This window comes from Cololabis saira, chromosome 17, assembly GCF_033807715.1.
Source record: "Cololabis saira isolate AMF1-May2022 chromosome 17, fColSai1.1, whole genome shotgun sequence".
In the NCBI taxonomy this organism is placed as follows: Eukaryota; Metazoa; Chordata; class Actinopteri; order Beloniformes; family Belonidae; genus Cololabis; species Cololabis saira.
This window is the reverse complement of record NC_084603.1, coordinates 3,603,333-3,747,511: the sequence shown is the minus strand read 5'-3', so window position 1 is coordinate 3,747,511 and position 144,179 is coordinate 3,603,333. Positions and strand designations below refer to the sequence as shown.

The 144,179-nt window shown below is 37.9% G+C and overlaps 5 protein-coding genes and 2 non-coding genes across 10 annotated transcripts in view; 2 read left to right on the top strand and 5 right to left on the bottom strand.

Moving 5' to 3' along the window:
• Nucleotides 1–6,586, bottom strand: part of oga (O-GlcNAcase) — a 28,046-nt gene extending 21,460 nt beyond the window's left edge. Inside the window, 4 exon segments of the mRNA XM_061745970.1 lie at nt 762–892; nt 2,663–2,760; nt 2,862–2,913; nt 6,124–6,586. Of these exon segments, the coding sequence (XP_061601954.1) occupies nt 762–892; nt 2,663–2,760; nt 2,862–2,913; nt 6,124–6,289 (447 nt within the window). The 5' untranslated portion in view covers nt 6,290–6,586.
• A 1,224-nt stretch (nt 6,587–7,810) lies between these two features.
• Nucleotides 7,811–25,832, bottom strand: pprc1 (PPARG related coactivator 1). The gene is made up of 14 exons (XM_061745969.1): nt 25,726–25,832; nt 22,993–23,088; nt 22,753–22,902; nt 22,585–22,659; nt 19,734–21,801; nt 17,267–17,320; nt 15,920–15,980; nt 15,639–15,697; nt 13,644–14,346; nt 12,333–12,536; nt 12,143–12,221; nt 11,934–12,055; nt 10,951–11,102; nt 7,811–8,265 (listed from the first exon to the last, which is right to left on the bottom strand). Exons 1-14 carry the CDS (start codon nt 25,804–25,806, stop codon nt 8,165–8,167), a joined length of 4,005 nt encoding a protein of 1,334 aa, XP_061601953.1. The 5' UTR covers nt 25,807–25,832; the 3' UTR covers nt 7,811–8,164.
• LOC133464213 (small nucleolar RNA SNORA50) lies at nt 8,742–8,881 on the bottom strand. The gene has a single exon (XR_009784429.1). It is a non-coding gene; the product is annotated as a small nucleolar RNA SNORA50 (small nucleolar RNA).
• LOC133464211 (small nucleolar RNA SNORA50) lies at nt 11,178–11,317 on the bottom strand. The gene has a single exon (XR_009784428.1). It is a non-coding gene; the product is annotated as a small nucleolar RNA SNORA50 (small nucleolar RNA).
• An 8,606-nt stretch (nt 25,833–34,438) lies between the features above and the next one.
• On the top strand, nt 34,439–70,779 carry ldb1a (LIM domain binding 1a). Of its 4 annotated transcripts, none has more exons than XM_061746237.1 (12): nt 34,439–34,578; nt 39,545–39,645; nt 59,525–59,627; nt 60,548–60,592; nt 60,813–60,888; nt 61,470–61,572; nt 62,444–62,616; nt 62,714–62,836; nt 62,928–63,005; nt 64,247–64,370; nt 64,526–64,674; nt 66,784–67,043. In XM_061746237.1, the coding sequence occupies exons 2-12, from the start codon at nt 39,618–39,620 to the stop codon at nt 67,006–67,008; spliced, it is 1,227 nt and encodes a 408-aa protein (XP_061602221.1). In that variant the 5' UTR covers nt 34,439–34,578; nt 39,545–39,617; the 3' UTR covers nt 67,009–67,043. The 4 variants fall into 4 exon arrangements, with proteins under 4 accessions (XP_061602221.1, XP_061602218.1, XP_061602220.1 ...); XM_061746234.1 differs by lacking the exon at nt 66,784–67,043 and adding an exon at nt 68,554–70,779 and having other exon boundaries at nt 34,442–34,578; nt 64,526–64,668; XM_061746236.1 differs by lacking the exons at nt 60,548–60,592; nt 66,784–67,043 and adding an exon at nt 68,554–70,779 and having other exon boundaries at nt 34,442–34,578; nt 64,526–64,668.
• A 5,843-nt stretch (nt 70,780–76,622) lies between these two features.
• On the top strand, nt 76,623–105,572 carry prom2 (prominin 2). The gene is made up of 24 exons (XM_061745205.1): nt 76,623–76,754; nt 78,132–78,489; nt 80,946–81,007; nt 81,998–82,203; nt 82,354–82,474; nt 84,080–84,143; nt 84,257–84,346; nt 94,075–94,271; nt 94,823–94,897; nt 95,116–95,179; nt 95,280–95,436; nt 95,517–95,669; nt 96,244–96,367; nt 99,511–99,599; nt 99,788–99,872; nt 99,953–100,096; nt 100,179–100,247; nt 100,791–100,883; nt 100,975–101,028; nt 101,117–101,197; nt 103,396–103,464; nt 103,558–103,647; nt 104,517–104,629; nt 104,733–105,572. Exons 2-24 carry the CDS (start codon nt 78,210–78,212, stop codon nt 104,776–104,778), a joined length of 2,526 nt encoding a protein of 841 aa, XP_061601189.1. The 5' UTR covers nt 76,623–76,754; nt 78,132–78,209; the 3' UTR covers nt 104,779–105,572.
• A 6,339-nt stretch (nt 105,573–111,911) lies between these two features.
• On the bottom strand, nt 111,912–116,760 carry LOC133463546 (BLOC-2 complex member HPS6). Its single transcript, XM_061745138.1, has 2 exons — nt 113,617–116,760; nt 111,912–112,878 (listed from the first exon to the last, which is right to left on the bottom strand). The coding sequence occupies exon 1, from the start codon at nt 116,508–116,510 to the stop codon at nt 113,769–113,771; it is 2,742 nt and encodes a 913-aa protein (XP_061601122.1). The 5' UTR covers nt 116,511–116,760; the 3' UTR covers nt 111,912–112,878; nt 113,617–113,768.
• Nucleotides 116,761–144,179: the final 27,419 nt, after the last annotated feature.

Genomic DNA, 144,179 nt, shown 5'->3' with positions numbered 1-144,179 from the left:
ACCATTTTCCACAAACTGAACTAAAAGTAAATGTCAGGTTTGCATTATGCATCTTCAATTTCATACAAGTACAAATATTTTGCCACAAACTGAATAGTTTCTCTCATGTATGATTTGACTTTATTCTTTTCCAGAAATTTAACAACTAAAATTGAATAAATAAATACAAGTAAATAAATACATACAATTTTACATCATAAAAAAGATTGATTCATGCTCACCTTATAAATGTAAGAGGAGATTCATTTTTGTTAAGAAGGTTATTTTGGTAATTCAGGGTTCATTATTTTATAAATATATTCTTTATATTCTGTAAATCAGGGACTATAATTACACTAGTCAGTATATCAGTTGTTAGTATGTTTTAGATTGGGCGGAGTGATACAGCACTAGGTGTTGTGTTGATGTTCTAAAATCCTACGCTGTTGAGCGGACATTGAAGTACACGCAAACTCACGCAGAAGTTGTCCCGTGTTTATCCTACTCACGACCCCAAAAAGGTTTAATTTAATAAGGTAAGGCTTAACTCTACACCAGACTTAAATAAGTAAAAGTTCAGAGCTCAAAACAGGACCGCAAAACGGGACTAGTTTCTTCTGAGCGGAGTAAGATTTTGGTCGGTCGGATGCGCGTTACTAGTCAACACAATAGATTAACATAACCCAATATCGTGGCACGATATATTGTTACACCCCTAACATACATACATACATAGATTTTACACAATCATTTACTCCAAATAAGACAAAATGTTGCAATACCTGGTCAAGTTTTCTTTTGAGTGCTGAAACTTCTTTTTGATTGGAGAAGGTAATGTCTAATCCCGGGGAAATGGCATAAATGAACTCTATTCCATACTCCTTGGCAGCAGCAATCAAAGTCATGAGTTGCTCTACAAAATAGTTGGAAAAAGAACATTTTTGATGAATAACATAAAATCACTCACTTAATACAATTTTGAGCCTTTCTTAAATCCTAACTGAGTAATAGCAACTGTCCTGGGTAGCAAGCACAGTTCATGTTGAAAACTTCAGGGCAGATTATCCCAAACTCTATTATCACAAGTCACCTGCTTCTAGGAATGGGCGATATTTTACCGTTCACGATATACCGTCAAAAACATTCCTCACGATAAGAATTTGTATCTCACGGTAAAAATGATAAAAGGAAGGAAGGAAGGAAGGAAGGAAGGAAGGAAGGAAGGAAGGAAGGAAGGAAGGAAGGAAGGAAGGAAGGAAGGAGAGAGCAGGAGGAAGGAAGGAAGGAAAGGGGAGAAGGAAGGAAGGAAACAAGGAAAGGAGGAAGGAAGGGAGAAAAGAAGAAGGGAAGAAGGAAGGAAGGAAGGAAGGAAGGAAGGAAGGAAAGGGGAGAAGGAAGGAAGGAAGGAAGGAAGGAAAGGAGGAAGGAAGGGAGAAAAGAGGAAGGGAAGAAGGAAGGAAGGAAGGAAGGAGAGAGCAGGAGGAAGGAAGGAAGGAAGGAAAGGGGAGAAGGAAGGAAGGAAACAAGGAAAGGAGGAAGGAAGGGAAGAAGGAAGGAAGGAAGGAAGGAAGGAAGGAAGGAAGGAAGGAAGGAAGGAAGGAAGGAAGGAGAGAGCAGGAGGAAGGAAGGAAGGAAAGGGGAGAAGGAAGGAAGGAAACAAGGAAAGGAGGAAGGAAGGGAGAAAAGAGGAAGGGAAGAAGGAAGGAAGGAAGGAAGGAAGGAAGGAAGGAAGGAAGGAAGGAAGGAAAGGGGAGAAGGAAGGAAGGAAGGAAGGAAAGGAGGAAGGAAGGGAGAAAAGAGGAAGGGAAGAAGGAAGGAAGGAAGGAAGGAAGGAAGGAGAGAGCAGGAGGAAGGAAGGAAGGAAAGGGGAGAAGGAAGGAAGGAAACAAGGAAAGGAGGAAGGAAGGGAAGAAGGAAGGAAGGAAGGAAGGAAGGAAGGAAGGAAGGAAGGAAGGAAGGAAGGAGAGAGCGGAAGGAAGGAAGGAAGGAAGGGAAAAAAGGAAGGAAGGAAGGAAGGAAGGAAGGAAGGAAGGAAGGAAGGAAGGAAGGAAGGAAGGAAGGAAAGGAGGAAGGAAGGGAGAAAAGAGGAAGGGAAGAAGGAAGGAAGGAAGGAAGGAAGGAAAGAAGGAAAGGAGGAAGGAAGGGAGAAAAGAGGAAGGGAAGAAGGAAGGAAGGAAGGAGAGAGCAGGAGGAAGGAAGGAAGGAAGGGAAAAAAGGAAGGAAGGAAGGAAGGAAGGAAGGAAGGAAGGGAGAAAAGAGGAAGGGAAGAAGGAAGGAAGGAAGAAAGGAGAGAGCAGGAGGAAGGAAGGAAGGAAAGGGGAGAAGGAAGGAAGGAAGGAAGGAAAGGAGGAAGGAAGGGAGAAAAGAGGAAGGGAAGAAGGAAGGAAGGAAGAAAGGAGAGAGCAGGAGGAAAGAAGGAAGGAAGGGAAGAAAGGAAGGAAGGAAATGAGCCAGAAAGAAATAAAGAAAGATAGATAAATTCCCGTTGATGACGTTTTTGTGTAACAAACATGGCGGATCTGAGAGCGAGATAGATTTACAGTTGAAAAGGTGGAGATGAATTGGTATTTTTTTTTTTTTTTTTTTTTTTTTTTTTTTTTTTAAATCGTAATTTTTATCGTTATCGGGATAAATGCCAGAAATTATCGTGATACATTTTTTAGTCCATACTGCCCATCCCTACCTGCTTCTTCCACTGAATACAGCTCTCGCCAGAACATTCTATGCTTGTAGTCATCTTTGGGTGCGTAGAGATACGTGTTGAGTCCCCATTTCTGCTGCCTGTAAGATTGAGTGTTGTACAAAGTCAGTATTACAACCCTGCTATGATCTTTATCAACATGCACATTTTGGAGAGAGGGGAAAAAAAAAGGGCACAATACCTTCGAAATAATTCTTTCCTTTGTTCCATTGTCCATGGACGGCCATAAAAGCCTGTAATGAAAAACAATATATTCAGTTTCTATACAGTCTGCAATGCTATCTGTCCGGCCGAACTCCTGTAACTGACAATTTGACACTCGAGTTGGCTGTACCATCATGCAACTTTTATTGTTTAGAAAGCTACATGCTCACCTTGGAGCTAACAGAACATGACACATTACTGCAGTTACATTTTTTTGTATATGCCGGCAATGAAATACATACAATTTGTTTGTTTTACAGCTGTTATTCTTTGCTCTCAACTACCAGGCGAAATAGATCCATTTGGCAATATTTTTTAGGAATAATTTCCTTAAAATCTTTAGTTTGCAAAAAGTAGTGATTCGTCAAAAGTGTCAAGTACAGCCTGGGATTTTTATCAATAAACATCCAAAAATTTTGTGTTTAGTATTTAGGGTTTCTGATATTTTTCTCTTAGTTTTAAATGAACGATTTAAAATATATAATTAATTAAATCCCCTAAAGAAGACATCCAAATTAGCGTTTGGGACGTTTTTACCCTAGTCTGGGATATTAAACATAAATATTATTTTCCCTGTAACAATTTATTGATCTACTGAAAGCCAATGCTTTGCTCAAAAGGTTTAATATCCCAGAAAGGTACACAACACCTAGTATCCCATACACCAAAGCCATTTCTAACCAATATTGTCATTTCAGAACCTTGGAGGTAACACAACATGACACATTACCGCAAATACATTTTTTTTGTATATGCCGGCAATGAAAAACATACAATTTGTTTGTATTACAGCTGTTATTCTTTGCTATCTACTACCAGGCCAAATAGACACCTTTTTTTCTCCTCTTCCCCTCAAAGTGCTTCTGCTCTTTGTTCAGGCTGCATTTGTAAAAACAAATTTGTTCTTAAATTGCTTGCCTGGGTAAATAAAGGTTAAAAAAAAAATCCAATATTCTTTAGGAATAATTTCTTAAAACCTTTGGTTTGCAAAAACTTACAGAGAAATTAGTGATTCGTCAAAATTGTCTCAAATACAGCCTGGGATTTTTATCAATTAACATCCTAAAATGTGGTGTTTTAGTATTGAAGGTTTCTGATATTTTAATCAATATTGTCATTTCAGAACCAACACTGACCACGTGACTGGTATTTCCTCCAAATACAACAATAAACCCCTGAACGGAATGTCGAATTATTGCAACATTTCGACGCAGATCTTCTGACTGCAGATAGATTTTTTTTTTTATACATGTTATTTTTGTACATGTAAAAAACAACCCTTCAAGAGAAGTTTAAGAAAACAAAACAAATAATTTCATCCTTTAACACTTGATATCTTAATTATATTTAGTTTAATAATCAAATTTTTTGACATAGTGAAATTCCAAACTGCACAATTCATGTATGAAGCTAGGAAAAAACGTATTACCATCTCACTTACAGGAAATGTTTTATGACAGAGAGGAGAGGTATAATTTAAGGGGTTCTCTACATTTTAAGACCTGCAGAACACAAACAACAATGAAAATATTTTCTATATCAGTCAGTGGAGTTAAACTATGGAACCGAATGGATTCAGAATTAAAACAATGTCTGAACTTGAACCAGTTTAAAAACAAATATAAAAATATGATTTTCACGAGGTACAAAGAGGAAGGGGTTTAGCGGCTTTTAGCGGCCTGAAATAACACTATTGGGTGAATGGGTAGATTTGTTTATATTTATGTACAGAAATGGGCAGCTAATTATATGTGTGTGTATGCATGTGTGTATATATAGATATGTATGTATGTGTGTGTGTGTGTGTGTGTGTGTGTGTGTGTGTGTATGTATGTATATATATATATATATATATATATATATATATATATATATATATATATATTATGGCTTACAGCTTAAGATTCCCAGAATATTCCATTTTTTTTAGATAGGATATTTGAGTTTTCTTAAGCTGTAAGCCATGATCAGCAATATTAAAATAATAAAAGGCTTGCAATATTTCAGTTGATTTGTAATGAATCCAGAATGTATGACATTTTTGCATTACAGAAAATAAAAGGACTTTATCACAATATTCTAATTTTCTGAGACAGTCCTGTATTTTTCACTGAAGTACCCATCTTTCTTGTGTTTATTATCATTTGCCACATAATTAAAGCGACATACTAAATTTAAGAAAAAATTACTAATTATCCAATTAGTCGACTAACCGTCTCAATAGTCGGTGACTAGTCGACTATTAAAATAGTCGTTAGTTGCAGCCCTAATATATATATATATATATATATATATATATATATACTTATATGTATATATGTATATATATATATATATATATATATATATATGTGTCTGTATGTATGTATGTGTGTATGTATGTGTAGATATATATACATAGATATAGAGCAGATGCAGTTAATAGAGACAGTATAGTGTAAATAAGTATATTTATGCAGCCTGAACAAAGAGCAGAAGCACTTTGAGGGGAAGGGGAGTGCTAGGAAAAAAAAAAGTGTATTTGGCCTGGTAGTTGATAGCAGGGGCGTTTTTAGGATCCAAAGACATCAGGGGCTAATGAGAAATGATCAGGGGCTGAAACCATCAGCATTATTATTATTTTTTTGCTCTTTTTTATGATGAAAAACGCATGAATAACACATAAATAATGCTTTAAACTGTACAAATACATGTATTTTATTGACTGGATCTTTAATTAATCACCTGAATGAACTGATGCATGCCCTTTGCCTAACCTTAATCTAATTTAGACTATCACAGACAGTGCTATCAACTTGATAGCAAAGAATAACAGCTGTAATACAAACAAATTGTATTGTTTTTCATTGCCAGCATATACAAAAAAATGTATTTGCGGTAATGTGTCATGTTGTGTTACCTCCAAGGTTCTGAAATGACAATTTTGGTTAGAAATGGCTTTGGTGTATGGGATACTACTAGGTGTTTCTGGGATATTAAACCTTTGAGCAAAGCATTGGCTTCCAGTAAATCAATACATTTAAAAATATTTGACATAGTGGAATTCCAAACTGCACAATTCGTGCATAAAGCTAGGAACAAGATAGCTGGGTGTGTGTTCTACACATGTGTATGTGAGGCATAAAGGCTGATTTATGCTTCCGCGTTACACCGACGCAGAGCCTACGCCGTAGGGTACGCGGCGACGCGCCCCCGTAACTCCGCGTCGCTTTAACGTGGGACCATAAATGACGCGTTACCTTCCACGACGCCGCTGATGAACTTGCGGGGGTCCGGGGCTTCCAGCCCGGGGACGGGCTCCTCCGCCGGGCCCGGGGCCTCCGCACAAGCCTCCCCGGGGACCGGGCTGGGGCTCGGCTCAGCCTCCAGCTGCGGAGTCTCCGGCGTCTTCTCTTTCTGAACCATTATTCACCACTTTTCTCCTCGAGTCAGAAGAATTGAACCGAAGAGGAAACTATAATAAATGATGCAGGTTTAGCTGGCGGAAAAACTGCGTTGCCAGCTTACGGTATTAGCGACTCGGGTTTTTTCCACAGATTACGCCACTGTTTCCTGCCAGATATGAAAGCAGTATTTGCCAGGTGCTATATAACGTCATATATCAGTAAATGCATGTAGATAAAAACACGGCGTTGGCTGGTTTTTGTCCGACCATCGTCGTCTCTTTTTGGTAAATGTAGCCTACTTTCCGTCGGTTCTTCCTGTTTACACCGAGTGCGCATGCGCACGGGACTGGCTCAAACCAGTCAGAACTGGATCTGTGTGACAAAACAACACCAAGATGTGTGAAGGCGAAAGAGATCGATGAGAGCGGTGGATGAAACTGATCATGTTTTATTATAGATCACGTTCACCAGTACAGCTATATAGATCAAATGATCTGTTTTTGTGGTTATTTGGCTGCCAGTGACTATCAATCATTTTTTGTAAATATAATCATCATAAGACATGTAATATTTGCACCATAAGCAGAAAGAATTGACATATATGCAGAGTAGGGTCTTTCACTGCTAAAATACTTCAAACAGTAATGGAAATACACTTAAAACGCACTTCACAGTGCGTACGAACAATCTTTGTTTTTGCAAAGGGCTACTTACAACTGTTACAGATTGCATTTGCATTCTTTGCTCTATGCGGATGTTTGATTTCGTTATCTCTACAGCAGTTTAACATCTTGAGGCTCCAGTCCATATTAGGAATGCAGCTAAGCCTAAACACCACATTCAAACAGAGGGAGGTGTTCATTTGTTGCTGCATGAGCTTGTGTCAGCTAAAAACAGTTTTTTCTTCTAAATCATTGAACACATTTATGAAACTTTCACCTTTTACACAAAAACGTATAAATACCTTGACCGTGTTGTTACTAAGATGTTATGGTGGGAACGGCCTGTTTTATCCAATGATTATAGGGAGTAATAGTGTGTAATTTCAAAGACAAAATATATTTAATTTTGGGAACTGTTCTAGAAACCAGCTTTTTCCTTTTTTGGGGCATTTCTGTAAGGGGATTGTTTAGGTTTGTCAGAAAATCAATTTTATTTTGCATTTGCTACGGAGGATACTAAAAGTTTCAAGTGATATAGAGATTCAGCAACGGAGCATCTTCAGTCGGAGGCTTCTTCAAATCCACTGCAACACAGACGACAGTCCTGCCCACAGCAACACACCTCAAGTCTTTCAAGAGACTTAAATCATTACTACTGCAACAATTACTTTCCCTTCTGGGATGAAAAAAAAAAAAACATTTTGAATTGAATGATGGTTAAAAGCAGCATCCTGATGGCTCTCAAAATGAACAATTGAGATTTCAGACCAATATTTTGTGTGACATGTTGGACTGATCCATTTCAAAATTATCTTCATTTTGTTTCATTAACAGTTACAAAAAAAAAAAAAAAGGGACTTGGACAAGATATTTCACTTCATGTTTTTTTATTTTATTCAGGCTTGTAGCACATTCAAATGCATTACATCTCCCAAGCATCAGAGACTTCCATTCTAATTTTTCTTTAAACAATTCTCTCCAAACTATTTAAATTCAATAGTACATTTAAATAAGCTCTAAAAAAAAAAATCTCATTCCATTCTTTTTTTTTCTCTCCTTAATTTTACCAGTTTAATTATAAATTTCCACTTCAATAGAAGGTGTTAGCTTGCAGAAAGAAAATTAAAAAAATAATAAAAGCAACAACCAAAAAGTAAAGACAGTGTTGCAGGTGTGGAGCCACCCGTCGGCTCTGAGGTAAGTGTGAGCTGCTCCGTGATGCAGGCCCGCTGCTACCTCTTCTGATTGGCCTGAGCCTGCTTCAGTAAAGTGTCGAAGTCTAGTGCATGAAACTTGCCTTTTGTAGGCACCGCATCGTACTCTCTACTCGAATCTGGAATGGGAGGAGGAGAGAAAAAAAAGCATAGCATTAAAACAAAAAGACATGGAAAGTAATGCATAGTTTAAAAAAAGAAAAAAAGGCAAAGCTAGTACTGGGCCGGTAGTCGGGCTGTCAACATTTTCAGACTGCAGTTCACACTCCTTTGGTTATAGAGATTGTATAGCCAAAGTTGATTATAAAAAAGTAAATAGGTTTAGTATAAAATGTACAAATGGCTAGAAAGCCATTAACTACAAGAAGGTAGCATGTGTGGAACCTGACTGACAATATTGAGGGAAGTGGGAATAAGCAAAACAGAAGCTCGCAGATAGAAAAAACAACAAACACATGCAGACAAATGTGATTACTAAGTCACTAATTATCCACAAATGTTCAAATTCCATGAAGAAAACAAACCCTAAAAAAAAAAAACATTGAATCTCCAGCACCAGTACACAGAAGGCAGTTACAGGTATTGTCCAGTTCTTAAATGTAGCTTGCTTTTAAAAGAGCGACCTGGGGATGCTGCCACGAAGCTCCAGTTATGAACAAGCTTGAATTTGCTTTAGCACTGAAGCTTGGCCTAAGAGGTCACAGATGAGACCAAAAAGGTTCAAAGACAGTGCAATCTTGTCATATTATAGTCTCATTATAAAGGCAAATGTGATTACTAAGTCACTAATTATCTACAAATGTTCAAATTCCATGAAGAAACCCCCCCCCCCAAAAAAAACATTGAATCTCCAGCACCTCAAAAATAGATAAAAGGCCAAAGTTGCATCGTCTCCATGTACCACCCTATAATGTAATAATTTCCTGAAAATGTAATAACGGCTGAAAATGTAATAAAATTTGCACTTAACTCAATCAAAAATGTAATAAAATCCAATAATGTAATAACTTCACCAATAATGTAATAAAATATCCTGACTGATATTGTAATAACATTTTTATCAATAATGTAATACCTTATTACATTATTGGGAATTTATTACATGGTACTCAAAGTCTGCAATTTAACCCAATAGTCATTCTGGTGTTTCAAATCCAGCGTATATAACATTCTTAAATACTTAAAACACAAAATGTAGAACTCTGGACTGAAAATGAACATATATATTACATTATCCGTCAAGTATTACATTATCCGTTTTGTAAAAAAAAAAAAAAAAAAAAGACCCACCTGAAAATGTAATAAATTCCCAATAATGTAATAAGGTATTACATTATTGGTAAAAATTGTATTACAATATCCGTCAGGATATTTTATTACATTATTGGTGAAGTTATTACATTATTGGATTTTATTACATTTTCAATTGAGTTAAGTGCAAATTTTATTACATTTTCAGGTCTTATTACATTTTCAGGAAATTATTACATTATAGGGTGCTACACTCCATCCTTTTGCATTAATGCTTGAACTCAACTCCAATTTGTTGTTGCTTTTAGCAAAGTCTTGCCAAGCATAGTTCATCACATTACCAAGATTAGACTTACTGGTGTTAGCATTGAGTTTCGCTTGCATGTAATATTGTTGGCCGGATAAACTCTGGTGATAACTCACTTATTCAGAGTTGCTTCTGGTTGATTTGTATGGCGGTCGGCAAATAAGATGTATTAATGCCACCAGGGGAATTAATACATTTTGTAAAACCTGCCCAACTTAAGTGTTTTTTGTTTTTTTTCTTTAATAAAAAACAGAAAGATCATAAATTGTACTGAGTACTGTGTGATAATCGCCTCAAAGCATAATGAACTATAATCAGATTTGAAGCTACTGGTTGTACTTAAGTCCAAACCGTTTTCCTGTATGTCGCTTGTACTGAGGACACAGTTTAAGGAGGAACTACAGGAAATGTTTCAAATATTCTACAAACCACACGAGTAATATTTAAAAACAAAAACACCATCACTGTGATAAGATTAGGGCTGTTCGATTTTGCTCAAAAATAAAATCGATTTTTTTTCTCTCAAAATCCGATTTTTGATTACGATTATTTTGTGAATTGACAAAAGGCAAAGAAATGATTTCAAATCTGCTGTTTTTTTAAAGAACATTTGCCCCATTGGGCTTTAAGTGCAAACTTTGCTCTTATTAAACCAAAAATGAATGAATAAAGTGCAAAACTCTGTAAAATAAGTTGAAAAAAAGTTTTAAAAAATATAATAAAATATAAAGTTTTATCTCTGAAAAAAATCAGCAAATCAGCACTTGCAAACATACAGTAAGTTATATTTCCAATTAAATAAAACAAGACATTTTATAATTAAACTAAACTGGGTCTTTGCATGCTAAATAATAATGCAACCCATGAAGGAGGTAGAGGTGTGTAATGTCAGTCATTACATTTGCTGTTCACATTTGCAAGTTTTTTACAAGGAACACGAGCCGGTCTAGCGGTGGCATGTTAGTATATCACCATGGTTACAACGCCCCCTCCTACACTAAAGAGCCTCTCCGATGGGGCACTTGTCGCAGGTATTTCCATCAATCATTAATATGGTATCAATCATTAATATGTGTGCAGACAAGGTAAAAAAAAAAAAAAAAGTGAAAAATCGATTTTACAATTTTCACGTTTTAACATCGTTCTAATTACATAATCGCGATTACGATTTAAAATCGATTAATCGAACAGCCCTAGATAAGATGTACAAACATTGGTTGTGACTGGAATTTAAAGACATGCATACCCAAGTCAGCATAGCTGGCCTGACAGAACTGTCTCCTTCCACCAAAACAAAGATCAAACGGCAGCTCATCGGGTTTGCGCAGTTTGCTTCCATTCTCAATGGCTGTGAAAGCATCCTTGGTATCGTAATAAGTCACAAACCCATAGTTGTCCCTGTTGAAAACACGAGCAATCGTTAAGCTCTGGCATCAGTACACAGAAGGCAGTTACAGGTATTGTCCAGTTCTTAAATGTAGCTTGCTTTTAAAAGAGCGACCTGGGGGTGCTGCCACGAAGCTCCAGTTATGAACAAGCTTGAATTTGCTTTAGCACTGAAGCTTGGCCTAAGAGGTCACAGATGAGACCAAAAAGGTTCAAAGACAGTGCAATCTTGTCATATTAAAGTCTCACTATAAAAGCAAATGGAATTAAAACTACTGTATTGGCCCGAATATAAGACGACCCTGATTGTAAGACGACCCCCTTTTTCAAGACTCAAATTTGAAAAAATACTTTTTAAACACCAAATTAAATTTTTATACAGAAAATAATTACAGTACATCTTAAACAAATGATTATAACAATATATTCGAGAGAAAAAGCCTGTTATTTTGCCTCATTCAAATCATGATCTTGAAGTTTGCATCATAACTTCTTCCACCCACTTTTCTCCAGATTGTCGCTACATTTCTCCTTTTCTGTTATCTCTTCTGTTATTTTCTTCTCTTTTCTTTCTTACCGCTATTTTTTATTTTTCTTCTTCATGCTACTGCTATTTTTATTTTTCTTCTTCATGACGGGGGTTCCTTTGGCCTGGGGAGTTAAGTTCAGTATTCGCTTTAAAGATATCTGGCGCCATCTAGCGTTGTGAATGGGTATAACGTCTAGACCTCGAATGTAAGACGACGCCCACTTTTTCAGTCTTATTTCAATGCAAAAAACACCGTCTTATATTCGGGACAATACGGTATGTGCTTATTCAATACCGGCAGCAGATGCACTTACCCGTGGTCTCTAAAGTGCAGGGTACATTCCTCAACCTCCCCAAATAAGGAGAAGCGCTCCCTAAGTTCCTTTTGGGTCATTGTTCCCCGAATTCGACCGACGTAAACAACCCGGCGCTCCTCCTAAGAGAGAAGACAGATGATCAGACACGTGGGTAATATGCTGGAATTGTGGCTGCAGAACTGAAAACTTGGGCGGCATCAACTTACAATGGCTGACTCCTTACGCCTCTTCACCTCTTCCCCATCTGTCTTTGAACTATAACTGTAGCTTGACTGATATGAGGGGCTAGAAAAGAAATTTAAATTTGGTCACTTGTCTATTTATTAAAAAACAAAATAGTTCTTAACTTAAACTGATACAATATCCATGTAATTACTATTCCCATAAAGGCCTCACCTGCGTAACTGTCTGTTTCTCCTCCGCGTTGTTCGTCTTTGAGGCGACAGAGATCTTGACCTGGAGCGACTCCAGGAGCCAGAGCGAGAGGATGAGTACGAGTACCTCCTCTTTCTGGGAGGGGAGCGGGAGCTGGAGGCAGAGGATCTCGAGGAGGAACGGGATGAAGAATCGGAGCTTCTGTCCGAGTCACGGCGTCGATACCTAGGCAAAAGAAATACAATTAACTAGGGGTGTAACGATACACTAATCTCACGATACGGTACGATACACGATATTGAGGTCACGATAACGATACGATATTATAGCAGTATTTTTTAACAACCTTGATAGAGGAATATATGACTGGAAAAAAAGGTCTTTTATTTGAAAGACACATAATACAAAATAATGCTGTACGTTTGCTCTATTGTTACAGTTTGTAATGCTTTATAACTGTTTAAGTTTTAAAGAGAAAGCCAGGACAACCATTTTCCACAAACTGAACTAAAAGTAAATGTCAGGTTTGCATTATGATCTTCAGTTTCAGACAAGTACAAATATTTTGCCACAAACTGAATAGTTTCTCTCATGTTTGATTTGACTTTTTTCTTTTCCAGAAATTTAACAACTAAAATTGAATAAATAAATAAAAGTAAATAATTACATACAATTTTACATCCTAAAAAAGATTGATTCATGCTCACCTTATAAGTGTAAGAGGAGATTTATTTTTGTTAAGAAGGTTATTTTGGTAATTCAGGGTTGATTTTATAAATATATTCTTTATATTCTGATGTAAATCAGGGACTATAATGACACTAGTCAGTATATCAGTTGTTAGTATGTTTTAGATTGGGCGGAGTGATACAGCACTAGGTGCTGTGTTGATGTTCTGAAATCCTACGCTGTTGAGCGGACATTGAAGTACACGCAAACTCACGCAGAAGTTGTCCCGTGTTTATCCTACTCACGACCCCAAAAAGGTTTAATTTAATAAGGTAAGGCTTAACTCTACACCAGACTTAAATAAGTAAAGGTTCAGAGCTCAAAACGGGACTGCAAAACGGGACTAGTTTCTTCTGAGCGGAGTCAGATTTTGGTCCGCGCGGTCGCGGCTGCAGCCGCGGTCGGATGCGCGTTTCTAGTCAACACAATAGATTAATATTAGTAACCCAATATCGCGATACAGGTTGTCACCTCCACGACACGTATCGTGACGTTTTTGTATCGCGAAATTTCGTGGCACGATATATTGTTACACCCCTACAATTAACCATCAGTCTCTTAAAATATACTGCGTTACTCTATCAATGGGATGTTGGGACAAACCTTTTCTTAGCTGGAGAGCGTGATCGTGATTGAGATCTAGACCGAGATCTAGAAGAATAAGAGTCTGAACAGCTGGACATAGGACTGGGGGAACGACGAGATCTTTTTTCACACCGACCGGTCCTTCCTCTGGGGTTGCATGAGGGGCTGGGTGAGTGAGAAGATGCATGTTGACGGTAGGACCTCCCTAAATGTCCTCTCCTGGGGCTCCTGACTTCAAACGTTGACTCGGATCCCTGGTGAGAAGGGGAGGCTTCTGGAGTCTCCAGAACCGAGCTTCGCACCGCCCTATCTTCAACCTTCTGTACCGTGCATTCAGTCTGTGGTTGTTTTTTGATTGGAATCACAAAATTCGAGACAGCTGGGAGGGGCTTCGTGGTGGCTGGAGCATGCTCCTGGATTGGCTTAATGGTGATAAAGGATCTCTGTTTAACATTCCAGCGCTTGCTTGGGTCCGCAGCGGCGGTGCCTTTGTTGGGAAGGCAGTAGTCGTGATCCAGGCAGGCCAGCTCAGGGGAGACTGGGGCAGCAGCAGGGGTGGGTTTACTCCGGGACCTGAACGAGGGCAGAGGCTGGGCTTCTATCTGGATAACCTTGGAGGGGCTCGACTTGGGGGTCTCAGCAGTCCTGCTTTTGCCAAGTAGAGCCACAGGGGCCAAAGGCTTCCACATCTGGTGGGGAGGAGTGGCTGGAGGAGTCAGAGCTGAAGCAGAGGGCATCAATGAGTACCACCATAACACCCAATCTGAGATTTAACCTTTGCAGTTTTAAAAAAGGATGCACTGACAAACAGAAGCCTTAGAATGAATTAGGGCTGGGCGATATATCGAGATTTTAATATATATCGATATATTTTCAAACACGATATGGTACGAGACAATATCGTTTTATCGATTTAAAAAAAATAATTTTTTTTACATTTTTTTTTTTTAAATGATTTTGATATAGCTTATTTTGTGACAAATTGACTTGAATGTTTTATTTGAGATTTGCACAAATGTTTTGTTATTTGCACAACTGTCAACCTCAGTGGAAAAGTCTGCCTGTTACTGTCTACATTGTATTAATTGCACAGTGTATTTTAATTTAATTGTTATGCAGGAAAGGGATATTTGTTTTATTTTATTCAAGAAGCATTTTTATTCTATATATGCAGGCAGTTTATTATTATAAATTATTATGTTTATTATTTCATTTGTTTTATACATTTTGATATTGTTTGTATTATTTGATATTGATATGTTAATTCCGATATTCATTCTTATGCCACAAGGCACAAAGATGATTTTAATTTACTGTTTTGTAGAACTGGTAAACATCAATCTTTCATCACTTTCAGAGGCCCCCACTTGTGGAATTCACTCAATAAATCTCTTAAATCATCACCATCCTTGCCAATATTCAAAAAACATTTAAAGAACTTTCTTATTGTTTCATCTTTGTAATGTTCATTATTTGATCTGAGTTACATTTTCTTGTGTTTTTTCTGTTTTTTTTACTCTCCCTTGTGTAGCTTTGTTTTGTGTTTTATTCATATATGGAAAGGATTCTATATAAGCCACCAGGCTTCTTCCTTTCCTTGCATGTTATTTCATTGTTTTTCATTTTTTTGTTCATATATGTCTTATATTGCTAAATAAATAAACTAAAACTAAAATTGTGCAGACCTCTGTTAACAAAGGTACCTGTGTGACATTTGGCACGAGGCTTTGTATTAAAACTGACTGTTTTTTTAAGGGTTTGCCTCAGAAAAAAATGAAGCTAACAGAGATGCTAACAGAGATGCTAACAGAGATGCTAACAGAGATGCTATGCTATAATGCTTTGGGGGAAACCCCAATTAAGGCACAGAAAAAATAGAGATATATATCGAGTATCGCCATTCAGCTAGAAAATATCGAGATATGACTTTTGGTCCATATCGCCCAGCCCTAGAATGAATACATGGAAATATACATTTACTTTATTATAAAAGAAAGAAAACAAGAGGATTACCTGCAGTGCTCGAGATGTCATCAGCTTTTAAACGTTCCACAACACTTTTCTCAGGAATGCTACAAACGAAACCCAAAATATGTTAGATGTGAACGACATGGCTCTAATGGAATTGAGATTTGACCGGACCGTGCACAATGCTGGACAGTGTCGGTGTTTGCGGTAGGTCTTGGTAAAAAATAAACTTGTATCATCTACACGCACACTCCAAGCACTTTTTTTTAATTTTTTTTTTACATTAAATCACTCTCGAGCAGCTTAGAGGCTGTAGGGTAACTCACCTCGAGTTTCCTACAGCTGCTGCTCTACCAGAGACCTCCGGCACACATTTCTCCACTTTGGCTGAAGATAGAGGGAACAGGAATGTAGGAGCACAGTCAACAACAGATGGTAAAGGAAGACCAAATAGTGAAGTTAAGAAAAAGTATAGTTGTGTGTGGGAGAAAGGTCCAATAATGCAATTCAAACTAGACCATGTCAGAGTATTTTCAACTCCAACTAACAGTCAACCTGACATTTGTCACGTAGCATGATAATTCAGTAATCACAGGTATCGGCAGGAGTAAGTGCATGTACTGTACAACCGCTGTGTGCTAGGCCCTGTCCATCCACCCAAACAAAGACAGCAGGGTGAGAGTTAAATGGATTTGCAGACGGGGCAAAATTCCAGCAGCTCAGCAGACAAGAGCACAAAGAAGCTTCTCTGCCCCCCTGCAGGATCCACACCTCTTAAAGGGGAACGTTTCCGCAAAGTTAAAGCCTGCCATCATGAACCGCTGCAAGTTCCAAAGAATCTTTGACTGATTTTTGAAGCTCATCTGATATTTAACACATTGAAAAACTTGACATGACCATTGCTTAGGGCTGGGCGATTTTGGACAAAAATAAAATCCCGATTTTTTTTCTCCGAAAACCCAATTTTTGACTTCGATTTTTTTGGTAAAACTACAAAAGACAATGGAATAAATTGTTTCAAATATTTTATCTTTATTTTTAAAGAAAAATAGCAAACAAATTTCCCTATTGGGAATTAAGTGCAATTGAAAGATACTGTAAATCCTCCTTGAGTTTAGTAAAGTGACATTTACAATTTTCTTGACCAAACAAAGATGACTAGCGAGCTCTGTCTGTAATGCAGCCAGCTGCAAAAAAAGGAAAATCCATTTTCCGATTTTCCTTTTTTTTTTTAACATTGTCTTGATTAATAAATCCGATTTAGATTTAAAATCGATTAATCGCACAGCCGTACCATTGCTTCATTAGGTCATGTGCATTAGCCTGTTGCATGGCAGTTCTTTTATATTCTCTGTTGGTCAAAATTTAAGGGGCCAGTCTGAAGTCTGTCTGTGCCATAAATCACAACTGCTAACTTAAGATGGTGCTGCAATGTTGTGTGGGACCCCCACCATTAGGAAACCTAGAAAACTGATCCTCTGACTACATTTAGCTCAGGAATAAGATGTGTGACCCACTATGCTACTGACCCCAACAACTGCCCCATTTTGGAAAATGAGAGTATAAAAAGAAAAAAGAGGAAGCACTTAAGCATCTAACAGAGGACAAAAACCCTTAACTAAACATACCCCCCAGAAAGGGTATAAAGTAAGAATTAAACCATGATTACATACCTTGTGTTTCCTCAAACTGTTCCAGTAAGCTGGTCAGATCAGAAGCCTCAATACCTACAAAAAAACAAAGTTGTGTTTCAGCCAGGGTTATAATAGTTTTGAATTTTTCGTTTTAGTTTAGTTTTATTTCGTTTTGACTTTTTCTCCTTCAATTCAGTTAGTTTTAATTAGTTTTTAGTGTGGGTTTGCTAGTTTTTATATTTTCAAAAATGCTTAGTTTTAATTTAGTTTTTATTAGTTTTAGTTCTGACGTCCCGGGCCGTGAGGCGTTCAGGTGCCGGAGCTGCCAGTTGGAGATAAACGGCAAGAGCAGAATAAATTGATCAAACCAAGAGTCTTATATTGACAGGGACGAAAACGGAGGAAATGATAGTTATATAGATATATCTATAATTTCAGTTCGTTTTAGTTAGTTTTCTAAACACGCAATATAGTTTCAGTTAGTTATCGTTTTTGTCTTTTAATTTTCGTTTTTATTTAGTTCAGTTAACGAAATTATTTTTTCAATTTTAGTTTTTGTTATTTCGTTAGTTTTCGTAAACGATAATAACTCTGGTTTCAGCTGCAATGCACTGTGGGGAGGACTGCTGTACATTCATGCTCTGATTGCAATCTCACCGATGTGGAACAAATATAACAAATATGCAGTCATACAGAAAAATCCTGCCTCAATATGAGAGGTGGCAGCAGGGAGAGGATTTATGAGCCAAAAACAGACAAATATTCTTATTTTAAAACAAGAGCATTTACATAACAGCATTTACTAATTAAAAACTGATAATGAAGTTCTTGCACATCAGCACACTAATGAGTCAGTGGTTCAGCATCACTGAACACAAACGGAGTTTACAACGCACCAATATTAAATACATTACTGCAAACATACATTTACAGTTTTCTTTTCTAAATACACCAGATTGTTTTTTTCCTTTTGCTTGCACACATTTATTCTCTCTTTTTTAGTTACTTTTATTATGGTGATTGTTTTTGTTTTTTTTCATTGACTTTTTTTCCTTCTCTACTGTGCTTGATGCCTTTCGTTTTAGCTACTTTTATTATTGATTCACATGTCTTTTAATTACTTTTATATTGACATACTTTTATATGTCAAGAAGAAGGGTATACACTGTATATATGTATTATTATTATTGCTACTATTATTCTTTTATATATAGGATACTCTTATATTGCAAGAAGGGGCCGGACTAGATAAGCATTTGCTTCTTCCTGTCCCTTCTTGAACAAAACTGGTTGTGCTTTATTATTATTGTTGATGTATGTGTTTTAAATTGTTTTGTTCAAGATGAATAAAGATCAAATCAAATTTATCAATATATGATCAAACGCTGAAGGAATGCTTGACGACCCACGCTGCTGCCAACTCAATTAAACCACTTTCACACTTCACAGATCTTAACAAAAACTAAAAAAAAAACATTTATCCAAAGAAAATGTGCAAGATTCTCAGCTTCAAGCTCCGAGTAGACGACCTAACAGCAGTTGATCAGAAACCAAGGATCAGCTGACGAGAACAGGTATAAGCAAGGGGGATATAAGATGTCTAGTAGTGCTGGGTGGTATGACCAAAAATTTATATCACGGTATTTTTCAAAATTATATCGGTTTCGCGGTTTATCACTGTATTTTTTTTTCATGCACAACTGGGTGTTAACCACATTTTCTAATGATTTGGAAAGGAATTGCTGCAGTAAATTGGCTTAGAATGGCCTATTTTACTGTCATGAAGAGGAAATATTGTAGAAAAACATTAATGTCCACACTAGTATAAATACAGGTTTGCATGGCCGGCACTTCTGATTCTAATGAAGTGAGAGAATCAGTCAGACAACACTCATAGACTTTAAGTGTTGTCTGACTGATCTTTTACAAAATTACAAGGTAGAAAAATAGTTATTGAACTTAAAAAACTCAAAATCTTTTAATTTCCAGCATTATGTTGTTTTGGTTCCACCTCCTGGTGAATGTTGGTAAAATTCTTATGTGGTTACTTTTTGGTTGGCCAACGATTTATGTTTGTGGTGCAACAGTTACGGGAGCGGCCAGTCTATTTCCTTATATTACAACGTTATTAATTGTTCAGTTTTTTTCCCCCACTTATTCCACCGAACGTGTTTTTTTGTCATTTTCAGCCGAACAATTTCGGTTACTGAAAAATCGGTGCATCACTACTGCTAAACAGTCCCCTCATGCGCGGCGGATCGTAGCGCCGCGCGGCGTTCCCAACGTTGTGTAGCTACTGTGCATACTCACCGGTATTACGGTATATGAAAAATCCATATCATAAGTAAAATAAACACCGGTATTCGGTATGAACCGGTATACCGCACAGCACTAATGTCTAGTTTAAAAGACATACTTTATGTAAACACTATCTTTCACTGGAAAACAAGTTTTCTATCAGACACAAAAAGGCCAACTATTGCTTAATTAAAAACATCAAGCTCACCTATTTCAGTGGTGAATGATTCAATCAACTCCTGCGTGGGAGTCTTTGCTTTCTGAAGTTTTACTGCTAGAGCGACTTTCTTTTTAGTTTCCAGCTGTTGAAGTGTGAGGGGAGAGGGACGGCGGGAGCCCGACAGGACGACAGCAGCAGCGGAGGAAGAGGAGGAGGACTGGGTAACACCGGTCGTGATTTTGGGGGACTTGCTATCAGATTTGACCGGATTATTTAGGTGGGTAGAAGTGGACACCTCAGTGGGCATCAGTGAAACAGCAGAATTCCTCTGGGGCACAATGGGAGTAGTGGCAACAGCTGGTTTGATAACATCTGTAGTGGTCACATGACAGCTTTTAGGAAGATATACATTCTTCGCAGGCACATGCTGAACCTGGGGGAGTTTAACGTTTTCAGCTTTCCCCCCAGAAAGCACGAGAGAACACTTCCCGTTGGCTGAAGACACGAGCTGGGCAGAAGCTGGAGCGACCGAGCTCGGAGGCCCGCTAGGTAACGAAGGCTGGGTAGTGGTGTGTGAATGAGTGGCTAAATTCTTCACGGGAGTAGGGGCAGGAGCTGGGGGTTTGGGGGGTAATTTGCAAGGTGCTTGCTGGGGTTTGGGAGCGGTGGCTGCAGTTTTGCTGGATGAGGAAATCATGTAGGCTGGCGGCACTAGCAGCGCCTCGGGCGTGGGCGGGGCACACGGGCCTCTCGGCTGCCAAGCAGGTTTGACCTCTTCCTCTTCCTTCTTTGCTACCTGCGCACCGGGCCGCCTGGGGTCCGTAGGGTTGGGGTTGGGCAGACAGGGGATCGGGGGGAGCTCTTTGGGGAGCTCGGGAAGGCTGGGCCATTTGGTGCTGTTGTCGTCTTGTTTCTTCGCCGGAGTCGGCTTTTTCTGCTCCCGGAGCCGTCTGTACTCCGCGAGACTGAGCGATTTGGTTTTGGGCTCTGGGACTGCTGGGGGCGCACTGACAGACGGCGTAATGTCAGGAGTTGCCAGCCTGGAAGCAGCTGCCGGGCTCTCTGAGGATGCTGGGGAAAGGGGAACGGAGGGAGCTGCTAATTTTCCTCCTGCCCCGGCAGAGGCGTTGACTGGCTGTTCTGGCATTTCACGGGGCTTCGGGGAACTCGGTGTGACGGAACAGATTGGCTGACTCTTTTCGGGGGTAACATCCAACAAAGCTTTGTTCTGTGTTGATGCCAACGGCAGGGCAACTTTCTCATTAACTTTAGGTAGCCGTGTTGCAGCGGTGTTTTCTCTGAGTCTTGTCGTAGGCTTTGATTTTACTTCCTTAGGTTTTAAAAAAGTTAAAGGAGTTGGCGTAAGAGAGACCCTTTTCTCTTGTTTAACTGACTTTTTTTCAGGCTTTTCCTGAGATTCTTGCACCTTTTTTGTCACAGTGCCACTCCTGAGGACTCTTCCCTCCACGGATTTTGATTGTTGTTGCTCTTTGAGTTTCTTTTTTCTCCGTGTGGGGCTTTTTGCTTTAATCTCCTCCTTCCGCTTCCCCTTCTTCATGACCATCTTGTCCTTTCCATCTAAACAGAGCTCTGGTGTCACTGAAATGGTCATTGTGATTGGAGCCTTGTTGACGGTTTCATCATCATCGTCGTCGTCAACAACTATATGCTCCGAACTGTCGTTGGCCTGCTCTTCTGGCTCATCTGGAACTGGAGCCAGACTCTGCACGTCTTCTGCGGCAATCTCTGGAAGTGGAACTGAGTCGGGGAGATCCATGTTCGGGATGGCCAGAATGGGCTCTCCATTTTCCCCTTGATCCACAACCTCAAGTAATATACCTCCTTCGGGCAGTATTTGCTCCCCCTGCTCATTCTCCACACTTATGGACATGCAGTACGGGTGCATATGTCTGACCAGGTCGCCGAGGCTCACTGAAAGCCCGTCTTCACCCTCCTGCTCAAACCCCACAGGAAGAGGCAGGGTCAGACCTCCCCAGTCTAGGAGATCACTGCCGGGAGATGAAAGAAGCCTATCTGGGCTCAAAGTGAGGGATCCATCCTCCTCTTCCTCCCCATCGCTCCTCTGGACAGAGCCTGCTAGTATCCGGGATCGGCTCTGGATAGAGGTGAGGAGACAAATAAGGAGTCAAAACCTTTATCTGTGAGCAGGGTGCTTGCTCTTTTTCCAAATTAAAATTCCAGACTTTTCCCAGACTTTTTTAAAACTGATATTTTTTTTCCCAAGCCCTTAACTTTACGTACTTGTATACTTGTGTGCCTACTGCCTACTTCATTGGTTGAGATTGTACCAATTGTGTTTATTAGAAATGTTTGTTAGAATTTTTTATAGGCTAGTATTCAATGAACAAAGGCATTATTCACAGTAAATTATGTTTTTACTGATGAAAACGTTTCAAAACATGAAAATCACAAGTTTGAATTTCACATCAAACAAAGACTATCTATAAAAACACATGAATGGATGAATGTCTGTAGAATTCAGTCTCTTCACTCGCATCTTATTTTTTCTGTCCTTGACATGACTGATCTTATCTTTATGTTATCTCATTTTAACACATAAAAGTGCATATTTGACCTAGCTCACTTGGTAAGAACAAAAAACAAACTATTTTTCATAGTTTATAGTTAAATAAACTATAAGTTTTTCTAGCTTTCCTTTCTATTTCTCATTTCACAATGCCTTTGAGCATACTGTAAAATTCTAGCATACATTTTTTCCCCATACTTTATTAAGACTTTCACACAAAATTCAAGACTTTTCAAGGTCTGGAAAACAGTGTTTCAAAATTCCATACTTATTAAGACTTTCAAGACTTGCGCAAGCACCCTGTGTGAGGTGTACTCATTTATAAAAATCACCATGAGCAAGAGACGCTACCTTTCCAGTTGATAAAGTTCTTGCACTACATAGTGGGTTTTTCTCTTGAGGGGACCGAGACAGAATTCTCTTCAGCTAGGGAAAAGGAAAATTAACATTAACACCATCATTTACAGACCTCAATGGAGAGGGGGGATGTTAATGTACATACAACAGCTGGTGACTCACCGGAGAGAGTTCCCCGCCCCTCTGATTTGAAAGCAGGTCCGTTTCAGGCAGCGTGTCAAAGGGTGAGAGTGTTTCGTCGTCCACACCGTCAAGCATTTCTGTCAGGACTGTCAGCAACATGGCCTCACTCTCGTCATCCAGTCCCTTAGACTAAACAAACACCAGCACACAGACAAAATGAACACATGACCAGATAAAATCTTCCTCAAGTGACTGAAAAAAAGATGAAGCTGTTCTTGCCTCTACTGGTGGTATGTCCTCAAAGATGGAGCGGATGGAGGGGTCTAAGCAGCTCTGTAGGGTTTCCAGAGATTCTACAGAGCTCAGCCCAGGAGCCTAGGAGGCAGAGGAAAAAACGTCTGGCTTTTATTTTGGGAAACATACAAATGTGAAAACATTACCAAGAACTAATTCAATGAAAAACACTGTTGTATATAGAGCAATTTCATCATGGAACACTCTTCCTTTAAATATTAGGAGCATTCCAAACAAGAAATTATTTAAAAAAAAACGTGTTAAGTCATTTTTTAGATTGGAAAGTTAATAGTGTTATCATTTTGGGAACTGTGATTTATTCTTTTCCTTCTTTTCTTCTCTTTTTAATTGCAATTGGATCTGTGTATGTTTTGTAACTGGAATTGTATGTTATTGTGTATTGTTGTTTATATTGTACTTTTTAAATAGGACCCCAGGAAGACTAGCCTGGCGTTTGTGCGTCGGCTAATGGGGATCCTTAATAAACATAAAAACATTTATCAGGCAAAATTTACCTGAACCAGCCACCAAAAAGACTTAAAAAAAAAACAGCCATCTGCTTTTAAAATATCACCAAACCAACAACCTGGCAACGACCCAATGCTTCAGTCAAACAGTATGGTTTGTAATTATGTGTGAGTGGCAGTTTTAATACTTTTACAATATCCGCAACATTTTTCTTTTGCATAGATAAAAAAAAAAAAAAAAGATTTATGGGACGTCATCACATAATCCAAAAAATCTGCACACCAGAACTCAAGACATAGGGCCACAATTTTAGTTGCAGCTTTATGAAAACTAATAACAAAATATTTGTTACTTGAAAGATAGGTTAAAACATATAAACAACTTAAAACTCAATTATTCCTAAAACATATTCTGCAGTTAATACAGTCCAACAGATATAATTTAGCCTGAATATGCCTATTTTAAACAAGATAACAACTGCTTAAACTTCTATACTTGAAGTGCACAAGCAGTCATGTATAGGGTTGCCACCCGTCCTGTAAAATACGGAATTGTCCTTTATTTGAGAAAAAAAATGTTGCGTCCCGTATTGAACTAATATGGGACACGATTTGTACCGTATTTTCCTTAACTTTTACACCATATTCTAGTTGAATTATTGAAATAAATTAACTTTTACACCATATTCTAGTTGAATTATTGAAATAAATTAACTTTTACACCATATTCTAGTTGAATTATTGAAATAAATTAACTTTTACACCATATTCTTCACCTGTAGGCTATATTATACATCTGGGCTGATGTGGAGGATGTGTGAGGAGGATATTTCAGCTGCTAGTATGGTTGTCTGTCATGCAAGTTCTATGCTATTAAAGCACTTTAAACTTTAAATCAAAGCATTTTGTTTTTTCATATAAAATAAACACATTTTTATTCAGTTTAGAAGTTTTGGGGCTTTTTTTTTGGCTCCTGCGCTGCTGAAATCAGGGCGTCCCTTATTTCTATTTTTGAAAGGTGGCAACCCTAGTCATGTCACATAAATCCACTTGCTTTAAACACAAATCTGTCATATGTACAGTCCCATTAAATCTTCACAGGTTCCCATTTATCTGCAGGCGTAGCTGACAAATGCTAGGACTTTGATCTGACCATGCAGCGACTCCTTACAGTCACCCACGTGTTTGTGTCTACATGCTGCAGTGGGCAGACATGTTTGATCCTCGCATCACGCCGTACAAAGAGAGCCAGCCGGCCCACGTGTTGCACTACAACAAACCAAAGCAGGGCCCTCATCCCCCTTCCTGCCTCAATCAGTTCAAAATATTCAAAACGAATTAGCTTCATTTGTCATTCTTTTTATTTATGTACAATAAGTGTTGGTTTTCAAGGCTGTTATTTATTTACAGGACAGTGGGATTGAATTGCTAAGGTTGCTAGCCCTCTTCTGCGCATGTGTGCAGAGAACCAACATAGTTTTTCCACCACTTCTAAACCACATGTGTGCAGGAATGTATGCACGTTTTTCAGATAAAACTTGCTGGGATACAGAAGTTTAAATAGCTGGTGATCACACACTCCGACGTGATTGTATTTATTACTATATGAATATAAATCAGCTTAATCTCGTTATGAATCACCGTTGAGCTTCTGGTATTGCTGCAATGCGCTGATAGAAACCTATAAATTACACCTTAGCATGATCACTGCCATGTGTCAGCCAGATTTATGAGTTAAAACTGAGCAGAATATTTCAGGGTCTGTCACCACGTGTGTATCAGTCTGTCTAAACAATATGGCAAAAAAAGAAAAGGAAAAAAAAAACCTTTCAATGAGCCTAAAAACAGATTCCTGGCTGTAAATATACAACGTACAATAATGTCTGGTCATCTACCAATAAGAAAAAACAACTGTCACTTCACGAGTTTAAATGACTGATTTTGTTATTAATAGAAGGAAGCTGCTTCTTTCACCATGGCCGACCATACTACTATGAAAATACCAGCGCATTTCTAATGTACCTTTTTGAAATAACTACATCTCCGCATAGTTGTAAAGCCTTCACAAACACAGAAACGTGAGTATTTTTTTGAATGAGTTTTGATGATACAACGGTTGTATCCACGTGTCACTTTTCCATGCGCAGCCCAACTCAGCCAACACGCTCAAACCCCGCGGTTAACAACGCACACAAAGCCAGCAACACTGAAATTAAGTGTTTTGAGATAAAGTACAGATGCAATTCTTCACCTCGTCTAGTGTTTCCAGGGGGAAAAAGTCCATAGTGCACGCTGTGAGGATCTCCTCGCCTGCTCCCCACCGCGCCGCCATCTTGCGAGCCCACTCCCTGGCCGGGCTGGTTCCGAGTGAAAAGTAGTGAATCAGAGGAGGAAGGAGCACGCCGGCTCCGACACGTGGTCCGCTTCCCGGCAAAATGACGTCACGTGACGCCGCGGGTCACGGGGTCACGCAGCCACGTTTCTTACTTAGCGTTTAAAAAAAAAAAAAAAGAAAGAAAAAGGCGTTACAAACGCCTAAATGTGTCCAGTTCAGAGCTTTACAACTTTAATAATGTCAAATTACAATGCTTATATCACAGGTGAATTTTAAAGTTGGTAGTTGTATTTTATTTGACACAAAAAGCACTTTCAATACATTGCTATAGTTCATATTTTGTAAGGGAAGGGCATGTCCAGCACTTTAAAAAACCACATATTGTACATTTCTGTTTATACATTTTTATCTCTTATATATTTGCTTTTATATTTGTATTGTATTGCACCAATCACCACAACAAATTCCTTGTGTGTGTTTAACAAACTTGGCAGTTTGGAAGTTTATTTATAGGACTGTCTCAGAAAATTAGAATATTGTGATAAAGTCCTTTATTTTCTGTAATGCAAAAATGTCATACATTCGGGAATCATTATAAATCAACTGAAATATTGCAAGCCTTTTATTATTTTAATATTGCTGATCATGGCTTACAGTTTAAGAAAACTCAAATATCCTATCTAAAAAAATTAGAATATTCTGGGAATCTTAATCTTAAACTGTAAACCATAATCAGCAATATTAAAATAATAAAAGGCTTGCAATATTTCAGTTGATTTGTAATGAATCCAGAATGTATGACATTTTTGTTTTTTTAATTGCAATACAGAAAATAAAGAACTTTATCACAATATTCTAATTTTCTGAGACAGTCCTGTAAATTGCACAATTCAACAAAGGGCAATTCAAAGTGCTTTACATCGACATTAAAAGCGGCAAGACATAATTAGACAGTAAATAACAAATAAAATGAAATAAAATTATGAGAAAAGAAGGTAGAATAAAAAAAAGCACAAGTTACTGATTTAAGAGTACGCTTAAATAACAAATAAATGTAATAAAATTATAAGAAAAGAGGTAAAATAATAAAAAGTACAAGTTGTTAAAAATAAGTGCAGCAGGTAAGTATTTAATTTAGGAGTACCGGTACGCTTGAACAGTAATGATTTTAGGCCTGATTTAAAGGATCTACAGTTGGAGCAGACCTCAGGTCTACAGGAAGTTTGTTCCACCGGTGAGGAGCAGAATAACTGAACGCTGCCTCACCTTGCTTGGTTCTGGTTCTTCACACAACAAACCAGATCCAGAACCTCAGGGGTCTGGGAGCTTCATAGGAACCAACAGGTCCAGCATGTATTTTGGTCCAAGACCATTCAGTGCTTTGTAGACCAGCAGTAAGATTTTAAACTCTATCCTTTGACCCAATATGGTCAAATTTCCTGGTGTTTGTAAGGACTCTGGCGGCAGCGTTCTGGATCAGCTGCAGTTGCCTGATAGATTTCTTGTTAAGGCCTGTAAAGATGCCATTGCAATGATCCAACCTACTGAAAATGAATGCATGAATAAGTTTTTCCATGTCTTGTTTAGGCAGATTTAGTGATAAACTTTAGATGGCTGTTGAAGTTCAGGTCTGAGTCAATAATTACACCAAGATTTCTGGCTTGATTTGTAGCTGTCACTGACATGGAGCCAAGGTGAGCGCTGATCTTTTCCCTTTCATTTTTAGGACAGTACCGGGCCGCCACCTGACATTATTGTAAGATAATTTTATATCCACATAATCCACAAAAGTCCCATATTGTACTTACCGTAACATTTTCTACGTAATTATGATTATTATTATTGCATGTAAATATGGTTTACATCCTTATGTGAAGTTTGATTTTTTTTCTCATTTCAAAATTTTGTTTGCGCTGTGATCATTGTCAATAAAGTAGAATAAAATGTAATAATTTTATGTCTTCTCTTGTTTTTACCAACAAGAGGATCTTGCTGCAGACTGTGGAGAAAGAGAAGCTCCACTCCAGAATGGAAAGAGCTCCACTCTTAAGTGGTTAGGGCCATAGATTGTAAAAGTTACAGGACAAACCCTCCTTGAACACACACAGGTTTTTCAAAGAGTATTTTGAAGCCTGTTCTTCCTGGTGTGATCACGTTACTGCAGTGTCACTTTGTAGATAAAGCTGAATGAACACACCCACCTTATGTGAATTAAAGTTAGCCATGGTAGGTGATGATAAGAGATAGAAATAAAGGCCAAGTCAACTGCCAATCAAAACCAATATTAGAAATACATTTATTGCTTTATATCAGGGGTCGGCAACCCGCGGCTCTAGAGCCACATGCGGCTTTTTAGCGCCGCCCTAGTGGCTCCTGGAGCTTTTTCAAAAATGTTTGACCTTTTTTTTCTTTTTTTTCTTCTCTATTTTCTCTTTTTTCCGTTTTTCTTTCTTCTTATTTTTTCTCTTTTTTTCTCTTTTTTTCCATTTCTCGCTTTTTTTCCTTTTTTCTTTTTTCTTCTTTTTTTCTCTTTTTTTCTTTCTTTTTCCTTTCCAATCTAGTTATTTTGACTTTTTTCTCTAAATTTTGACTTTTTTCTCAACATTTTGACTTTTTTCTCAACTTTTCAACTTTTTTCTCGACATTTCGACTTTTTTCTCAAGATTGTACTTCAACATTAATCTTGACATTTCGACTTTTTTCTCGAAATTTCTACTTTTTTCTCAAAGTGCATAATGAAAAAAAGAAATCTTTCCCCAGTTATAACTAATATAGAAACATGCAGCATGTGTTTTGTCTTCATTCTAAGGTTTATACAAGACTTTTCATTTTTTGCGGCTCCAGACATATTTGTTTTTTGCGTTTTTGGTCCAATATGGCTCTTTCGACATTTTGGGTTGCCGACCCCTGCTTTATATGAATCCACCTGACAATTGCTAGCCAATGAAATCGTACATGAGGGCGGACACTTTCAATGTACGGTACTGTATGCAGCTCCTTAGTGGAGCGAAAAGGAAGACATTTCATCAGTTGTTTATGGTATGATAAAGGCACGTTAGAAGCTCCACCTCCACTTTTTTAGCCCCAGCGCCTAGTGGTCACTCAATGAACTGCAATTTCTGGTGCTTCCATGTTGGCTTCAACCTGGAAGTGACATTGTTGGCGCTCAGCTAGGGTTAGGGTAAGGTATCAGGAAAAATGACTCTGTAGAGTGTAGGTCCCATGTTTGAAGTCCAGTGTTGAACTCTACCTCCCCTCAGTCTGCAGCCAAAACCTTCTCTATATTGACAGTACTTTGTTTAAATGACACCAGTAGTGGTGACATATGAGGTGGCAGTGACCTGGCAAGAGGTGCCTTGACAAACAGAACACAAAGTTTTTGGACATTTTTGAGTCTTCTCAGAGGTTTAAAATAGCAATTTATTTTGATGTTGCTCTATTGCCCCCCGTGCTAACATAAATGTCCATTTTGCTGCAAACATATATGACATTCTAACCCAAAACTCCTTCAATTCACATCATTTTGCTCACTAAGATAAGTTTACAATCTCTACTATCTAATAATTTTTTTTTTTTAGTTATGAATCTTTATTTCGGCTTGTACAGAACAAGATGAAAAGGAAGAAAAAAAAAAAAATTATTTTGCCGAAAAGGTGTAGCTGAAGCCGTAGCTTATAGTGCCTACCCTTTTTTCTTATGATCAGCAAAAATATGAGACATTAGCTTTTACTCAGTGAAAACAAACAATACGTAAAGAAGAAAAAAATAAGTAAGACAAAATATAAAATTGACGTTTCACATCCTAGAATGTTTTTGATAGTATACTTTATAATTATAGTGTTTTATATTTATTTACAGTATTTTCTTTAAACAATTTCTTAAACTTGACGATAGAGCGACACATTTTTAGGTTGTTATTACAACTATTCCAAATTTCTCTAGCCTTAATTGATGTACATCTCTTTTTAATATTAGTTCTTGCTGTCGTCATCTCAAACATGAGTTTCCCCCTCAGGTCATAGCGGGTTTCTTTTATCTGGAACAGGTCCTGAATGCAGTTTGGAAGCAGTTTCTGCTGGGCTTTAAAGGCAAATAAAACAGTTTTCTGCTCTACTATATCATGAAATTTTAAGATATTATATTTAATAAAAAGATTATTTGTTGGTTCATAATAGTCAGATCTATTAATTATCCTTAAAGCTCTTTTCTGTAATAGAAAAATAGGGTTTGTATTTGTTTTATAGGTGTTACCCCATATCTCCACACAATAAGTCATGTATGGAACTATGAGTGAGTTATACATTAAAAACTGTGCTCTTTGACAGAAAAAATAATTTGTTTTATTTAATATTGCTAGGGTTTTAGACATTCTTGATTTTACACTATTTATGTGTGATTTCCAGCTAAGTTTATCATCGATTATTACCCCCAGGAACTTATTTTCATATACTCTTTCTATTTCCATACCACTAATTTTAATTGTTATATGATTTTTTTTTTTTTATAGTGCCAAAAATTATGAACTTAGTTATGAACATCATTTTACTCACTAAGTTTACAATCTCTACTATCTAATAATCACTGTTTGAACTCTGTGATATTCCTTTAAAGTCATATTTTTCACCAAAAAGTTAACGTAGAGGGCCACAGTGGTAGATACTATTTGCTCATCTTGATAATACCAAAGTGTGGAATTTGAGAGGAATCTAAAGTTTTAATCAGACATCATGAGGATACTTTTGCATAATTAGGGGCTTTTGACGTTGCTATAGGCAACAATAAGTCTTTGTATGATACAGTTGCTCATAGTTTAATATTACAAAACTACGGACTTATGACTCTTTTTTTTTTAAACACATGATGTCCTGCCCTTTTCCAGTGTCAGTTATTTTTCAGTGAAGGATACATAGATGGACTTTAATTACCTTTGAATGGATTTTCCTTGGAAATAAATAAAAATGAAACTTGTACAATAAGCGTTTTTTATTCTAACCCATAAGATGAACGACATCACCCATTCTTCTAATTAACAGTATGACTTTAATTACGATTTTTTTTTAATTCAAGATCTTTTTATTGGAATTTTCACAAAGTAAAAAAGGTGAAATGCTGCATGTCGATTACAAATATTTTGAGTAGGCATGGGCATGTTAATCATAGCATACACCAGTGTACAAAATATAAAAAACAGTTAAACAGTATGAAAAAATATAAAATAGTAACAAAAACAAACTACAGACCAAACTAATCCCTCCCCTGTCACTGCCAGATTACTAATCACAATATGAGGTCACTCTAACATCAAAAGCCTGCACTAGGAATACAAAAGAAATATGAAGTATAGACTTTAATTACGATTTTGAGTTTTGAATATATTTTTATATTGAATATTTTCTTGTATTAAGCAATTTTTTTGTTTTGGTCTGTTGATGTAACTCCCGCCCTTTAGAATAGGTCATAGTGCAAGGTATAAATTTGGACAAAGAGCAACTACCATGAGAACATCACTCACTGAGGGTTGATGACTCACTCAACATCTTGCTGGGAAAGAGAAATAATCCCCCCCAGAATTTAGGTAAATTAAATGAAAGGCAATGATGAATGTTTTTGTTCTGGGAAGTGATTCACAAAGAAAAGGTGTGACAGGTGAAGGAAAAAATTTGACAGCACAGAGGAGGAGATCGAACTGGGTTAAACACAAAAGTGGGGGCCGATGTGGTTCTCATTATGCCTCACGTTGCATGCCATAGAAAAGCCATGGGCAATTCCCCGTGTCCCACAGGTAAAGAGGGATTAGAGGGGAACCAAGCCGCAGAGCAGCCACAAACACACGTTGTGGTCCACCACTTTGTCTGCCTGTTTTCCGTTTCTCACTCATTCACTATTGTGTGATGAATAAAAGTGTACAACTATCCCACTTGTAGTTTTTTTTTTTCATTCATTTTCATTTGCATTTCAGTGTATGGTATAACACTCTGGAACAACCTTGATGAAAGTGTGAAGGTCTGCAAGAACATCAGGCTATTCAAACGCTGCTATAAGCAGATTCTCATACTGAACTACCAAAAGTTGATGTTATAATGACCAGGATTTTTTATTTTATTTTTTTTCATTGTCTTTTTTTCTTCTGTGCATGATGCTTTTCTTTCTTTTTAGCTACTTTTATTATTGACTCACTTGTCTTTTAATTACTTTTATATTGATATACTTTTATATGTCAAGAAGGGTATATACTGTATATACGTATTATTGTTGTTATTAGTATTAATTATTGTTATTGCTATTTTTATTCTTTTATATATTGGATATTCTTATATTGCAAGAAGGGGCCGGACTAGATAAGCATTTGCTTCTTCCTGTCCCTTCTTGAACAAAACTGGTTGTTTTTATTATTGTTGTCGATGCATGGTGTTTTTTTTATTTTATTGTTTTGTTCAAGATGAATAAAGATCAAATCAAATCAAATCAAAATTTTATTCTTTATTTCATTCAAAAAACAAAACAATTTAATACAAGCACAAATACAAATGTTCCTAACTTATGAATGAAAAGGGAGCAGAAAGAAGAAGAATCTTATCTGATCTGCCCCTTTCACAAATAACATAAATTAATAATAATTAAAAAAAAAAAAAAAAACTAAGTGAATAAAAACAACTAAAATAAAATAAAAATAACATTAAATAAAATTACCACCGCCTACGGGTATGTCAATCAAACTCAACATTTTTCGTTATATTTCCTTAACATACAGGTTTTAATTGTTCTTTTGAATGTAATGTTTGATTTGGATTCTTTGTTTTCTTTGTTCAGATTGTTCCATAAATTGATTCCTTTCACAGAAACACAACGTTCCATCAATTTTGTCTTGGTTTTATAAAAATCTCTGTTCCTTTTAAGTTATACTTGCTTTTTCTTTTTTCAAATCTTTTCTGAATGTTGATTGGTAAAGTTTTTTTGAGCTTTAAACATAATTTGCAGAATACTATGGTCTACTAGTTCATGAAATTTCAACAAATTTAACTGAAGGAATAATGGATTTGTTGGATCTCTATATCTTCAGTGGTGGACAGTAACGGAGTAAATTTACTTGAGTACTGTACTTAAGTACATATCCAGAGGATTTGTACTTTACTTGAGTATTAGATTTCTTTGGTACTTATTACTCTTACTTGAATACATTTCCAAGACAAATATTTTTACTTTTACTCAAGTAAATTTCTAGAAAGGCTGAAAAGTACTCGTTACTTTCAGGTCTGCTCTTTTTTCTTCTTCCCTAAAATCCTATTGGACACAAGCTGTTTTTGTCAAAGGAGGAGACAAGACAGACATGGGGAGACAGTTTATTATGCTCTATATTGCTATATTGTACTGGTACATGTCCTTCCTGTAAAGTTAAGTGACTTCAACATTTGAGTTATTGAAAGCAGAGATGTAGTTTTTAGTAAAGCAGTGGTCTTTGAGGGGGATACACACTTAGTTGGATGGTGCAGGTTCATTTGGTTTCAGTTCATGATTGTTAATAAACTCTGCATCATCTGCTGTCCTCTTATGATCCCATTCATTTGATTTGTTTTTGGTGTTTCTGCAGGTTTTATATAACATTGTGGTTCTAAAAGCAGCACATCAGTGCAGCTGGTTTCAAAGAGTTAATTCTCAGAAACAAGAGTTAAAAGATCCTTAAATTAATTTAGAAAAAATATAGTAATTTACTGATGTGGAAAATAAGAAATTTACTCTTACTTTTACTCTTACTTTTACTTAAAGTAAATTTAAAAGCATTTACTTTTGGATACGTAAGTACCTTTAAAAGCAAGTACTTTTCTACTCTTACTCGAGTAATATTTTGACCGAGCTACTTTTACTTGTAACAGAGTAAATTTTGACCAGTAGTATTTGTACTCTTACTCAAGTACTGGGGTCGAGTACTCTGTCCACCTCTGTATATCTTCCACATTCTCCAAAAGTGAGCTCTCAAATGTTGTTTACCATCAGACCATCATGTCTGCAGCTCTTCCAATCATCCCTCCGCTCGCTGCCCTCATTGTGTTGAGAGGAATTAAAGCAATGTTCATGATTAGACGTCAACATGTAACACCAAAGCTGTTTTCTCCATTACGTGATGCTGGCGGCTTCTTACTCTGCTGTTTTCGTTTATGGTATAATAAACTTGTGCTTTCCAAGTTCGTGGAGTCATAGCAGGCCCCAAACAGTCTGCTTCTCATTATCAGTCATCACGTCCTGCAGATCCTGTGCTGCTGCTGCTGCCCTTCGGTGCAGGAGGATCTGTGGGCACCGCGAGGCTTGTGAGCCCGTCTGCGTGTGAGTGAGACAGAGAAAAAGAAGCACCACTGTGCCCCGGCGCTCTACCAAACTGCTACCTACCGCTGTTCTGCCGTTGCCATGGATACAGTGCTCCGTCTCTTTCTCTCTCTCTCTCCTCAATCTTCTCTCATGGTGGAGGGTTGAGAGGAGAGGAGAAGTGGCTTTGGCTGCTGCCTCTGCGTCATATTCATACCAGTGCAGCTGAAAGCCTCCCCCCCCTCCCCACTTTCCCTTCCACCTCCTCCACCTCTTTCCTTACTTCCCTCCTTCTTTCCCTCTCATCATCAATTTGCACACTGCTATACCCCCCCCCCTCCACTCTATTTGTGTCTCCTATCCGCATCTGCCCATCACAGTCTTCCTCTCTGCGCTGGACCTGCTTGCTTTCCTCTGCGTGCGTGGTTGACCTGTGGAGACTTTCCAACGAAGGAAGGAGGAAGACAAAAGGTGAGCACCGACATGGAAGATATTTAGGAATCTTTACGTGTCAGAAAGAATGTGCAGCACCAAAAAAGAAGAAGAGGTTTGGGGGGGGCTGGTGTTCTGCAAAACATCTGCAAAACAAAGACTTGAGAAGGAAGCACTGACAGCATGAACTCATAAGAGATATCAGGAATACCACTAGGAGCCTTTTCAGACATTTTGTCAAGAGTTTATGAAGAGAGAAGGTCTTCTGTTGATGTGAACAAGTGTTTTACGGCGGTGTAAAGATAACATTATGAGAGGAGGTGCGTCCCCCCCCAGTAAGCCAGGCAATGTGTCTGTGTACAATCACTTTGCTGTCTGACACGGAGTGTCATTGAGCTGCCGCCGCTGCGTGTTCCCACAGAGGGGAGAAGGAGGCGAATGGAGGGGGAACTTCATTATTCTCTGAGAGCTTTTTCAGCAATGTGTGGATGTGTTGACAGAGCGGCAATCTCTGCGTTCGCAAGAGTCGGAGAGTGAAAGGAGGAGAGGATAAAGGGAGCATGCTCAACAGTGCAGTTAACGCTGAAGTGCTCAGCTTCAAAGCCTAAACATCCCTGTAAACAGAAGCCATTTCCCAAATCACATCCACATACCCCTCCTCTCCTTCTCCTGTTTTCTCTCATGCAGCACTGGGAATGTCTCCCTCTCTCTCTCTTTGTCTCTCATCTATTCTTTTGCTCAGAGTTCACAATTTGTACAGCCGTATAGCATCTGAAAATGCTTTGTATGGTTTAAAAAGGAAAAAGAGAAAAGAACAATTTGAGAAAGTGGAGAGACGAAAACAAACGTGTGGAAATGAAAACACAGGAGAAGATGAGGGGGAGGCCACCAAGGTTGTTCATTGTGTTTTGGTCCTGATAGCGGTGTCTGACACGGTGGATGACTTTTAATCGTGTACCTTTGCTGTGTAGGGATTGTGGCTGTCAGCTTTCATTTCAGCGTTGACACTTCTTTGTCTTTTGTTTGCGTAATAGTTGTGTAACAGTGTAACACAGAAAACAGCCGTGAGAGCTTTGTTAAACTGAACTTTAACTCATTTGGTTCAGGTTTGCAGGTTCAGGTTAATAGAGTTGTAGTTTACAAACTTTTTTTTTTTCGCCCCATCCTCATTGAAACAAAATAGTGTTATACATATGCTTATGTTAATTCAGTCAGTTTTAAACTGTTGTATGAGTTACTCCTTATCAAAGACTGAGAGTTTGATATTGAAAGAGTGTATCAGTTTAGATTTTTGGGTGTAATTATAGATGAAAACCTCACATGGAAATCTCAGTTAAAGTATGTTAAAACTAAGGTATCAAAGAATATTTTTCTTTTGAACAAAGTGAAATATGTTTTAGATTACAAGACAATGCGAATTTTGTATTGCTCCCTTATTTTGCCTTATTTTAGTTATTGTGTGGAAGTTTGGGGGAATACATACACAACAAATCAAGCCTTTGTTTATTTTACAGAAGAGAGCAGTAAGAATCAGACATAAAAAGCAGGCAAGAGAACACACCAATGGACTTTTCATTAATGCAGGATTAATTAAACTTAAAGACATTATTGAGTTACAGACTTTATTAGTTATGTTCAAGGCAAAAAGCAGAATATTGCCTGAAAATATACAACGTTTTTTTGTTTTTAGTTCAGAAGATTGATTTTTAACATCCGTTTGCACGCACCACTTTAAAACAAATGTGTATTTCAGTATGTGGTGTAAAATTATGGAACTCCTTGGCAGCTGATTTGAAGGATTGTAGAAATATTCACCAGTTCAAAAAATTGTACAAAGACCATACAATTAGACAATATGAAGTTAACGGGTAAAATATATTTTGTTGTTTCTGTTTTTATATTGTTGGTGAGTTAGTGTGTATGTTTTCTTATTTTTTTGTTTTTTCATTATTCCTTTTTTTTTGGTATTATATAAGTATTGATTGTTGAACAGACGGACAGACCATCTTTATATGAATTGTTTTATTTTTTTTTTTGAGAAAGGGGCTTGGCATATAAGGCTTTCTTCTTCTTGCCCCTTTTCCATCATGGAATGGAACATATGTGAACTATTCCCATGATATGGAATAAATAAAAATGAAATGAAATGAAATGAAATTGCACATGATTTGCATCATAATATCCACTGATCCATAACTCTTTTTATCAGTCAACAATTTAACCATTTTTTGTGGTACATTTTGCACTTTTTGATTCACATTGAAGCCCAACATAGAATCAACTATATTGATCACAATCACAGCATGAAACATGAACATGAAAAGAATGTTTTTTGTGTGTAAGATAATGCAGCAGAAAACGGTTGAGGTAATTTGGGAACATTGTTGCGGTATAAATTGTCCACAAGAGCTCTGACTTCACTGTTTACAATAGTCTTATGGTTGTCTGAAGCACATGCAGCTCGGTCTCCCTCAGAGCTGAGGGAAACAGAGCTTTGTGTTATCGACCCCTGCACTTTACTCAGGTTTAAACTAACAACACCAGCCATCTAAAGCTTGAATTCTCTGTCTGCTTGGACCAGTTTACATCCCATCATGTTTGCAATGTGCAACAATCCATCCAGAATTTAAAACCACAGACTAGTGTAGCGAGTAACATTGATCACCCCGCTGCACTGCAACGCTTTGCCACAAAACCTTCGTTCCCGGCGTCCGTGTGAATGATACATTGATTTATTTCACCTTCCTGCATCAGTTCAGGTTATACACACAGCAACAGCTCTCTGCACTTTCAGCAGCCTCTCCGAGAAAGGAAAAAAAACAAAAGAGGGAGAAAAAATGTACCACCATGCTGCAAAACTGCTGGGGAACAGATGGAAGAATGAAATAAATAGCTAAAGTTGTTGTGTTCCCACTTCTAATCTGCTGTACCGGAAATACATAAATCCATTAAGCTCTTCATCCTCATAATATTTACTTTTTAATATTGGGAGATGGATTTGTATCGCGTGTTAAAAATGTTACTATACTGACCCAAACAGTGTATTTATTTGTTAATAAAATATTCTTTTCTGTGCTCTTCTGCGATTACTCTCCAGGGTTCCCTGTATAATAATAACTCTAGGCAACTGTGTCATTATGCTCTATTCAAATATTTTCTCTCCTTCCCTCCTTTTTCTTTTGTTTCTAATATTCGGTCACAATGACACACTGATATGACATATAGTACTGTCCATCTGACACGATCGGAGCAACGCAGACATCCAGCCCATGGGAGTCGGTTATGAGTTTGTGTGGTTGTGTAGTGAAGTGTGAGATTATGAGATTATTGGCTTGGAGAAAAGGCACACTTGAGCCGAGGGAAGTTATGGGATGAATTGGAAGCAGAGCGGAGAAACGGAGGAGTGAAAGGAAATGAAATGCAATCACAAAGAGCTGCATCAAGCTGCCGAGAGGTTGATAAAATATCAACAGGCTGAAGGGATTTAATTGAGAGTGATAGGCCAGATTAAATGAGAATTGCTGAAAAGAGAGCGAGAGAAGAGCCAGAAACTGCCGGACGGTCAGGTGAAAGTTGAACCAGACGTGCAACAGAGTTGAGAGCGTGTGCACATAGCATCAGAGTTGGTAGTAACGAGTTACATTTACTCCGTTACATTTACTTGAGTAAGTTTTGGGAAATGTTGTACTTTTAGGAGTAGTTTTGAATCACTATACTTTTTACTTTTACTTGAGTAGATTTGTGAAGAAGAAACTGTTCCTCTTACTCCGCTACATTAGGCCACGTTGAGCTGTTACTTTTCTTTTATCCCTTTTATCCACGTACGCGTCAATCTCATGACATCACTGAGTGATTCTTTGGGAAAAATATTTGTTTTTGCATGTTTTATCACATATACAGACTCAAACACACACAGAGTTTCTATGAGTTCATGTTTGTTCTAGTTCTGCCTGGTTAAAAAAGAAAAGTACAAAGGCTGGAAATTGTATGCTACTTGTGCTTAATTTATTTATTTATTCTTAACTTCTTATTTATTAAAGTACTTGAATTTACTTTAAGATTATTTTAATTTAAGCTATTTTTTATTAATTTTAATTAATTTTATTGATTTAATTTGCCTGAAGATGATTATTTTGTACTTTTGTCTGTTTGAATGTGATTGTGTTAAAAAAATTAATCAGACGTTACTCAACAGTTACTCAGTACTTGAGTAGTTTTTTCACCAAGTACTTTTTTACTTCTACTCAAGTAATTATTTAGATGACTACTTTTTACTTCTACTTGAGTCCTATTATTCTGAAGTAACAGTACTTTTACTTGAGTACAATTTTTGGCTACTGTACCCACCTCTGCATAGCATGTACACTTCCTGCCTCCATGGGTCTCCCGTGTCCCTGCGCTTCAGGAGGGCTCTACATTTTTAATCAATGCTGTCTGTAGTGATTAACACCAGTGTTCTCGCTGCAGCACAAAAATACAAAAAGGAGAGGGAGACAGAAAGAGAGATGTGAATCTGCATGAGGCATGAGGTGTGTGTTTGTGTGTGTGTGTGTGTGTGTGTGTGTGTTGTTTGTTAGGCAGTAATGACCCTCTGCCTCTGGGCTCCTACTGAGTATGTTTATCTTCCACAGCAGCACAGGGTAAAAATAGACGATGCATCACTGCCACACAAGCACACACACATCTTAAGCATTTCTCTTTTTCCTCTCCTTTGCTCTAATTGCTTCCCTCTTGCATTCTGCGTTTCACACATGCTCACTCACTCCAATCCATTTTTTTCCCTGACTCCAGTCTCAAACCCTGCTGAGGCTCTTTCTTCCTATTTCGGTGCTCCCTCATTTTCCCTCCTACTCGTGTTGCAATATGTCTATTAATGATGCAGCTACAGCGCTGCTGCCAACTTCCTGCCTCTGACAGAGAGAGGAGTGTAGTTGTGTTGTACATGGCCTGCTTTGTACCACTCCCTCTTATCTCTCCACCCCTCTGTCTGTGTTGTTTTCCTCAGAGTTAACCTATGCGTGCAGAGTGTGGACTGAGCGCAGCTGTTTCGTTCAAAGAAGGGCCCAACATGTGAGAAGATGTCTGTTGGAGGTTGTGCTTGTCCCGGTGAGTGCTAACTCTTTTCTCCTTCGTGTCTGCGTTCAAATGAGAAAGTCAGACAGATGATTGTGTGTATGTAAAAGTGCTGCAAAGCCCCCTGGGGCCAGTGTCAAGCTGTACGGGTTTGTGTGTGCGTTTAGTTGCTGAACCCCCTGCCACACTCTCTGCACATGCCCTAAAACAAGGTTACAGACTCAGGGTACTACATTGTGGGATTGAGTTGTTCAGCAAACCCTCTCAGTCACGCTAGCTTGCTTTTGCAGCAGATCAATGGCTTTTTCAGTTTAACTACACTCAGATAAGCTCAGTTATTAATAAGAACTGTATTTGGTGTCGGTTTTTACTCTGCTTTTCCACAGATTTAACTTGCCAGCACAGATCTGCTTTTAGATTACTTGAAAGTTCTGACAAGTTGTGGAAAATTACAGCTCAGAAAATGTTTATCCTATTGGGCTCATGTTGTCACAACTGAAGGAAATTAAAAGTACTTCAATTTACTTTCTGCACAAGTAAGCAATAGTTGATCCCCCTCGGTGGGTTTAACGTCATCCGCTGGATAAAATTGAAGTTTTTAATGTTCTTAACATGCTCACAAAATGTTTTTCCATGTGTTGTGAGACATATTACTGCCGAGGGTTCGGATGGCTGCAATGAATCTGCAGAGCTCCACCTGCAGTTTGGGGAAGGGAAGGTTAAAAAGCTTCAAGATAGGCTAGCAAGCTACGAATACTTGGCAAGAATAAGGTACCAATAATAAATAAATAAATGAAAAATGAGGAGAAGCTGCTTTTCTTGTTCTTTTTCTTTTCAGTGTCCTAATGGCAGACCTGAATTGCCGCATTTATGGCCATGAAAGCATGAAATTAGGTTTGCAGGCCACACCTATCCAAACATTCTGTAGGTGTTAAACTATGACATGGGTTTGAGGTCTTTGTCTGTCCGTAGGGTTGCCACCTTTCAGAAATAGAAATAAGGGACGCCCTGATTTCAGCAGCGCAGGAGCCAAAAAAAAGCCCCAAAACTTCTAAACTGAATAAAAATGTGTTTATTTTATATGAAAAAACAAAATTCTTTGATTTAAAGTTTAAAGTGCTTTAATAGCATTGAACTTGCATGACTGTACAGACAGACAACCATACTAGCAGCTGAAATATCCTCCTATGCTACGTATGTCAATATCAGCCCAGATGTAATATAGCCTACAGGTGAAGAATATGGTGTAAAAGTTAACTTATTTCAATAATTCAACTAGAATATGGTGTAAAAGTTAATTTATTTCAATAATTCAACTAGAATATGGTGTAAAGGTTAATTTATTTCAATAATTCAACTAGAATATGGTGTAAAAGTTAATTTATTTCAATAATTCAACTAGAATATGGTGTAAAGGTTAATTTATTTCAATAATCCAACTAGAATATGGTGTAAAAGTTAATTTATTTCAATAATTCAACTAGAATATAGTGTAAAGGTTAATTTATTTCAATAATCCAACTAGAATATGGTGTAAAAGTTAATTTATTTCAATAATTCAACTAGAATATGGTGTAAAAGTTAATTTATTTCAATAATTCAACTAGAATATGGTGTAAAAGTTAATTTATTTCCATAATTCAACTAGAATATGGTGTAAAAGTTCATTTATTTCAATAATTCAACTAGAATATGGTGTAAAAGTTAATTTATTTCCATAATTCAACTAGAATATGGTGTAAAAGTTCATTTATTTCAATAATTCAACTAGAATATGGTGTAAAAGTTAATGAAAATACGGTACAAATCGTGTCCCGTATTAGTTCAATACGGGACGCAACATTTTTTTCTCAAATAAAGGACAATTCCGTATTTTACGGGACGGGTGGCGACCCTATCTGTCCGGGTTAATTACCTATAAAGTCTGAGGGCGTTTTGACCATTTATCAGGGAGACTGAAGTATCTGCTCTCAAGTGTCAACTCTCTCTTCGTGCACAGAGTCGTAGCTGCCGTTATTACAAACTAGCGTGCTTCTCAAGTAAACATAAAACCCAAGGGTCTTTGGTTCTGTCATTGTTAGTTGTTTGGTGTTTTGCTTGTCAATGTTATCATAAAGCTATTATAAGTCATAATTGCTATGCCTCTAATATAGTTAAAAGTTATAGAGAGGAAATACATGACCGCACTAACACTTCCTCTTAAGAGTTATTCCCCGGTTTGAACATTTATGACTAAATTACCCTGTTTAGAAGAAGCCATTGCATTGATGTGGCTGAGGTCATGTTAACATATAAGCTACTTTAAAGCCACGACATTTAGTGGCCAAAAACTTCAAAATGGGCAATTCTGTGAAACACAGTTGAGTTTTTAAGGAATTATAGGAATAATAAGTCCCGTAGTGGGAGTTAATTAATGAGGGTGCTTTGCAAAGAGTTGAATTTGCTTGGTGTTAAGCTACTTAAGCTACAGTTTTCAAGTGTGACTTTGCATTTTCCATTCCTGCATGTTGCATTTATCTATTTAAAGGCAGTTACTGAAGCAAACATTTGTGAAAGCAAAGCTGCTGGTCTCTTGATTGTCAAACAAAGGCTAAATAAAATGCAGGTTATTATCATTATACTGGATCTCACTGGTATTTGTACTATTGTATCATAGCAGGAGGAAGGGAGTCTTTTGCAGCTTGGGTCTGTCTGCACATGTCCGTCTTTGGAAGGCAAAATATTTTGGCGGTTTTTATCAAGTAAACTGTAGGATCTTCTCACCTCAACTAGATGTTTTTCCCAACTTTCCTTGAACAGTTCCCCACTGAGAGCAGGCAGGCTACGGAGAAAGTCACCTTGTGCCAGGGGACGGACTTTGTGTCGCACAAGGGAGTGAGAACCAGACAGAAATTGAATCATAGCATCTGCTCTGGGGATCTCAGAGAGAGCAGATTGAATTAGGGTGTTGGTATAATTTTAATGGGATGGCTCTGATTCGTTGGCATTTGGCTGTCAGATGGAACAATATTCGTCCTGTGCAGGGGTGGAAAGTAACAAATTACATTTACTCACGTTACTGTGATTGAGTACTTTTTATGAGTAATTTGTAATTTTCTAAGTAGTTTTTGAAATATGTAATTTTTACTTTTACTCGAGTACATTTTGACCCAAGTATTTTACTTCGCTACATTGAGTACAAAATTTATGGTGAAAATCTTGTGGGCATTTTATTTTGGTTTATTGTGAATAGCAGGATCCTGCGGGCATTGGGCACTTTATTTTGTGTTTGAATACTTTGATTCTGGTTTTAGTGTTGTCGGTTGGACAATATGACTGAAAATAGTTAGCACTTTACAGTACAGGTTGTGACTGTCCTTTTTGTCCTGTTCTGTGGAAGTAAAAGGATCATGTTACTGAGCTCAGCTGAGCTTTTACAAGTGTGGATGTGTACTTTAATATGCCTCGAAGTTAATTAAAACAACTTGTGCTGGATTTGATTCGTGACTCATCCTTTTTTTTGCATTAAATAACTGAAAGTAACTTTTACTCAAATTACATTTTAAATGAAGTACTTTTACTCGAGTAAATTTTTAGATGAGTACTTTTACTTTTACTTTGAGTAGGATTTAAGCAAAGTAAAGATACTTTTACTCAATTACAATTTTTCAGTACTTTTTCCACCTCTGGTCCTGTGTTTGATAGTCTCTTCTCAGATCTTTCCCAGCTTCCTCTCACCCTCCTGTCCTTTACTAGTATCCCAGCCTCACTCTGCAGACATACTTCACTGTGGTGCACAAACTTCAGTGATATAAACATGTTTTGTTTGGTTTTTAAGGACATAGAACAAAGTCCTCCAAAGAAATGTGCCACAAGCATGTGGTGCACTAATATTCACATGGTATCAGGGAAATGCTGCGTATGCATCACAGGCACGTTCGCCTCCACGAAAGGCCTGCCGGGGCAAGTCTAGGCTGGTAGATCACTCAGATAACAGCAGAACAACACCAATCAATGCTGGTTTCTCCTTCTCTATCCCCACTTGTGCTGTAAATCATTATATTTGCAATCTTCACATTCCTGCAGGGTGGCAGAAGGCAGAGTTCCTTCATCCTTCCCGAGTCTGTGATGTAGACACAAACCCTCTGCAATACCAACACCACTTCCAGTTTCTTCTGGTTATTGTTAAGTTTAGGGCTGCAGCTATCGAATATTTTAGTAATCGAGTATTCTACTGAAAATTCCATCGATTAATCGAGTAATCGGAAAAAAATATTTTTGTTTAGTTAAAGAGCAATTATAAATAATGCATAAGATGTTAGATGTTAATTGACATCACTAAGACTAAATTATATAATCCAGTAGGTTCATGGCTGTGCATTTAAAACCCTGAACTTACACCAGTCGACCAAATTCACTGATTCACTCAAAAAACTAAAAAACTTTATTACGTTTTTATTTTTCTGACATTTTCTGCCTTTTCTTTTAGTTAAAAATGAAGCGGGCCGCATTAAACGTAGTCCGGGCGAAATACCTGCTTTGAGCTGGCAAAATTAAACGATTCCTCGAGGCAGAGAAAATTCCTCGATTATTTTTTGTAATCGAATTACTCGAATTATTCGAGGAATCGTTTCAGCCCTAGTTAAGTTACCGGGTTGGAGTCACAACGCTGCTGAGCAGATTTTGATGTAGCAGAGTATAAACACTAAAAAAGAACAAGCTCCTCCTGTTTCTCTTGTTCTTAGAGAACTCAGTGACATCCTGCTGCTGCTGTGACTTTACTATGAATAAGCCACTGGTGAGAGGCCAATCACATCCTTTGTTCAGGCTAAATGGTAAAAATAGATTGCCTGTGAGATGAAGATATAACCCCCCTCCTACTCAAGCATGTGCTCCCCTTTTATCGCCAGTCTCTTTCACTTTAGCCCCTCTTTTATTTCACTCCCCTCTTCCTCTTTAACTATTTTCACTCCTACATACCTAATTTGCTTTTGCAGGGCTAGTTCCAGCTCACGCAGAAAATCAGATGATTCCTGAGTGTACAAAAGTGACTAAAAACAAGATGGCAGCCAAACAGCTTTGAATTTTTTTTTTTAAATTACTGTTACACAACAATGTCACACTGACTCAGCTGTATCTCATGGCAGTGAACGCCACGTGCCCCTCTGCCTTTTCCTCCTCACTTCTTCTGTTCATCTCCGACCTCTCTTTGCTCTCCCCAAATGAGCCTCACAGATCTTTCCTGCTAGATCAAAATGGCTGTGTGTGTGCAGAGGCAGAGAAAAAGGAGGACTGCGTGGGAGACAGAGATGCTAGGGAGTCAGAAAAATGAGGTGGGGGGGTTGCAGCGTGGCGGCGGGCTGTAATGATGTCACATCTGCTGCAGGACGACAAGATTGCAAAGGAAAGCTGGCATGGGCCACTCAGGCAGGAAGAGGGGGAGGAGAGGGAGAGACTAAAAACCAGGGAAGGTAAATGATTTTCCAACACATCGCACCTGTATTTGCGAGAGATGTGCAAGCTGGGGCAGAGTTAGAGGATGAGAGCGATTGGTAATTGTGCTCCGATTAAAAAGAAACCTGTCCTGTAAACAAGAGCAGCAAAGTACTTAAAGTGCAAGTGTGCACTCAAGAGTGTGAGGCTCAGGAATGGTGTACTAATGCGGTACATTAATCATCAACCATCCCGTGTGAACTGCTGGTACTTGTCAGAGATGAATTGTGCAATCGAACTGTGAATGGCACAGTCTGCAATGAACACTGTACATTCACGTCAAGGCCTATGTAAACATTCCCGGAGGATTGAAGGGTTTTCGGCTAAAGAATAATAACAATAATGTGTAACCTGTTGTAGGCTGAATTAATAAAAAAGATGTCTCTTTTAACATAAAGCCAAAGCAAAAATACCTGAATTACCAAGTGAATTGTGTGTTGGAGATATTCATCAATTATATATTGGGTAGGGCTGGGCGATTTTGGACAAAAATAAAATCCCGATTTTTTTCTCTGAAAACCCGATTTTCGATTTCGATTTTTTTGGTTAAACTACAAAAGACAATGGAATAAATTGTTTCAAATATTTTATCTTTATTTTTAAAAGAAAAATAGCAAACAAATTTCCCTATTGGGAATGAAGTGCAATTGAAAGATACTGTAAATCCTCCTTGAGTTTAGTAAAGTGACAACATTTACAATTTTCTTGACCAAACAAAGATGACTAGACGAGCTCTGTCTGTAATGCAGCTGCAAAAAAGGAAAATCGATTTTCCGATTTTCCTTTTTTAACATCGATTTTGATTAATAAATCCGATTTAGATTTAAAATCGATTAATCGCACAGCCCTAATATTGGGGAACAGTGGATTATAGTAATTGAATAACCCCATAGATCAGACCTCAGTCTAAAAGGAGAAAGAAAATGAAGTTGTGCAGTTTTATGAAAAGCATATTCTAATTTTCCTTTGATTAATTTTTGTATTCTTTGGACATCAATCAGCAAGAGTCTTCTATATTTTGCCAATCAATAACCTTTGTCAATGCAAGTGTCCAAAACACCTAACTTTGCGAATATGTTCACATTCTTCTTCTGTTGTTACTCTTTGATTTATCTGCTACACATGTTGTTTAGCCTCATCTTGTCAGGCGGCAGTTGCATGTGGGCACGGCGTCGTGTCAGTCCTGTCTGCTGGCTTGTTGCTATCACCACCAGTTAGTTGTCACAACGGTTACCCTGACAGATCCGTACCTCCACTGTGGAGCCGAGAAAAGACAACAACAGGGATCTGAACATCCTGTCCACTGGAACTCATTTCAGAGTTCTTCAGTACAGCTTCACTCTTCAAGTTTTTGTAAAGACACAGTATGTCTGATGGTTTGACTATGATGGTATGTTTATGCATGGCAAGTTTACAGCATGACTGAGTGAATCCAGTTCATTTAATCCAGTTTGATGAAACTTTGTGTAAAAATCAGGTAATTTAAATTAGTTTTGTTTTTAAATGCTGTATTGAGGACGGCATGTTTGTATGCATGAAAAGTGACTATGAATGGCAACTGGATATGAAGGCCATGCAGGCTACTTCTGCATAAAATAGTAGGCACAAGGTACTCTCCAGCTAAGAATCTATAAATACGACTGAGTACATCAGGTCTAATGTGGTTCCACACCGGTTTTTTCTGGTGACTAAAATAGGATATAATCGCTGTCTGCAAGCCTTATACTTAGGTACTGTGTGAAAGTGCCAAGCGTGACTCTGAATGCAGGTGAAATAAGAGTCAAACATGTCAAAAATTACCTCAAATAACTACCGTATTTTCTGGACTATAAGCCGCACCTGCATATAAGCCGCATCCGCTCTATTTAAAAAAAAATTATTAAAAAAAGATATACAAGCTGCATCCGCTCTATTTAAAAAAAAAAGATATGCAAGTCGCAGATATTTCTGTTGTTAGATTAGATATATACTACATGTACAGAAGGATTTTGAACTGTAAATGATGTACATGTTTGTACCTAAATAGATCCTTTCCTAACAGTGTCTTTTAACACGGCAACAACTTTGCTGATTAAAATGGAACAGAACCAAGAGAAAATAACCAGTATTTATTTATCTATTTATCTGTTTGAAATCTGCTTCTACTTCTATCTGCTAAAGAAGAAGTAGTGTATTCTTCTTTGCATTTAGTTTGTCTTAGTTTTTATTCTAATTCTGGTTAGAGCGCCCCGAGTGGTGGAAGAAAAATCCACAGAAAAGCTGCACCTTTGTATAAGCCGCATGGTTCAAAACCTAGGAAAAAAGTAGCGGTTTATAGTCCAGAAAATACCGTATATATTCCTCGCTTTTCTGATGTAAATGAAATGTATGTACATTTAGGGTTATAACTCCATAATCACGTGAGAGTTTGGATTTCTGTTTATTGAAATATGAACTGTGTGCTATGTAAAACAGCATATAATCCGGAGAAATTTGCAGTAGTACTCTTCTCTTCTAAGGCATAAGGATTATGTTTTCAGTACTTGCCAGCAGAGGGAGATACTGTTCTTCCCATCTCCCATCACTGAATATACTCTTGAGTAAACTGGTGTCACATTGCAGTCAGATTTCTTCATTTGGGCTTAACTAATGGCATTTAATAAGACTTTTCAGGAAAACAAGCCTTAAAACCCTTATTTATTGTGTTCAAACAACAGATATATTAGCCAGTTTTCCAAGTACAGCTAAATAGTTCACGACTGCTGTATCATTTGTTAGATGTTGTGCTTATATTTATTTTCCCATGTATATTAAGAATTCAAATCACAACAGTTTTGATGATAAAGAGCATCAATGACTGTGAGATGTATCATGATGTCTTATTATATATCAGGATGATGTGTTGCACACCATTAACAATGATCAGCAAAACAATTACAGATGTCAGATGTTATACATTTTGTTTATACGAAAAAAGATGGGTGGACACTTGGATTTCTTTCCCTTTTTTTAGCCTGTCTGGGTTCCAAATTGACCTCCTTACTGGTAGCACTGGTTTGGCAAACCTTCTCTGATCTACGTGTTCTCCGCTGGTTCATAAGTGTTGTACACATGGAAATCCCAATACTTACTTCAGCGGTTGTCTAGAGCCCTCTAGTTATTGATCTTCTGTTCAATCTTCAATTATTATGCAACTTTATATCTGTGCGCTAAGCTGGATGTACAACTTATTCAGTGAGAGTGATTGCTGTATGTCAGATGTGTTTAACATATGAACTGCGTTTCCCTCAGCGGCATTCCTGGACTCTATGATTCCTACAGACCAGCAGCTCAAGTGAAAGCCTCAACAAATGAGCTTTAAATGCACTTTAAGACCACGAAATGTACTTGAGCCTTCAAATATATTGCTTGTAAACATTAGAGCGGATATTGATTGAAAGTGAGGCTTTAGGTTATATAACCTTACATAATTTGAGGCTATGACAGGATCAGAGCTGCGGTCTAAAGGATGTGAGGCATCGGCCAAGTCAATCATTCTAAGTCAGCAAAGCTGGCTTGAATTAAGTGACCTATTTAGGTAAATAGTAATTATGATAGATTTTCTGAACTGCAAACATTTGAGTTACCTTCTTTAGATTTAATAGAGGATGCAAAATCATCCCAGGATTGAAGAAAAAGAGACATGAACAAAATGACATAATGTTAGGTTGCAAGTATGACAATAAAATGATATCCTGAAACAGTTGTATACATAGTAATTTAGCTAAATTTACGTATACAAGGCACCGCATGTAAGAAAGGCTTTCCTGAATCCAAGCCAATGTGTGCAAACTGATTAAGCTCCAGTAAGAAAGTGAAGTCATTCTGAGTATAGATGGGGAAGAAAATAAAACAGATTCATTTTTAATTATATTTCAGTGCCATTTCCTTTCAAGCAAATGCATATGTCATCCATTGATATTTCATTGATGAGCCCGTGACATCTGCAGAGAGCCCAACCGTGACACGTGGTATCCCCGGTGCAACCCCCTTTCTTCCATATCCTTCCATTTCATCTTCCAGCCCAGTTTTAATCCGGTCTTTTAATCTATAAGGAGCAACCTCTCCCTCTCATCTTTTTCGGTAGGTAGGTCATAGTTGTTGCAATTCCCTGCATCCAACTTTGACACAGAATACCTTCAACTTCCAGTCATTCTGGGCCACTTGTATTTCCAGGGCAAAGTGCCTTTAAACCAACAACGTCCACCTTGGCTGTTGTGGATCACAGTGCCAAGTCTGGCCTGAGTGTTACAGCCATGTCTGGAGGGAACACAAGCTTTTTGTCCATGTCCACTTCCATTTCAGAGTCTCCTGCTGCCTGTAAAATACTTGTGCCCTTTGCTGTTGTTTGGTACTCTGGAGGTTTGCCTGCTGTATGAATGGTGTAAAGTACGCATTTCTTTGCTGTCTGAGGGAGAGCATTTATGGCTCTGTTCCAAAGCTGGAGCCAGCCGTACTTGGTTATGAAGCGCAGGCATCCTTGAGGGAGGCCTGTTGTCCACCCTGTTAAGATGTGCTGTAATGGTGCAGGAGCTTGTCAGAGGGAGAAAGAGAGGTCTTTTCCAAACCACTGCATCACATTCTGGGGTGTGGGTAAGAAATATGTGCATTAGAATTTAAGAGAAAGGCCTGTTTGCCATGGTCCTACACCAGTCCCCCTATTTATTTATTTATTTTTGTGATCAAATTTTTATTTCTTTTTTCCTTTTTCTGAAAAAACAACATGGTGCATGTATATGATATTTTAACAAAAAAACACAAATACATAACAACAACAAATGAATAGATAAATGTAATAACAAAAAGCAAATACAAAACAACAAAAAAAGTAAAAAAAAAAGTAATGCCCATATTAGTATAACAATGCAAAATTAACACATAAATTAAGGGCAAAAATAAATAAATATATAAATAAATAAAAATAAAATCATAACCCCAGACATTACCCACCCACCCCCTGGATCCTATTGAACAAACCCCATTAAGCAGTTTTAATGTTTGCTTATTGAGGTAAAAGGGGGATTTTAGTTATACATTTTAAGCATAACTGGATAACATGAATGTTTCACATCAGTAAAGCGAAACCTAATGAACCTTAATCACATTCAAATTATGTATAACCAGTCCCCCTATTTATTGAACCTTTTTCAATCATTTGGGAACTGAGGACACTAATTTAAGTTTGCCAAAGGAATCTGTGTCCATTTGTCCATTCCTGCATATTAGAAAGTTTCAGGTCTCAACTTTTCTTGTCTGCTGTCTGATTCTCCTTTCTTTCGTTCTTGATGTGTCATAAACTTTGAGTAGCAGAGAGATCTGCACTGCAGAGGAGCCAGTCGAACATACACACTCCAGTTCTGGGAACTAAGCTGTTGATATGATGATATACAGAAGGAGGTCTTACTGAAATATCCACTGACGTTCTGGGAAAAGATATTCCAGAAATGGCAGGACAGTTTCCAATTCTAATAATAAGCATTTGCATAAACTGTTAAAACTTACACATGCAATAAGTACTGATGCACCGATAAACTCTCACAAATACTTTGCTGTTAACAACTTGGATGATCTACCTCATATTGTATCACAAATATTGCTTTTTAATGTCTGTTTTTCCAAAAACCATGCTGTAACATGAACTCATCTGGCCACAAAACACAACCCACCATCATTCTTATATGAAAGGAGCTTGTACCCAGAGATCTCAGCGTTTCTCTGTTTTTCTCCTTTTGTTATAAAGTCTCAGGCTACATTTCTAGATGCAAGAGCGGACTGTGTTGGGAGTAAAGTACTGAGCCCAAGAGGCTATATTAATCATGAGGACATGACAGGAACACTTTTTTTTCACAATGGAGGATCAAAGGAACGAGGTACATAGACATTTTTGAACTGATAAATACTTTTAAAACGAGAATTGATTCTCTGATGGAGTTTGGCACAAAGTGCAGAGCCACGACACGCCCTTGCTTGCAAAGAAAAAAGATATTTCTTTTCTTTTCAACATGCGTTCATGCATTTCAGGCCTGCAACACATTTAAAAAATGTTAGGAGGCAGGCAATTTACCTATTGAGGTGGAAATGTGTTGACACCAATTGACTTCACCCGTGCGCAACAACACAATAATTGTTTCTACATATCACTGGCCAGCATCATATTTTTAGTATTACGTGGTCAAGTTGGAGAAAGTAGCTGCCTAAAATACTTTCAATTCGACATCTGCAGTATATTTTTAAGCAATATTACTTGCATGTTAAGGAGAAAACACACAACTTTGGGATTAGTCCGTTGTTTTTCATTTGTAGTTAACACCTGGAAATACTACACTGATGCTCCAATCAGAATGCAACTCACATGCCAATATACAGTAACACCTAGGGTTACCACCTTTCAGAAATAGAAATAAGGGACGCCCTGATTTCAGCAGCGCAGGAGCCAAAAAAAAGCCCCCAAACTTCTAAACTGCATAAAAATGTGTTTATTTTATATGAAAAAACAAAATGCTTTGATTTAAAGTTTAAAGTGCTTTAATAGCATTGAACTTTCATGACTGTACAGACAGCCAACCATATAGCAACTGAAATATCCTCCTATGCTACGTATGTCCATATCAGCCCAGATGTAATATAGCCTACAGGTGAAGAATATGGTGTAAAAGTTAATTTATTTCAATAATTCAACTAGAATATGGTGTAAAAGTTAATTTATTTCAATAATTCAACTAGAATATGGTGTAAAGGTTAATTTATTTCAATAATTCAACTAGAATATGATGTAAAAGTTCATTTATTTCAATAATTCAACTTAAAAGGTGAAACTAATATATTACCTAGTCTTATTACATGCAAGATATGTTAAACCTTTATTTGTTATAATTTTGATGATGGAGTTGTTTATTAATTTCATAAAATATTCTATAATTTATTTTTTATTTGGGGTTTTCATAAACTGTGAGCCATAATCACCAAAATTATAACAAATAAAGGCTTGAAATATCTCACTTTGCATGTAGTGGGAAATAATATATTTGTTTCACCTAAGTTGAATTTACTACGAATGAAGTTTTGCAATATATTCAAATTTTCCAACCTTCACCTGTATATTATGACATCAATAAATAAGAGCATAATATGTGTATCTTTATTGGTTCAATACCGAACGCAACTTTTAATTCCCATTACGGAACAATTCCGTATTTCAAGGGACGGGTGGCAAGCCTAGTAACACCACATGTTAACTATCATCATTTTCATCATATATGGCCTGTCTGAGGACTACATGCAAAACTATTACAGCATATGACTAAACAATCAAACAGGCCTACTGAATGAGCTGATGTGAAGGAAGGGAACAGCACATTAATAAAATAGCCATGCTGTCAGATTTAAGGTTGTTAAGTTGTTAAGGCACTCACTCAAACGCAATTCTTTTTATTTTATTATTATTATTTTCATGTATTTTTATTATATCATTGGTTACTGCTGTACCTGTTTGCTTCTCTTCCAGCAAATATATAGATAAAATAACAAAATATGACATATATGGTCCAGTTAGTCATTTGATTTGGTGCCCCTGGGCGCTCACTCGGTTCAGTATATGGATAATCCGGCCTAGACTAAGAGAAGAGAATAACTGCCTTCTCTCAATGGGGAATCACCTTGTATCACGCTGGCAAACACTGGCAAACTGATGAGTCCCAGACAAAACAAATAGGGGGCTCCTTGTGAGGGAGGGAGCCCTGTTTTGTCCTGGTCCGTGACATACCTGTCAAGTTTTGGATTTTAAAATACGGGAAATTTCCCCCCCAGCCCAACCGAGGTCCAGTATGTTACGTTTTAAGACAGATTTACGAGAAATCCAAAATATCTACTACAAACTACAATTATGTGCTCAGAATCTGATAGGGCGACCTTTGTTGACACTGAAATGCTGTGTACGTTTTCCTATGTATGTACCGTAATTCCTATAATGGAGCCTAAATGAAAACACAAAGGGAATTAAAACACATTTATTTATTTTAAATATTTTCAGTTTATATACACATTGATTGTCTTCAAGTGAAACATTTACATTTAATTTTTATTTGTCATTTTCACTCATGTGGCTCTCTGGTATTCACTGACGGAAATCGGTCCTTCCCCCGTGAGACACTAAAATCACCCCATCCTGCTCCTCTTTAGGAAAGTAAATTCTGTTTCCCATGTTTAGAGATATTTACACGAAGTCTTCGCTTTTTGGGCAGAAGTGTCTTCTCTCTGGTTACATCCATCCATCTCTGATTTTTTTTTTGTATTGAACACAATTTATAAACAAGAAAAACAGATTTTATACAAGCTGCTAGTAGAGGAAATACAATATAAGAAAATAGAACATTTTGGGAGGTATCATGAACAAGGGACATATACACGAAAAATAAGGTAGACAATTAAAATTAATAACAAAGAAACAGTAAGGCAAGGCAAGGCAAGGGAAATGTATTTATATAGCACAATTCAACACAAAGTAATTCAAAGTGCTTTACATTGACATTAAAAGCGGCAAGACATAATTAGACAGTAAATAACAAATAAGATTGAAAAAATTAAGAATAAGATGATAAGAAAAGAAGTAAAATAATAAAAGCACAAGCTGTTAAAAATAAGGGCATAGAATACAGCAGGAAAGTAAGACATTTTAAAGCAAATAGCATCGACATTTCAGAAAGATACTTAAAATAAAAGATACTTTGATATATTGGTTAATAATTTTTTAATTTTTTTATCTGATTTGTTTTTCCGAGTTTGTTCCATGGTTTGTTCACGTTGTCGCCACTAACCTCGCGAGAACTGCCAACCAGGCTACAGCGGCCAGCAGTTCTCCGGAGCTTAGTGACAATTCGGTTTGCGGTTTAAAAATTATTATAATATAAAACGGGAAATTTACGCGAAAATACTAATACGGGAGGACGGCGGGAAAGAGGGGTAAAATACGGTAGTTTCCCGGCCAAAACGGGAGACTTTTGACAGGTATGGCCCATGAATCGGGATGGGCGGAGGAGCCTAAAGGGGGCGTGGCCCATCGGGGGGGCGTGGTCTGTGGGGGCGGAGCCTAAAGGGGGCGGGGCCTTTGTTCGAGTCTCGGCTGCAGGAACAAAGGGTCGGTAGTAGAGCAGCATCAGTAGCAGCCTCCTCTTACCCAATGCTGCGTAAAAACACCTGAATTACATCCAAATCCAATCGGAACTGGGGGGAATCAGCGGGAGATATTCACTTTCGCCTGCTTACCGCCTTTTTCCTTGTGGATCTCTGTGTTGAATAATTCTCCACGTCGGGAGCTGGAGCTGCCTTCATCCTAGCGGCGAGGCTAGCCCGCTCCAAACACCGCAGCGAGCCGCGGTCCTCCTAACGTTTCTCCTGCAGGTAACTTCCACCCACAGCCGTGACACTTGAGCAGGGCACCGCCGAGGTCGCTGGTCGAGTGCCAGCTGATATGAGAGGCGGATAAGCGGATAGGATGGTCGTTTAGCCCCGTAGCTTAGCAATGGTCGTCCTCTGCAGACGGCTCATCACACCGGCCCTGCTGCTGCTGCATGTGTGTGTGTGTGGGGGTTTCTCTAGTTTTTATCTTTCATTTGAATACCCCTGCTCAGGGCTGGGGAAGTAAACTGTCTAGTGCGTTTTGAAATGCAAATTGTGCATGCTTACACGTGGAGTAATAACAGTAACAGTAATAACAAGGATGCAAGTTTGTGGGAAGTATTTGCACGTAGCTGGTCTGCAGGATGCAGCTCTATTGTTTGCAACGAGGAGTTTTAGGGAGACGAAAACTGCACCAAGCTCTCATTCAGGGTTTCAGCGGGGTTTTAAAAAGTATTAAAAAGTGATAAATGAAAATTGCCAAATTTAAGGCCATTAAAAGTGTTAAATTCACTGTCAGAGGTTTTTTTTTTTTTTAAATGGTATTATTTTTTACCTTTTACATTTTAATCAGTCTATTTTATTGTCATTCACAAAGTGAAATAAATGTGAAACATCTGGTCAACATCAATGCGTCTATAAATCTGTTCTGTATTGTGTTCTATAGTTCAAAATCTGTATTAATGTTAAAAGGTTCGTGATTAACACTTAATGTTGTGACAGTTTTTAAAAAAAATCTGAAGGTAATAAAAGGTATTAAATTGGTATTAAATTTAACATAAGGATTGCTGTATAAACCCTGTCATTATTTACAGCTAACGGCATGCAACATGAGACTTCATAATGGTTTTTAGACAGAACCTGTGGTTATTCACTTTCGTATTATTTACCATGTCAAGAGTTGCACACCAGATGCTCCACTGATCATGTTTATTAAGACAGTTTTAGTCACTGGGCCTGTTTTTAGGATACACATTGGTGTTTTGAGATGTGGAAATAATACAGGTGCATTTTTCTGTGCCAAGTGTGGCTTTGTTTTACAGTTTGCTGGCATTTGATGCATATTAGAATATGTATATATTCCTGTATTTGAGAGTAAGCATTAAGAGATAAGATAAGATAAGATAAACCTTTAATATTCCCACAGAGGGGAAATTTGCAGTTTACAGCAGCAAAGGGGATAGTGCAAAAACAAGAGGCATCAATAGAAAAATAATAACACAGTAATAATAATAACACACTATAAACAGTAAACTGGTATATACAATAATAATAAGAAAGATAAATAATAAGAAATACTAGTATATAAAAAGATAACAGACGGATATTTACAGATGGATATTTACATAATTGCACGTTGCAGTGAGTGAAAGATATTGCACATTATTTCCCTTATGTACATTATATCATTATATATCTATGAACATGTTATGTGTTGAATAAGATGATTGGTGGCAAATGGATTTGTTGCATGTAAGCCTCGACTGGACTAATTACTGGTAATGTAGGTGGTTGGGGTCCGGTGCAACTCTCCCATTGTTGGCTGTCACTGGGCATGTTCACCCTCACAGTAATTAGGGAGGAGAAGATGACCTGCCCTGACTCTCTTGTGTGTGCTGAAGAAAAGGTTTGAAAAGAAATGCTAGAGTGGCTTTTGTTTAAGAAACTGGGTTCCAAAGGACTTAATTGTTTTCTAGCTCTATTAGTAGTTTTTCTTTTAAACCACAATGTGTTGAGTTACCCCCACATCAATTTGCCAAAAGTGATAGGTTTGTGAAAATGCATCCTGCATTAGTGATTCCTGGTGTGGGGAGTGTTTCTCCCCCTGCTGGCTTTAATTAGGTGCAGCCCTGCTTTCATTTGGCCAGCTGACAGGCAGAAAGTGTACTGTATATATTTTAAAGTCAGATGGAGATTATGCTGCCCTCAGGTGTCTGTTGGGAATACCAGATTTACAGGCAGTGCATATTAATTGAGCGAGTACTAGGAATGGGCGATATTTTACCGTTCACGATAAATCGTCAAAAAAATTCCCCACGGTAAGAATTTGTCATCTCACGGTAAAAACGATAAATTGAGGAAATGAGCCAGAAAGAAAGAAAGAAAGAAAGAAAGAGAGAGAGAGAGAGAGAGAGAGAAAGAAAGAAAGAAATGAGCCTGAAAGAAAGAAAGAAAGAAAGAAAGAAAGAAAGAAGAAAGAAATGAGCATGAAAGAAAGAAAGAAAGAAAGAAAGAAATGAGCATGAAAGAAAGAAAGAAGAAAGAAATGAGTCTGAAAGGAAGAAAGAAATGAGTCTGAAAGAAAGAAAGAAAGAAAGAAATGAGCATGAAAGAAAGAAAGAAAGAAATGAGCCTGAAAGAAAGAAAGAAAGAAAGAAAGAAAGAAATGAGCATGAAAGAAAGAAAGAAAGAAATGAGCCTGAAAGAAAGAAAGAAATGAGCCTGAAAGAAAGAAAGAAATGAGCCTGAAAGAAAGAAAGAAATGAGCCTGAAAGAAAGAAAGAAAGAAATGAGCCTGAAAGAAAGAAAGAAGAAAGAAATGAGCCTGAAAGAAAGAAAGAAGAAAGAAATGAGCCTGAAAGAAAGAAAGAAGAAAGAAATGAGTCTGAAAGAAAGAAAGAAGAAAGAAATGAGTCTGAAAGAAAGAAAGAAAGAAAGAAAGAAATGAGCATGAAAGAAAGAAAGAAAGAAATGAGCCTGAAAGAAAGAAAGAAAGAAAGAAAGAAATGAGCATGAAAGAAAGAAAAAAGAAAGAAAGAAAGAAATGAGCATGAAAGAAAGAAAGAAAGAAATGAGCCTGAAAGAAAGAAATATTCCCGTTGATGACACTTTTTGTATTGGTATTTTTTTTATCGTTATTGGGTTAAATGCCAGAAATTATCATGATACATCAGGGCTGTACAGTGCGACAGTTTTCATCGCATTTGCGAATAAAAATCATCCGGTGCGAAGAGAAATATGTATCCACTCGCATTTGTGCGAGTGAGTTGCGCTGGGGTCATGTTAAAAAAAGTTTGAAAATCATTATGAATGTCTCTTGACCTACATCAGCCTTTCTCAACCGGGGTATCGTCAAAAAAATTACCTATTCTGACATTTCATATATAAATACCGTATTTTTGCGACCATACGGCCGGGGCGCCGTGTGGAAAGGCTATTAATACTAATACATCCATGATCCGACCGCGCGCGCCGACTGCGCCTCGAAACGCGGACCAAAATCTTACTCCGCTCAGAAGAAAGTAGTACCTTTTTGCGGTCCCGATCACGGGACTCTAGCAGGGTTTTGAGCTCTGAACTTTTAAGTCTGGTGTAGAGTTAAGCCTTACCTTATTAAATTAAACCTTTTTCGGGTCGTGAGTAGGATAAACAGAGGACAACTTCTGCTGAGTTTGAGAGTACTTTACTGTCCGCTCAACAGTGTAGGATTTTAGAACATCAACACAGGAGCTAGTGCTGTATCACTCCGCCCAATCTAAAACATATTAACAACTACAGATAAACTGACTAGTGTAATTATAGTCCCTCATTTACATCAGAATATAAAGAATATATTTATAAAATAATGAACCCTGAATTACCAAAATAACCAAAATAAATCTCCTCTTACACTTATAAGGTGAGCATGAATCAATCTTTTTTATGATGTAAAATTGTATGTATTTATTTACTTTTATTTATTTATTTAATTTTAGTGGTTAAATTTCTGGAAAAGAAAAAAGTCAAATCATACATGAGAGAAATTATTCAGTTTGTGGCAAAATATTTGTACTTGTATGAAACTGAAGATCATAATGCAAACCTGACATTTACTTTTAGTTCAGTTTGTGTAAAAAGGTTGGCCTGGCTTTCTCTTTAAAACTTAAACAGTTATAAAGCATTACAAACTGTAACAATAGGGCAAACGCACAGTATTGTTTTGTATTTTGTGTCTTTCAAATAAAAGACAATTTTTTCCAGTCATATGTTCCTCATTCAAGGTTGTTAAAAAAATACTGCTATAATATCGTATCGTTATCGTGACCTCAATATCGTGTATCGTACCGTATCGTGAGATTAGTGTATCGTTACACCCCTACTAACTGTCCACCCGGGTGTGCTAGTAAATTTTTATTTGTGCTACTAAAATTTTTAACTTGCTAGCACCAGTGCTACCATTCAAAAAAGTAAACGTACAGCCCTGTACATTTTTTTTTGTCCATACCGCCCATCCCTAGCGAGTACAGGGACAAATAATGTAATCTCACTAGTATCTCTAGCAAATCATGACTGCATCACTACCTCGTACATGAAATTCCTTTGGTTTATTTGGTTAGTTGGGGGGGGGATTCGGTTAGTTGGTCAGATTTTCATCTCAGCCATATTCCCTCTGCTTTGGTATAAAATACCTTTGGTCTGACAATATTACATTAAGTGTTTTAGTCATGTTTTTTTTGTTTTTTTTTTGCTGAATCCTTTAGGGTTTGAATGTGACTACGTTGTCTAGACAAACAAGGGTTAACAACAGCCAGGCTAGGGAGTGGGGGGATGGGTAGAGGAGGTAAGTAGAAGGGGGAGATGCATGCACACACACACACACACACACACACACACACACACACACACACACACACTGTGCAGGAGAGCATGTTTGGGGCTGTATGCAGAGCAGAGGGTTGCCTGTAAAGTGAGTGGTACGAGTATATAGACGTCATGCAGGACCATCTTTGCCCGTGTACACCCATTTCACTGATTGTTTTTCTCAGATGTCTGCAGGCTAATAAATATAGCATTTCCCCCCCCCCCCCCTTTTTTTGGCTGTCCTTTGATGATTTGTTTTCTTGTCCATTTAGTAGATTGATCATGCATTAGGTAATGAAAGCAGCAGGAAATTGTTTTGGCAGTGTGCTTTCTATTTGAGCAAATCTCAACAAAATCATCCAGCATTAGATTACTTAGATGATGCTGTGATTTGAATGAGATAAATCCAAAGTAATCTAAATCTCCTTAATTCTCTGCCCCCCCCTCTTTGCTCTGGGCTTGTGTGCAGGCTGTTCGTCAAAGTCATTCAAGCTGTACTCTCCCAAGGAGCCCCCCAACGGTGGCAGCTTTCCCCCCTTCCACCCAGGCGCTATGCTGGACAGAGATGTGGGGTAGGTTCTCGGATGTACTGTCAAAAGAAACAATATTAAAAATAGGACACTCATTAGAGTTACTTCAGTCAAGACAGCATGCCATGTAGGCTTAGTTAAAGCTGCAAAGTTTTGATCATTTAATTAGTCGCCTCTACGTGCATATGTTTACTGAAGAATACAATACCTATTTTTGGATGTTTCTTTAATGACTAATATACCGTATTTTGTGGACTATAAGCCGCTACTTTTTTCATAGGTTTTGAACCATGCAGCTTACCGGTATACAAAGGTGCAGCTATTCTGTGGATTTTTCTTCCACTGCTCGGGGCGCTCTAACCGGAATTAGAATAAAAACTAAGACAAAATAACTGCAAAGAAGAATACACTACTTCTTCTTTAGCAGATAGAAGTAGAAGCAGATTTCAAACAGATAAATAGATAAATAAATACCAGTTATTTTCTCTTGGTTCCGTCCCGTTTTAATCAGCAAAGTTGCTGCCGTGTTAAAAGACACTGTTAGGAAAGGATCTATTTAGGTACAAACATGTACATCATTTACAGTTCAAAATCGTTCTGTACATGTAGTAAATATCTAATCTAACAACATAAATATCTGCGGCTTGCATATCTTTTTTTTTTTTTTTTTTTTTAATAGAGAGGATGCGGCTTATATACAGGTGTGGCTTATATATCTTTTTTTTTATAATTTTTTTTAAAATAGAGCGGGTGCGGCTTATATACAGGTGCGGCTTATAGTCCAGAAAATACGGTATATAAATTGGCTTCAAACTTTTAGTTTTAAACATTTTCATGAGACTTGCACGGTAGAGATTTACATTACAGGTGTTTGGTAACCAGAAGCAAGTTTCCTCGGCCTGTTTGTGGGGAAAATCTTATTTTGGGATATTTTTTTTTTCATTTTTCTCCCCTCCTCCTAGGCCTACACCCATGTACCCACCCTCATACATGGAGCCTGGAATGGGGTGAGAACACTTATGCAGCATGTAGTTGGAGTTTTGTAAAATAAGTAATTCATAAAGTTAAACTTTTTTTTTATTTTTTTATTTTTATGTTCACATTTTAGGCCTAAAATTTGCAATTAGCTTATGTGACCATAATCTTGCCCTTGCCATGTGCAATTTGTTTGCACGGTGTGGAGAGCTACTGGGGTTTTGACCCCCAGCTCCTACTTTTCTGTTTCAGGAGACCCACACCGTATGGGAACCAGACAGATTACCGGATATATGAGCTGAATAAAAGATTACAGAACTGGACGGAGGTGTGTAATTTCTTCATTCACAGTGTAAAACTTGACATACAAAACCAAGCAATTCATCTTTTCTTTTCTGATTTGTTGCCCCTGTGATCAATGGCACTACATTCAATGGTAATTTGCTGCTGCCACATTTTCCCCAGCAGCTGTTTACATGTAACTAAACATGCTTGGGATTTTGCAGGAAATGAAGCCAGAGAACTCGCTGATTTAATTTACATCTACATTTTAATAGGATTATCTGGTCAACCTGGTGGAAATGTAATTGGAGTGCCAACTGTTGTATGCCTGAACCCGCAACAGAGTAGCTCGTACAAGCCGTGCTTTTTGTGCAGCCGTCGGTTTGGATGACACAGACAAATCCTCGCTAACCTTTGTACACAGTGCACAGAATTTTATGCCCATCATTGTTTGATACAAAATGCCTCATACACATAGTTCATCCTGTCATCTGCTGATGTGGTTGTTTTTTTCACTGCAGCAGCAACACATGCACACTTCCAAGGGACATAAATCATTGTAGCAAAGTAATGTTACTTGATTTTAAATAGTTAAAACTGAGAGTAAGATTTTTTCTCTTCTTTTAGGACTGTGACAATCTTTGGTGGGATGCGTTTACTACAGAGTTTTTTGAAGATGACGCCATGCTCACCATCACTTTCTGTCTGGAAGATGGTCCCAAACGATACAGTAAGGAGGACGATAGATAAATATATACAGGACTGTCTCAGAAAATTAGAATATTGTGAATTTCTGTGATGCAATTACAAAAACAAAAACGTCATACTTTCTGGATTCATTACAAATCAACTGAAATATTGCAAGCCTTTTATTATTTTAATATTGCTGGTCATGGCTTACAGCTTAAGAAAACTCAAATATCCTATCTAAAAAAATTAGAATATTCTGGGAATCTTAATCTTAAACTGTAAACCATAATCAGCAATATTAAAATAATAAAAGGCTTGCAATATTTCAGTTGATTTGTAATGAATCCAGAATGTATGACATTTTTGTTTTTTTAAATTGCTTTACAGAAAATTAAGAACTTCATCACAATATTCTAATTTTCTGAGACAGTCCTGTATATCTGCTTGTATGCATTTTCAGTTTGTGCTTGCAGACATCCATTTTCTTATTTGTAGTTATTTGCTCACCAACCTTTTCTTTTGTGGAGCAGGGTTTCCGTGGGGTTTTAAAAAGTGATAAATGAAAATTGCCAAATTTAAGGCCATTAAAAGTGTTAAATTCACTGTTGAAGGTATTTTTTTTTTTAATTGGTATTATTTTTTACCTTTTACATTTTAAGCAGTCTATTTTATTGTCATTCACAAAGTGAAATAAATGTGAAACATCTGGTCAACATCAATGAGTCTATAAATCTGTTCTGTATAGTGTTCTATAGGTCAAAATCTGTATTAACACTTAATGTTGTGACAGTTTTTAAAAAAAAATCTGAAGGTAGTGAAAAAGGTATTAAATTGGTATTAAATCTAACATAAGGATTGCTGTATAAACCCTTGTGGAGAAAGCTAATTGAATTTTGTCATTTTGTTTGCAGCCATTGGCAGGACGTTGATTCCTCGATACTTTAGGAGTATTTTTGAAGGAGGTGCCACTGAGCTGTTTTATGTTTTGAAGCATCCAAAAGAGTCTTTCCATAGTAACTTCGTGTCACTTGACTGTGACCAGTGCACTATGGTGACCCAGAATGGCAAACCCATGTTCACACAGGTACAGTTGATGAGTGTTTCCACCAGTTACCATGAATTTACTTCATTTACTATCACCACATGAACCTCTTACCCCCGATCTTTCTGCACGGGATTAGGTGTGTGTTGAGGGACGTCTCTACCTGGAGTTCATGTTTGATGACATGATGAGGATCAAGACGTGGCATTTCAGCATCAGGCAACACAGAGAAGTCCTGCCAAGAAGTATTTTGGCTATGCATGTATGTATCAGAAAAATTACCCACACAGACTTTTAAACCAAGCTACAAAGAGTTCAGAGATACTCATCGTATTTTTAACACAATTATCCAGGATCCCCAGATGCTGGATCAGCTGTCGAAAAATATCACCAGATGTGGACTCTCCAACTCAACGCTCAACTACCTCCGTGTAAGTATCCTCGTCCTGATCACGCTGGACTGAATTAACTCAACCCACACATTAGGGCTGGGCGATATATTGAGATTTGAATATATATACCGTATTTTCTGGACTATAAGCCGCTACTTTTTTCCTAGGTTTTGAACCATGCGGCTTATACAAAGGTGCGGCTATTCTGTGGATTTTTCTTCCACTGCTAGGGGGAGTGCTAACCGGAATTAGAATAAAAACTAAGACAAAATAAATGCAAAGAAGAATACCCTACTTCTTCTTTAGCAGATAGAAGTAGAAGCAGATTTCAAACAGATAAATAGATGAATAAATACCGGTTATTTTCTCTTGGTTCTGTCCCGTTTTAATCAGCAAAGTTGCTGCTGTGTTAAAAGACACTGTTAGGAAAGGATCTATTTAGGTACAAACATGTACATCATTTACAGTTCAAAATCCTTCTGTACATGTAGTAAATATCTAATCTAACAACATAAATATCTGCGGCTTGCATATCTTTTTTTCTAAATAGAGTGGATGCGGCTTGTATATCTTTTTTTAATAATTTTTTTAAAAATAGAGCTGATGCGGCTTATATACAGGTGCGGCTTATAGTCCAGAAAATACGGTAGATATATTTTCAAACGCGATATGGTACGAGACAATATCGTTTATATCGATTTAAAAAAAAACAAAAAAAAAACCTTTTTTAATGATTTTGATATAGCTCATTTTGTGACCAATTGACTTGAATGTTTTATTTGAGATTTGCACAAATGTTTTGTTATTTGCACCTGTCAACCTCAGTGGAAAAGTCTGCCTGTTACTGTCTACATTGTATTAATTGCACAGTGTATTTTAATTTAATTGTTATGCAGGAAAGGGATATTTGTTTTATTTTATTCAAGAAGCATTTTTATTCTATATATGCAGGATTTTGATATTGTGCAGACCTCTGTTAATAAAGGAACCTGTGTGACATTTGGCACGAGGCTTTGTATTAAAACTGACTGTTTTTTTAAGGGTTTGCCTCAGAAAAAATGAAGCTAACAGAGATGCTAACAGAGATGCTAACAGAGATGCTATGCTATAATGCTTTGGGGAAACCCCAATTATGGCACAGAAAAAATATCAAGATATATATTGAGTATCGCCATTCAGCTAGAAAATATCGAGATATGACTTTTGGTCCATATCGCCCAGCCTTACCACGCATCAAACAAGCTGACATACATTCCTGTTGTTCCTCACTTTCTCTTCAGCTATGTGTGATACTGGAGCCAATGCAAGAGTTGATGTCCAGGCATAAGACGTACAGTTTAAGCCCCAGAGACTGTCTGAAGACTTGCCTTTTCCAAAAGTGGCAAAGGATGGTGGCACCTCCAGGTAACCTTGAGATGGCTTACGTTGCAGAGTCGGCCTTCTGTTGTAGCCACAAACTAAAATAGCTGCACTTGCATGATCGTTTCTTATCTGCAGATGACCTTGAAACCTCAGAACGAAATACTTGATTTCTAAACATATCATCTTTCTCTTTGTAGCTGAGCCGGCCAGACAAGCTCCAAATAAGCGACGGAAAAGGAAGGTGTCTGGCGGGAGCACCGTGAGCTCCGGTGGAGGCAACAACAACAACAGCAACAGCAAAAAGAAGAGTCCAGGCAACAGCTTTTCACTTTCCAACCAGGTACCTGTACGCATTACACCTACCTCCCCCTGTTAGTACATGAGTACTGAGTAAAGCAATGGAACTTTTTTAAAATGGGGGGGTTGGAAAAAAGGGAAAGGAGGTTAGAAAGTTATTTGTTGACTTAGTGGGTGGGAGCTGGGGCTGTTGGTGTATTAAGTTGGTTGTAATATGAGATCAAGATGTAGAGGGTTTAAGGTAGGGATGGGCGGTATGGACAAAAAAATGTATCACGATAATTTCTGGCATTTAACCCAATAACGATAAAAAAAAATACCAATACAAAAAGTGTCATCAACGGGAATATTTCTTTCTTTCAGGCTCATTTCTTTCTTTCTTTCTTTCTTTCTTTCTTTCTTTCTTTCTTTCTTTCTTTCTTTCTTTCTTTCTTTCTTTCTTTCTTTCTTTCTTTCTTTCTTTCTTTCTTTCTTTCTTTCTTTCAGGCTCATTTCTTTCTTTCTTTCTTGCTTTCTTTCTTTCTTTCTTTCATGCTCATTTCTTTCTTTCTTTCTTTCTTTCTTTCTTTCATGCTCCTTTCTTTCTTTCTTTCTTTCTTTCTTTCTTTCTTTCTTTCTTTCTTTCTTTCTTTCTTTCTTTCTTTCTTTCTTTCTTTCTTTCTTTCTTTCTTTCTTTCTTTCTTTCTTTCTTTCTTTCTTTCTTTCTTTCATGCTCATTTCTTTCTTTCATGCTCATTTCTTTCTTTCTTTCAGGCTCATTTCTTTCTTTCATGCTCATTTCTTTCTTCTTTCTTTCATGCTCATTTCTTTCTTCTTTCTTTCATGCTCATTTCTTTCTTCTTTCTTTCAGGCTCATTTCTTTCTTTCTTTCTTTCATGTTCATTTCTTTATTTCAGGCTCATTTCTTTCTTCTTTCTTTCATGCTCATTTCTTTCTTTCTTTCTTTCATGCTCATTTCTTTCTTTCTTTCATGCTCATTTCTTTCTTTCTTTCTTTCTTTCATGCTCATTTCTTTCTTTCTTTCTTTCTTTCATGCTCATTTCTTTCTTTCTTTCTTTCATGCTCATTTCTTTCTTCTTTCTTTCAGGCTCATTTCTTTCTTTCTTTCTTTCATGCTCATTTCTTTCTTCTTTCTTTCATGCTCATTTCTTTCTTCTTTCTTTCAGGCTCATGTCTTTCTTTCTTTCTTTCAGGCTCATTTCTTTCTTTCTTTCTTTCTTTCATGCTCATTTCTTTCTTCTTTCTTTCTTTCTTTCAGGCTCATTTCCTCAATTTATCATTTTTACCGTGAGATACAAATTCTTACCGTGGGGAATTTTTTTGACGGTTTATCGTGAACGGTAAAATATCGCCCATTCCTAGTTTAAGGGAGTTTCTGGAGGCAGGGTGAGGGTTTTTTTTGCCAGGGTTTAGGGGGTATGGGTTAATTTTTGTGGTTTTATGTTAGTAGACCCCTCACCAGTGATGGGCAGTCCCTGGTCCTCTGGGGCCACAGGTTAAATGAGTGTTTATAAAAGAGGTACACATGTCCTCTGTCTCTAAATAGTGTTTTAATATACCATGGCTACCTGGGATGGGGTTTACCTTGCTCTGATTTCCATTGGGACAGTTGGATTTTCTGTTCTAACTTGGGCTTATTTACCAGCGAGTCGATCAGAGCGCATGATTCACGCAGCACCGCTGTCCTGCTTCACTTGGTTGCTTTTTTTTTGACTGAATGAGACCCGAGGTGGAATGAAAAACCCCTGTGATGCAGCACTCAAGGAACAGGGATGCCCACTGCTGGCCAGTGGGGAGTACCCCTCACCCTGGCTCTTCCACCGGGGCCAGAGAGCCAGGGACACACAGACTAAACTGTCAGTAGATGCCCAGACAACCCGTAGTCCTGTTGTGATTGGGTTCAGCATTAGATTATAGCAATACCTCAGTATTTCAATACTTGGGGCCCCATTCTCCCCAGAATTTGGCTTGTAGCAGTTATAATGTAGTTATAATGATTTGATTGATTTTGAAATCAAATCCAGTTGGATTGGGCCTAGACTACATGCCCCAAGAAAAAGCCCCTGCTTCATTAACAAATCGTCTGTGTAGTCAGACATTGCGCGCACCCCCCTGTATCTTGGGGATAATATGTACCGGCCCTTGCTGTCCCCTTTAGGATGTGATGATGGTAGGAGAGCCCACACTGATGGGAGGGGAGTTTGGTGACGAAGACGAGCGTCTCATAACTCGGCTGGAGAACACGCAGTACGATGTGGCAAATGGCCTGGAGGATGAGGACAATTTCAACAGTTCCCCGGCACTGGGGGCACACTCACCCTGGAACAACAAGGCTCCCTCCAGTCAGGAAAGCAAGAATGACAACTCCCAGTCATCCCAGTAGAGCTCTGAGGTCCCAGCAACATGCTTTTTCAAAACTTAAAGGGAAAGTTCGGTTTTTTACAACCTGGACCTTATTTATGACATTTTTTATGGTTGTATACTCACCCAGAAAAGTTTGGTGTGATTTGGAGTCCTTCGGAAGATATTAGGAGGTTTTTTGCGAGCCGCTTCTCCGTGTAATGGAGCGCATGAGGACATAGACGGACGCAGACGATGCAGCGTCTAAATAACACATGATTGCCACGAAACTCGTTCATTTCTTTTATGAATCACTAGATCTGCTTCCAGGACCTGTTGTAACATTGTGGCGCGGCCTGTGTATTAAATAAATAATAAATTTCCGTTTGTAAACAAGACCTCTGAACTCATGACGTCATCTCTGTGCGCGCATCGCAGAAGCAGCTCCGTGTACAGAAACCTCACGCTACTGTTAGTTTACTGTTAGTTATTTGAAACATGTCTGAATATTTGTCAAATTCTGAGGTTGTGGACGACGACTTTGAATATGATGGCCGTCCTTACCGTTTTGAGCCAGAGTATACGGCTGAAGAGCTCACGGAACGGAGGACAGAGTGCGCGCACAGAGATGACGTCATGAGTTCAGAGGTCTTGTTTACAAACGGAAATTTATTATTTATTTAATACACAGACCGCGCCACAATGTTACAACAGGTCCTGGAAGCAGATCTAGTGATTCATAAAAGAAATGAACGAGTTTCGTGGCAATCATGTGTTATTTAGACGCTGCATCGTCTGCGTCCGTCTATGCCCTCATGCGCTCCATTACACGGAGAAGCGGCTCGCAAAAAACCTAATATCTTCCGAAGGACTCCAAATCACACCAAACTTTTCTGGGTGAGTATACAACCATAAAAAAATGTCATAAATAAGGTCCAGGTTGTAAAAAACCGAACTTTCCCTTTAAACCCCCACTGGGATCGGCCCGAGTCGGCGCGCTAGCAGGAGGAGTCGGGAAGGGCTCGGGTTCAATCATTTCTTTTTCTTTTTTTTGCCTTCTTAATTTGTTCTGTTACTGTGAAAGCAGAATAATCAGAGAAAGACATGATAGCGGAAGGACAGATGGAGCGTATTCCTGTAAAATGCCGGACAGTTACTGAATGTGACTCCTGCACATTATAAGTGGTGCTCGGCCTCTGCCCTTTTTTGCTTTGGCTCTCGTCATTCCTCCTAAAGGTGAGGTGGCTGTGTGTTTGCCCCCAGCTCTCCCCCCCCAGACGATCACTGCTCACCACAACGTTTGAGCCAAAGACGACATGACCCGTTTGAGTGCTCGCCATAATGACCATGCCAGTGGGTTCTTGTTCCAACCTCGGGTCTCCGTGATGCGTTTTCCTTGACAACGCACTTCGTTGTTCCTGTTGTGCTCTTGTCGTGGGGGGAAGAAAATGCATTTATTTAACTTTTCCATAATTTCTTTTCATTTTATTCCCCCCCTTTTTTGTTTTTTTTGCAGGCTGCAGAAATCTGTGTGCACTTTTAGTATTAAAATTCAACGTTTTAAAAACTTAATTATTTGTTTTTGTAGGACCTGGTTGGAACAAAAACCTGTACAGTGCCGGAGCTTGAGGACCGGAGTTGAGAACCACTACGCTAAATGTTAAACACACTCTCTCTCTCTCTCTCTCTGTCTCTCTCTGTCTCTCTCTCACACACCCCCACAGCCCTACAAAGACACACTCTGGCATACACCCAAACACGTAGTGTCACCTACATCTGCGGCATAAAACATTTAAGGTACTGGAGAGAGGTGGCACGCAGCATGTCTGGATCAGATGGCCAGATGCCACAGAAGTTTTTATTTTATTTCATTTCTTTTCTTTTTCTATCTTTTAGATTTGTGCTCTTTTTTCTGTTTTTTTTGTAAACTATTTTTAAATAGACGGACAAACAAAAGCACCCCAGAATATTCTTTGCACTGTTTTCCACAATTAACGGCAATCTATTTTTCTTATGGAGTTGACAGTGTGTTATTTTTTTGTTTCTTTTCTATTATTGCTAATGTAAGAAGTGTAAAACATCTTGAGACTTGCAGTATATTAATGTGTAAGTATTGCTGTTAGATCATTCTAATTGTGATGGTAATAACTAATATAAGCCTCCGCTTAACATGTCATCCATCCGTGTCGGGCATCTCGCTGTTATCGGGCTCACTGACTTCACCGCTAAGACAAGCTGGGGAGAACAAGGCTAGTGTTTTTACTACTGTGCTGCATCTGCTTTGATGCAAGTCCAAAGCAGTACACTGGAAACCAGTTTCCCCCACTAAATATCCATCTGTTGTCTTATCATGGAAGAACCGTTTTGCTTCGTCTTGAAATCTCTTAACTTGCGGTCATCTCTTCAGAGAATATAGTAACAGAGATCTTCTTAAATTTGCTACTCAAAAATATTTTAAAAGCAAGTTTTGACAGGATTGTAAAATAAGAAAAAAAAAAAAGACTTTTGTATTAACTTAAGCTTCCAAGAAATGTTTTTAATTACAATTTAAAAAAAACAAGAAAAAAAAGCTGCAGACCAAGGAGCTCCATGTAAAGATTCTTATACAGTTACACAGCGCTGTTTTATGTTTTTCTTGATGAATCATTTGTTGGCTTTACTCTCCATGTTTGTGTCTGTGCTTGTATATTTTTAGGTAGTAATTTCTGTAAAAGTTATTCAATGTATTCTTCCCTAAAACTATGAGTAACTCAATCTAATGTAAAGAGATGAAAAACATCTTTTTTTTAATGTCCTTTTTTTTTCTTTCTTTTTCTCCTTAATTGTACAATCACTGTTAAAATAATTCCCCCCTCATTTTAGCAAACTGTATTTATTTTTCTATGTACTGAAACTCTGTTGAGGTCCGACCCACCTGTACAAATACCCATGTTAATATACGGAGGAATTTGTGGGGCTGCTGAGTCAGTTCATGCTATCAGAGCTGATTTGTTTTGAAATAAAGCTCCCTGGTCATTCTGTTACTGTCTCATTCAGGAGACGTCTCAAAGCTGTAGGGTTCTGCTCCATCAGGTGCTTGAAAACCAGTAAAGAACCATAATTAGTGAAAATCTTAATTAGAAGTCTGTATTTGTGCCTCCAGCTCCTCCAGATAATAGAAATGTGCCACAATGGTGCAACCGGCATTGAACATTTATTAAAATTACTATGTTTTATGTCATTGTGGGTTTGTTTTGAGACTATTTAACATATTTTTAATACATCTAAAATCTGTATGTGATTAGAAATATATTGAGATATGAAATGAATGGCAGAGTATAGCGATGCTGACCAGTGTCCTGGGCAGGTACGTGCGTGAAAGGAGTCGGCTGGTGGATGGTAATTTGCAGATCCTCCCAGCAGGGGTCTCACGGAGCAACAGACTGAGCAGCCTGTCAGAAATTCCTCCATCATTTTATCTGGCAGAAATGCCGTCTGTATAGCCACACTGAGCTGCAAGCCATTGTTTTAAAAAATAAAACCCCTCCTTCATCGTCTCCGGCACCTCGTAGTTAACTTTTGTGGCGTACCAGTTAAGCAGGCGGACACAGAACTGAATCCAGGGACAACTTATCAGCACCCAGTGTTTTCTAAGTTGTAATACCTGTAATTAAGAAAATATAAGGGTGTGTAAAGGGCAGAGAAATGGCAATTCACTTGTAGCTGGTTCTTGTAGCACCTCATCATAGGGGTGGTTTTATATCTATATTTTTTGCCAGGTTTCTGTCATTGATAATTCATGTATGGTATCAATAAAGATGAATTTTCACTGAAACGTTTGGTGACTAGTTATTAGGGTTGCCACCCGTCCCGTAAAATACAGAATTGTCCTTTATTTGAGAAAAAAATGTTGCGTGCCGTATTGAACTAATACGGGACACGATTTGTACCGTATTTTCATTAACTTTTACACCATATTCTAGTTGAATTATTGAAATAAATTAACTTTTACACCAAATTCTAGTTGAATTATTGAAATAAGTTAACTTTTACACCATATTCTAGTTGAATTATTGAAATAAGTTAACTTTTACACCATATTCTAGTTGAATTATTGAAATAAGTTAACTTTTACACCATATTCTAGTTGAATTATTGAAATAAATTAACTTTTACACCATATTCTAGTTGAATTATTGAAATAAATGAACTTTTACACCATATTCTAGTTGAATTATTGAAATAAATTAACTTTTACACCATATTCTAGTTGAATTATTGAAATAAATGAACTTTTACACCATATTCTAGTTGAATTATTGAAATAAATTAACTTTTACACCATATTCTAGTTGAATTATTGAAATAAATTAACTTTTACACCATATTCTAGTTGAATTATTGAAATAAATTAACTTTTACACCATATTCTAGTTGAATTATTGAAATAAATGAACTTTTACACCATATTCTAGTTGAATTATTGAAATAAATTAACTTTTACACCATATTCTAGTTGAATTATTGAAATAAATTAACTTTTACACCATATTCTTCACCTGTAGCTATATTATACATCTGGGCTGATGTGGACGTACACCGCATAGGAGGATATTTCAGTTGCTATATGGTTGTCTGTCTGTACAGTCATGCAAGTTCAATGCTATTAAAGCACTTTAAACTTTAAATCAAAGCATTTAGTTTTTTCATATAAAATAAACACATTTTTATTCAGTTTAGAAGTTTTGGGGCTTTTGTTTTTGGCTCCTGCGCTGCTGAAATCAGGGCGTCGCTTATTTCTATTTCTGAAAGGTGGCAACCCTACTAGTTATATGTGAACAAGCTGCCCTTTTTATTCCCAAATTCAACACCATTTTGTCTTGAATGAATCAATGTGACTCATCTATTTTCTCATGTATAAAGAGTTTATTTGCAGAAGCTTTGTTGGCTATTAAGAAAAAGGACGGGTTACTAATGAGATGTTAGGATTGTAGGTGGAGTGTTTTCCTTCACAAAACGGGTAAGTACAACAAGAGTCTGGAGTCATGCTGCTTCAGAACTGATAAAGTAATAAATGAGCTATTTCAAACTTGTAAGTAAAGATTATTCCATAACATTCCACAGCTTTTTTAATTTACTTTCAATTACAAGGGCCAAAAGAAAAGAGCCAAGCGTGATCCCATTATCAGTTTTCACATGACCTAAATTAACCAGTGAATGATGGTTTTACGGCTACTATCTCTAAAGTCCCAAGCGCTGGAAGCATACTGACATAAAAATGCCTCACGAGTGAAGAGGAAGTTAAGAATGTCGGCCTCGATTGTGACTACGGGCATCATAAAGATCTTCAGGCTGCCCTGGAGCGTTCATCCGCAGTTTCTAGGGCATGTCCAGTGCATGTCCCCACTGAAAGAAAAGCAAGACATCTGCAAACATTTCCATAGGTCAGCCCGAGTCTGTCGTGGGGAAGTAGAACTCCAGGGGAATGTAGTCCATGACTGTGTTAGTAGGTGTCTAAAAGAAACACATAAGCATCTATCATCCTGTGGAACTCACCTGTTGAGTCGTCAAATGAGGGAGGGAGGAGCACAAGGAATGTTCAAACAGTCAAAATTTGTCAATATTGATGCCAATTGTGTATTTTGTAATGCTGAAGTGGAAACGATTAGGCACCTTTTCTTTGAATGTAATTTTTCCCAGATTTTTTGGAAAAAAATTGAAGCTTACATCTCATCACATTCCAACATACCAATTAATTTAAATGTCAAAGATATACTGTTATACTATAATAATAAAGATAGGAAAATGCAACACTTAATTAATCTGATTATTCTAATTGCAAAATTCCACATACATAAAACCAAATTTTCCAAAGGTCGACCTTTCTTTCCTGCTTTTGAAATTGATTCAATAACTACCTTGAATGTATTAAAAGAATTGATAATAAAAAATGTATACACACTGTTAACATAATTGAAGAAATATTTGGAGAAATTTAATATATGCCCTGCCATTTTCTTTCTTTTTATTTAGTTTCATTTATTTTATTAGATTTATGTTACTTATGCACGTCATCCACTTTATGTCTCATACTATATTTGTTTATTTAATTCCTTGATGCCTGACTGTTTTGTATTGTCCACTGTCAATGTTCTGACTGTGATTGAAACTTTAAAATAAAGTTTGGAAAAAAAAAAAAAAAAAAAAGGAATGTTCAAACATAAATCATTTCAAAAACACGTATAGAAAAATATTTTTCACAAGGTACAGGGATTAGGGTTAATGACTGTCACCATGTGTTCATTGTTTATGTGTATATATGTGTATATATATATATATATATATATATATATATATATATATATATATATATATATATATATATATATATATATATATATATGTATATATGTATATTTATATATTTTTTCTTTTGTTAATTATTATTTATTTATATGTTGTCAGCACAATTAAGAAATATAACGAAAAAAGAGTGTATGTGTGTGTATGTATGTATGTGTACTTGTATGTTTGTGTGTATGTGTATATTATGTATGTACAGTATGTATGTGTGTGCGTGCGTGTGTGTGTGTATGTATATATTTATATATAATTAAGAAAAGAGTAATGTAAAAATAAGAAGGACATAAATAAATATTGTTAATATTTTATGGAGAAGGGGCGGGATTAAATAAGTTATACTTCTTCCCACCCCTTTTCGGACATGCAAGTGAAATTACTGTGCTGTTTTTTTGTTTTATGCTGTTTTTTTGTTTTATTTAGTTTTGTTTTGTAAAATTGTCTTGATCGGCCATTTTGTATTATTATTTCTGTTTTACTTGTTCATATTTACGTTATATATCATTTGCATGTTCGGAATAAATCACTAACTAACTAACTAACTAAATGAATGATTAACAGATTACAAGGTAGTTGAAAAGTGAAAATAGGTCAGAGGCCAGGATGTTGGCTTTTTCAGCGGGACAGTGACTCGCCACAAACATCCAGGAACGCTGAGTAACAGATGAAATGGAAATGATAATGTCCATCTATGAGTGCTGATCTAAAGCTATTTGAAAACCTTAGAGGAGAGCTCATATCCACTGTAAACTGTGAGGAATAATGACAGAAACTACCGTGTAGATGCCTCTGTGTAATGTTTGAAGGCTGTGTCATTGTTGCCGCAAGTTTTGAAACCAAATGTTAATCGAATTTACACAAGATAGTGACCATTGTTTGCCTGCTTCCCATTGATAAGTGTTGAACAAAAGAAGAAGAAAAAACAGCTGGAGAAAAACCTAGCCACATGGAGGAGGGAATAATATTCATACAGTGGGGAGAACAAGTACCGTATTTTCTGGACTATAAGCCGCACCTGTATATAAGCCGCACCCGCTCTATTTTTAAAAAAATAATAAAAAAAATATATACAAGCCGCACCTGTATATAAGCCGCATCTGCTCTATTTAAAAAAAAAAGATATGCAAGCCGCAAATATATTTATGTTGTTAGATTAGATATTTCTGTTGTCAGATTAGATATTTCGATATTTATGTCAGATACAGAAGGATTTTGAACTGTAAATGATGTACATGTTTGTCTTTTAACACGGCAGCAACTTTGCTGATTAAAACGGGACAGAACCAAGAGAAAATAACCGGTATTTATTTATCTATTTATCTGTTTGAAATCTGCTTCTACTTCTATCTGCTAAAGAAGAAGTAGCGTATTCTTCTTTGCATTTATTTTGTCTTAGTTTTTATTCTAATTCCGGTTAGCACTCCCCCTAGCGGTTGAAGAAAAATCAACAGAATAGCCGCACCTTTGTATAAGCCGCATGGTTGAAAACCTATGAAAAAAGTAACGGCTTATAGTCCAGAAAATACGGTATTTGATACACTGCCTATTTTGCAGGTTTTCCCACTTGAAAAGCATGTAGAAGTCTGTAATTTTTATCATAGGTACTCTTCAACTGTGAGTGATGGAATCTAAAAAAAAAAATCCAGAAAATCACATTGTATGATTTTTAAGTGATTAATTTGCATTTACATCAAATACTTGTTCTCCCCACTGTATGAGCTGGATTGGATATTTCAGGAAGACAGGAGAGGAGGATAATCTGAGTGTAAACACAGCAAACCTGGCCTGTTAGTGGATTGAAGGATCAGTTTGTAATAGATGAGCCTTTGTTGAGCAGAACCAGGAACGGGTGGACAAGTAACTACCTGAACATGAAAACAATCGAAGAGGAAGTGCACAAGCTCTGAGTAGTTATTTCCCCCATCAGTGGACTTTAGTTAGGGAAATTAGATGTTCACATGTCAGTTGGGTCCATCTATCTATCAGTTATAGTGTTCCTCTTCATGCAAATAGATATATTTCCCTTTTCTTTAGTCTTATAAGAGTACTGCATCGCCCCGCTGGTTGGGATCCCACTTCCCCATCTAGACCTCATTAGCAGTGATGAAAACAGGGGGAGTAGTCACCAGATCAGAGCAGGTTAAAGGAATATAATAAAACCCTCTCCGTCTCATCCACAGGTTGCTCCTCTCCTGAGACTAGTTTGAAAAGAGATAGTGTCTGCTGTCGTTATATTCTTGTTTTGACTTGTTCTGCTGCACAATATTTTGGTTTTGATATTACTTATAACCGTTGCTAAAAACATTTTTTATTTCTGGGAACCTTCTCTTGACAAGAGTCAGATATTTATTGCTCCAACAAATCATTTACGGGGGTGTGTTTTCTCCTATGTTTGGTCTGCGTGTTTACTCACCACACCTTTGCAGAATGATTGGATCACTGGACAATTATGAATCAAATAAATGACCTTGTGTTAGAACATAGATCAAATGTATTTTGCTCCTCTTTGTTTATACTAGTCTATTAAGGAAAACTTGTATTTTTTTATTGTGCTTATATTTCAGTTTAAGCTGAGGTGGACAGAGTACTCGACCCCAGTACTTGAGTAAGAGTACAAATACTACTGGTCAAAATTTACTCCGTTACAAGTAAAAGTAGCTCAGTCAAAATATTACTCGAGTAAGAGTAGAAAAGTACTTGCTTTTAAAGGTACTTAAGTATCCAAAAGTAAATGCTTTTAAATTTACTTTAAGTAAAAGTAAGAGTAAGAGTAAATTTCTTATTTTCCACATCAGTAAATTACTATATTTTTTCTAAATTAATTTAAGGATCTTTTAACTCTTGTTTCTGAGAATTAACTCTTTGAAACCAGCTGCACTGATGTGCTGCTTTTAGAACCACAATGTTATATAAAACCTGAAGAAGAAAAAAGAGCAGACCTGAAAGTAACGAGTACTTTTCAGCCTTCCTAGAAATTTACTCGAGTAAAAGTAAAAATATTTGTCTTGGAAATGTATTCAAGTAAGAGTAATAAGTACCAAAGAAATCTAATACTCAGGTAAAGTACAAATCCTCTGGATATGTACTTAAGAACAGTACTCAAGTAAATTTACTCCGTTACTGTCCACCTGTGAGTTTAAGTAACACATTAAGACCTTTGGCCTTTACCAGGATCCTGTAAATCAAATAGGAACCATCCCATTTGTTTTACAGCAGCTTTTCCAGTCATTTACTACTTCTCTGCATCCCATGTTCCTCCCTCCCTCTCTCCCGATGCCACTTTGTAAGACCCTCCCTTTGCCGTCCTCCAATCCGTGTCCTCCTTCCTCCCTCTATCCTCAGAGCTGGTGCTCTCAAGGCCAGTGAACACTGAACTTCCCATCAGGAGCAGACGGGTCAGGTTTCTCCCTCAGACCGGCACAAGGGTCCTGCACTGTTTAGCCAAGAAAGGTAAGTACACTGAAGAAGAAAAAAAAAAAGACAACCTGCTCCCTCTGGTTTCTGTCTCCTGCGCTCTCATTTTCTTCTGTTTTTTTTCTTTTTCTATTTGATCTCACCTGCTTGTGTTTTGAGTGTAAACAGAAGAACATGTGTTTAATTAGATTATGGCTTTATCGTCATAAAGTGATTTGTTTAAAAAAGCATGTCTAAAAAGCAGGGGTGGAAAGTAACAAATTACATTTACTCATGTTACTGTAATCGAGTACTTTTTATGAGTAATTTGTAATTTTCGAAGTAGTTTTTGAAATATGTAATTTTTACTTTTACTCGAGTACATTTTGACCCAAGTATTTTACTTCGCTACATTTGAAACCCCTCACGTTACTGAGTACAAAATTTATGGTGAAAATCTTGTGGGCATTTTATTGTGGTTTATTGTGAATAGCAGGATCCTGCGGGCATTGGGCACTTTATTTTGTGTTTGAATACTTTGATTCTGGTTTTAGTGTTGTCGGTTGGACAATATGACTGAAAATAGTTTGCACTTTACAGTACAGGTTGGGACTGTCCTTTTTGTCCTGTTCTGCAGAAGTAAAAGGATCATCATGTTATTGAGCTTAGCTGAGCTTTTACAAGTGTGGATGTTTACTTTAATATGCCTCAAAGTTAATTAAAACAACTTGTGCTGGATTTGATTTGACTAATCCTTTTTTTGCATTAAATAACTGAAAGTAACTTTTACTCAAATTACATTTTAAATTAAGTACTCTGTACTTTTACTCGAGTACATTTTTAGATGAGTACTTTTACTTTTACGTTGAGTAGGATTTAAGCAAAGTAAAGATACTTTTACTCAATTACAATTTTTCAGTACTTTTTCCACCTCTGCTAAAAAGTTTTTTTTACTGTGGGGTTGAAAGTGTCCTGCTCCGAGAGACCAGGATGGTTTTGGGATAAACAAAGTTGATGCTGGTACCATAACTGAGTCAAATGCAGCTAATCTCTCTGTTTATAGGATTATGGCTCTGGCAGGTTATATTAATACTTCTTGACTTTCTTACAACTTTATAAAAGTCAGCACCTTCCACAGTTCAATTAAATCTCCAGATAAGCAGCATAAAACAGAAACTTGAAGGGCACTGCTCCTTTTGAAGCTAAATTGGCGTTGACTTAACATTTAGCTTTCCTATTTTTAAAATGCCATTGTGGCGGTTCTTCTTCAAGATAGCGGCAGTTCTTTTCCATCACCACACTGCAGAGAGCTGTTCTGTGACCTCTCCTTGTGTGACTCAGTCCGTGGGTTTATTTGAGTCCCGTCTGCAATCTCAGATTCTTCCTTCTTTTGTGAGCATGCCACCGCAATCAGTGTATCTTTCCTGTTTGCAGATGCACCCAGACGAGAGAACTTGTTCCAAGAGTTAATCATTCTGCAAGCCAGTTTTGTCCTCCCGGGCATTTCCCCACATGGTCCGACTTATGAAGATGGCATTATGTGAGAGTATGGGGAGTGGCGGGTGGCGGTGCCGTGCCGGAGGCCTCGGGGGCGCAGTGGGACTGATGCTGCTGGGTTTCATCTTTATCCAGTCCGTCCACCCGGGGGCCGCCTGTTCGGCAGCCTTGGCCCCAAAGAACTTCACGCCGCCGCAGTATCAGGCCACCGCCAAGGAGAACCCCGGAGTGGGCTTTTTGGCGGCTTTGGTCCAGTCCTTCCTGAACACAGTCCAGCCAAACCCCTTTCCCCAAGGTCAGTATCCTAATAAGTCTTAATAAGATGTGATGAATCTCTGCTGTAATGTGTTGCTCCTCGTCTAAGTGATGGTCACTGATGCTGTTTGAGTACAATCAGTACTCGAGTTGAGGGGGGATGAGGGAGGATGGCATCCCCCCTGAAATAAAAACGGTCCAAATCCTCCCCCCTGTAAAACTGCAATCCCTCCTTTCCATCCCTTATGTCATTTCATCAATGAATGTGGTTTTACTGCTATTTCAACATTTAGAGTCATCACCAGAAAAATAACTTATTTGACCATTTTCACCTGTTTCAAGTACATTTTCACTTTAAATAAGTAGGAAAATCGGCCAGTGGGACAAGATTTTATCTTCTTATTACAAGCAAAAAAATCTTGTTCCACTGGTAGATTTTTCTACTTATTTCAAGTGAAAATCTACTTGAAACAGGTGTGTTACAACCAAAAACATAATAATGGCCAATAACGTAATAATTTTGGCCATTTCAAATGTAATAAAGCCAATAGTGTAATAATGTGCCAATAATGTAATAAAACTTTTGAGCCAATAACGTAATAACTTTTTGCCGATAATGTAATAAGGCATTATATTATTGGCTGGTTATTACGTTATTGGCCTGGTATTAAAAAAATATTACAAAATTATTACATTATCGGCAAAAAGTTATTACATTATTGACTCAAAAGTTTTATTACATTATTGGCACATTATTACGTTATTGGTTGTAACAAGGTGAAAATTGTTGTTTTTTCCAGTGATGAGTCTTGTTTTAAGAATAATGAGATTTTTTTTACTAAAATGAGACATTTTAACTAGAAATAAGACAAATATTCTTGTTAACATTTGGAGTTTTTGCAGTGATCCATTTTACTTATCCTGTGAAGGACAGAGTCATATTGATAAGTTCAGAAAAGTGTTTTTTATTGTTGTGTTTTGATGTATTTGATGTAAGCCCAGTGGATATTTAAAGCTTACAGAAGGCTGCATTTAACTGCTGCTATGTCATTCCTGCAGTATTTCTGCAGGTGTTTTGGTCACTGCTATAATTTGTAATATATTATATTATTTGTAATCAGCACAAATTATCTGTCCCCATATGATAAAATCCACCATCCCCCCTGAATTCTTTTTACAACTCGAGTACTGAGTACAATTGTGGATTTCCTGCTGCCAGTCCGCAGATTAGTCAGGTGCAAATGATACCATACTCAAATCAGGTGGCTTAGTTGCTCTGCCCTGGCCCTCACTCCAGCCCTGTGCTCTAAACGCCAGCAACGAGACCTTAAGTTCTGGCCAATCAGTAAGTTAATGGGGCATTCTTGTTTAACTTAGTCAATCTTTAACCTTTTATGGGCTCCTTTTGTCTATAGTTGTCCTGTTTCCTGGCACAGAGTGCACTTGTGCTCTGTTACTGTTACTGTCATACTCTGTAATTGCTCTGTATTACTTCCTTCTTCGTATTCATTTCAAAAAGGAGAACAGACGGGCTCAAAAACCTGTCTGACAACCTTTGACCAGCTCGAGCTTATTGTAAACTCATTGATGGTCATTAAGATCATGAGTGCATTTCAACAATAGTCACTTGATGACCTATAAAGAGACTATTGTTACCCTTTGGATTTTAACTAAAAGGTGTGAAACATTTGAACTCTTTGTCTTTCATCTCCCCGTCATAAAAGGCAAATGACTTCATGGCTCGCTGAAGACTGTGGGTTTCTGAGGTTGGAAGTGTTTGGAAGTGAGAGAAAAGGAAATCCATACGGGTGGTGACAAGAGCACAGATTGTGTCAAAAGCACTTCTTGCTTTCGTATATTTCAGTTGATTAGAAAAACACAAAAAGAGTTCAGAAGCACCATAAAGTTTTGTCTTGTTTTTTTTTTGCTTGTGTGTGTATAGAAAATAATCTAATCTCTCTAGCAAGCCGTCCGTCCTGGTTTCCCAACAACAATGAGATGTTGGTGTCAGATTTCCATTTCTTTTTTTTTTTGTTACATCATAGACAGATTAAAACGTTTGTAAATGGGAAAAGACACGTTGTCCTAGTGGCGAGGCTTTTGTGTGCGTGGATGACAAGGAAAGAGACGTGAAATAGATATTTTTTGTCTTCTACCGAAATGTGTGTCTCTTCTCGTATTATTATTATTTACTCATCGGTCCTGAAGGCCAGAGAGAGAAACTTTTACCAAAGTTACAGGATTTTAAACCCTCAAAATCAGTTAAAAATCTGGGCGTGATTTTTGACTCTGAGCTCACTTTTATTCCACATATTAAAAACATAACAAAGATAGGTTTTTATTATCATTAATAAATTTTATGTTTATGTTTTATGAAAAGCACTTTGTGTTACATTTTTTGTATGAAAGGTGCTTTACAAATAAAGTTTGATTTGATTTGATTTGATTTATCGAAAAACACAAAGTCAAACTTTTCCCCCTCTTGTTTCTTTCTAGATTTGATCCTGAAAATAGTGGATCAATCCAAACAGACTGAGTCTCAAGACATCATCAAAGAAGTAAGTGAATGCACACACGTGTTGAAGCATCAGTGTGTGAATATCTATTCATGCGCGCTGACGTTACTCACTTGTGTATCGTCAGAGGTGTCAAGTAACGAAGTACAAATACTTTGTTACCTTACTTAAGTAGAAATTTTGGTTATCTATACTTCACTGGAGTAATAATTTTTCAGACGACTTTTTACTTTTACTCCTTACATTTTCACGCAATTATCTGTACTTTTTACTCCTTACATTTTAAAAACAGCCTCGTTACTCTATTTCATTTCGGCCTTTAAAAAAAAACTATCCAGTTAAATTGCTCCATCCGGATAGAGTGAATTTGGTTGTGGTTGTTTCAGATGTTCTTGTCCAGTTTTGTTCTTACATCCGTTCCCTCAGATTCCTGCAACTAAACTTGGATGTTCATTCCAATAAAGGTTAGGATAAATGATAACATGCCTCTGAAGTTTGACTTTTTGCACCATTACAATACTTATAGGGAACTAGTCAACATATCTGCTGCTCTCTGAAACACATGTTAATGCTCAATAGTACACATATATGCTTCTTTAATATATTTATATTAACACATGTTAATGCTCAATAGTACACATATATGGTTCTTTAATATATTTGCATTATACTAAGATGCATTCATGTTCAATGGCTTTTGTCCTTAATGGCTTTTTTCCCCCTTACATTACTTTTACTTTTATACTTTAAGTAGTTTTGAAACCAGTACTTTTATACTTTTACTTGAGTAAAAAACTTGAGTTGATACTTCAACTTCTACCGGAGTATTTTTAAACTCTAGTATCTATACTTCTACCTGAGTAATGAATGTGAATACTGAAGACACCTCTGTGTATCGTCACCGTGTTGAAGGGAAACTACTGCTCAGTGATGCTGGTATCTGATGTCACAACAGGCCACAAGGACTTGCTGTATTAACCTTCATATCAACATTTAAGTCACAATATCAGTTTTGTCTGTTCTTGTGTTCAGGCCCTGGTGTATCAAGTAGGTTTCCTGGTGTGTGTAGCCATTGGCGTCCTGTATATCATTCTCATGCCTATCGTGGGTTTCATCCTGGCCTGCTGTCGCTGCTGTGGCAACTGTGGTGGGAAGATGTACCAAAAGCAGACGTCCTCCATCCACTGCCGCAGGAGAACGCTCTACATTTTTGCATTCAGCACCACCATCATTATCTTGTGAGTGGGTGTGTGACTGCAGTCTTGTGTGCGCGTTTGGGCCGCGTGACGCTGAGCTGATGTCTGAAGCTGAATGTGTTCATGCTGCATTTTAACTGTCCCGATATTTATATGACTTTTATTTTTGTTTTATCTATTTATTTCTAATAGTGCAGGGAACATCTGTATGTTCAGAAGCAATGACGCTCTTAAAGCGAGCGTGGACCAGAGTCCAGGGGAGATCAACAACATCCTAGGCAACATCCACACCTTCCTCACTGCTGTGCCCCAGGCAAGGGAACACTCACTCTTGTGTAAAGCACGAAGTACTCACATGTCCAATGTCCGTGACGTCAACACGGCCGCATTTATGAGCTCTGATTTCTGAGTATCTTTCCTCTCAGTCTCTGTGTTGCTAAAAAAAAAATCTAAACAATTTCTGGTCTGAATTTAACACCTTATGTTCTGCACTCCTGCCATCAATATGCAGTGATACAACAGCTTTTTGTGTGCCAGTTAGGGTTGCCACCTTTCTGAAATAGAAATAAGGGACGCCCGGATTTCAGCAGCGCAGGAGCCAAAAAAAAAAGCCCCAAAACTTCTAAACTGAATAAAAATGTGTTTATTTTATATGAAAAAACAAAATGCTTTGATTTAAAGTTTAAAGTGCTTTAATAGCATTGAACTTGCATGACTGTACAGACGGACAACCATATAGCAGCTGAAATAGCCTCCTATGCTACGTATGTCCATATCAGCCCAGATGTAGAATATAGATACAGGTGAAGAATATGGTGTAAAAGTTAATTTGTTTCAATAATTCAACTAGAATATGGTGTAAAAGTTAATTTATTTCAATAATTCAACTAGAATATGGTGTAAAAGTTAATTTATTTCAATAATTCAACTAGAATATGGTGTAAAAGTTAATTTGTTTCAATAATTCAACTAGAATATGGTGTAAAAGTTAATTTATTTCAATAATTCAACTAGAATATGGTGTAAAAGTTAATTTATTTCAATAATTCAACTAGAATATGGTGTAAAAGTTAATTTATTTCAATAATTCAACTAGAATATGGTGTAAAAGTTAATTTGTTTCAATAATTCAACTAGAATATGGTGTAAAAGTTAATTTATTTCAATAATTCAACTAGAATATCGTGTAAAAGTTAATTTGTTTCAATAATTCAACTAGAATATGGTGTAAAAGTTAATTTATTTCAATAATTCAACTAGAATATGGTGTAAAAGTTAATTTATTTCAATAATTCAACTAGAATATGGTGTAAAAGTTAATTTATTTCAATAATTCAACTAGAATATGGTGTAAAAGTTAATTTGTTTCAATAATTCAACTAGAATATGGTGTAAAAGTTAATTTATTTCAATAATTCAACTAGAATATGGTGTAAAAGTTAATTTATTTCAATAATTCAACTAGAATATGGTGTAAAAGTTAATTTATTTCAATAATTCAACTAGAATATGGTGTAAAAGTTAATTTATTTCAATAATTCAACTAGAATATGGTGTAAAAGTTAATTTATTTCAATAATTCAACTAGAATATGGTGTAAAAGTTAATTTATTTCAATAATTCAACTAGAATATGGTGTAAAAGTTAATGAAAATACGGTACAAATCGTGTCCCGTATTAGTTCAATACGGGACGCAACATTTTTTTCTCAAATAAAGGACAATTCCGTATTTTACGGGACGGGTGGCAACCCTAGTGCCAGTGCAAACAGCGTCCAGTCAGTGCACTGCTTCAGGACCAGCTCTCAGTTCTGCAATGTGCTTATCTTAGGATACACAAGGCTAAATCTCAGAGTGGAGGACAAGAATGTGTGTTTATGTTTACACGCCTGGACAACTGGTTTTGTTTTCCCTTCCAGCAAGTCGACTACGTGGTAAACGAGAGCAACAAAACTGTGCAGGAGGTTGTCAGAAACCTAGATGGTAAGAAAAAGGAATCAAAAATGAAAAAGGAAAACAAGAGCAGAGGAATCGTGTTATTTCCCCTGTCATCACAGAATCCACTATCTTAAACTCTTTTCCTTTTTATATGATAGCTATTGGACCACAGCTGGGAGCTGAAATCCAGCAGCGCTTCAAAGGACCTCTGGACATCGCGCTACATTCAGTTAGACTTCTAGATGGAGGTATTGTGGGTCAACATGATCTGTGTTTGTCAGTGCAAGCGTCTGAAAGCTTGAGTGCATGTTCGGCAGGAGATCTGCATCATGTACGCACCGTCGGGACAACATTTTCTGTCTTAAGGCTGAATTATGCTTCTGCGTCAAAACGACGCCGTGTCTACGGCGTGTGGTTTTTGTACACGCAGAGGACACGCCGTCACATGCGCCGTCAGTGACGTGCACCTCCCGAAAATTGTAACTACGCGTCGAGGAGACGCCGACCACACGCAGACCGAGAGGGCTGTGATTGGTTCGTTTGAAAGCGAAGCATTTCGGTTTCCGGTTTGAATCAGTAGTGAACTTCCAGGGCTTTTTTCTTCGTTTATATGTGATTTTTTTTGTTTTTGTTTTTTGCACAATAGTTGTCCTTATTTCTTTGATTTACTGTGACCGGAAAAAGTCGGATAAACCATTCAGAAAAAGATCGCTAACTAGTGGCCGCGGGGGGTACTGCACCGCGACTGAATGGTTTATCCGACTTTTTCCGCTCACAGTAAATCAAAGAAATAAGGACAACTATTGTGCAAAAAACAAAAACAAAAAAAATCACATATAAACGAAGAAAAAAGCCCTGGAAGTTCACTACTGATTCAAACCGGAAACCGGAAATGCTTCGCTTTCAAACGAACCAATCACAGCCCTCTCGGTCTGCGTGTGGACGGCGTCTCCTCGACGCGTAGTTACAATTTTCGGGAGGTGCACGTCACTGACGGCGCATGTGACGGCGTGTCCTCTGCGTGTACAAAAACCACACGCCGTAGACACGACGTCGTTTTGACGCAGAAGCATAATTCAGCCTTTACCCTGTTAATATGTTTAGGTAAATTTTACATGCATATACTGCATGTAAATATTTTATTATTGTGATTATTTTTTTGAGGAAAGTAGAAGAAAAACACAGGCGAGCACAGCAAGGATGCACCCTCCAACAAGACACATTAGATGAACTAAAGGCTCTAAAACCAAAAGAATATACCTGGGTTCCTATCTGAGCCGGTGTTCGGAGTACCTGGTAGCAGAGGTGGACAGAGTACTCAGTACTTGAGTAAGAGTACAAATACTACTGGTCAAAATTTACTCCGTTACAAGTAAAAGTAGCTCAGTCAAAATATTACTCGAGTTAGAGTAGAGAAGTACTTGCTTTTAAAGGTACTTAAGTATCCAAAAGTAAATGCTTTTAAATTTACTTTAAGTAAAAGTAAGAGTAAGAGTAAATTTCTTATTTTCCACATCAGTAAATTACTATATTTTTTCTAAATTAATTTAAGGATCTTTTAACTCTTGTTTCTGAGAATTCGATGTTGAGTTGTTGAAAGCAGAGAGGTAGTTCTGCTTCGGCAGACACAATAAACATTTGAAAATAAATGTCTGTGGTTTGTCTGTGCTCTCGTTTTTTACTCGGTCGAACTCAAACATTGAGTTAAGATACGGCCAAGGATTTTGTGAAAGTCCCTGCTCCGAGTCCGGCTCATTATCAGACTCAGACGACTCAGCGGATTGTCTTTCTTCTCCTGACGCCGGCGTAGCCGTTGTTGCAGCTACGTCTTCACTTGTTGCAGCTCTGTCTTGACTTGTTGCAGCTCTGTCTTGACTTGTTGCAGCTCTGTCTTGACTTGTTGCGGCTCTGTCTTGACTTGTTGCAGCTCTGTCTTGACTTGTTGCAGCTCTGTCTTGACTTGTTGCAGCTCTGTCTTGACTTGTTGTCTCTGTCTTGACTTGTTGCAGCTCTGTCTTGACTTGTTGCAGCTCTGTCTTGACTTGTTGCAGCTCTGTCTTGACTTGTTGCAGCTCTGTCTTGACTTGTTGCGGCTCTGTCTTGACTTGTTGACTCTGTCTTGACTTGTTGCGGCTCTGTCTTGACTTGTTGCAGCTCTGTCTTGACTTGTTGACTCTGTCTTGACTTGTTGACTCTGTCTTGACTTGTTGCAGCTCCGTCTTGACTTGTTGCAGCTCCGTCTTGACTTGTTGCAGCTCCGTCTTGACTTGTTGCAGCTCTGTCTTGACTTGTTGCGGCTCTGTCTTGACTTGTTGCAGCTCTGTCTTGACTTGTTGCAGCTCTGTCTTGACTTGTTGACTCTGTCTTGACTTGTTGACTCTGTCTTGACTTGTTGCAGCTCTGTCTTGACTTGTTGCGGCTCTGTCTTGACTTGTTGCGGCTCTGTCTTGACTTGTTGCAGCTCTGTCTTGACTTGTTGCAGCTCTGTCTTGACTTGTTGCGGTTCTGTCTTGACTTGTTGGCTCTGTCTTGACTTGTTGCAGCTCTGTCTTGACTTGTTGCAGCTCTGTCTTGACTTGTTGGGGCTCTGTCTTGACTTGTTGCAGCTCTGTCTTGACTTGTTGGCTCTGTCTTGACTTGTTGACTCTGTCTTGACTTGTTGCAGCTCTGTCTTGACTTGTTGCAGCTCTGTCTTGACTTGTTGCAGCTCTGTCTTGACTTGTTGCAGCTCTGTCTTGACTTGTTGCAGCTCTGTCTTGACTTGTTGCAGCTCTGTCTTGACTTGTTGCAGCCCTGTCTTGACTTGTTGCAGCTCTGTCTTGACTTGTTGCAGCTCTGTCTTGACTTGTTGACTCTGTCTTGACTTGTTGCGGCTCTGTCTTGACTTGTTGCAGCTCTGTCTTGACTTGTTGCAGCTCTGTCTTGACTTGTTGACTCTGTCTTGACTTGTTGCAGCTCTGTCTTGACTTGTTGCAGCTCTGTCTTGACTTGTTGCAGCTCTGTCTTGACTTGTTGCGGCTCTGTCTTGACTTGTTGCGGCTCTGTCTTGACTTGTTGCGGCTCTGTCTTGACTTGTTGCAGCTCTGTCTTGACTTGTTGCAGCTCTGTCTTGACTTGTTGCAGCTCTGTCTTGACTTGTTGGCTCTGTCTTGACTTGTTGACTCTGTCTTGACTTGTTGCAGCTCTGTCTTGACTTGTTGCAGCTCTGTCTTGACTTGTTGACTCTGTCTTGACTTGTTGCAGCTCTGTCTTGACTTGTTGCAGCTCTGTCTTGACTTGTTGCAGCTCTGTCTTGACTTGTTGCAGCTCTGTCTTGACTTGTTGACTCTGTCTTGACTTGTTGCAGCTCTGTCTTGACTTGTTGCAGCTCTGTCTTGACTTGTTGCAGCTCTGTCTTGACTTGTTGACTCTGTCTTGACTTGTTGCAGCTCTGTCTTGACTTGTTGCAGCTCTGTCTTGACTTGTTGACTCTGTCTTGACTTGTTGCAGCTCTGTCTTGACTTATTGACTCTGTCTTGACTTGTTGCAGCTCTGTCTTGACTTGTTGACTCTGTCTTGACTTGTTGCGGCTCTGTCTTGACTTGTTGCAGCTCTGTCTTGACTTGTTGCAGCTCTGTCTTGACTTGTTGACTCTGTCTTGACTTGTTGCAGCTCTGTCTTGACTTGTTGACTCTGTCTTGACTTGTTGCAGCTCTGTCTTGACTTGTTGCAGCTCTGTCTTGACTTGTTGCAGCTCTGTCTTGACGTGTTGCAGCTCTGTCTTGACTTGTTGCAGCTCTGTCTTGACTTGTTGCAGCTCTGTCTTGACTTGTTGCAGCTCTGTCTTGACTTGTTGCGGCTCTGTCTTGACTTGTTGACTCTGTCTTGACTTGTTGCGGCTCTGTCTTGACTTGTTGACTCTGTCTTGACTTGTTGCAGCTCTGTCTTGACTTGTTGCAGCTCTGTCTTGACTTGTTGCAGCTCTGTCTTGACTTGTTGCGGCTCTGTCTTGACTTGTTGACTCTGTCTTGACTTGTTGCAGCTCTGTCTTGACTTGTTGCGGCTCTGTCTTGACTTGTTGCAGCTCTGTCTTGACTTGTTGCAGCTCTGTCTTGACTTGTTGCGGCTCTGTCTTGACTTGTTGCAGCTCTGTCTTGACTTGTTGACTCTGTCTTGACTTGTTGCGGCTCTGTCTTGACTTGTTGCAGCTCTGTCTTGACTTGTTGCAGCTCTGTCTTGACTTGTTGCAGCTCTGTCTTGACTTGTTGTAGCTCTGTCTTGACTTGTTGACTCTGTCTTGACTTGTTGCAGCTCTGTCTTGACTTGTTGACTCTGTCTTGACTTGTTACAGCTCTGTCTTGACTTGTTGCGGCTCTGTCTTGACTTGTTGCAGCTCTGTCTTGACTTGTTGCAGCTCTGTCTTGACTTGTTGACTCTGTCTTGACTTGTTGCAGCTCTGTCTTGACTTGTTGCGGCTCTGTCTTGACTTGTTGCGGCTCTGTCTTGACTTGTTGCGGCTCTGTCTTCACTTGTTGCGGCTCTGTCTTGACTTGTTTCTCTGTCTTGACTTGTTGCAGCTCTGTCTTGACTTGTTGCAGCTCTGTCTTGACTTGTTGCAGCTCTGTCTTGACTTGTTGCAGCTCTGTCTTGACTTGTTGACTCTGTCTTGACTTGTTGCAGCTCTGTCTTGACTTGTTGCGGCTATGTCTTGACTTGTTGCAGCTCTGTCTTGACTTGTTGACTCTGTCTTGACTTGTTGCAGCTCTGTCTTGACTTGTTGCAGCTCTGTCTTGACTTGTTGCGGCTCTGTCTTGACTTGTTGCAGCTCTGTCTTGACTTGTTGCAGCTCTGTCTTGACTTGTTGCGGCTCTGTCTTGACTTGTTGCAGCTCTGTCTTGACTTGTTGCAGCTCTGTCTTGACTTGTTGCGGCTCTGTCTTGACTTGTTGCAGCTCTGTCTTGACTTGTTGCAGCTCTGTCTTGACTTGTTGCGGCTCTGTCTTGACTTGTTGACTCTGTCTTGACTTGTTGCAGCTCTGTCTTGACTTGTTGCAGCTCTGTCTTGACTTGTTGCGGCTCGGTCTTGACTTGTTGCAGCTCTGTCTTGACTTGTTGCAGCTCTGTCTTGACTTGTTGCAGCTCTGTCTTGACTTGTTGCTGCTCTGTCTTGACTTGTTGCAGCTCTGTCTTGACTTGTTGCTGCTCTGTCTTGACTTGTTGCAGCTCTGTCTTGACTTGTTGCAGCTCTGTCTTGACTTGTTGCAGCTCTGTCTTGACTTGTTGCAGCTCTGTCTTGACTTGTTGCTGCTCTGTCTTGACTTGTTGCAGCTCTGTCTTGACTTGTTGCAGCTCTGTCTTGACTTGTTGCAGCTCTGTCTTGACTTGTTGCAGCTCTGTCTTGACTTGTTGCGGCTCTGTCTTGACTTGTTGCGGCTATGTCTTGACTTGTTGCGGCTATGTCTTGACTTGTTGCGGCTATGTCTTGACTTGTTGCGGCTCTGTCTTGACTTGTTGACTCTGTCTTGACTTGTTGCAGCTCTGTCTTGACTTGTTGCTGCTCTGTCTTGACTTGTTGCAGCTCTGTCTTGACTTGTTGCAGCTCTGTCTTGACTTGTTGCAGCTCTGTCTTGACTTGTTGCGGCTCTGTCTTGACTTGTTGCGGCTCTGTCTTGACTTGTTGCAGCTCTGTCTTGACTTGTTGCAGCTCTGTCTTGACTTGTTGCGGCTCTGTCTTGACTTGTTGCAGCTCTGTCTTGACTTGTTGCAGCTCTGTCTTGACTTGTTGCAGCTCTGTCTTGACTTGTTACGGCTCTGTCTTGACTTGTTGCAGCTCTGTCTTGACTTGTTGACTCTGTCTTGACTTGTTGCAGCTCTGTCTTGACTTGTTGCAGCTCTGTCTTGACTTGTTGCAGCTCTGTCTTGACTTGTTGCAGCTCTGTCTTGACTTGTTGCAGCTCTGTCTTGACTTGTTGCAGCTCTGTCTTGACTTGTTGCAGTTCTGTCTTGACTTGTTGCAGCTCTGTCTTGACTTGTTGCGGCTCTGTCTTCACTTTTTGCGGCTCTGTCTTGACAAACACAGGCTACTTTGGCGGTATCGTTTTGAGGAGGCTTGACGTATTTCCGCTTTACGTACATCCCAGTGGAGAGCGTGCACTGTGATAGGTCTCCTCCTTTGACAAAAACAGCTTGTGTCCAATAGGATTTTAGGGAAGAAGAAAAAAGAGCAGACCAGGCCCGGTTCTACGAGGGTGCATGAGCATGCATTGCACCCTTAGTTTATGTGTTTGCATGCTCAGTTGAAAAGACGGGGAAAAAAACTGACAAAAACTTAAAATCTTACCAGGAATATTTGTCTTATTTCTAGTTAAAATGTCTCATTTTAGTCAATAAATCTTATTACACTTAAAACAAGAGTAATTACCAGAAAAATAACTTGTTATTTGACAATTTTCACCTGTTTCAAGTCAATTTTCACTTGAAATAAGTAGAAGAATCTGCCAGTGGAACAAGATTTATCTTCTTATTACAAGCAAAAAATCTTGTTCCACTGGCAGATTTTTCTATTTATTTTAAGTGAAAATCTACTTGAAACAGGTGTAAATTGTTGTTTTTTCCAGTGATGAATCTTGTTTTAAGTGTAATAAGCCATTTTAACTAGAAATAAGACAAATATTCTTGTTAAGATCTTGTTCTTGTTGAATTTTTGCAGTGTAGATTATCTGATGGGTGAGGTAGCCCAGACTAAATGTAGCATTTTCTTTGTTCTGCAGCAATATTGCTGCAATAAAGCATTTGAAATACACTTTAAAAATTCTTGTTTTACTAGTATCATTCCGCTTGAAATTATGGGAAAATGCATAATTTAGTGTTGAATAACGTGCCAGGCATGTGCACCCCCTCTGATCTGAGATGCAGCCCTAGTCATCATTTTCTAGAACCGGCCCTGGAGCAGACCTGAAAGTAACGAGTACTTTTCAGCCTTCCTAGAAATTTACTCGAGTAAAAGTAAAAATATTTGTCTTGGAAATGTATTCAAGTAAGAGTAATAAGTACCAAAGAAATGTAATACTCAAGTAAAGTAGAAATCCTCTGGATATGTACTTAAGTACAGTACTCAAGTAAATTTACTCCGTTACTGTCCACCACTGCCTGGTAGTTATGTGTCTTGTTGGTAACCAAAGAGCTCAGCCAGATCAGGGATTTACATTCTTTCAACCTAATATAAGTCTGTTAATGTTGAGTAGCTTCCATTATTTTAAGAAAGAAAGCATGAACTTCTCTGTGATCCCCCACGTATGCTACATAATTGTTCTGGGAGGCGTTCACATGTCAGCCAAGCTTCCCCCAAACTGCTTTCATTTGGTTTTAGCAGGAGTGTGTAAGGCGTTTTCTGTGAACTGAAACCCAACCTGTGGACATTCCTGTGTCTGTGGGGTCCCATTGTGTCAGATTCTTATCACAGGGTTTAACTTCCCCCGCTTCCCAGTGTTTAATTGAAATCCTTAATTACTTTGAACCCTTAATCCCCAAAAATGCATACAAATACAATTTAAAAAAAGTTGATGTTTTTATTTGTCATTTTGTCCATTTTAATAGAGAGATGGGATGGGAGCCAATAAAACATCTCTTATGAGGATTGGAGTTGACAAATGATGAGCACCCATAACTTTTACTGACATTACAGCGATCGATTTTTACTTTACAGCAGAATGATTTATGTTCCTGTGTTGAATCGATAACATTTGTCCGGCATAGCTGGAACCCCGTCATTCCCTCGTCTGACAGGCACTTCCCCAGCGATGCAACTACGCATCAGAAGAAAAAAAAACCTGACGTGTCCACTTTGTTGCATCGTATTGCCTGTTGCATATTTCCTGCTATTTCTCCTATTATTTTTGTCATTTAAACTAGATAGAAAGATAGCTGTAATGTTAGTAAAAGCTAATGTTGCTCAATTTCTATTAGATCCAACTCACACTGGATATTTTTCATTTGCTCCACTACCAAATCTAAGGTACATAAAGGAAGTAAACAAAAAGAAACTCAACATTTATGTGGTGTATTTGCAACGTGGAAGTATAAATCACGCTTACAGCAGAGGTTAAAGGTTAATTTCAGAGTTAAAATAATTCTGTTTAAATAGAATTTATTTATTTATTTAAAGGTTTAGTTATCAGGGACAATGCACATTAATAATAGATTTAAACAAATGTAAAATATGCCAAAATTAGCCAAAAAGGCTATTTTGCATCTGCTGTCCCTGGACTGGTGTAAAATAGTCAACCTAAAAGAAAAATTATTAATGATTGAGTAATGAGCGTAAACTTTTGTTAGAAGCCACAACTTGTTTGAATTGAAGCCGTTTTGAGAGAGAAAGAAATATGTGTTTGTAACAAAATGGCAATTCATTGTAATTATTTTAAGCAATGGACATACATCTAAAATAATTTGCCATTTTAAACTTCTGACAAGATTCGAAAATATCAATCCAAGTTTTTTTCAATTTAAATTTTTACTTTTTTACTTGGGGGAAAAAAAAGGAAAACAAGAAGGAAAGAAAAGGAAGACTTATTTTAACTTTGTACGTGTACAAAAAATGTCCAAAAATGTACATAAAACGATTCCTGCAGACATCCAGTCTGCTTCATGTCACGATTTGATTTGATTTGATTTGATTTGATCTTTATTCATCTTGAACAAAACAATAAAAAAAAAAACACACCATACATCAACAAAATTAATAAAGCACAACCAGTTTTGTTCAAGAAGGGACAGGAAGAAGCAAATGTTTATCTAGTCTGGTCCCTTCTTGCAATATAAGAATATCCGATATATAAAAGAATAATAATAGCAATAACAATAATAATAATAATAACAACAATAATACATATATACAGTATATACCCTTCTTCTTGACATATAAAAGTATATCAATATAAAAGTAATTAAAAGACAAGTGAGTCAATAATAAAAGTAGCTAAAAATGAAAGGCATCAAGCACAGTAGAGAAGAAAAAAAGTCAATGAAAAAAAACAAAAACAATCACCATAATAAAAGTAGCTAAAAAAGAAAGAAAAGCATCATGCACAGAAGAAAAAAATAAAAAAATAAAATAAAAAATCATGGTCATTATAACATCAAATGTTGGTAGTTCAGTATGAGAATCTGCTTATAGCGGCGTTTGAATAGCCTGATGTTCTTGCCGATAAATCCATAGAAATGGATAACGCACCCAAACTATTGTCCATAGACTTCAGAGGAGAACAGTTCACGGCCTCTGCTTCCACAGGATCGGTACGAGGACATGCTTGCAAAGTCTTTTTTATATACTTCAGTACAATGAGTCTTGTCAAAGACATAAAATACCAATGAACTAAGATGTAACAGTAATTGGCATTTTGCTTCAAACATATATACCTTTGTCACTCAAAACTGTTGCATTTCACGTCGTTTTGGACCATAACAAAAGTTTACCATCCACAACAGACTGGAGGCTCTTTTAATGTGTGTGTATGTGTGTTTTTAGACGCAGGATCGTCAGCTATACTGATGGTTTATCTAAGATGCACAAACTCTCTATTTGAGAGTGATGAGGAAAATATTCAAATATTTTTGATATTTTTGTAACTTCGCTCATATAGCATGACATAAATTTTTCTTGACAACCTTTTATGGTTCTTTTTTTTCCCTAATTTTAAATTCATACCTTTTTTTAAGTCTTACCCAAGTCTTCATTTAGACGAGTTAGATAGAAATGACCCAAACTACACACTTTGGTATTGATTTCGCCACAGTTTATGCAATGGATATTTACACAAATCAATACATTTTTGTAATAAGAAAAAAAGGGGAAAAAAATAAGTTGTTCTTAGTAATAATTTAGGAAGATTTAATGGAAAAATGAGTTTAAAGCTTCACTGATTCAACTTTTACTTTATACTTATTGTATTTTCCAAAGGTGTCCGTAACATTGATATTTGTGTCGTCTGAACGAACAGAAACGGTAAACACCAGTGTTGAACTGGGGAAGCTGAACTCGTCTTTGAACCATCTGCAGTCCAGTATGGACCGTCTCCATGGCAACGTCACCGCTGTTAGAAACCAGATCAATCAGACGCTGTCGGATCCAAACTGCATTGGATGTGCTGACCTACGACCTCAGCTGGATAAACTAACACTGGATACCTCTGTTAGTGTAAGTGCTGCTTTTGTGTACATATACAAAATAAATCAATCTTCTTTATTTCCCTCTCCTGATTTCCCCCTCAACCACTTCATGACAGCGGTGAGTCAGGTGTGACCGCTCTGTTGACAAAATACAAGTGGAGATTTTCCCCTTCAGACAATCACCATGACTAAACAGGGATATTTCATGCAATTAAACTGCCTTTGACGCAGGCTGAGACAGTGTGACAGATGACAGTTATTTTTGGCTTTGTCTGAACAGCTGAATTATCCTCCTAAAATCTGTTTTTCTCCATACCTCCTACGCATCTCTATCCCCCACATGCCTCCTTCTTCTCTTCTCATTGCCTCATCTCTTGTATTCATCAGCATTTTGGGAAAATGTTTTCCTTTGACTGTGTATTTCTAGAGAAGAGAGAAAAAACATCAATTATTCTCTTGATCTTACCATTTTTGTTGCACACTGCTGCCCCCTTGTGTCGCTTTGAGGTAAGACATGTGCTTATCTGTGACGGCTGGGCTCATGCACGCTGCCTGCGTGTGTTTGGTTGTTTCCCACAGGTTCCCAGCGTAAATGAATTTCAGACTGCAGTGGATGAAGTTATCAAAACTGATCTCAAGGCCAAAATCAGTCAGGTCAGTGACCTTCACCGGATGTAAACACGAATGATTAGGGAGGGGGTCAAAGTTTGAAAAGGGTTTAACTCGAGATGATGTTGTTAAATTGGGAAGAAAATATTTTCAACTCACTTAAGTCGTGTTGTTGAACAAGGAAAGTAACTAGAAAACAAGTTTTCTTTCTTTTTTCTCCTCAATCGCCCCATATTAAACAAACGATTTTCATCTTATCACAGGTGGAGGAATATTTCCAGAGCATCCCCGAAAGAGTGACCAATGATACACAGGATATAGTCCAAAGTAAGTAAACACTGCATTTGCTCTCACAAACTTTCTTAAGACTAATGAGATGAACAATCAGTCAGTATTAAGGAGTTTTTCTTTCTTTCTTTCTTTTTAGATAGCAAAAAATCGTTGGGTGATGTACTGGAACAGATTTCCCAGGTTTCAAGTGAAATCCACTTATCAGCTTTGGACGATGTGTCGGTGACTCTGAATGAGGTGCAGAGGGAGATCGACAAGTTTTTACCCACAATAAAGATGGCAGAACACACCAGGTAAGAAGCGGGGACGTTCATTTGTAATCAATCGGAAAAACAACGCACATATCCCAACGTAGGTGTTGATATTTCTCCAGATGGGGTGTGTGTGTGGCTCTGTGCTGCGTGGTCCTCCTGGTGGTCGTGTGTAACCTGCTGGGTCTGCTCTTTGGGCCTCTGGGTCTGAGATCCAAAGCTGACCCTACAAAGCGATCCTGCACGGCGGACTGTGGCGGCACCTTCCTGTTGATGTAAGTGTGGAGTTAATCACAGAGAAGCATCAAACTTTTTTTTTTTTTTTTTGGGTTTTTTTTTTTTTTTTTAACAATTGCAAACATAACAATGATAAGAAAAAACTTCACATTATGCAAATTCACGTCTAATTATAACATATAAAGAGTACAACACAAATAAAAACAAAACAAAAAGCACAACACATTACAACCAGCCAGGGGGGATGAAATTATAACAGAAAGCCAAAACATTTACATACATTTATGGTTTTGATTGCCTTTGAATTATTAGAAAACTTAATAGAGTCCAGATACTGTTTTAGTTCACAATAAAAAGTAAAAAAAGAGGGTTTTTTGCGTAAGAATTTAGATTTGTGGATGTGGAATTTTGCGAGGATAATTAACAAATTAATAATAAACGTTTCCTTTGGCTTTGTTCTAATTGTTATATGGTCAAAAACACCAAACAACACATCCTTCCAAAATAAAATAAAATCAATATCAATTCTTTCAGACACGAGAAGCATCAAACTGTTAAAAGCGTTTTACCAGCTGAGATGACCTTTGACCTCTGATGTGGATGTGCTTGCAGGGGTGCAGGTTTCTGCTTCCTTTTCTCCTGGTTGTTCATGATAGCCGTGCTGCTGCTGTTCTTGCTGGGAGGAAACGTTTACACTCTGGTCTGTCGGCCGTGGAACAATGGACAGCTGCTGAAGGTAGTGATGTGGTCACATATAAAAACATATAAAAACACATGCAAAACAAAAGCAGATGAACTCATTTAATAAAGCAATGACAGGTCACATCTTATAAATTACAGAAAAACAACAATATTTTTTTTTCTTGAATTTTAAATATCTTCAGTCTTATTCGATGGAATATTTGACCATTTTTAGGAAGTGTCGTCTATATGGGCAGAAATATTTGCCACTAGAAACTGAATTTACGCGGTGACACGCACCGTACGGTGAGCATCGCCGCATAACCTACGGCGTAGACTCTGCGTCGATTTAACGCAAAACCATAATTCAGGCTTCACCCGTTGCCGCAAATCTTCACACACTCCTCAGCAGAAATTTTTCTACAAAACGGCAAGATATAAATCTACACTTTTTACACAGAATGTAGAAAACAAAATAGGTTTCGAAATATCTTGCTCCCATTGGTCGTTTATATCGTTGAAAGAAAATAGAGGTTATAGTAGGCTACGTGAAAAGAAGTTCTTTGTATCTGCACTCGATTGCTCTTCCTCCGGAAGACCCGGATGTCTGGCACAGTAGAATTGAAATTGAATTGCAAGAACTGAATTTGAATTGTGAGAGCTGAATGTAGATTCAGTTTTTCAATGCAATGATTCAAATTAAACAATACAAATTCAAATTATGTGATTCAGATTCAGTTTTTTGATGAAATTATTCAAGTTGAGCAATTCAAATTCAAATATAAATTATTCAAATTCAGTTTCTAGTGGCACATATTTCTGCCCATACGTCTAACTCTCAATCTCTTGCACTTTTGGCGGCTGGTAGTGCAGCTGGTAGTGCAGCCGCCTCACAGCTAGACGGTCCTGGGTTCAACAAAAACTCTAGGAACTATGGGTAAACCTGCACTCTGAGAACGTAGAGCTTTATTAGGAACATAAGGCACTTTAGGTCTTGCAAATATTGCGGAACTAGGCCATTTTGGACTATACGCAAATAATACAATTTTGAATTGGATTCTGAGTTTTCGTGGAGCCGATGGAGTGAGGCTAACACAGGAGAGATGTAGTCTCACTTGTTGATTCCTGTCAGCGCCCACGCTGCTGCATTTCTGATCAGCTGGAGCCTTTTCATAGAATTACTTGGACATCCTGCTAATAACACATTAAAGTAATCTAGTCTAGAAGATACAAATGCGTGAATTAGTTTTTCCACATCTCTCTGGGAGAGGATGCTCCTAATCTTTGTAATATTACACAGATGGAAAAACGCTGTCTTACAAACCTGATTAATATGCTGTATAAACGACAAATCCTGATTTGGTTTCACACAGTTGTGTTGGAGGTCATTTCAACACCATCTAATCCCTTCCTAAGGTGTTTGGGACTTAAAACAATAACCTTGGTTATACTGTCCTCCTTTAAGTGTGATGACTAAAAGTAGACAGCAAGCCAAACTCCATTTACAAAAGACATGAGAGGCAGGATATAGCCTTCAGCTCCGGAATTTAATGCAGACTCAAGAGGCATGCAGATGCAAAAATTGGAGTGAAACTGTAACATAAGAAAAAAGTAAAATCACCATTTGCCATACATTGTTCAAATCAGTAAAGAAAAACAAAGTACACAAGTATTTTCAGCTTTACATTACTAGCTGGGAGGGAATATGTCAACAATCATAAAAATCATGCACTTGGTGACAAGTTTTTGATATTTGGCATGGTGGTAGGTTTGGACATAAGGTTTTCAAAAACCACCGCAAACAAATAGTGACGCCCCCTAGTGGCCGGTTTGCAGAAAATTCAAAATGTCACCCGCCGAAAACTCCAAAGGTCATATCTCAGCTTCTCTTAGTAGATTGTTGTATATTGTCACTTTTTCTACTTTTTTGGTGCTAGGAATTCAATTCTAAGATAAATTTCCTATTTCAAGGTCATGTTGAAGGTCAGATTTAATTTTCAAGGTCATTTTTTGCCCAAAAAACTCCATCTCCAGAATTAAGTCACATAGAAAGATTATATTTGGCTCTAGATCCTATTTTCACCCCCAAGGAATGCAATTTTCTGTTTATTGGACAGGTCACTGTAGTGTCAATAATCTGATAATTCATTCATTCATTCATTCATTCATTCATTCATTCATTCATTCAGGCTTAAGATGAACAGAACTTCAGAACTAAGTCACAGTGAAACAATAGGATTCTAAAATAACACAAAAAAAAATCAGCTGTGCATATTTAAACTCACTCAACACCTACAATTCCTCTATCGTCTTTTTGATTATTGATTTGTTTAGAATTTTGCAAACCGGCCACTGGAGGGCCGTCCCAATTTGTTTGCGGTGGTTTTTGAAAACCTTATGTCCATAACTAACACCATGCCAAATATCAAAAACTTGTCACCAAGTGCACGATTTTCATGAATTCCCTCCCAGCTATACAGTAAACAACAGATAATGAATAAAAGGCAATCCAAATTAGCTTACAAACTGGCTGAAAGTTACACCGACCGAATAAAATAACATTTGAGAGTCCGACACTTAAATGGAAATAAAACACTTTTCTTTCACAAAGTCATGAAAATACTCTTCAGTATTCCTGAACAAAATGCATGTCAACTTAAATAACTCACAGACAATGCTTTCAACAGCACCACGCAGCTGGATGGCGAGGGAAGAACTTTCCTGATCTGCTTTGCTCAACATGTGCTTTTCTCTACCTACTTCTTGTTTCTCCTACTTCCCATAGACAGGTGGTTGTCAAAATAAAAGCATGCAACAAATAAAAGGCATTAAAGGGTGCTACCTGCCACTATAAACAACAAAAATGCCTGGAGGGCAGAACATCGGTTTTATCAGAATTTAGGAATAAAAAGTTGGTGGACATCCAGGACTCAATGCCTGAAGTTTAGCTAACGTTTCTGTTTCATCTGGCTTCATAGACAAATATAGCTGCTTTACATGTCTTTAGAAATATACTATATGTAACATATATTTAAAGTAAATTTCTTGGTTTGATTGTTCCATATTATTTGTGTCTAAAATCAAAAATTAAAGATTTAATTTTTTTAAGATTCTTTAATGCAACCATTTTCCTTTCAACTGTACAGATACATTTCCAGCGCCTAAAAAGACTGTCGATGCTTTCTCTTCTCTTTACAGTTTATTGACATTCCCGGTTTAATTCCAGGGTTGGAAATAGGCCCATCTCTAGGACTCAAAACCAGCATCAATATCTCTGATATCTACAGGTATGAAATTCCAGTTCAGCTCTTACAAAGCAACAAATACGTGTAAACGTTTGACATAATGACATTTAATTTTCCTTCTCTGACATCTATTCCACATCTTAAAGTTAGTTAGTCAATAGAGCTATGTCCATCTGTAAATGCAATCAAAAGCTTTGTAAGTAAGTCATATTTCATGGCAATCTTTACAGAGACTGCGAGAAAAACCATCCTCTGTGGACGACGCTTCACTTGTATGAGCTCGTTGACCTCGAGGAGCTCCTCAATATATCTAAAGTGGGTTTTTCTCCCTTTAACTGATTGAAAACCATGACCTATTTGCTCACTTTGACATCTCCTTTGCTGGTCTCACACAGTACACGGAGCAGATCCAGCAGCAGTTTGAGGACACAGATATCACTCTCTCCTCTCTCACCCTCCTGAGCCCCGAAGTTCAAAACCAGCTCAGGAACATCTCCAGCAAACTGGACAAGTTAGACACGGCTGCTGTCACGGAGCAGGTACGCTACACCCGCGTAGTTTTCATCTGTATGCAGCAGTTAACTGTGATCCAGTAGTTCTTGTTTTTCATTTTTCTTTAAGATGAACAACATTTCAAGAATCGATCTGAATACAACAGCAAACAAACTTGTTACACTAGCTGGTTATCAAGTGAGTTGGCGACATTAAATCTTAATGAACTAGACCGCGGTTGAATTGGTTTGATATTGGATATTGGACATTCAAAGACATCCATTTAACTTGTGATACATACCACTGATTTTGGTCATATTGCTTGTGATGTGTTCATGGTCATCTAGACTATATATCACAAGACTGTAATTATTATAAAATCATACTATGGGCTGATGTATACCATGAACACATCACAAGTGGTTTGACCAAAATCAGTGGTATGTATCACAAGTTTTATGGGTGTTGAATTCATAAAACCACATTAAATCAGCCCATAAGATGATTTTATAATAATTACTCTCTTGTGATATATAGTCAAGATGACCATGAACACATCACAAGCAATATGACCAAAATCAGTGGTATGTATCACAAGTTAAATGGATGTCTTTGAATGTCGAATATCCAATATCAAACCAATTCAACCGCGGTATGAACTAGTTGATATTCTTCACCGTGTTCAGCTGTTAGCTACTTTTATTTGATTTATTAACTAACTAAGCATTTGTCTATTTTAAGGCAGATAATGAGATTAAAAACCAGCTCCATGATGAAGCCATGAAACTGAGGCAAATCCAAGATGAAATAGACACAGTCATCATCCCACAACTTGTGCGTATTTGGCCAAAGTCTACTTTTCATTTTCCTATGTGGGTTAACCACTTGACTCATAAAAGAGACACGCACTGTTTTCTGCCCCAAGGAAAACCTGAATTCCTCCATTAGGAGCCTTCAGTCCACCGCAGAAAAAATCAATGTGAGTACACGGACTAACACCCAGAACCAAGAAGAGGGAATGTGCTCCTCTTTTTAAAACCTTTTACTGTCCTCGCTGACTCTTTCAGGGAACAGTGGGGGAGGTGCTGAGCAACGTCGGAGCAGCACAAGACTTTCTCAACACAAATACAACACAGATCGTCAAGACCGTGAGTACAGCCACGAGTCACATGAGTTTGAAGAAATGTGCTCCATGTGGTCTCTTAATGCCTGAGGTCAGTCAGTCATTTAGCGAGTCGAGGCGAGGGGGGAGGTGCTCCGGCTCAAAGAGTGAGTAGTGGGAACAATGTGCCCGTTGGTTCCACATCCACAGGGCATCTCATCTTGATGTGGGATTCTTCCAAAAACAGATGGGAGAACATATTACACACATTTATATCCACTGCAATATTTTCAGTGTCATATTGGTGTATTTTTAAAAAGAAGAACACTCAAAGTAAAGTAACAGAAATGGCGTTTCTGCATCTCCGAGCTGCAGTGAGTGAAACAAACACATTTGCCATGCATTCTGACACATTTGAATCCTCTCTGACACAGGAATGCATTATGGTTATCCACACCAACACTTAACCAGAGTTAAAAGTTAAAGAACACTTTACATTTAACTGATAAAACTGACAATATTTACTTTTTGAAGTGACGCTGCATTGTTGTGCTGTTACATCTCTGAACTATGATGTGCAGAGAAGATCGTTATTGTCAGAGGTGGACAGAGTACTCGACCCCAGTACTTGAGTAAGAGTACAAATACTACTGGTCAAAATTTACTCCGTTACAAGTAAAAGTAGCTCAGTCAAAATATTACTCGAGTAAGAGTAGAAAAGTACTTGCTTTTAAAGGTACTTAAGTATCCAAAAGTAAATGCTTTTAAATTTACTTTAAGTAAAACTAAGAGTAAGAGTAAATTTCTTATTTTCCACATCAGTAAATTACTATATTTTTTCTAAATTAATTTAAGGATCTTTTAACTCTTGTTTCTGAGAATTAACTCTTTGAAACCAGCTGCACTGATGTGCTGCTTTTAGAACCACAATGTTATATAAAACCTGCAGAAACACCAAAAACAAATCAAATGAATGGGATCATAAGAGGACAGCAGATGATGCAGAGTTTATTAACAATCATGAACTGAAACCAAATGAACCTGCACCATCCAACTAAGTCTGGATCCCCCTCAAAGACCACTGCTTTACAAAAAACTACATCTCTGCTTTCAATAACTCAATGTTGTAGCCATTGTTGCAGCTACAGTATGTCTTGACTTGTTGCAGCTCTGTCTTGACTTGTTGCAGCTCTGTCTTGACAAACGCAGGCTACTTTGGTGGTATCGTTTTGAGGAGGCTTGACGTGTTTCCGCTTTACATACATCCCAGTGGAGAGCGTGCACTGTGATAGGTCTCCTCCTTTGACAAAAACAGCTTGTGTCCAATAGGATTTTAGGGAAGAAGAAAAAAGAGCAGACCTGAAAGTAACGAGTACTTTTCAGCCTTCCTAGAAATTTTACTCGAGTAAAAGTAAAAATATTTGTCTTGGAAATGTATTCAAGTAAGAGTAATAAGTACCAAAGAAATGTAATACTCAAGTAAAGTACAAATCCTCTGGATATGTACTTAAGTACAGTACTCAAGTAAATTTACTCCGTTACTGTCCACCACTGGTTATTGTAATATCTCTGAAGATCCTGAGTTGTCACTCTTGGCTCCAACAAACCTTCTTAACAAACCTTAACAATCAGCCAGTATCCTCGCAATCCATCCCACTTCTTTTACTCTCTTTGATATAAAAAAATCAGGTCATGATGGCAAGATTTATGTCAGCCCAAGGGAACTCATGCCGTGTATTTATTTGACTTTGGTAAGTGAACACAGCAACCACACTGTTGTGGAACAACATGGCCATACCAAGACTTCTCTGAAGACAGTCTCTGTACGGCCGTCTGTGGTGTGAAAGCTTCACGACCCAGACGAGCTTGATTCAACCTCGGTATGGAAGAAGTCTCATGAACACTTTAAACACACACGTGAAATCAGAAAGCAACAGTAGACTCTCACACTGAACTGAGATAAAAACAAGATCACGCAAATAATAATGCCCAAATTAACGATAAAGCAAATCAGAAGCATAGCACACAACAGAAGTGAAGTATAATTCATTTCCATGTCGACTAATTATCCTGATGTGGTTATTTATGGGTCAAATCAGAGGTTTTGACCACATTTGCTCTTTTGGAGACACGTTAGCATTCCATCGATTCCTCATGACTTCTCACTGTAAAAGCAGGAAAATGTGAGGAATTTACTCTCTCTCTCTCTCCATCCCCCCTCCTCCACCCCTCCATCAATTCTAGGAGAGCAGAAAGTTTTTGGACTGTCAGCTGGATTACTTCACCGTTTACGCTGACTGGGCCAACCTCACGGTAAAGTCCATTCAAATCTCTGCATGCATGTTTGAGAATAAAGTAAATAAAGTTAGTGTTTTATACCGATGCACCTATTTTTTTCTTCTTCAGATAACCCAGCAGGTGGGCCGCTGTGAGCCTGTGGCCAGAGCTGTGGACTCGGCTGAGGTCGTCCTCTGCACCAACATGGTGGAGGCCCTGGTGAGGATAGGGCTGCCACCTTTCAGAAATAGAAATAAGGGACGCCCTGATTTCAGCAGCGCAGGAGCCAAAAAAAAAAGCCCTAAAACTTCTAAACTGAATAAAAATGTGTTTATTTTATATGAAAAACAAAATGCTTTGATTTAAAGTTTAAAGTGCTTTAATAGCATTGAACTTTCATGACTGTAGAGACAGACAACCATATAGCAACTGGAATAGCCTCCTATGCTATGTATGTCAACATCAGCTGTATAATAGATGTATAATATAGTCTACAGGTGAAGAATATGGTGTAAAAGTTAATTTATTTCAATAATTCAACTAGAATATGGTGTAAAAGTTAATTTATTTCAATAATTCAACTAGAATATGGTGTAAAAGTTAATTTATTTCAATAATTCAACTAGAATATGGTGTAAAAGTTAATTTATTTCAATAATTCAACTAGAATATGGTGTAAAAGTTAACTTATTTCAATAATTCAACTAGAATATGGTGTAAAAGTTAATTTATTTCAATAATTCAACTAGAATATGGTGTAAAAGTTAATTTATTTCAATAATTCAACTAGAATATGGTGTAAAAGTTAATTTATTTCAATAATTCAACTAGAATATGGTGTAAAAATTAATGAAAATACGGGACAAATCGCGTCCCGTATTAGTTCAATACGGGACGCAACATTTTTTTCTCAAATAAAGGACAATTCCGTATTTTACGGGACGGGTGGCAACCCTAGGTGAGGACCACATTACTCAGATTACTTTTCTTTTTAAAACATGCTTTAATGCTGATGATTAGCAACTTGTTAGAGAAATGTTATATCTTTCCATCAGTAAGGTATTGAGTAAGCTTTTACGCTGTTTCAGAATGCGTTCTGGTTCAGTCTGGGCTGGTGCATGATCTTCTTCATCCCCAGCATCATCTTTTCTATCAAGCTAGCAAAGCACTACAGGAAAATGAAGTATTCAGATGCCAAAGAGTAAGTAGCACAGAAAGACAAATGCACACACATCCATATATGCAAGAATTACACGACTGGCTCATTGGACGATGGTGACCTTGATGTTGATGTCTGTTTCCAGGAGCCACATAGGCATGAACCACATCCCACGGGCTCGGATGAAATGACCCTGAGAGGACAACACATGTGTGGAGCTCCCTCAAAAGACTGCAGGCACAAAGGTTTCATCGCTTGTTGGAATAAACGCACATGGGGCACTCCTGCACAGATGTGGCACTCCTGCACAGATGTGGCACATCACAACAACGGGACAAAATGGCAAAAAAAGAAGACTTTAAATACACAAGTCCTTGATCATTTCTAGTTTTCAAAGCCACTGATAAAGCCACCCATTTTGTTTCATACAACAGCACAGTAAAGAGAATCTCAAACCGGACACAAGGCATAAGGGAACCTGCAGGGATATTATTTCTCTGAATTTTTGATGAATACATCCCCATGGCTGAATGAAGTGAAATGCTGATGGTTGTCATTTTAAAACTGACTTTAATCACATACTGTTCAAACATTTTTGTATATGTATGTGTAGTTTTCTGTCTTGACGTCATCATTTGGCATTTTATTGGAAATATAAGGGAAATATTCAGTATTTTTAACTGTCTTCCGGACTTCCTGTCTGAAGATATTAAATGTCTGGACTTTTCTGGCAAAGATGTTACTGCTGTTTGCAAACTTGCCACTATGAAGATTTTCTTTTGTCTCTTTGAAAATACACTTGTGTAAATATATGAAATTTGGCTGTTACAAATGATTATTATGATTATTTTTGTACAACTTTGTACTAGAACAATGTTTCGTTCTTTAATGCAGCACTTTTTTATGGTCCGTTTTTCTAACGAGATAACTGAACATTTCACCCAGCTGTTGGTAAAAATTGAGTAAAAATTGTCACTGATCAAAACTCATGTGATGTTTTTTATTTATTTATTTTAATTCACGTATAGTTTTATCTTACGTTAAGTGGAATCTACGACTGGTTTTCCACAGAAGCCAAGAAAGAGATTTGTCAGTGCACATTTGTAGACCAGGACACATTTCTGCTTGGTACATAAAGCTTTTTTGTGCAGCAACACTGTAACTACATTAAATCAACTTGGAAATAATGTCTCATAATAAAAACTAATATGTGATTTCAATTTACATTAAAGCATTCGACTCATCACAGATTAGATCACTCATGTGGCCTGCTTGTAATAATAAACTCCTCACAAACATTTGAAGCCACGCACACATTACTGCATATTTACTCAGATTACACAGACACACTAAATTTAACATTGTTTTCATCCATGGAGGACGGCGTGTCCCGTGATCACATGCACTTATTGTCAGATTCATCTTTGCAGACGATGAGCCGCTGTGTACATTATAACACGGTTCATTCTGAAAGATCTGCTGAAGTTTTTCATATTTCGCTCAGTTTTATACTCAATTTATAGTTAATTTTATTCATTTGTCCCATTTATCTACTAAATGTCACTCTGACGACGCTTAACTGTTAGATACAGCTGAAATATAACATTTACTAGTTTTCAGAGCAGTCGGTACTTTTGTTTAAGCAGCTTTATATTCATAGTTCTCTTTAAAAATATTCACACTCAACCAGATCAGGTATTACATTTAAATGTGCAGCTCTTTTTAGGTCGTGATTGTCTACTGAGTTTTGCTATAAACTCAGGTTAACTCTTTCGAGAAAACGTTTAATCACTTTTGAGACATTTAACATGCTTGTATCTGAAATGTAAACCTTCACTCAAGCTCTATTTATTTTAAATTATTTTTCTTTTTGCATTTGCATTTTCCAGAGTCATCATTGCAAGTTAATAAACTAAATAAATACGTACATAAGTAATATAATAATCAAATCCCCATGAGATGATCATATCTTCTAGTGCATCATCTTTTGGAAACTAATAATAATAAAAAAGTCCTCTCATCAGATCAGAGGATTTTGCTTATCATAGTCTGCAAAAATATGAGTTAGTTGTTTAGATGCCTTTGTCAAACTCCCAGCAGCCTGTAATGTGGAAAGACTCTTGTCTGCCCGGTCTAATTAGGGGAGTGCTGGTAGCTCTAGCTGGTTTTGCTTCTTTAAGAGTTTGTCATTTCCATATAGAACCTCTTGCTCTCAGTTAGAGTGACGTTATCTTGTTATTCATCATCATGATCAAAGGTCTACGTTTCAAATTACTAATTTTGGCTTCACAGAACGTTCTAGGAAGCGTATGGGGGTTTCCTTTTTTCTTTTTTTTCTTAATCGCGCCAAATGAATAATGTTATGCACAGGTGGACTACAGTTGCATAAGCATCAGAGCTCAGTCACTCAAAACAAAGTGTCTGATTTCTTGTATGATTATTTTAGCCATTTTCAAAAAGATTTAAGTGGATAAAAACAAGGAGCACATATTTCACCTCTGTCAATAAATATCCCCTTTTCTGAAGGTTGTGCGATAGAAACTGTTAAAATATAGAATTGGGGATTTTACACCCATTGAACCGTGGTTTTAGGAGTAAAACAACACAAAACAAGGCCACAGAAACTGTATACTGTAACCTTTGAACAGAACAGACATCTTCTAGAGCAATCTGATTTCAACAGTGCAAATCCATGTTTTTTTTCTTCCTGACCCAAACTGGTTTCTATACTGTTCCACCAATCAGAATGCAAGTGAAATAAACACCTTTGAGGGAAAGTTCAAACTCAATTTTAAGCCAGTGATCCTGAGGCGAGACCAACCACAAGCAGCGTTATAGTTACTAAAATCTGCAGACTAAATCCCTTCTAGCATTATTCTATATAGTAGTAGTAAATATTTATTTCGGTCAATCACAAACAAAAATTAAAAATCAACAAACAAGATAACACAGGTTTTTCCCTGGTCAACATTGTGATTATTTGACCGAAAAGGTCTGGGCTTGAAGCATAAAGCTTATTTTGCCCACCTTTTAACAGAATAAAATATACAAAAAAACAAATGAAGTATCATAAGTCTACACAGAATAATAATAATAGTAATAATAATAATAATAATAATAATAATAGTATTAATAATAATAACAATAATAATAATGATGGTGATGATAATAATAATAGTAATAGTAACAATAATAATAATAATAATAATAATAATGATGATGATGATGATGATAATAATAATAGTAATAATAATAATAATAATAATAATAATAATAATAATAATAATAGCAATAATATAATAATGATAATAATAATGATAGCTCTGAAAACAGAAAGTGAAAAGATGCTAAGGAAACCGGCAAAACAAATTTAAGTTGTCATTTTATCTCGTGCATGTGTGCATTCTTCTTTGTTTGCTTATTGTGTTTCTATATATGTGTCCATTACCTTTGCTTTGAATAATATCTTGTATGCTTTTATTGAATTTGCTAGTTTAAGGTCATATCATTTTAACATGTGATACAAATGGGCCTTAGTGCAGTCATCCATCTAAAAAAACAACATCCATTTGTGCTGCTCTGTAGGAAACGCTCAGCTGCTCTAAGGCAGGCTGGGGACGGAGCAGCAGCGTGAGCCCACCTGTGTCTGTTTAGACACATTAACGTCTGCAGAGTGCCATCTATAATTAGAACAAGTGAATAAATGGACATACAGCACCAGCGTGACTCTAAGCCCTGTAATAAGAGACGCCGGATCCAGGGAAAATCAATTGGAAGGAAAAAAAGAAAAAGAAAAGAGAGGTAAAAGGAAACAGAAAGGAATAAGGATGGAAGGCATCAGGTTCTGCAGGTTTCACACCTCTCCTGCTTCGTTGCCCGTTCAGACTCCACCGTGAAAGCTGTGAGAGCCACACAACGGCATCCAGTGTCCTGCATCTGCTCTCTTGGAGCTACTTAGACTAAAATGTGAAAGCCTATCATTCCTCATCCAGGCTCTGACCTTGGAAATAAATCAGCTACACACTGAAATCCCTCCACTAGGTCTCACACACACACATACACACACAGCTGAAGATGTAAAGGGACTTGAACCTGAGGAAACACCGTTATGGGGTCCAGTTTGTATTAAGGGATACTTGTGCGTACAAGATGTGTTTTTCAGGTTAAACTGACCTGCAGTTCTATCCAGTACTCGAGTTGTAAAAAAAAATCAGGGGGGGTGGTGGATTTTATCATATGGGGACAGATAATTTGTGCTGATTACAAATAATATAATATATTACAAATAATAGCAGTGACCAAAACACCTGCAGAAATACTGCAGGAATGACATAGCAGCAGTTAAATGCAGCCTTCTGTAAGCTTTAAATATCCACTGGGCTTACATCTAATACATCAAAACACAACAATAAAAAACACTTTTCTGAACTTATCAATATGACTCTGTCCTTCACAGGATAAGTAACATGGATCACTGCAAAAACTAGAAATCTTAACAAGAATATTTGTCTTATTTCTAGTTAAAATGTCTCATTTTAGTAAAGAAAAATCTCATTACACTTAAAACAAGACTCATCACTGGAAAAAACAACAATTTTCACCTGTTTCAAGTAGATTTTCACTTGAAATAAGTAGAAAAATAGATAGATAAATCTTGTCCCACTGGCAGATTTTCCTACTTATTTCAAGTGAAAATTTACCTGAAACAGGTGAAAATTGTCACATTTTTCTGGTGTTATTTTTCTGGTGATGACTCTAAATGTTGAAATAGCAGTAAAACCACATTCATTGATGAAATGACATAAGGGATGGAAAGGGGGGATGGCAGTTTTACAGGGGGGATGATTTGGACTGTTTTTATTTCAGGGGGGATGCATCCCCCCTCATCCCCCCTCAACTCCAGTACTGGTTCTATCAGACATAAAAACCCTGTGCTTTCACATTAAGACTGTTCAGTGTGAACTTTGTCAGCATGAAAGGAACATGCTGACAGAGCTCAACAAACCAGAACTACAATCTTAGAAATGACTTGGCAACTAAATATCAACAATCATGCCTTAGGATTCCCATTAAGACAGCAAATGTCAAATGGCTGCTTTTTATTTTTGGCACTCACTGTATCAGGTATTTAACAGTAAAAAACACAAGGGATAGAAAATGACTAAAATGCACTCAAAATGTCATTTTCATCAACACCTATTAAAATTGTGGTCTTGTTGCAGCTATTTGAAAAGACTGCACGTCTCTGCACATAAACAGAACAAGAACATTTAAAAGTCCAGACAACCATCAGGTATTTTTCTTTAGTTTAATAGCATAAAGCATTTGCTTATAAATACTTATACAGTCTTTTTTATCTCTTCTTCAAATACTGCTGGAAGTGAGCATTTATTGCCAAAGGCAAAGTTACACTGTGGTTAAGAAGGGGAAATATCTATACGACTCTTATATATTTAACAGCAACCACAGGCAAAGTTTAAGACATATTAATGTTTAACATCAAAGGAGTCCTAAAAAAAAAATCTGACCGAATGCTGCTGTGGGGATGTCAGGGAGTTTCCAGTGACTCTCAGTACACCTTCAGTGAGCTGAACTGTAATAAACCGAGTAGCTTTTATCAATCTTGTTCAGCCTAAAGAGGCTGGAATGACAGATTTGAGTAGGATATCAGTGAGTTTACTTAATGAAAGGGAAAAGTCAATCACAAGTCTTTGGCTGAAGAGGCCAGGAACTGCTCCACACACCTGATTACATGAAACATTGTATGAGAGCAGATCCTTTGAACCACTTCTCTCCCTGGAATATGAGGGACGCTGAGGAGACACACACAGCAGAAATGTGACACTATCTTGCAAATGAAAAGCAGCAACGCGAAAGGCACCAACTGTTCTGTAGCATTTTGGAGTCTGATTGTCACTTAGCACATCAGAGACATCTGAATTTTCCAGGACCGCACACACACAGGTCTTACACAGTGATCATTCTAGTAGTCTTGCAAGGATTGTTTTAAACAAATAATATTAAAGAAACAAGTATTGAGTCACAACTGGACCACATTTAAGTACAAAAACTGCATTTCTTCTGATTAAAACAGGCTTAATACTCCAATCAGATAAATTGCATCAACAAAGTTAAACACAAGAGGCACTTCAATGCACTATTTACGGAAGAGTATTAGGGCCACTTAAAAAAAAAAAAAAAAATTCTGAGAAAAAAGTCAGAATTCTGACTTTAATCTCAGAATTCTGAGAAAAAAGTCAGAATTCTGGGCCACTTAAAAAAAAATAAAAATAATTCAGAGAAAAAAGTCAGAATTCTGACTTTATTCTCAGAATTCTGACTTTAATCTCAGAATTCTGAGAAAAAAGTCAGAATTCTGACTTTAATCTCAGAATTCTGAGAAAAAAGTCAGAATTCTGACTTTAATCTCAGAATTCTGAGAAAAAAGTCAGAATTCTGACTTTAATCTCAGAATTCTGACTTTTTTCTCAGAAGAAGAAAAAAAAAAAAAAAAAGTCAGAATTCTGAGAAAAAAGTCAGAATTCTGAGAAAAAAGTCAGAATTCTGACTTTTTTCTCAGAAGAAGAAAAAAAAAAAAAGTCAGAATTCTGAGATTAAAGTCAGAATTCTGACTTTTTTCTCAGAAGAAAAAAAAAAAAAAAAAAAAAAAGTCAGAATTCTGAGAACAAAAGTCAGAATTCTGACTTTAATCTCAGAATTCTGAGAAAAAAGTCAGAATTCTGAGAAAAAAGTCAGAATTCTGAGATTAAAGTCAGAATTCTGACTTTTTTCTCAGAAGAAAAAAAAAAGAATTCTGAGAAAAAAGTCAGAATTCTGACTTTTTTCTCAGAATTCTGAGATTAAAGTCAGAATTCTACGGAAGAGTATTAGGGCCACTTAAAAAAAAAAAAAAATTCTGAGAAAAAAGTCAGAATTCTGACTTTAATCTCAGAATGACTTTTTTCTCAGAATTCTGAGATTAAAGTCAGAATTCTGACTTTTTTCTCAGAATTTTTTTTTTTTTTTTTAAGTGGCCCTAATACTCTTCCGTAACTATTGTTCGTAGCACTTCACACACAAAAAACAAACACCTCAGTTTCAACACAGCATGAAAAGCAAGTCAGAAAAAAAAATACTGACTGGTGTGATATAAGACAGCAGGAGCAAGAATAAAGAAGGCCTATCATCTCTAATTACATTACCCTCACTGGTTTCATCAGGGAAGATGTATGTGACCTTATTCAAGCAGCAGGGTGCTTGTGTTAGTCATAATATATCTCTCTCTCTCTCACACACACACACACACACACGCGCACGCACGCACACACACACACCCTAATGAGATTACCACTAAAATTGAATTTGAAGTCCAACTGTGAGCCACTTTTTCTGGGTATTTTGGAATGTCCGGTGAGTTGGTCTGAGGGAGCGAGGACAAGACGGAGTCTGAAGAGGAAAATTAAACACTGGGTGTGGAAAATGCTTTCATAACGACAACATGTTCACTGTTTTGGAAATAACTTCTAAGGGTTACATGTTTTTTTTAAGCCAATCAAGACCAGGTTAATGATTACTCATGTGTAATATATATTCAATGTGAAACTAAAAGTCAGCAAAGGAACCTTGAACCGAACCCTCTTCCTCCCTCCTTTTTTTAACCATACCTCACTTAAAAAAAAAAAAAAAAACAAAGGCCAGCTTGTGTGAACTTACTCACTAGATTATCCACTGCATGACAGCACCTCAGCAAGTGAAAAGACCCGGCTACAATAACAATAATACACCAATTTTTCCAATGCAGTAGGATAACCCCCAGAAATCTGAGTTAGTAGTTTTGTTTTTGCTGTTTTGACAAATATACTTTTTTGACACAGGCTAAAGTTACTCAGTGCAGTTAAGGCTTAAAAGATAAATAGCGCTGCTATCTAATTTTCTTCACCGCAGAACTGAGGGCTGAGTGATGGCAGCTGCTCATCACACCAGATTAGATCAGGACAAACGGGCAGATTCATCCTAGTTTGGGAGTAAATGGCTTCGTTTGGGACTGAACTGTTACCATGTTTTACATGTTTACTTTACGTTCTTATTCATTATTTTTTAAATTCGTTTTGATCGAGGTTGAAGTTATTATTGCGAGATCATTCTCATTCACATGCAGTTAAGGCTTACAAGATAAATAACATTATACACAATATATACACAATACAACTTAAAATTACTTGCAGTGTTTACACTGGTAGATTTTCAGTAGTCACGTCATAATTTCTACTAGTTAAATTTGAACTGATAACCTGTAGTGCTGGGCGGTATACCGGTTCATACCGAATACCGGTGTTTATTTTTCTTATGATATGAATTTTTCATATACCGTAATACCGGTGAGTATGTACAGTAGCTACACAACGTTGGGAACGGGCCGCGGCTGGACACTGTTTGTGAGGGGACTGTTTAGCAGTAGTGATGTACCGATTGTTCGGTAACCGAAATTGTTCGGCCGAAAATGGCAAAAAAAACACTTTCAGTGTTCGGTGGAATAAGTGGGGAAAAAAACGAACAATTAATAACGGCGTTGTAATATAAGGAAATAGACTGGCCGCTCCGCTCCCGTACTGGTTGCACCACAAACATAAATCGTTGGCCAACCAAAAAGTAACCACATAAGAATTTTACCTAACATTCACCAGGAAGTGGAACCAAAACAACATAATGCTTGGGAAATTAAAATTTTTTTTCACTTTTTTATGTTCAATAAATATTTTCTACCTTGTAATTTTGTAAAAGATTTTTTTCTTTGAAAAGCATGCCTAAATCAAATTTATTTGATTTGATATAACAGTAAAATAGGCCATTCTAAGCCAATTTACTGCAGCAATTCCTTTCCAAATCATTAGAAAATGTGGTTAACACCCAGTTGTGCATGAAAAAAAAAATACCGTGATATACCGTGAAACTGATATAATTTTGAAAAATACCGTGATATAAATTTTTGGTCATACCGCCCAGCACTAAGTTAAATTTGAACTGATAACCTGTTTAAAAAACACAATCAAACATGTCAGTGAACTGCATGATACCTGTAAACGACTCAAAAGTTTTGTGTAATTGTATTAACACACATTCTGATAAGATTAAGGGAAGGAATGTGTGATGAGTCAGGTTTTGTTCTCCATTTAGTTTGTTATTATGAAAGTCCGACTGGGTTTGCAGGTATCGGCGCTCTGGCCCTTTTGACAGCTGTCTGCATGGCCAGCTGCTGCTCTGGTGACTCTGCACTAAGAGCCGGGGTGATGCTTCCACTCAGGCCTGAGTCTGTGCTGGGATCTGTGACGGGGCAGGGCTGCTCTGTGGGCTGACGAGGAAGAGCGGGAGGAGGGTACGACGGGGACTGGAGAATGTCAGCGTAACGCTGGCTGGGCTTGGTCTCCCTCTGAAGAATCTTTCGAAGCAGAGGCTTCAACAGCCCTATGGTCAGCTGGCTGCTGTGAGACTCTGCAAAAGGAGCAGGGGATGAGGAAGTTGGGCAGGACATGGAGAAGGGATCAGAGTGGGAGGGAGTGTTAGGAGAGGGGAGGTTTTTAAGCACCAGGTTGAGGATGGTGGTGACGGTGAAGTCCTCGGGGCATAACGCCCACAGCACGTCCAGGTAGGGATCCAGATCTCGGTGTTGAGCCACCTCGAAAAGCAGAGTGGTGAAAATCTCCTTGTTGAGCAGTGGGCTCTGTTTACAGAAGCGTTGGGCCACCTGCGTGACCCGCTCCCACTGCTGCTTGCCCATGAGGATCCTCAGGGCCTGCAGGATGGCGTTGGGTCGCCCGCTGACGAGCAGCAGCTCCACCTCCAGGTCCTGGTGCTGGTTCCTGTCCGGGTGTAAGCTGGACACGATGCCCAGCGCTCGCTTATAGAGAGGCACGTTGTTCTCGCCGCCCTCCCCTCCTCGCCCACCAGAAAAGCCCGCCAGACTCAGTCCCAACCCCGCAGAGCCCTGCTGCTGCTGGGCCAGTTCCAGGAACCGGGGCAGCCAGCTGGACTGGAAGTGGAAAACCGATTGGCAGAGGAGCTCAAATACTGGCAAAGCTGTTTGAGAGGTGTGAGCTGCAGGTCTGGCTCTCCGGCTGTGGTTGTGTTTCGCCTGCCCCTTTGTAAACGCCAGGGAAGCAGCAGCGGTGCCGGGGTTTGGAGGACTGAGGACGGTTTTCCACACATCTGGGGACGCCCTGCTGGTCAGCGATCCCTCACCGTTGTAGTGTAGTTGTAGTGCAGCCTGAGCAGCCCTCCACGCCTGGCAGGGGAAAATGCTGAAGATTGAGTTCAGGTAGAGCAGACCTTCTTTATCCAGCTCGGAGGACGACAGCAGCCTCACTACTTCTTTCTCCACCAGAGTCTCACACAGTGCCTCCACCTCTTTAACGCCCCCCCTCACTAAACTCCCCTTCACCTCCTCCAGAGAGACCAGAGCCCGGAGCTCGGCCTGAAGAGAGCCCATCAGCTTGTCCTGTCCCACCATGCACTGTCCGCCTCCGTTCTGCGACAGCTCTGTGCCTTTCCTCCTCTCACCTGTGCTGAGATAGTCCCTGAGGATGGAGGCTAGAGAAATAGGAGCCTGAAATCGACCTCCTTTCTTTAACGTGTCCACAGTAAGCTGGGTGCTGCTCAGGCTCCTCTGCTGGTAGTATTTACAAGCCTCCTCAAAAACAGCTTCCACCAGCAGGGCTCCGGGATTTACAGTCCCAAGAGGTCTCATCTTAGTGTTGCAGTCCCTGGAGTCTGTGTCTTTGTTCACCAACCTAAAAAGTCCCATTTCTGAGAGCAGATGTGGAGTCTGTCTCTCAGCTTGGATGGCATATAACAACCCCTCTCTTTTCAACGTCATTCTTTCCAGTTCTCTCCCAGAGCTCAACTCTATGAGGTGTAAAGTTTGTGCTACGACCAGTGCCACAGTGTTCTGGTACACACAAAGGCTCGTGTGAGTGCCGTATTCCACCACGCAGTTTTCTGCCAGTTTGTACACCTGCCGCAGCATCCCGTCTTTCTGCAGGAGACACAGCCAGCCCGTGTTGAGCAGCAGGAGCAGGCCGCCACAGCCCGTCGGAGACACGTTATGGATCTCAGGCGACTCAAGAGCAGATAAATACCCCAAACAATCAGTGACCAGCCTCTTAAAGTCAGATTCTTTGGCTGAATGCTTCTTAATGGGGGTGTTTTTACACGTGGTGCTGACCGTCAAGGAGTCGTGGTGAGGGGACCAGGAGAGGAAAAACTTGGAGATAATCAGCGGTTTCAGTTTCAAATCAGGAAGAAAATGCACATATTCCCCCGAGCTGATCACGGTGAACTTGGGATTGTTGTGAAGGGTTATTTTCACCCCTCCCAGGATGACAGCTCCCTCCTCCAGCTCAAAGTCTCGTCTGCAGACACAGAACCTCAGCTTGTTCCTGGTGGAGCTGAGGGCAGAGCTCTCCGAGGGGGGTCGCTCCTCACACCAGATGATGAGGTTGGAGCAGGCACCCACCGACACCACTCTGGCCCGGGGGCTGTTGCACAAGTCCGACATCTGCAGGAGATGCCAGCCGGCCTGGAACTTCCAAAACTCTGCTTTGCCATTCTCATAAATCACCACAACAACCACTGCAGCCGCCCTTGTGCTGTTCTTGTTACAACATGGGTCCAAATAAACGATGTCCACGATGGGAACAGCTGCTTTCAGACACAGATCCAGCCTCTTCTGGTTCTGGGCCAGCTGGGGTCTTTCATACTTGTCAAAAGTCATAAGACCGACCTGAGGCTTGCGGAGGATGATGTGGACGTGCCGTCCGTCCGGGCTGACGCGAACATTGTTCAGGCTGTTTGTGTCGCTGAGCGTTTCCAGAAGCTGCTGCTCGCCCAGGTAGTCCCCGAAATCTGACAGCTCCTCCAACACGAACATGGCTCACTTTTCTTTTTTTTTTTTTTTTTCCTCCTCGTCCAAGCAGCTTAAACTTCCCCCCGACGTATGCAGCTGTAAATAAAGCTCCGGCCAGCTAACCGTTAGGAGGCTTCATCCCCGTCCCGACACGTCCTTCCACATGGGAGCGAAACCCGGAGCTGATACACGTTGGAGGGGGAAAAACAGCGTTTTAAGGCAGAGTGGAGGAAGGCACTGGTGCTTTGGAAGCGTCGCTAGCTGTCCCGGCTGCTGCTGCTGCTGCTGCTGCTGCCATGATCACGGGATTGGTAATTTCCGGATACCGAGGCTCATTTGCATAAAGGGCGGGGCTTACGTTGTGACGTCAGCGGCAAGTGTTGTGAAAGAGGAGCGACTCAGGCCTGATTTATGCTTCCGCGTTAAATCGACGCAGAGCCTACGGCGTAGGCGTAACGCTGAACCATAAATCAGCCTTCAACCAACCTTTATTTACTTGACATTAAAGATATTATTTGTTACTTTGATTATCCTAAAGATCGTGCTCTTGAACACCTATTGAATTTGATAATTATTTAAGCTAAATTCTTTATTCACAAACAAAAATTTGCTGGTGCTACTCCTAAATGTGCTCCTTTTCTACTAGAATTAAATTCTCTCATTAAATCTCTTTATTTGATAAACAACAAAAAAAGCAATATATTTTTAATCAACTATGAAAAGTTTTTCCCTGTATCCTCTGAGTAACCTTTTATTTATAACTATGCATCTGATTCTATTCCTCATACCTGTTTTATTCCCCTGTTTTATTTATTTATTTATTTAATTCTATATTTATTTACTTACTCATCTTTATTATTATTATTGTAATTATTATTATTATTATTATTATTATGACTGTTACCTTCATTATCTTTATTATGACTTCTTATTCATATTAGATATTTTTATAATTTACTCCATCATTGTGTGTGCTGTTCCACACAGCAGCAAGTGTTGTGAAAGAGGAGCGACTCAGGCCTGATTTATGGTTCTGCGTTAAATCGACGCAGACCCTACGGCGTAGGCGTAACGCGGAACCATAAATCAGCCTTTAACCAATCTGTTTATTTACTTGACATTAAAGATATTATTTGCAGAGGTGTCAAAAGTATTCACATTCATTACTCAGGTAGAAGTATAGATACTAGAGTTTAAAAATACTCCTGTAGAAGTTGAAGTATCAACTCAAGTTTTTTACTCAAGTAAAAGTATAAAAGTGCTGGTTTCAAAACTACTTAAGGTATAAAAGTAAAAGTAATGTAAGGGAGAAAAAAAAGCCATTAAGGACAAAAGCCATTGAAAATGAATGTATCTTAGTATAATGCAAATATATTAAAGAACCATATGTGTGTACTATTGAGCATTAACATGTGTTTCAGAGAGCAGAAGATATGATGACAAGTATTTTAATGGTGCAAAAAGTCAAACTTCATTTATCCAAACCTTTATTGGAATGTACATCCAAGTTTAGTTGCAGGAATCTGAGGGAACGGATGTAAGAACAAAACTGGACAAGAACATCTGAAACAACCACAACCAAATTCACTCTATCCGGATGGAGCAATTTAACTGGATAGTTTTTATTAAAGGCCGAAATGAAATAGAGTAACGAGGCTGTTTTTAAAATGTAAGGAGTAAAAAGTACAGATAATTGCGTGGAAATGTAAGGAGTAAAAGTAAAAAGCTGTCTGAAAAATAATTACTCCAGTGAAGTATGGATAACCAGAATTTCTACTTAAGTAAGGTAACAAAGTATTTGTACTTCATTACTTGACACCTCTGATTATTTGTTACTTTGATTATCCTAAAGATCGTGCTCTTGAACACCTATTGAACTTTGTCATTATTTACGCTAAATTCTTTATTCACAATCAAAAATTTGCTGGTGCTACTCCTTAATTTGCTCCTTTTCTACTAGAATTAAATTATCTCATTAAATCTCTTTATTTGATAAACAACAAAAAAGCAATATATTTTTAATCAACTATAAAAAGTATTTCCCTGTATCCTTTGAATAACCTTTTATTTATAACTGTCTTGACCTTTCCTTATTGTTTTCTATGCATCTGATTCTATTCCTCATACCTGTTTTATTCTCCTGTTTTATTTATTTATGTATTTATTTTATTCTCTATTTATTTACTTACTCGTCTTTATTATTATTATTATTATTATTATTATTATTATTATTATTATTATTATTATTATTATTATTATTATTATTATTATTATGACTGTTACCTTCATTATCTATATTATGACTTCTTATTCATATTAGATATTTTTATAATTTACTCCATCATTGTTTGTGCTGTTCCACACTTGTTGGTGTTTGTATAGCAAGATTTGCTAATAAAGTTTTTTTAAAAAGCGACTCAACCAACAGGCGCTCCTAGCGTGGAAACTGTGCCACTCTCACAACTTTTCCCCACACAAAGCCATAATATGGAATAATGAAGACATTACTGTCAGGAAAAAAAAATCAATATTTAAACAAAAATATTTTTTTTTATATTTCAGGTCCTGCTCAAGGTTTCTTCCCTCCTAAAGGGGAGTTTTTACCTGCCATTGTTTATGTTATGTTTATGTAATAATTGCTCGGGGGTCATGTTCTGGGTCTCTGGAAAGCGCCTAGAGACAACTTCTGTTGTAATAAACGCTATATAAATAAAACTGAATTGAATTGATAAGGACATTATTTTTATATGTGACCTTTTTGATTGTTATGGTATAATGCTTAGTTATGAACGTTTCTTTGACTTAAATCCTTTCCCGTTACAAGTAAAGAATCTAATTAAGTAACTAAAGCAATCCCTACTGGTCTTATCAGTATCAAGAAACGCTAAGAATAAAACCCCTTCTAATGATAAATGGACTTGATATATTGGATTTAAAGTGCAACAACAAACATGTATGTAATACATTTTACGAAAAGAGGAAAATAACTCCTCGAGGGAAGGCATTTTGGGATAACTTCTTTTTCTTCTAGGTATTGTATCTCCAATAAAACAAGAGGTTCACACACTTGAATTCTGCACACTATATATCCAACAAATGTATATTTTTCTAAATTCTTACATTTTGAAAATAACTGCACTTTTTGCAACGTGGAACCAGACACCATAACTCATTTATTCTACCACTGTGCTCGATCTCTCAATTTCTCTCAATTTGAACATTATATAGTTTCTAAAATCAAGATAAACATCTCAATTGACTGTAGGAGTGTGATATTTTATTCTATCCATGAAGAATATATATATATATATATATATATATATATATATATATATATATATATATATATATATATATATATATATATATATATATACACAAGAAGTTTTTTTAAAGATGAATACTGTATTTACATTTTATTTATTTATTTTTCATTTACTTTTTTTTCTTTTTCATATTTCATTTATTTACTCTTTATTTTGTTACATATATATTGGATTACTTGTCTAATGTTCTATGTGTATAACTTCTTCTCAATAAAAAAAAAACAACAAAAAAACAACAACAGAGGAGTGACTCAACCGATCAGCAGTTGGAGTAACATCTAAAACATCACTGTATTGACATTTCAAAAGAGGAACATTATTGTGATTCATTTCAGCTGACAAAATGCTGTCATTTTTAATGTGTCAGGCGATAATAATAATAAAGAAAAGTCATAGGTAAGTAGAACATATTACACTGTGCTATAAACCAACCTCAGTAAAAAAATACAGAAACCAAAAACACTATAATTAAACCATAACCATAACCATAATGGCAACAATAACTTGAAGTTATTGTCTTTCACGTGATCATGTATGTATTTTGGCTTACCCAAAGTTCTGCTTTCAGCTTTTATGCCCCTCACCTGTGGAACAAACTCCCAGAATGCATCTGGGCTACTGAAAGACTCCTTTGCTTTCAGTCAAGGTTATTCTAAGGTGAGGCGTTTCAATCAGCTTGAGGTCTGGACTTTAAGTTGGCCATCATAAAATGTTATTTATTTTTTGGCGATCCATTCTGTTGGAGATATGCTGTTGTGTTTGACGTTGTTGCTCTTTGGCATAACCTTTTTTCTTTCCCCAGGCTTCATTTATCAAACAAATGTTTAACACCTTAATATTGCTCATTGAGTGCAAGGTACCCAGGGGCCTGTACTACGAAGCGGGATTTGGGGTTAGCGAGGTAACTTCAGGTTTAACCCTGGGTTTTCAGGACTACGACGGTGGTTCACTTCTCACCGGGGTACATCGCCATGGTAACTTATGCTGAACAGCTAACCTGCTCCGGAGCAGGTTATGTTCGAGATACAGATCGCCGGGTATAAAAGCACCGCCCACTGACCAATCAGCTCTCTTGGAAAATGACATGCCCTTTCGAAGAGAATCCAGTGGAGCTCGGTGCGCGGATCGTGAGAGGATCCCTCCGAAGAGAACGCGTATTCAGGGACCACCAAAACCCCTTTGCTTTCCCTGATGAGTACCTGTATGAACGATCCAAAAAAAAGGAAAAAAAGAAAAAAGAGGTGGAGGAGAAAATAAAAAATAAATCAATCAATGAATAAATAAAACAAATCATCACCCAAAATCCGATGTACAGTCAATCCAAAACTAATACCAATTAAATAAATAAATCAAGAAGAAATCAAAAAGAAGATGCATTTGTAAGGGGATAGCAAAAAAGGGATTTTCAATTTCGTCCCTCGAACATTCTGAGAAGTCACTTTAAAATACTAAATACCCCCCTCCTGAAAAAATAAAAAATAAAATAAAATAAATAAAAAAACCCAATTCTTTGGTACAGCATCAGCACAAGTTATCGGTCAACAACAATAGTTATAGAACCAATATATACAGACTGTCTCAGAAAATTAGAATATTGTGATTTTCTGTAATGCAAACACAAAAACAAAAAAATGTCATACATTCTGGATTCATTACAAATCAACTGAAATATTGCAAGCCTTTTATTATTTTAATATTGCTGATCATGGTTTACAGTTTAAGATTAAGATTCCCAGAATATTCAAATATATGTTTATATCCCTATGAATTTACCCATTTATACAGTCAGCGATCTTTTGCCAGCTGTCTTTCCTCCATTTTGCAGCTGCAACTGTGTTGCTTTTTGCCTGTATTATATGCCTATACTCATCATATTTCCGTAAAATTATAGTTTGCTCTTCGCTACTGAAATAAGCGGCTCTGACAGCAGACTTCTCCATGCTTGCGATTGGTCATGCGCTGAAAACACCGCCCCTTTTATGTGCACGCGCTCATATCCAGATTGGAGAAACCTGGGTTGATATACCGAGTTGATAACCACCGTCGTGTGACCGCTTAGCGTGATTGCAATTGTCCGGGTTAGTGAATCTGGATAAGGAAAAGATATCCTGGATATGTTGAACTTGCTTCGTAGTACAGGCCCCAGATCTTGTGGCTACAAAACAAACAAACAAGTCATCACTCCTCACTGTTAAACAGTTGGTATAAAGTGAAGTGATGACTTGTTTGTTTGTTTTGTTTTGTTTGTTCAGCTTTGCACCATGCATCATTGACACACAACTTAGTCTTATTTGTCCATAGGAAATTATTCCTGAAGTCGCAATTTGTATTACTTTTTCTAATTTTGTTTGTTCCAGTTCCAACCTTACAAATGTTACATGCACTTCCATTAGGGCTGTGCAATGATTTGAATTTCAATTGTAATTTTAATTGTGGCTCTCAACAATTACAAAAACAGTGTAATAGAGAAAAAACAATCAAAAAACAAACAAATGAACAAACAACAAAAATTATTTTGCCACATACTCTGTTTTGTGAATGACATTTGTTTTTCAGACCCATCCACTTCAGCACTTGTCCATATGTAAGTGATTCCTTCCACATTTTTGAGTGTGTCGTATAATAATATTGATTGAATATTGAATAATATTGATTTATTGAAGTTATATTGAAGTCACGCTGGTGTTTCTGGCCATAAACCTTTAAGGGATTGTTTAAGCAGCTTTACTAGGATTTGCTATTTTGGCTTGGCTCACTTTTATTTTTTGTCTAGAGTTTAATTTCGTTTTAATTTTAGTTTACCGTGGAAAATTCTAAATTTTTATGTGAAAGTCAAAAAGTAAATGCCACCATGCTTCAAATATCAGTAGATAATGCTTTTAAGTATTTACAGATGAGATTATGACTTTTTTTCCATAGCTGACTAACTCTATTTGTCCTCCACAAATTTCACTGTAGAATGAGATCAAACTTGAAATTGTTTGGAAATGACCTTGTAACCCTTCCCAGGTGAGAAAAGATTCTCTAAAATTATAGCTGATGTCTTACATCTGTGGCATTGTGTTAACACACACCTAAATGTTTGAAACCAGCAAAGTGCCCATACTTCTGCATTTTTTTGATGTGATCACACTTACTCAGGATAAATTAAATAAAACAAAAAAATAAAATTAAATCAAATACGTTGGATTTATTGGCCACACTTTTGATTACTTAATCAAATACATTTGATTAGCACCACCTGGCTGTGTCGTTCCCTTTTAATTTCTCTGGAAGTCTGTATTTACTGTAGTTCTTCACGCAGTACATATAATATTACCTGTCCATGTGATGCTGTATAACACATTTTAAGACCTGATAAGGATAAAATTATTTTTCCCTTAAATTTTTCCTGATACAAACAACAACACTGCAGCAGTGTTGCCTCAATGCCAGAAGGTTCCTGGTTTGACTCCCTGGCCCGGCAGGAATCTTTCTGTGTGGAGTTTGCATGTTCTCCGGTGCTCCGGCTCCGTGCTCCGGCTTCCTCCCACAGTCCAAAAACATGCAGACTAGGTTAATTGATGATTCTAAATTGCCTGCAGGTGTGATTGTGAGAATGCATGGTTGTTTGTCTCTATATGTGTCCCTGCGATAGACTGGTGCACCTCTGCTTCTTGTCTGTATTGAGTTGGATTAGGCTCCAGCAGACCCCTGTGTCAAGGGACGAAACGGGAATAGAGAATGGATGGATGAACGGACAAACAACTACAGTACTGAAAGAGGGTTTACTTTCTCTTTCATACGATCGTAGTTCTCTATTTTCAACTTCTCTTATTTCCCATTCAAATACAATTCTGCAATACTCTGAATGTGTTTTTGTTGTTGTTGTGCCTATTCAGCATGATAAATAACAGTTTTATTGCTAGTGGTACTGTAGTTCTGGAAATTTGTTGTTTGTGGAAAATTGTGCACAACTTTGTGTGTGTTTTAAGGGTAATATGGAGTAACATGGGGTCTTTCGTTTTTACTTACAAATGTTTGGTACCATAAATTAGTGCAATAATTAAACAAGACATTGAGTACTTTCAAATGAACCTGAAATTAATCCCCAACATTTTTACATTTCAATATTTTCTTAGTGTGAAGGTAATATTAAGCTAGTTGAAAAAATGAATAAGAGTTTCTACATCATCCTTTTAAAGCCAACTCATCCTGTGTAACTATGGAAACCAAATTTACCTCCACAGTTCAGGATACAGTTAAGGATACTTACCATTTTAACTGGCAAGAAACGCAACAAGAAACCATTCCAGTACAGCCTTGTTAAAGTTGGCAAATATCTGTGAAAATTGTATTGCCAATGGCGTTCTCTGAAGTGTTAATAACCCGAGAGACTGACTCACTTAAATCAGCTTCTGAAGGGAGACTAAGGGCCCTAATCCTGCCTTACACCACAGATGTGGTTGCATGGAGACTTGCGGGGTGATGCTGGTCAGGCTTATCTGTGCATGAATCACTCTGACAGGCATGTCAACAGCCAACAAAGTACACTCTGATGAAACATTTGTTTAGTTTAGAATAGATGGATGACAGCATTTCTCACAGTGGGAGCAAAAGCATGAGCGGTGAGCCTCAGCTTACTTTAAGTGAGCATCTCCATGCAATAAAGGCCACACTATATGTACACTAACAGACTCTGCTGGCAATTTTTTAGACAACCCACACTGCAATGCTGTGCTGATTTATTTATAGTCTACTGACTTAGAATATTAGATACTGTTTTGGCAATGGCAAACATATCATATTAGACATATCTAATTAAAAAGGAACATTTCCTCTTGGCAACATTTAGAGATGAAATCAAACAAATTTTAGGAGGTGCTAATTACATTTCAATTCCTTTATTTAGAGTAGAAGCAAGCAGCATTCGACTTCGTGAAGCACCATACTTCATTTTTATTTTCATACCTATAAAATAGTTTCTTGTCCCCCCCACCCAAATGTCACCCAATGTCATTGTAACCCCCCCCCCCCTTCTTATACATATAAGTGAAAGCTTCATTTACTAATACTAATTGATTGTCAGGAAAGCGTGTGATCACAACAACATAATTAAATCATGGTGACAGTTCCACTGTTGAGACAGTTCCACCTGTCTCTGCAGGTTAGATAAGGCAAGGCAAGTTTATTTATATGGCATAATTCAAAGGTAATTCAAAGTGCTTTACATCGACATTAAAAGCGACAAGACATAATTAGACAGTAAATAACAAATAAAATGAAACAAAATTATGAGAAAAGAAGTTAAAATAATAAAAAGCACAAGTTGTTGAAAAGTAAGGGCGGTAGAGTACAGCAGGTACGCATCTCATTCGCAGTTTTCAGAAAGTATTTAATTTAAGAGTACGCTTAAATAACAGATAAAATGAAATAAAATTATAAGAAAAGAAGGTAAAATAATAAAAAGCACAAGTTGCTGAAAACTAAGGGCAGTAGAGTATTGCAGGTACGCATCTCATTCGCAGTTTTCAGAAAGTATTTAATTTAAGAGTACGCTTAAATAACAGATAAAATGAAATAAAATGATAAGAAAAGAGGTAAAATAATAAAAAGCACAAGTTGTTAAAAATAAAGGCAGTAGAGTACAGCAGGTAAGTATTTAATTTAGGAGTACGCTTGAGTAAACAGTAATGTTTTTAGGCCTGATTTAAAGGATCTACAGTTGGAGCAGACCTCAGGTCTACAGGAAGTTTGTTCCACCGGTGAGGAGCAGAATAACTGAACGCTGCTGAACCTTGCTTGGTTCTGGTTCTTGGGAACCACAACAAACCAGATCCAGAACCTCAGGGGTTTGGGAGCTTTATAGGAACTAACAGATCAACCATGTATTTTGGTCCAAGACCATTAAGTGCTTTGTAGACCAGCAGGAAGATTTTGTGGTGGTCCAGTTTCCTGGTGTGTCTAAGAACTCTGGCGGCAGCGTTCTGGATCAGCTGCAGCTGCCTGACTGATTTCTTGTTAAGGACTGTAAAGATGCCATTGCAATAATCCAACCTACTGAAAATGAATGCATGAATACGTTTTTCCATGTCTTGTTTAGGCAGATTTAGTGATAAACTTTAGATGGCTGTTGAAGTTCAGGTCTGAGTCAATAATTACACCAAGATTTCTGGCTTGATTTGTAGCTGTCAATGACATGGAGCCATGAAGATAAAGCACAAGTCTTTTGTTGACTGAATTTTTAAGCTTACTTTGCCAACTTTACATCTTTGGATGAATCATAGTTTTGTCCGTAGTTCCCTTATTATACAGTAGGAGGCATGATTGAGCTTCACTCGTAGCACGGGAGTGATTCTGGAACCATGTGCTCAAATCAATTGAAGAACAGTAAACTTGGACACAAAAAATAGATTTGGCTAATATTTTTGAGAGAAGTTCTTATTTTCCTTGTAAACCATAAAAGTACAAAATATAAAATAAATCCCATCTTGAAGCACCACTAAAACAAATTAAATGTGTTTCTCAGTTACTCAGGCCTTACTCACAAGGGTTGTATCTTGTCCAATCCACTGTTAAATAAAACATGTCCATTAAACTGCATGGATATTATCATTTTTCTTTCAATACAGTGTGCCTGCATCATTCCAGCTTTCCAGCAAAATGTAGGTATTGGGTGTTGTTTGCTGTTTTTTTCCAGTGAAAGTTTGAAGAACTATAGTAGCTTTATTCATTCCTTTACATCTGACTAGCTGAAAGCTACAACACAATTATATTGTGGGCTTAAATAACTGCACATTTCTATATAAAAATTAGCAAATGCCCAGTAGCATCTCTAGCTTAAATATTGCCCTGGGCAAAAACAACATAGAATATCTTAGGCTCATACTATCTGTGTGTTTGTAAAAATAGCAGTAAATTTGATATTTTCTGCATAAATTTGCATATTCCACATCAGTCTGAGGGAAGGAGCAACCTGAGGTTTTTGATTCAAAATTGGGGTGTCTCTTGCATTCAGCATGATACACTATGTCTCTATTACTGCACCAAAAGCTACTTTAATGGAGGATGGCACCTTTTCATAGTAAGGTTTATGTATTTATACTGATGGTAGCTGCAGCATGTTAATCAAACAGTAGACTCAAGCCTTATTGCCTACAGACAGGTTTGCCACATTGAAAAAAAAAATCAATTAAAGTGTGTATTTAGCCTGCTGTGACGGTGGACTGGAAGATAAAGTGCTTGTCTGGAGTTGACTGAATGTATAGGAGATTATAAGTTAAGGAAAGAAAAAGCAGTGGCTAAAAATATCTTCAGGATAGGTTTCAGGATAGATTTGTTGTTGTTTTTTGCTTTAATTTAAGCATGATTTAATTACTGTATGTGTATGTGTATGCAGAAAAGGAAGACCTTTCTTTATGTTTTAAGATTCACTTTTCCCTCTCTCTTTGTCTCTAAATCCATGAACATCTTGCAGCACAAGTGAATCTGCTGCTAGCCAGGGGTTAACCCCAGGCTGGACTGCTCTTATCACGAAGGACCCCCAGCCCCAGAAGGGCACAATTCCAGTAATATTACTCTGCAACATTAAATCTCCTCTCAGGCTTCATTACAGACGAGCTCAGCAGACGCATGGCTCAATACACGAGGAAGGAACAGAGGTGGAAAAAGTACTGAAAAATTGTAATTGAGTAAAAGTATCTTTACTTTGCTTAAATCCTACTCAAAGTAAAAGTAAAAGTACTCATCTAAAAATGTACTTGAGTAAAAGTACAAAAGTACTTCATTTAAAATGTAATTTGAGTAAAAGTTACTTTCAGTTATTTAATGCAAAAAAAGGATGAGTCACGAATCAAATCCAGCACAAGTTGTTTTAATCAACTTCGAGGCGTATTAAAGTATTCATTTAATTAATTTAACATCCACACTTGTAAAAGCTCAGCTAAGCTCAATAACATGATGATCCTTTTACTTCCGCAGAACAGGACAAAAAGGACAGTCACAACCTGTACTGTAAAGTGCAAACTATTTTCAGTCATATTGTCCAACCGACAACACTAAAACCAGAATCAAAGTATTCAAACACAAAATAAAGTGCCCAATGCCCGCAGGATCCTGCTATTCACAATAAACCAAAATAAAATGCCCACAAGATTTTCACCATGAATTTTGTACTCAGTAACGTGAGGGGGTTCAAATGTAGCAAAGTAAAATACTTGGGTCAAAATGTACTCGAGTAAAAGTAAAAATTACATATTTCAAAAACTACTTAGAAAATTACAAATTACTCATAAAAAGTACTCAATTACAGTAACGTGAGTAAATGTAATTTGTTACTTTCCACCCCTGGGAAGGAATAGGAAGCAACACCAGAAGATCCAAGCACCAGCTACTGGTTGACAGGACAGACACTTGAAGCTGCAAGATCGGACTAACAAATCTGTGCGACAAGTGGATTGACTTCAAGAAAGCTTATGACTCAGTGTTGAATGCGTCAGAATATACAGCAGTGATATTAGGATGTAAATCGGAGCGGACAAAAGCATGGCATTGAAAAGGGGTTGAACAAATGTAAGTCAGGCATTAGATTACTAAAAAAATACCTTGGGATTCCCACAAACAGGTGGCTACTATGAGGAGCATGCAAGCAACTCAGCCACTGCAAAATACTCACCGTCAGCTGATCCGGAAGGGTGTGCTGACGGTCTTATGCACGCCAAGAACTCAGCAACAAAACAACATTATCACGGTTGGTAAAAGTTAACTGTTCGGTCTAAAATGCATCTTTAAAAATCACATGAACTTATGTTATACAAAACTATGTTATATAAAGAGGCAGGAATTAGTGTGGACTCTTTTACGATCGGAAACATTAACATTACATACATTAGTGTTAGCAAATATTTCAAGTTCAAAAAAACCGTTCAATATTTCAAATATTTCAATTTCATGCTTTCTGTGCTGAAAAAAACCCCAGATATGTTTCTATAAAAAAAATCACTGAGATTGTACAAATGTTGGATTTTTGAAACGTAAATGGCAATATCTTATTTCAACTCATTAACTTATTTTTGCTTGAAAGTTAACTTTTGTTCACTGCAGAACTTAATTTACCTTCATAAATTGGAGAACTTCCAACAGCAACTCAATTCTAACCTGGTTATATCCCAACATTCAATCAAATCTCAGCAATCTTTCTCTAATATTGAACATCGACTCTGTAATTAGTTTGGAGGAACACGCGGAGTGACAGTTCACGACTGACTTGCAGGGAGGGATGATGAGAAGGAGGCTTAGCAGTTAATCAGAAAGACAATGGTTTTAAAGACAAATGAGCGATAATGGACTGTATCTTCAGCTTATATAACTGAACACTAATGAGTTGTGACAGTCATTCTGGAGACATTATCAGGCAGGATATCTGCATAAAGAAGAAAACCACTTTTATTGAAATCCTTTAAACCGTCAAAGCTTCTTAAATGAGCCCCGGTGAAGATCACAACAGTGCTTAAGTGTCTGTTGCATTGTTGCTCATAATAGATAAAAGACACCATTTACGACTGACTGTCCCACCAGATTCAGCTGTGGGTCTTATCTCAATGATCCATACCCCGACTTCCAACATCAATAGCATTAGCTCTCACATCACACTATTAATCGGATTTATGGCCCTTGCCTCCATGTAGGATGTGCTCATCCTACCATTTTTTCCTCTCTAGCTCCATCCTACCCCTGCATTTCTTACTCCCCGTGTAAAAAGCACCCAAAAGGCCAACAAACACTTGGCTGCTGAAGCGCAGTGCTGTTAACGACCACAGGTTGGCAGTATGCACTCTTGCCGAGGTCGGTCAAGAGCAGGGGTGGAAAGTAACAAAGTACATTTACTCACGTTACTGTAATTGAGTACTTTTTATGAGTAATTTGTAATTTTCTAAGTAGTTTTTGAAATATGTAATTTTTACTTTTACTCGAGTACATTTTGACCGAAGTATTTTACTTCGCTACATTTGAACCCCCTCACGTTACTGAGTACAAAATTCATGGTGAAAAAATTAAATGCGGGCAGAAACCAGCCACAAAAACAACAAAAACCCTTGGCCAAACTTGGAAGACTTATTCGCATTCAAACGCACAAAAAGAAACAACATTATAATGCAGTGTAAAATGTGCGGAGCTTTCAGCATTCAATACATCAACATCTAAAAAAATGTACTCGAACAAGTGTGGATGTGTACTTTAATAGGCCTCGAAGTTGATTAATTTGATTCGTGACTCATCGTTTTTTTGCATTAAATAACTGAAAGTAACTTTTACTCAAATTACATTTTAAATGAAGTACTTTTCTACTTTTACTCAAGTAAATTTTTAGATGAGTACTTTTACTTTTACTTTGAGTAAGATTTAAGCAAAGTAAAGATACTTTTACTCAATTACAATTTTTCAGTACTTTTTCCACCTCTGGTCAAGAGAGCAGGAACAAAGGTCGAACCATCACTGTTTTAACTCATAGCATGTTGATTAAACCGCATCTGAAGGGTTTGGACAAGAGTATACATCCCAAAACCCTCCCTCCCTTCCCTTTTTGACTGTGACGGGAGTGCTTGCCAGCGAATAACACGACTCAATCTCCCCTGTGTTTTATGGCTTTGGAAACAGGTGTGAGTCACTGTGGTCGTGCAGCTTTGAGCTTGCTCATGTGCACCAAAATATATATATATATGTATTAAAAAACAAAACAGATTTAGCTTTAGCCTCCTTGATTTCCTGTTCCTGTCCCCCCGCCATCTATTCCTTGCACCGGGTTGTCCCTCCAGTTCTGGTATTCTTGCATTCTCTCGTCTCCTTCCAGCCTCCCGCTTGTCTCTCATTGGGCTTCCATGTCCTGGTCAGGTGGAATTGCTGCTAAAGTAAAGCCTGTGATGCAATTCCACCCTTTTGTCTCAGAAAACATTTGCCTTGCTTCGGCAACACGTAACACTCATCCCATTATCAGTCTGGTCTTTGATCACACAGAGCATCTTCTCTCCAGCACCGGCATAATTTAACTGGGTCTGTATCCACAAAATCTTGATCGTGTGTAACTAGAAAGGGCTTCACCTGAGCTGGATTGAGAGGGGGAAATGACAGCATGTCAGAAGCATCAGACTCTAAACACAGGAGGCATGTGGGAATATATGGTCACATGTGTTCAGCTGTGCATGAAAGATGTGCATTTCTTGCATGAAAAGAAAATCTGTGATGAATCTGTCCATAATGGGGCTTCAGTTGATGAGCTGTGACATTATAATGTCCTGGCATTTTAAATTGTCTGTATGTGCTCTCAGGAACTGCCTCTATAATCTTTTAAAGGTGGTTATAATGGCTCAGCCAGAGAGGCATTAGCAACAACATCTGTTTTCTTTGCTCTCAATCACACGTGTACACAAACAGATTTGGACGACCATTGTCTTCTTCCTCTCTTTCTCTCTTTGTCATTCTGCTGTTCTTGTTAATTGAGCTGAATGTTCTGCTTGTAGACACCTGCATACGGTACTTTTGCATTCCTGTTCCAGCAAGTGAATAGTCAGCTGTGATTAGAGTTGATGTAATATGCAAAAGACCGCATGAGTTTACCTGTTAAACGCTCCACATTTTCTGATATTAATTACACTTAAGTTAATGGCGCATCACAATTACATGGACTACAATAGGATGTCTAATTCTTTGCTCTCAAATATGACTAATACAAAACCATCTGTGCAGAATTCATCTTTTTTTCCCCAAACCACAGCGTAATTCTGGATGACAGGCCTCACATTTTCTTTACATTTATTGATCAGCCACAGTGAGAAAATCCGATTAGGAGGCAGGGGGTGCTTCCGGTCGGGTTGCTCATCATTCCTGCTTCATGCTGCTCAGGGTTGCAGGAGGTTGGTTGAGAGGAGGGGGGGGGGGATACACCCTGGACAGGACATCAATTCATCAGAGGAACAAACAAATCACCTTTGTTGTAAAACTTCAATATCTGTAGTTAGAGAAATAACAGGCAGAAAACAGGTGAATCGTTCAGTTGTGGCTACAAGCACCAAAATTGGCACACATACTCCTTAGGGGTTGCTCTTTTGATAAAACCATTGTGCCAAAAAAAACACACACAAAACCTCTAACAATACTAAAGTATACACTTCCATCCATTTTACCAGTGTCAAACATAACAAAAAAAACTCACATTTTGCAGAATATTACGATTCTGGGACTGATATCTGGTACAAGGAAGCCAAAGTGTAAGTCCATGGGTCCAACCCGAAAAAACCCCGAAACACACCCGAAAATAAACCCGAAAAAAATCCAAAAAAACCCGAAACACACCCGAAAATAAACCCGAAACACACCTGAAAATAAACCCGAAAATAAACCCGAAAAAACCCGAAACACACCCGAAAATAAACCAGAAAAAACCCGAAAATAAACCCGAAAAAACCCGAAACACACCCGAAAATAAACCCAAAAAAACCCGAAACACACCCGAAAATAAACCCAAAAAAACCCGAAACACACCCGAAAATAAACCCGAAAAAACCCGAAACACACCCGAAAATAAACCCGAAAAAACCCCAAAAAAACCCGAAACACACCCGAAAATAAACCTGAAAAAACCCGAAACACACCCGAAAATAAACCCGAAAAAACCCCAAAAAAACCCGGAACACACCCGAAAATAAACCCGAAACACACCCGAAAATAAACCCGAAAAAAAACGAAAATAAACCCGAAACACACCCGAAAATAAACAAAAAAAACCCCGAAAATAAACCCGAAAAAACCCGAAAATAAACCCGAAAAAACCCCAAAAAAAACCAACCCCATTTAGATTCTACATAGTGAAAAGGTTATGATTTGACACCAAGATCGTTCCAAAAGAGCAACCCCTAAGGAGGATGTGTGACAATTTTGGTACTTGTAGCCGCAACTGAACAATTATTCCTGTTATTTCTCTAACTACTGGTGTCTGCTCAGGGAGAGGAGTCTGCTTTGTGTACATGGGCTCCCAAAATACACTCCTGCTTAAAGATATGTAGACTTTAGATGAAAATAATATCACCAAAAGACATTTTTTATAATTAGAAGTAAAAAAAAACACATTTGCTCCTAAAGTCCTGAAGGTGAAAATGTTAATTAACACAGGAACACCAAAAAAGCATGAAGTATGCACACTTTAAATCAAGATAAATCAGTATTTTCCATTGAAATGAGAGCGTTGCATCATCTTGTGCGTGTCTGTCGCATTCATTCATTTGAACTTGGGTCTCCCATGGTGGTAGGAATACAAATACATGCAGGGACAGTGAGAACATTACAGCCATATTGAGTCATTCGGTGTGTTTCTACATCTCAGTGGAAAATGACTTTGACACTGTTGGCCTTTTCTTGATAAATTAGGTCCCTGGGTAGACATTCAACATTATACTGCACATTCATTATATGTTAACCCCAAGCCATATGGTAAGTTAAGTGCTGTATCCACACACATTACTTGGGAATCAACAAACCTTATTCAATGCAAGCTTCTCTAGGTGTTTGAAGATGTTTGACAATTTCAGCAGCACTTCAGTTTCCTAATGCTCATATTCGCATTGTCTGTTTGACACACAGGACGCTGTAGTACAGGAAGTGTATAAGCATTAGTTGGCTTTAAATTAAGGGGCTCTGGAAGTATCGAGCAGTGAGTTCAGACATGATGCTCACCTTCTAGTACAGGTGTCGGCAACCCAAAATGTTGAAAGAGCCGTATTGGACCAAAAACACAAAAAACAAATATGTCTGGAGCCGCAAAAAATGAAAAGACTTGTATCAGCCTGAGAATGAAGACAACACATGCTGCATGTATCTATATTAGTTATAACTGGGGGAAGATTTTTTTTTCATTATGCACTTCGAGAAAAAAGTGGAAATGTCGAGAAAAAAGTCAAAATGTCGAGAAAAAAGTCGAAATGTTGAGAAAAAAGTCAAAACTTTGAGAGAAAAAAGTCAAAATGTTGAGATTAAAAAGGAAAGGAAAAAGGAAGAAAAAAGAGAAAAAAAGGAAAAAGAGTGAAAAAAAGGAAAAAAGAAAAAAAGGAAAAAAAAGAAAAAAAGGAAGAAAAAAAGAGAAAAAAAGGAAAGAGAAGAAAAAAGGAAAATAAGAAAAAAGAAGACAAAAGAAATAGAGCAAAAAAGAAAAAAAAGGAGAAAAAAAGAAAAAAAGATGAAAAAAAGAAAAACAAGGGGAAAAAAAGGTCAAACATTTTTGAAAAAGCTCCAGGAGCCACTAGGGCGGCGCTAAAGAGCAGCATGCGGCTCTAGAGCCGCGGGTTGCCGACCCCTGTTCTAGTAGGAAGAAGGTGGAGCCAGGGGCAGCTTTGATCAGGTTGCCATCAAACAAAGGGAGGCAGGAGGAGGCTGGAAGTTATGAGGGGATGAAGAGCAGTCGCTGGGCAGGATCTCTTTATGGTGCAACCCAATCTCTGAATGTCTGGAGTGAATCTCTAAATGTAATTTCAAATCCTGAACGACACAATGGCATTTTCATGTCCCTTAAAATTGGAATATTCATGAGTTTATACGCCCTGTGGACACGTAGCCTTCATCAAACATCTAAAGTGCTCCAAAAGGCCAGAGACTTCTGTCAAACAGTGGGCTTGAAAAATCCTCACAAAAATCTAACTTCTACTAAATTGTTCCTATTTGTCATAAAAATAAATAAATAAAAAACGCTCCATCATGTACGGCACATTAATGAAGATTCATACAATGAGCTAAAATCCAGCTTTCTTAACTCATGGTAGATGTTTCATGATTTTTGTACATTGTTACGTTTTTTTATGATGTACTGAGGATCAAAGTTTAGTGTTAACTAAATAAGGAACTGGTTAGGTTCTGATGTCAAAAGTAAACTGGCGCTCTCATCAGTAGACTGCTGTTATCTATACGTCTGGCTAACTAAAACAGGATATTAGACAGCTTTTCAAGACACCACCATGATGAATATTAGAAAGTATTTATAGACACCACCCTCCAGTGACTCTGTTTCAGCATCAGCAATTGAACAACTGGATGTTATTTCAGGTTGGTGATTTCACAGCTGACTGAGTGAAATGGGACAAAAGTAGCTGCGACTACTTTCCATCACCGAGAACGTAATGTTGGAGTGAAGCTTACTCACGGAGGTTATTACCATACAGTAAATCCAGCATTGGCAGAATAAGGAGACAGGAGACAAAGGTGAGGGATTTCCACTAGGGCTGTAATCTCCCAGTCGACTGGTCGATTTATTAGTTAATGCAGCCTGGCTCAACTAAAATTCTGATTGGTCAATTCTTTAATGTCATTTAATTTAATCAGGAAGAACGTTCTAAAGGGGGTGCTTTCAGAGCACACCTCTTTCACAGGTAACGGCCTATCTTTTTGGAGATCCAGAGCCGGATTAACGCAAAGGCAAACTAGGCATGTGCCTAGGGCCCGATTGACAGGGGGGGCCCAGACAGAGGGACAAAAAAAAAAAAGAATTTTTTTTTTTGTCTGCACACATATTAATGGTTGATAACATGCCGGTAAAAACCTAAGGCATATATATATATATATATATATATATATATATATATATATATATATATATATATATATATATATATATATATATATATATATATATATATATATATGTGCATTATTGCTATATTTAGTATACATACATATATATATATATACGCATACATACGCACAGGGCCGCCGCAAGGGATGTGTGAACCGTGCGATCGCACGGGGCCTCGCGCCCCAAGGGGCCTGGCGCTATGGGCGTTTTTTTTTTCCCCCCAATTTTTTTTTTTCTTCGTTTTTTTTGTCCTTTTTTCCCTTATAAATATCAACAGTCACGTTCCATTACAGACCTAAATATGTACTAGTCTGTGCATATCAATAAATATATGTGCAATGATGACGCGTGTCTGTTGTTCAATACAACTGATCAGACCAAGCGCGGACACAAGCTGCTCTGATCCAGACGGTGGAGTTGGAACAAACTGTCACACAATGTCGAGAGAACGAGAAAGATTCAGGAAATTTCCATCAGGGGATGAAAAAAGAAAAAAAAGAAAAAAAATGGAAGAGTTTAATTCCTCTCTGAAAGGCTCGTTTGATAAATTTGTTACAAAAATCACCGATCCGCCCGGGTCTCAAGCAGCCATGGGGCCCCGCGTCGAGGCAAGCCCAGATGATGATGAGGCAGGGGAAGGTATCCAGTATTTTGCTAATTGGAGAGTTAAAATTGCGCATATAGACACCCGATCCGACCCGAAAAACCCAAAAATTTCGCGAGGGCCCCCCTGGCCATTTCCCACAGGGCCTCGCAAATCTCCCAAACGGCTCTGCATGCGCATACACATACATACATATACACATACAAAAATACATACTACAGCACACTTTGTCTTACTGCAAATTGTATTGGTCTTTGTAGATTTGACTTCTTATTTAACTATTCAATTTAATCAACACATTTAATTAAGATTTTCTGCAAAATGCTCACAATCGATAAGATAAGGATAATTTAATAGCATTTAATAGAGCGTAGTAATAACGTATAAATAATAAAAATCTAAAAATAGTCTTATAGACTGTTTAATATACAACACATGACTTATTTTGGAATACAAAGAACCAACTTGACTATGACTTTGCTATGTAAAATGTGAATTAACTTTTATTAGTAACTTTGGTAAGTTTAAGATTTCATAAATAACATCGATGGAGGGGGGCCCAAAAATCACAGTCTGCCTAGTGTAGTCCATTTATTTAATCCGGCTCTGTGGACACCCCCTTGTTTTTGCTATTTTGGATTAGGTCAACCCACTGACCATTGAAGGTTACATTATAAAGTAAAGGGGACAAGGTCTGGTGATTTGTTGACATCACTTTTACTATAAACCTGTTCATTCTGTATGGCAAATTTCACATACACAAATGTAAATACTCCAAAACTCCACCCCACTGTAAAGGTTTCTTACTTGAGTACATTAAATCCCTTAAACTAATTGACACCAAACAAAGTAACATCCACCGATATATACGAGAAGTTTTTTTTAAAGATGAATACTGTATTCATATTTTACTTATTTTTTTTTTCATTTACTTTTTCACATTTTATTTATTCACTCATTTATGTGTCATTCTTCGTACTTCTGTTAATTTCACTTTTATATTTATTTTTTGTTACATATATTGGAGCACTTGTCTGATTACTTTGTATATAACTTCTTCTCAATAAAAAAAAAAAAAGGTCCGGTGATTTGTTGAACTTTATCAGGACAGACATCTGCAGTGTGGCAGAATTTCATAAAAATAGACAATGTAAAAAAAAAAATGGAATGCAAACTTTGCAAGCAACAGTTTGGATATCACAGCTCCACGCAGCTCCACAAACGGTAAGACCACTTGCCCCGTCCGTTTTGACAATATGAACATCAGAATTGACATATTTAAAAGTTTTAGTCTAATAATTGTTTTGTAACTGAAGGTGTTTTTTTTTTTTTATTACATATAAATTCTGGCATTTATTAGAGCCCAACCAAAATATAAAAAAAATACTCCCCGTCACCGTAATTAATTTCAGTGCAAAACATTAGATCAAAAAATATTTAATATATAGCATATGGAGCATACAAAGTCAAGGACAAATCTTTGTCAACTCTAAAATACTTTTTTTTTTATTAGATTCAAACAATGTCTAGGCCTTATATTTGATGGTGCTTTGTAAATAACATCAATGTCAGTAGTTAGACATATAATCCAGCATTTTCTTTTATCTTGCAAGAACTGACAATCGATTTATGCGCTGCCTTTTGGTGCGATATCTGAATGGGTCGTCTGGCAGCTAGCCCGGCTGACATGCTGTTTAATGGTGCAGTCCAGCTCCTCTGTTTTACTCTGACAAGGATGAAGAAATCTTTCACTGCCTCTACAGGAATATTTCAATCAGTCGACTTAAAACTGCAGAATTAGTCAAGCATCTCATTGTTGGTGCATTTCAGTTGATCCGTGAAATGATGTGATGGGATTTGGATCAGTACATTTTATATTCTAAGTGTGCACACTTTAATCTTAATAACGGCAAAAACAACTATAATGATAATAATGCAATTTTTGTGACACTGTTCATTACTAGAACAACTTTTTTCATCCACCCAAACTTTCTTATACCTGCTGCAATTCCCCTCCTGGAGGATATGATCTGTTCTGATTGGTCAAGAACATTATTTCTTCACGTTGTTGCCTAATAAGTTAGTTGATTAACATTATGCATATGTTTTTAATGACGATTTAAGCAAATGTGAGGGGGAAAAAAAAAGTCTGGACTATAAACAAGGTTATAAAACATGCACTTCAGCAGTGACAGACAATGAAAGACAGACAAATATATATATATATATATATATATATATATATATATATATATATATATATATATATATATATATATATATATATATATATATATATATATATATATATATATATATATGTATATGTATATTTGTCTGTCTTTCATGCAGGTTCAGACACCAGAGCAACGTTTGTACATGTAATCTGGTTTTCGGTAACCCTTTCTGTGGAGTTTATTAGAGGTGTGGCTGAGTTATTCTTTGTTTTTGAGTCTCACAAATCCCTGCTTTGAAACAATCTGTAAATAAGATTTTATTACTTTGATTTAGTGTTGTTTTGGATCTAGCTCAACCCATCTTTTATTTTCACATTCCTCAGTTCACTTGGTATTTGAATGCTGTTTGAATAGTCAAAGTGATAAATGAAGCTTAGGATGCCTTTAAATTTTCATGTTGTAATTTTGGGGACAATATTTATCACAAGGCTTTTCCTTTTCTTTTTTTCTTTTGAGAAAAACACATTTATTTATGCTCCTTGGAGAATGGTGTTGAATAATTACTTTGACAGTGGTCAAATTTATGTCATTTCTTATTTCAAAAGGCAGTGAAAAACACACCCTGGTAATCTGGGACTTTCAGGTAGCTCCTTTAAACCTCAGGTTTTAGTATCACATATGTTCTTTCTTTTAAACCACTGATTTCAGCATTGCATTGCCTGAAATTCTCACGATTACCTTATTTATCCATTTTCTAGAATGTTTACATGAACAGTTTCGTGGACTCTTATCTTTGTCCAATACAGTATATACATGCCAGCTGAAGAAATTTAACAAACAAAGTGAATCAGACTGAAAAGAGCTGGACAAACATTTGTAACATCACCAACATGTTTTCTGAAGTCATTTTAAGGCTGTAATTATGTTTAAATAGGCCGTAAATATATTTAATTATGCTGCAAAGTTGGCCTTTTTTTGCATGGGCCACCATGGATATGAACTGTTTTTTTTGGATCCAGCCCCTAGTGGTCAGTCAAAGAACTACACCTTTCCATCAGTCTGGATCGCGTTGGAATAGGAAGCTAAATGTAACATTATACCAACACAACAGATACATCTGTGGTGTGGCTGGTGGTGCATATTCGTATGATGAACTGGAAAGAGTTATAACTCTGAATGTCTTGTACTCTTGAGTGTTTCTTATTTCTATGCCCAGAGCAAGGAGGCCAGTTTCTATCCAGATCAATTAGCATGACTTTAATTGCGTTATCTTATTGCGTTATTGGTCTGAATATGAGAAGTTTGGTTTAGTTCAACTTCAGTTGGATTAACATGTTTACATGCATGTTAAAACTGGGATTTCAGTTGGATGAATCTCATCCACCCCCGGTGGCCGGGCACCGGGGGTGGATGAGATTCGCTCTGAGTACCTCAAGTCTCTGGATGTCGTAGGGCTGTCTTGGTTGACACGCCTCTGCGACATTGCATGGAGGAAGGGGACAGTACCGCTGGGGTGGCAAACCGGGGTGGTGGTCCCTCTGTTCAAAAAGGGGGACCGGAGAGTGTGTTCCAACTACAGGGGGATCACACTTCTCAGCCTCCCCGGGAAAGTCTACGCCAGGGTACTGGAGAGGAGATTACGGCCGATAGTTGAACCTCGGATTCAGGAGGAACAATGCGGTTTTCGTCCCGGTCGTGGAACACTGGACCAGCTCTACACCCTCTGCAGGGTGCTCGAGGGTTCATGGGAATTTGCCCAACCAGTCCACATGTGTTTTGTGGATCTGGAGAAGGCATTTGACCGTGTCCCTCGTGCCATTCTGTGGGGGGTGCTGAGTGAGTATGGAGTCCGGGGCCCTCTACTAAGGGCTGTCCGGTCTCTGTATGATCGAAGCAGGAGTTTGGTTCGCATTGCCGGCAGTAAGTCAGACTTGTTCCCGGTGCATGTTGGACTCCGGCAGGGCTGCACTTTGTCACCGGTCCTGTTCATAATTTTTATGGACAGGATTTCTAGGCGCAGCCAGGGGCCGGAGCGGATCCGGTTTGGGAACCTCAGGATTTCATCTCTGCTTTTTGCAGATGATGTTGTCCTGTTGGCTTCATCAGACCGGGACCTCCAGCATGTGCTGGGGCGGTTTGCGGCCGAGTGCGACGCGGCAGGGATGAGAATCAGCACCTCCAAGACCGAGGCCATGGTTCTCCATCGGGAAAGGGTGGCGTGCCTACCGGGTGGGTGGAGAAGTCCTGCCTCAGGTGGAGGAGTTCAAGTATCTCGGGATCTTGTTCACGAGTGAGGGAACGATGGAGCGTGAGATTGACAGACGGATCGGTGCAGCGTCCGCAGTAATGCGGTCGATGTACTGGACCGGAGTCGAGCCGCTGCTCCTCCACATTGAGAGGAGTCAGCTGAGGTGGCTTGGGCATCTGTACCGGATCCTCCTGGACGCCTCCCTACTGAGGTGTTCCAGGCATGTCCCTCCGGGAGGAGACCCCGGGGAAGACCCAGGACACGCTGGAGAGACTATGTCTCTCGGCTGGCCTGGGAACGCCTCGGACTCCCCCCGGAAGAGCTGGAGGAAGAGCTGGAGGAAGAGGAGGAGGAAGTGTCTGGGGTGAGGGAAGTCTGGGCATCCCTGCTGAGGCTGCTGCCCCCGCGACCCGGGAACGGATAAAGCGGGAGAAGATGAGTGAGTGATGAGTGAGTGAATGTAATGTTTTTTTTCTTCTTTCTTATGTCATTTAAATGAAGAAACCACCTCCGCCTGCTCCCCCATTCCACCCCTCACTGTTTTTGTCATGCTTGTTAGTCCGCAGCATAAATTGATACCTGGGGTCCACAGCTGCTACTATAAAAGCAATAAAGGAAGTGAGTGAGGGAGATGATGAATGTGCAGGACATGGAGAAGGTTCGTAGTGGGCTCTTTTAGTAGCTGTTGAGCAGCTGATGAGAGCCATTCCTTTCTCTGAACTGTCCATCACTTCACTCCTACTTATTCATTTACATTTTAAGATGAGATTTTATGCTAAATGCCAAAAGTTTTAAATTGTCCCTTTGGGTTCACGGATTTACAGGCAACACCTTTCATCTGTCTGCTTTTTAATGGCTTCATGCATGGATTCATAACTGTTGCCTCTGAAAACACAAACATACTGACCAGTGGGACCCAGCAACAGTGCAGCATTTGTAGATTTATAGTTTTGAATCCAGTTTTGTGTCAACAGGGCTTTTGAGAAGAGGGAGCGCGGGTGTCTGAGGTGTAAATTAGACTATAGATCAGGGAAACTGGCAGATGCTGATGCTGCAGGCCTGATGAATGGATAATAGTGCCTCTGTTCCAAAGAGCCCTTGGCATATGGCAAATAAACCAGCACGCACACGTGGAAGGCCAGCAGACAGGTGCACGCACATACACAAATGCACAACCCGCTCACAATTTCTGTTCAGTGCCAAGAAGTCACAGACAGGAGCGACTGAAAGTGCATACAAAACAAAGAGTTGGGATCTTAAACTTTTGCTTGGACACAAGAAAATATTTTTCACATATAAACTATTTAAAGCCTCATCTTTCGGCTTTCACTAACATAAAATTTTAATTTTAACTTACATTTCTGTCCATCGAAGACAATGTACAACATTTCAAAAGAAGTATGTTCAATTTAAAATTCAAAAGTACTTTATTAATCCCGGAAGGGAAATTAATTACTGTAATAGTTTCTAGGGGTGGGCAAAAATATCGATATGGCAATATATCGCCATACTTTTCCAGCTGATTCAATATCGATATTCAAAATTTGAATATCGATTTTTTTTTTTTTTTTTTTTTTTAATATTTTTTATCCCCGATTTTTTTCCCATTATATCCCCCAGTGCTCCTACCTAAGTGACAGTCCTGGGCATTGCCACTCTCTACCAACCCTGGGAGGGCCCTGCACCGAGCTCAGGTTTTATTTCACGTTTTATTTCATTTTATCATTTATTTTTTATATAACACAATTGCCTGTCCTTAAAAAATTAAAAATAATGGACAGAGGTTTATTTATTTAGGGATTTATATCTATACTGACTGATCACTGTGCCTGTCCTTGGTTTTAGTTCCATCTTTCTTGTGTTTATTATCATTTGCCACATAATTAAAGCAACCTCATACTAAATTTAATGTTAATTTCATATGATGTAAATAATATGAAAAACATATACAAATATGTTGTAACTTTAGCTTGTATAGTTATAATAAAACATTGTTTTGACTCAGTTTGTCCCATGAATTGTCACTATAATCTGATGAACGTGCAACTGGGATTTTAAGATCCATCACTATCATCTGATGTACATATATACAACTTGGATTTTAAGATGTGTAATGCATTTTTACATTTTTCGGTGAACTATGTAGAATATAATAATCAGGATATCGCAATGTGTATCGTATCGTGGCTCAAGTATCGTGATGCGTATCGTATCGTGAGGTCCTTCCCAATACCCACCCCTAATAGTTTCGATGATTTAAGCCTCTTCATTTTCATTATACAGGTTTATTCCTGCGGGCAGGAAGGATCTATTGCTAAATACCTGTAATACATTCTATATTTTGGCAGCCTGGTGACAATTTTGACAAAAATAAATGCACCTACAGCAAATACAGCCCACTGAAGTACACGGCAGAGAATTGACCTCTTGTCCTTAGATGGTACATAGACTTGGACTTGATAACACTACTAAAGCAAATTAGCAGTGGCTATTACCCTGTACATTTCAATACTGGGTGTCACTCAAACACCTCCCTCAGAAGGCGTTTTGGGCACCTGGGAGAAGACCTGGCCAATGCAGGACACGCTGGTGAGAACATTGTGTTGGCAACCGTCAAAAAAATTCCCCACGATAAGAATTTGTATCTCACGGTAAAAATGATAAATTCCCGTTGATGATGTTTTTGTGTAAAGCTGATTTATGGTTCTGTGTTAAATCCACGCACAATGTACGTGAAGGAAGAAAGAAAGAAAGAAAGAAAGAAAGAAAGAAAGAAAGAAAGAAAGAAAGAAAGAAAGAAAGAAAGAAAGAAAGAAAGAAAGAAAGAAAGAAAGAAAGAAAGAAAGAAAGAAAGAAAGAAAGAAAGAAAGAAAGAAAGATAGAAATGAGCCAAAAAGAAAGAAAGAAAGATAGAAATGAGCCAGAGAGAAAGAACGAAAGAAATGAATCAGAAAGAAAGAAAGAAAGAAAGATATGAGCCAGAAAGAAAGAAAGAAAGAAAGAAAGATATGAGCCAGAAAGAAAGAAAGAAAGAAAGAAAGAAAGATATGAGCCAGAAAGAAAGAAAGAAAGAAAGAAAGAAAGAAAGAAAGAAAGAAAGAAAGAAAGAAAGAAAGAAAGAAAGAAAGAAAGAAAGAAAGAAAGAAAGAAAGAAAGAAAGAAAGAAAGAGATAGAAATGAGCCAAAAAGAAAGAAAGAAATGAGCCAGAAAGAAAGAAAGAAAGAAAGAAAGAAAGAAAGATATGAGCCTGAAAGAAAGAAAGAAAGAAAGAAAGAAAGAAAGAAAGAAAGAAAGAAAGAAAGAAAGAAAGAAAGAAAGAAAGAAAGAAAGAAAGAAAGAAATGAGCCTGAAAGAAATTAGCCTGAAAGAAAGAAAGAAAGAAAGATAGAAATGAGCCAAAAAGAAAGAAAGAAATGAGCCAGAAAGAAAGAAAGAAAGAAAGAAAGAAAGAAAGAAAGAAAGAAAGAAAGAAAGAAAGAAAGAAGGATCAATTAAATTTAATTGGTGTAGTTTAGTATTTAGTATCTTTTAGAGCAGTGTTTTGGCTCCAAAGACTGAATGTGATGATAGATTTATAGTTAAAAAGGTGGAGTTGAATTAGTATTTTTTTTATCGTAATTTTTATCGTTATCAGGATAAATGCCAGAAATTATCGTGATACATTTTTTAGTCCATACCGCCCATCCCTAGTTGGCATCCTCCCAGAGGAGCAAGGGGAGGTGGCTGGGGGGAGGAAGGTCTGGGTTAG

Excerpts from the sequence above, each read along its gene's own strand:
- prom2 (XM_061745205.1), top strand. The coding sequence starts at position 78,210 with ATGGTCCGACTTATGAAGATGGCATTATGTGAGAGTATGGGGAGTGGC. Across the intron at positions 81,008-81,997 it reads CTCAAGACATCATCAAAGAA|GCCCTGGTGTATCAAGTAGG; the intron begins GTAAGTGAATGC and ends TCTTGTGTTCAG. Across the intron at positions 101,198-103,395 it reads CAACACAGATCGTCAAGACC|GAGAGCAGAAAGTTTTTGGA; the intron begins GTGAGTACAGCC and ends CATCAATTCTAG.
- pprc1 (XM_061745969.1), bottom strand. The coding sequence starts at position 25,806 with ATGGCGGCGCGGTGGGGAGCAGGCGAGGAGATCCTCACAGCGTGCACT. Across the intron at positions 12,222-12,332 it reads AGAAACAGACAGTTACGCAG|CCCCTCATATCAGTCAAGCT; the intron begins GTGAGGCCTTTA and ends TTTCTTTTCTAG. Across the intron at positions 12,056-12,142 it reads GGCGTAAGGAGTCAGCCATT|GAGGAGCGCCGGGTTGTTTA; the intron begins GTAAGTTGATGC and ends CTTCTCTCTTAG.
- ldb1a (XM_061746237.1), top strand. The coding sequence starts at position 39,618 with ATGTCTGTTGGAGGTTGTGCTTGTCCCG. Across the intron at positions 61,573-62,443 it reads AGATGGTCCCAAACGATACA|CCATTGGCAGGACGTTGATT; the intron begins GTAAGGAGGACG and ends TTTTGTTTGCAG. Across the intron at positions 62,617-62,713 it reads GCAAACCCATGTTCACACAG|GTGTGTGTTGAGGGACGTCT; the intron begins GTACAGTTGATG and ends GCACGGGATTAG.
- LOC133463546 (XM_061745138.1), bottom strand. The coding sequence starts at position 116,510 with ATGTTCGTGTTGGAGGAGCTGTCAGATTTCGGGGACTACCTGGGCGAG.